We start from the raw sequence: 116,700 nt of genomic DNA, 5'->3' as shown, positions 1-116,700 counted from the left end.
GGATCTTTCCATCAGGAAGTTGAAAAAATCATGCATTTCTACCTGTCTTACTTCCTTTCTAGACCCTCCCCCCCCCCCTTTTTTTCAGTACTTCTGCTTCCTTTTTCACTACTACTACTCCAGGATTATTTACCAATCCCAAGTGACTGGGCAACTACATGACTAAACCCAGGCCCTTTGCTGGTGATCTTCAAGTTGAGATGAGCCTGTTTGACCCTGTCCTTTTTTTTTTTTTTTAACATCTTTATTGGAGTGTAATTGCTTTACAATGGTGTGTTAGTTTCTGCTTTATAACAAAGTGAATCAGCTATATGCATACATATATCCCCATATCCCCTCCCTCTTTTTTTTTTAACATCTTTATTGGAGTATAATTGCTTTACAATGGTGTGTTAGTTTCTGCTTTATAACAAAGTGAATCAGTTATACATATACATATGTTCCCATATCTCTTCCCTCTTGCATCTCCCTCCCTCCCCCCTCCCTATCCCACCCCTCTAGGTGGTCACAAAGCACCGAGCTAATCTCCCTGTGCTATGCGGTTGCTTCCCACTAGCTATCTATTTTACGTTTGGTAGTGTATATATGTCCATGCCACTCTCTCACTTTGTCACATCTTACTCTTTCCCCTCCACATAGCCTCAAGTCCATTCTCTAGACCCTGTCCTCTTATGAAGGATCAGCCGCCGGACTCTTGAGGACATCACTTAGGGAGTAAGGCCAACGCCCCCTGCTGCAGGGAAGAATGCATACATCTGTGTCTGATGCGTGGGTCTCTGGAATGCTGCTACAACATTTCCCACGGAATCCCAAGTCTTTAAAGGTTACAGTGTTCTGGAGCTGGCATGCTGGAATTGACTTAGCAATGGTGTTGCCTTGACTTCAAATCCAAAAAAAAATAGTGAGGGCTTAGGTTGAACCAGACCAGTGAAGTAGCCAAGAGGATTAGTCTCAGCAACTTGGCAACAGTCAGATAGCCTCAGTTTCTCCACCCTTGGCTCTATTTCTATTTGTTTTTTAAATCCCTGACAAGAAGAATTTACATCAGAATTAGTCTTCCTTCAAGACCTGACCCCATACCTAGCAAAGAGAATAATCTCACCTCTGTCCAGCCCTAGGTTAAGGGTGGGGTGAAGAAAAGATACTCAAAACACTAAGGCCTGCCAACCTGGTGAAATCACGTCTTACAGGATGTGATTTTATGAGAGCAATTTGCCTTTGAAGTTTTAGCCACATCTTAAATAACTGAGGATGAAAATCTGCTGCTGCCAGCGTCCCTACAGGATTTGCATTGAATTCAAGATTAATAAACACTTGAAAAGCGTAGGGGGAACTAGAAATTGGCTTGTGGCCTGCTTACGCACAGGACTGAACTGAAAGTTATCTTGTCCTCAATAAAAAAAATAATGCCAGAGCTGAAGAGAGACTGAAAAGTAGGCATCTAGGCCCCTTTCCTTTGCAGATATTCTGCATTTACTAGGAAAATAGTCTCGGTATGGAGGCTAGCCTTTGGGATCTGATGCCTTTTTTTTCCTAAATAAAATCTAGAGGGTAACATCTCTGTATTGTGAATTGACTCAAGAAGAAGCCACAGACACAAAAAACAATTCAAACTGTTCATATTCTTTAGTCCTTGGGAAGCTGTACCAGCAGATTTCTAGATATGGTCTATTTTAGTTCAAAGTGTGATCACACTGTATAAAATATACATTCACTGAGAATGAGGCAGAGCACAGATACCCTGGGGACCTGACATCAGGAATTAGGGCAGGCCAAAAAAAAAAAAAAAAAAAAGACAAAACTCTTCAGGCAAAAAGGCACAATTCCAACATTCAGGAGAGATTTGTATTTTTCTTGCCCCAAACCTACATTAACCACTTAGTGGGAACCACAGTTTTAGGAATTTTGCATCAGGAAATCCTGAACTCTTTCTGCCCTGTCCTAATGTGTCTCAGTGCCAAGTGATGCCAAAATATGACATCTTTGTTTGGCCCTATGTACTTTTACTAACGTGATTCATCACTATCTTATCTCAATTTAAGAGGATATCATATGTGGAGGGGAGGCTGACAGGATCAAAGGAATTGAAAAGGTAGAAGAGAGAAAAAGGAGTCACTGTTTTACAGATAGTGCTATTCTTACTGTCTGACAGAGTAAATCACTTTCTTTAGTTTACAAGCCCCTTTTATTTTTTCCAGGAATTAGAATACTATAGTTCTATCTAGCTTGGGTTCAGACTTGAAGTTTACAAATTGCAGTCCTGAAAGCAGACACTTGTTTTATCCTCCTAAACAAGAAGTTAAGATTAAATGGTAAAGTCTTTAAGGCCTTAGTTTTCCCTAACTTTCCCCACCCTCATGGTAAATGGACAGAGAAGCCCAATATGCTGTATTACAAACACTAGGATTCAAACTTAAATTTTAAGGATAGGCAGAGTAAGTTGAAAATGAGTTCCTTTTGCTTTGTTCTTTTTAATTATTTTTATAAGGGGTTTCAAATAAAAAGGATCAGAAAGTGACAGAGATAGACGCAGTAATTTGCCTAAAATTAACTGCAAAGCAGTGACGAAAGCCATGAAGAGAAGAATTTCTGATTCCCAGTCCTGTCTCCTTTCCAAATACCCATGCCGTCCTAAGTAACTGTCAGAGGACAAGTTTTGAAATATTAGGGGGACTACATGCCCTAGATTTTACTGGACAGTCCTGATTTCAAATATTCTCCACTGTTGTCATAGCCATGTAAATGTCCTAGAAATTCCAATATTCTGGCATATGAGTTTAAAGAAAATGAAAAAAGAATTGTGGGCCTGGGAGTCAAGGCAAAGTGGGCACATGATAGCTGGTGTCAAGGCCGGGTAACAGGAAGGAGACAGAAAGATCTGATTGCTAGAATAACCAGGCAGCTCAAATGAAGGTAATAGAATCCCACACTGCAGAGCATCAGCTGCTGCTAGAAAGAATGCTCCCTCCATGAGCGTTCAAAACAGACTCAGAGGGCTTCCCTGGTGGCGCAGTGGTTGAGAATCTGCCTGCTAATGCAGGGGACACGGGTTCGAGCCCTGGTCTGGGAAGATCCCACATGCCACGGAGCAGCTGGGTCCGTGAGCCACAGCTGCTGAGCCTGCGCGTCTGGAGCCTGTGCCCCGCAATGGGAGGGGCCGCGATAGTGAAAGGTCCCCGCACCGCGATGAAGAGTGGCCCCCACTTGCCGCAACTAGAGAAAGCCCTCGCACGAACCGAAGACCCAGCACAGCCAAAGATAAATAAATAAATAAATAAAATAAATTAAAAAAAAAAAAAAAAAAAAACAGACTCAGAGCAATGTTGCTGTTTTCAACCTAACCTCTGGAGCACTAGTACTCCAGCCTCCATTAAAGAGGATGAGATCTGACAAATAGGGAGATCTGCCACAGTAACAAGTCCTATAAAAGCAGAACAATGTGGGTAATCCTTTAGTGGAGGAGGTGGTGGGAATAACTTCATTAGAAAATATTTTCATGCAGCTACTTCGAAGACTTCCAACTGCTTTACAAAATCAGGTCTGTTCATTCCTCACTAGGACTAGCAAACCTAGCAAGAGAAACAAGTTCTCTAGGTTCATAAATCCATACGGTTAATCCTAGGCTCTTAGCCCCTACACAAACAAAGCCTAGAGATCCAAATGAAGTATACTCTTTATTTAGTACAACTAATCCATTACCACTCTAAATAATTAGAAATACATTGAAAGGCTTTTCACAGTATTTCTTCAGTGTGAAAGAGAGAGCAGAAATCCATGGAGCAGAAGAAAGGTTCAGTTCTTTTCCTTTTACCATGACCATTGCTAACATTGTAATTCCATGTAGTAACCCTAAAGGCACATTCTCATCAGCCAGGTGGGGCCTCATGTTCTGCAGAGGAGGCTAAATAACTCTCCCCAGTACTAGGGTTGCCAGATAAAGTACAGGACGCCTAGTTAAATTTGATTTCCAGATAAACAACAAATTTTTTTAAATAAATTGTTTATTAGTATAAACATGTTTCAAATATTTCATGGGACCTGCTAATACTAAAATATGCAATATTTGGGGGGGATACTTACACTAAAAACTATTCATTGTTTATCTGAAATTCAAATTTAATTGAAGATTCTGTATTTTTGTTTGCTAAATCTGGCAACTCCACCAAGTAGTCTTTCAGATTTTGAAGATGGCAGACAATGGTTTTTGATTTTATTAAAGGGAATTTTAAAGTAGCTTTGTGTATTTACAAAAATCTTTCTCTTGAGAGTCACTGGCATTCTCTCATGTTTAGTTTTTTAGGTTATGAAACCCCTAAAAGGATTCTCTGACTCTCTTCTTCTAATTTTCATACTCCCCAGGGTATTAACTTTAGTGGAAAACAGCATAGGTTGATATCAACCAGCTCCATAAAAATCAACTTGTCTCTTCAAATATTTCAAATACCTTAAATAGTTTTTCTGAGATTAAATACCCATGTTCAAAATAGGGTGGCGATTGTGCCATATTTTATAAGAGAAATTGCTTTGAGAGTGATGTTGGCAAGATTATGCGGAATAGCAGCCAAATGCTGATCTACCGCACTGGGAAACCAATGATGGTTTTTTATTTCTTTCTCTCACCACTGTTACTATCTTAATATCCTTTTAGCATTTCCACTCACCTGCAAATGATGCAGGCAGACATTATAGACCTGATTCTGCCACTTTGGGAGAGATCAAAGCTTAACCATTTTAATGCGGGTGGGGAAAACACCACTGTGAAGAATAAATATTCAGAGTTTTAATCAAGGAATATCCCAAGAGAATCACATTTTACTACAACCCAGGAAAGGGAAATCTTTTCCATAATTATTAATAATTTGGTTCTTTAGAAAAGTCATCTCCTCTTCACTTGTTTATTAAACATTTACTTAGTGCCTAGAGCAATTCATTGTGTGTGTGTGTATAAGCTTTGACTGAAATATAATTTTCATACGATGAAAATGGAGAAATCTTAAATGTTCAGGTCAATGCATATTGACAATTGTAACCACTGTGTAACTACTAGTCAAAACAAGATATAGAATATTTTCATCACCCCAGAAAGTTTCCTCATGGCCTTTTCAGTCAATCCCCACTCCTGCCCCCACTTCACCGGAGCAACCCAACTACTTTCTGATTTCTGTCACTGTAGATTTGTTTTGCCTGTTCCTGTACTTCATGTCCATGGAATCTTTTAGTATGTGTTGTGTGTGGGGGGGGGGTGTATGTGTGTGTACGTGTGTGGCTTTATACAACATGATTTTTTTTTTTTGTTTTTAAAATTTATTTTATTTGTTTTTATTTTTGGCTGCGTTGGGTCTTCGTTGCTGCATGTGGGCTTTCTCTAGTTGCAGCGAGCGGGGGCTACTGTTCGTTGCGGTGCGTGGGCTTCTCATTGCAGTGGCTTCTCTTGTTGCAGAGCACGGGCTCTAGGCACGCAGGCTTCAGTAGTTGTGGCTCGTGGGCTCTAGAGCACAGGCTCAGTAGTTGTGGTGCACGGGCTTAGTTGCTCCACGGCATGTGGGATCTTCCCAGACCAGGGCTTGAACCCGTGTCCCCTGCATTGGCAGGTGGATTCTTAACCACTGTGCTACCAGGGAAGCCCCAACATAATGTTTTTGATCTACACATGTTGTGTGTATCAGTACTCCATTCCTTTATATTGCTGAGTAGTATGGTAAGACTATACTGTAATTTATTTATTCCTTCTCTTATTGATAGACATTCGTATTATTTCCAGTTTGGGGCTACTATAACTAAGGCTACCTATGAGTGTTCTTGTTCAATTTTATACAAATATGTCTTCATTTCTCTTGGCTACACACTTAAGAATGGAATTGCTGTGTCACGGGTTAAATATATATTTAATTTTATAAGAAATAGCCAAACAATTCTCCAACATGGTGGTACCTTTTTACACTCCCACCAGCACTATATGAGGGTTCCAGTTTTTCCGCATCTTCACCAACATTTGGTGTTGTCTTTTTTTAGCCCTTCTAGTGGAGGTAAAATGGCATCTCCTTATGGTTTTAATTTGCATCTTCCTGATGATTACTGATGTTGAGCATTGTCACAGGTTGAATTCCCTTGGAAGCAGACTCACTGGGAGATTAGTTGGCAGGAGGTTTTTTAGGGAGTGCACTTGGGCTCAACATCTGTGGAAGAGAAGAGACAGAGCATGATTGAGCAAGGGAAGAAGTTGAGCTATTATACAATGTAGTGTCAGAGGCCTCAGCTGACCTTACGGAAAGCGCTGAAACTGGGATGAACCGTCAAAAATGTTCTGAGTTTGGACAAGTGGCTGGGCTTTTGTACCCCCATGTTGATTAGTCACTGGATGTAGGCCACTTCGAGAAGAGGCTCTTGTTTATTAAACATTTACTTAGTGCCTGGAGCAATTCATTGTGTGTGTATGTGTGTATAAGCTTTGACCTTGGGCAAGTCAGGGCTCTTCAGCAGAGGCAATCACTGAAGTGGACTGATTGAAAGCTGTCTGCTGGCAGCCTTTCCAACAGCTGAGGAGTAAGTCCTTCATTCCAAAAGGAGAATCAGAGTGGCACATCATAGCATTTACTACAAGCACTTTTCATGGCTTATTGGCCATTTATATCTCTTTATTTGTGAGGCATCTTTTCAAGTCTTTCACCCATTTTTTTTTTTTTACAAATTGACTTTTTTTTTTTTTTTAATTTTAATTATTTATTTATTTTTGGCTGCGTTGGGTCTTCGTTTCTGTGCGAGGGCTTTCTCCAGTTGCGGCAAGCGGGGGCCACTCTTCATCGCGGTGCGCAGGCCTCTCACTATCGCGGCCTCTCTTGTTGCGGAGCACAGGCTCCAGACGCGCAGGCTCAGTAGTTGTGGCTCACGGGCCCAGTTGCTCCGCGGCATGTGGGATCCTCCCAGACCAGGGCTCGAACCCGTGTCCCCTGCATTGGCAGGCAGATTCTCAACCACTGCGCCGCCAGGGAAGCCCCTCACCCATTTTTTAATAGGGTAGCTCAACTTTTTGTTGTTAATTTATAGGCACTCCTTAAATTATCTGGATATGAATCCTTGGTCATGTATATGTAAAATGAAAACTGTTTTCCCAGTCTGTCATTTGTCTACTCATTTTCTTTGTGATGTCTTTTTTTTTTTTTTTTTTGGCTGCGTTGGGTCTTTACTGCTGCGCCCGGGCTGTCTCTAGTTGCGGCGAGTGGGGGCTACTCTTCATTGTGGTGCGCGGCCTTCTCATTGCGGTGGCTTCTCTTGTTGTGGAGCACAGCTTTAGGGTGCGCGGGCTTCAGTAGTTGTGGCTCGCGGGCTCTAGAGCACAGGCTAAGTAGTTGTGGTGCACAGGCTTAGTTGCTCCGCGACATGTGGGATCTTCCCAGACCAGGGATTGAAGCCGTGTCCCCTGCATTGGCAGGCAGACTCTTAACCACTGTGCCACCAGGGAAGTCCCAGTGATGTCTTGTGATGAGTAAATATTTATAATTTTGATGAAGTCCAAGTTTTCAATTTTTTCTTTTATGGCTAGTGCTTTTTGTGTCCTGCTGAGAAATCTTTGCCTCCTTCAAGGTCACAAAGATACTCTTCTGTACTTTATCTAGAAGCTGTATGGTTCTTGTGCTACTCACTTTAAAAAATAAGGTTTGGGGCTTCCCTGGTGGCGCAGTGGTTGAGAATCTGCTTGCTAATGCAGGGCACACGGGTTCGAGCCCTGGTCTGGGAGGATCCCACATGCCGCGGAGCAAGTGGGCCCATGAGCCACAACTGCTGAGCCTGCGCTTCTGGAGCCTGTGCTCCGCAACAAGAGAGGCCGCGATAGTGAGAGGCCCGCGCACCGCGATGAAGAGTGGCCCCCGCTTGCCGCAACTAGAGAAAGCCCTAGCACAGAAACGAAGACCCAACATAGTAATCAATCAATAAAATAAATAAATCTTTAAAAAAAAAAAAAAATAAGGTTTAAGGTAAGGAGGTTTCTGATTATAAAAGTATTACTTGATCAATGTAGGGAATTCAGAAAATTTAGATGAGCATTAAGAAAATAAAAATAATCAGTAATTCTAAACATATCACTGTTAATAATTAGTATACTGACCTCCTGTCTTTTTTGATGATACATAACACATACACACACACACACACACACCATGTTGGGATCATGACCTATTTCACTTAATATATTATTCAGGTATTCATGTTATTAAATATTCAATGTCAATGGCTATAGATATACGCTAACTTATTTAACTTAAACTAGTTAATTTATTTAACTAATTTCCTATTCTTGGATATTCAGAGTGTGTCTAATTATGTTTACTGTTTTAAATATAACCCCTATAAAACCAAGCTGACGGGTAGCCCAAGCTAAGATTTTACAGAAACATCATTCCAGCACTTAAAAATAAAAGAAAGAATCAAGGAAAAACAGGAGGAGAATGAGAATAAAGAAAAGAAAAAGAAAAGTAAATCTTTACTTTCTCAACATAAAACCAAAGGGAGGGGCTTCCCTGGTGGTGCAGTGGTTGAGAATCTGCCTGCCAATGCAGGGGATAAGGGTTCGAGCCCTGGTCCGGGAAGATCCCACATGCCGCGGAGCAACTAAGCCCATGTGCCACAACTACCGAGTCCGTGCGCCACAACTACTGACCCTGTGTGCCACAACTACTGAAGCCCGTGTGCCTAGAGCCCATGCTCCGCAACAAGAGAAGCCACCACAATGAGAAGCCTGCGCACGACAATGAAGAGTAGCCCCCACTCGCTGTAACTAGAGAAAGCCCTCACGCAGCAACGAAGACCCAATGCAGCTAAAAATAAATAAATTAAATAATTAATTAAAAAAAAAAACAAAGGGAGATTCCATTAATAAGACATAGCAAAGCTTCTCAAAATCCTCTCTTCTCCCTCTTAATACTTCATGCAGAGGACAGTTGTTTGAAACTTCCTCCCAACTAGCTCTGCTTTTCCTGGTTTCTCCATTCCCTTCCTTCCTTCTCCCATCATCTCTTTGGTCCCTGACCCCAAACAGTCTGATAAAATTCTTCCCACTTTCCTATAAATATTTGCCTTTTTCAATGTAAATTAAATTGAAGCTCTATTGCATTTTCTCCAAGACCCAATACCCTCATTTTACCAATTGAGCAGCAAAACATTCTTTTTGCCTTGTGGGAGAGAGGAAGGTTGTGAAAATTCATACTTACCATATTTTTTTCTGTCATATAAAGGAGTGGTCCCCAACCTTATTGGCACCAGGGACCGGTTTCGTGGAAGACAATTTTTCCACGGAGAAGGGGGGTGGGGATGGTTCAGGCAATAATGCAGGCGATGGTTCACGCAGTAATGCAAGTGATGGGGAACGGCAGATGAAGTTTTGCTCACCTGCCGCTCATCTCCTGCTGTGCAGCTCGGTTCCTAATAGGCCACGGACCGTGGCCCCAGCGTTGGGGACCCCTGATATAAAGAACTTATATGAACAAAGTTATAGATATAGATATACAATACCTTTTTCCTCCTACATGTGATTATTTCCTTAGGCTCAATATCTAGAAGTAAAATCAGGGATCAAAGAGAGTGAACAGTATTTTTTATAATATCTACTTTCTCTTCTGCAAATATAATCCCTCCAGTTATGTACTCTTTTTTTTTTTGTTTTGTTTTTTTTGTTTTTTTTGTTTTTTTTGTTTTTTTTAAATTTATTTATTTTCGGCTTCGTTGGGTCTTTGTTGCTGCATGCAGGCTTCGTCTAGTTGTGGCAAGCGGGGGCTACTCTTCGTTGCAGTGTGCAGGCTTCTCATGGCGGAGGCTTCTCTCGTAGAGCACGGGCTCTAGGCGTGCGGGCTTCAGTAATTGTGGCGCACGGGCTTAGTTGCTCCACAGCATGTGGGATCTTCCCAGACCAGGGCTCGAACCCATGTCCCCTGCATTGGCAGGCGGATTCTTAACCACTGCGCCACCAGGGAAGTCCATCTTTTTTTGTTTTTTAAACATGCCACATTTTAATTTGTTTATTTATTTTTGGTTGCATTGTGTCTTCGTTGCTGCGTGCAGGCTTTCTCTAGTTGCAGCGAGCGGGGGCTACTCTTCCTTGCAGTGCGTGGGCTTCTCATCGCGGTGGCTTCTCTTGTGGAGCACGAGCTCTAGGCGTGAGGACTTCAGTAGCTCTAGGCTACTCTAGGGCACGAGGGCTTCGGTAGCAGGCTCAGTAGTTATGGCTTGCAGGCTCTAGAGCACAGACTCAGTAGTTGTGGCTCACAGGCTTTGTTGCTCAGCGGCATGTGGGATCTTCCCGGACTAGGGATCGAACCCGTGTCCCCTGCATTGGCAGGCAGATTCTTAACCACTGTGCCACGAGGAAGTCCCAACATGAACATTTTTAAGGCTCTTAAAAATGTTGCCAAACTGATCTCCAGAAATGTACAAATTTACATTCTTTTGAGCAAAATATGAGAATATCTGCTTCCACAACCTCCAGCATCATGTTATTAGCTTTGTTTTCTTTTAATCTTTGTCAGTTTGGTAGGCGAAAGTGGTATCCCGTTGCTCTTTATTTGCATTTCTTTGATTCCTAGTTAGGAAGAACTTTTTTTTTAACATTGGCCACTTTTATTGCTTTGGTGAATTGCTATGCACTTTATACTATGTATTCTTTTTTTTTTTTTTTTTAAAGATTTATTTATTGATTGATTGATTGATTGTTATGTTGGGTCTTCATTTCTGTGCTAGGGCTTTCTCTAGTTGCGGCAAGTGGGGGCCACTCTTCATCGCGGTGCGCGGGCCTCTCACCATCGTGGCCTCTCCTGTTGTGGAGCACAGGCTCCAGACGCGCAGACTCAGTAGTTGTGGCTCACGGGCCCAGCTGCTCCGCGGCATGTGGGATCTTCCCAGACCAGGGCTCGAACCCGTGTCCCCTGCATTGGCAGGCAGATTCTCAACCACTGCGCCACCAGGGAAGCCAATACTATGTATTCTTTCACTTACCTCCTCAAGTACCACATGAAGCACATGGTATTATTCTCATTTTGGAAAACTGAGAAATGCATGAATTAATTGACTTGCCTGGGATCTCAGTGGCTAGTAACAGGCAGAGCCAGTGCAAGAACCCAGGTTAACCTGACACAGGACAGGCACTCTTTCCACCTCAACGCTCAGTCTTCCCGTGATCTTTTTCCATAAACTCCAGGGCTGATGTAATTTAACCTAAAGAATGGCTGGAACAAGACAAGTCTAGAGCTTGAGCTCCCATTTAGTTCTTCCCTAACAGGTGGTGCATAAATTGGCCCACTCAAGAGCAGATGAGGGGACTTCCCAGGTGGCACAGTGGTTAAGACTCCACACTCCCAATGCAGGGGGCCCGGGTTCAATCCCTGGCCAGGGAACTAGATCCCGCATGCATGCCGCAACTAAGAGTTCGCCTGCCGCAACTAAGGAGCCTGCGAGCTGCAACTAAGGAGCCTGCCAGCTGCAACTAAGACCCGGCACAACCAAATAATAAATAAATTAATTAATTTTAAAAAAAGAGTAGATGAGTTTCCATCACCTGTTTCATTTAAATATTGAGAACTGTGCATAGCAGCAATATTCACAATAGCCAAAACACGGAAACAACCTAAATGTCCAGCGACAGATGAATGGATAAAGAAGATGTGGTGCATATATACAATGGAATACTACTCAGCCATAAAAAAGAACAAAATAATAACATTTGCAGTAACATGGATGCAACGACAGATTATCATACTAAGTGAAGTAAGTCAGAAAGAGAACGACAAATACCATATGATATCACTCTCATGTGAAATCTAAAATATGGCACAAATGAACCTATCTACAAAACAGACATAGAGATCAGATTTATGGTTGCCAGGGGGTGGGGGGAAGGAGAGGGATGGACTGGGAATTTGGCGTTGGTAGATGCAAACTATTACACTTAGAATGGATAAACACCAAGGTCCTACTGTAGAGCACAGGGAACTATACACAATCTCCTGTGATAAACCATAATGGAAAAGAATATTTAAAAAAGAATGTGTATAGGGCTTCCCTGGTGGCGCAGTGGTTGAGAATCTGCCTGCCAATGCAGGGGACACGGGTTCGAGCCCTGGTCTGGGAAGATCCCACATGCCGCGGAGCAACTGGGCCCGTGAGCCACAATTACTGAGCCTGCGCGTCTGGAGCCTGTGTTCCGCAACAAGAGAGGCCGCGATGGTGAGAGGCCCGCGCACAGCGATGAAGAGTGGTCCCCACTTGCCGTAACTAGAGAAAGCCCTCGCACAGAAACGAAGACTCAACACAGTCATAAATAAATAAATAAATAAATAAATAAATAAATAAAGAATGTGTATATGTGTAAAACTGAGTCACTTTGCTGTACAGCAGAGATTGCCACAACATTGTAAATCAACTATACTGCAATAAAAAAGTAAAAATAAATAAAAAATAAAAATAAAAATAAATGAATATTGAGAACTGTGAAAAGACATTATTTTCTCTTGATGGTCATCAGACTCTCCCACCTTTTCAACAGGGCCACCCAAATCTGTCTCTAGAATCTCTCAGTGCCTTAATTTCTTCATTTGTAAAATTAGGTGTTGGACTAGATAAACTTTTAATTTCTTTCTAGTTCTTAAATTATATTTTTCTAATTTTCTGTGGGAAAAGTATGCTTCCATCCATCAGCTGTGGCTAATAAAGGCTGCATCTGACAGTTTGTGAAGTTTAGGAAATTCCTTTTAAGAATGCTTTTTTCCTTTTTGACCTGCTTTTCTGTCCTTCTCACTATCCTGTCCCCTTGATATGTTGCCTTATTTTCCAAAGGATCTCTATGTCTCTCTTCTCTGTCTCTGTCTCTCCCTGCCTGGATTTGGATATTTCCCCCCCAGTTTTGTTTCCATGGTCACACTCTGTATGTTTCTACTTTTACCCTAGACTCTTTTTCTCTAGACCCTTTACCATTCTCTTTGCATCTATTTTCTGTGTTCATCTCTGTAGAAGTTACAAGATAGCCATAAAGTCTGGAAACATAGAAAACAGTTTATATTTTTACAGATTGAACCCCCTTGATTACTTCTTCTGGGGTATGTATGTTTATTCAGTGAAAATGAAAATCAAAGATAAATTATACGAGACAAGGTATCACAGACTCATTTGCAAGGAATGGTAGAAACTGCATTAGCACTGCATGTACTGTGGGTTGTTGGCCCATCGCATAGAACTAGGCACCCCTAGTGAGGAACATATCGTGTAACGTTACTGAACATAGCATGTTTCGTATTGTAATATTCATAAATCTTTTAAGTATATTCACCCACGTTTCCAGATTTATGGCCACTTGTAGTTCATTAGTGAATTTTTTTTCTTGCCTTTCCTTTCTCTTTGTGTTATCCATATTTCTTCATAAGTATGCTCTTCATTAGAACTGGCCCCTGTTTTAATGACTTAGCTTTGAAATAGAACAAAATGCTTAAGTGGAGTCTATTGAGAAACAGAAGTTGTAGAACAGTTGAGTTTTATTTTGGCCCTTCTATGTTTCTATCCACAGCCAGAATTTCTGTCCCAATTAAGAAGAGGAAGTTACTCAAGAGAGGCCCCTTAGCAACACTCAGCACCCATTTAATAAAACAGCACATCAACCATGGCATTTTTACTTTACTGGAACAATCTGTGAAATTATTAAAAACAATAAAAAATATCCCTATTGAGTATTATTTCCTGAGGTCTTTATTTTTTATTTTAGTTTATTTTTTAATAAATATTTATTTATTTTATTTATTTTTGGCTGCATTGGGTCTTTGTTGCTGCACGCAGGCTTTTCTCTAGTTGCGGCGAGTGGGGGCTACTCTTCCTTGTGGTGCACGGGCTTATTGCTGTGGCTTCTCTTGTTGTGGAGCATGGGCTCTAGGCACACAAGCTTCAGTAGTTGTGGCTCATGGGCTCTAGAGTGCAGGCTCAGCAGTTGTGGCCCACAGGCTTAGGTGCTCCGTGGCATGTGGGATCTTCCCGGACCAGCGCTTGAATCCATGTCTCCTGCATTGGCAGGCAGATTTTTAACCACTGCACCACTAGGGAAGCCCTTCCTGAGGCCTTTAAATGTTTATCTATTATTCCTTTCTTTCCTTATTTTGCAATATCATTGAGAGACAAGAACTTATTATTCCCACAGCACAAATGAGAAATGTGAATTTCCAAAGTTCTCATTAAGTTGGACCAGATCTGAAGCCAGAGACTGGGTCTCTCTGCTGACTGAGTCTCTTGGCCAGGCCTTTTTATCCTACAAGAAGCTGTCTAGTTAATGTAGAAGATGTGGCTTGCTTATTCATTGCTCTTGGAAAATGAACCTCTTTTTCTGTTCCTCCCTGAAAGAAAGAAAGAAAGAAAGAAAGAAAGAAAGAAAGAAAGAAAGGAAGGAAGGAAGGAAGGAGGGGCAGGGAGAAAGGAAGAAAGAAAGAGGAGTTCCCTGGCAGTCCAGTGGTTAGGACTCGGCGCTTTCACTGCCAGGGCCTGGGTTCGATCCCTGGTCAGGGAACTAAGATCCTGTCAGCTGCACTGCAGAAAAAAAAAAAAAAAAAAAAAGGAAAGAAAGAAAGGAAGGGAAAGGAAAGGAAAGGAAGAAAGAAAGAGAAAGAAAGAAAGGAGGGAGGGAGAAAGGAAGGAATAAAGAAAGGAAGGAAGAAAAGAAAGGATCCATAGCAGCCTGCCATCATCTGGAATGGCTCAGGTGATAGCCAGCCACTAAGAGGCAGGGAAATTGTTGTGGTCACTGGTGATTTCAGTGATTTTTCCCACCACCAGCTGTCATCACAATTTCCAGAAAAGCTGCCAAGAAAAAGTAGGAATTAGCATTTCACAGGTCCCCCTCCCCCCACCATTATGGATCTTGGAACTTTTCCTGACTACTCTTTGCCCTCATACCTTCCTTCCCACACCAATCCAGATAAACAGGCAAGGTATTTGACCTCACCTGCATTTGAAGACCTCAGTACTTGAGAAGTTACTGCCCTTCTGTCAGAAATCTTTACTGAGACTGAGTTATGATTTCTTTCCCTAACCGGGATCGTTTCCTTAAAATTAAAACACCCAGGGGGCTTCCCTGGTGGCGCAGTGGTTGAGAATCTGCCTGCCAATGCAGGGGACACGGGTTCGAGCCCTGGTCTGGGAGGATCCCACATGCCGTGGAGCGACTAAGCCCGTGAGCCACAGCTGCTGAGCCTGCGCGTCTGGAGCCTGTGCTCCGCAACGGGAGAGGCCACGATAGTGAGAGGCCCGCGCACCGCGATGAAGAGTGGCCCCCACTTGCCGCAACTGGAGAAAGCCCTCACACAGAAACGAAGACCCAACACAGCCATAAATAAATAAATAAATAAATAAAATTTAAAAAAAAAAAAAAAAAAAAAAAAAAAAACACCCAGGGATATGCACTTTATCCATACTTTCCCTTTTCCCTTTCTCCTCTTGCTCTCCCCCACTCCAAACAACGCAGTCAAGGTTCTAACTATTAAGACACTTATCACACTGTAGGTAACTGGTAATTGAAGTGCTTATCTTCACTCTAGAGCTTGTGACTTATTCATGTTGCACCCTTACACAGCACAGTGTCTGGCCCATTGTTGGGACTCAATGAATGTTGGTTGAATAGAACTTGCCTAAATTGGCCTCAGGCACCTCCTGAATTTCACAGTGTGCTGAGCTCTAGGGAAAATTGGACTGACTAAGCCAACTGCTCCCTTCCTGTCTGGGGAGACCCACCCAGAGACCAGAACAGGAGGCCGCACCTCTGCAGAGGGAGAGAGAGGGCTTGACTGATGTCCCCCTCTGCCTGTGATCCCACCCCACACTTTTTCCTCTGTAAATACAGCCATCCTGAAACTTGTTTTTTCCAGACACATTTGTGGGGCAGAGCTACTAATAGAACATGCTGTGGGCTAGATAGGGGTCAGGGTAGAGACCATAGCCTGAATTATATCATAGGAAGCACTAAGAAAGTTAGGTTAGAATTTGATAAGAACCTAAGTAGACTAATCTCTGAAGAGAGACATCTGTCTGTAGGGGTTAAGAGTGTGATCTCTAGAGACCTGCTATCTCGGTTCAAATAGTATTTGTGCAGTTTTTAAACTGTGTGACCTTGGACAAGCTACTTAACCTCTCTGTACCTCAATTTCCTCACCCATGAAGTAGGGATAATAATAGTACCTGCGTGACAAGGTTGTTAAAAGAATTAAATCAGTTAATACATGTTCGTGCTCAATATTATTATTACTAAAGAGGATGGCTTTGGATGGCAGCAGGTTTAATATGCTGAGGTTTGTATGTGCAAATGCAGGGATGGGGATAGTTAATCATTAGGGTCTGGAGACAGTGGAATTACTTTGTGCAAATGAATGAGAAGAATTTGGAGTTCAGGGTGGGGTAGAAATCAGAGGAGAGAGTAAGGAGAAGAAATGAGGGAGAAGGGAAAAATTAAAAGCCATTTCAAATTTCCAATAGTATAACAGCAAGATATCTTTTTTTTTTTTTTTTTTTAAAGGATTTTCTTATTTATTTATTTATTTATTTATTTATTTATTTTTGGCTGTGTTGGGTCTTCGGTTCGTGCGAGGGCTTTCTCCAGTTGCGGCAAGCGGGGGCCACTCTTCATCGCGGTGCGGGGACCGCTCTTCATCGCGGTGCGCGGGCCTTTCTCTATCGCGGCCCCTCCCGTCGCGGGGCACAGGCTCCAGACGCGCAGGCTCAGCAATTGTGGCCCACGGGCCCAGCTGCTCCGCGGCATGTGGGATCTTCCCAGACCAGGGCTCGAACCCGTGTCCCCTGCATTAGCAGGCAGATTCTCAACCACTGCGCCACCAGGGAAGCCCAAGATATCTTTTAAGAACAGGTATATTTAATTTGAAATTATTTATGTTGCTGAGCTCTAAACCACCACTAAAGTAAAATGGTACAACTTGGAGAGCAGTTTGGCACTATCAAAATAAAAAGGTACATAACTTTTGATCCTTCAATTCTATTTCCAGGAATTTATCCTACCTTGGTACTTGCAAACAGACTCATGGCCTCTTTGTAATGCCAAAATTTTGGGAACCACCTAAGTGTCCATCAGCATAGTCTATCTTTGCAATGGAATACTATGTAGCCATTAAAAAGATTGAGGCAAAGTTATACATATTATTTATGGTTAATAGGCAAGCTAAAAAGAAGAGAGTTCTATTGTAGGCAGAGGGAGAGCACCAAGAGCCAACTGGAGGAGCAATGCCAAAGTCCAAGCTGGAGTCTCCATCCTAGAAGAATAGAGACATCACACCTGGAGCGGCTGGTGGGAGTAATGAGAGTTGGGAATCACAAAGCCTCTGCAGAGTCGCACGGAGGGAAGATCAACATGAGAGCAGGTGGGGAATTAGCAAGCGGGAAGGTCGTTGATGATTCCTTTAAAAGCAGCTGGTGTTTGTAGGTCCCATACAGAAATCGGTAGTTGTGTGATGCCTGGGTCTGGTTTGCTTAATGGACCAGGGACAGATCAGAGCAAGGTAGTAAAGGAGCAGGTAGATGGGGCTAAGAAAATGAGCCTGGGGAGTTGTGGATGGATAATCACAGTTATGTAGATTTTTAACTAGCTTTCCAACTGACCTCAAAGGATATTGATTTAAAAAGTTGATATTAATAAAGAGAGGGGCCTCACTGTTGTATTAGATATTTTTAAAATCAGTAGCTTAGATGATGATAGAAGCAAGATTTAAAATCATCTTAGACAGAGAAAGACAAATATCATATGACATTACTTATATGTGGAATCTAAAAAAAAAAAGATACAAGTGAACTTATTTACAAAATAGAAATAGACTCACAGATGTAGAAAACAAACTTATGGTTACTAAAGGGGAAATGGGGGACGGATAAATTGGGAATGTGGGATTAACAGATACACACTACTATATATAAAATAATAAACAACAAGGACCTACTGTATGGCACAGGGAGCTATATTCAATATCTTGTAATAACCTATAATGGAAAAGAATCTGAAAAAGAATATATATATATGTATAACTGAATCACTGCTGTACACCTGAAACATTGTAAATCAACTATCCTTCAATAAAATATAAATAAATAAATAAAGAATAAAATCATCATGACAGATTAGAACAAAGTGCCAAAAATCAACATGATGAAATTTGACAGGGATAAAGTAAAGACTCACATTTAGGTTAAAAAAAAAAAAAAAATCAATTGTACAAGGAAGGCATGGGTCTGGCTTGACAGCATTTTACGTGAAAAAGGTTTAGGACTCACCAAACCCAATGCAGTCACAGTTTCATGAAAAGACACAAGGTCAGATCAAAAGAGATAATAGTGTCACTGTGCTTTAAACTGACCAGTTCTGGGTACCTCATATTTATTTATTTGACAAATACTATAATTTATTATTTTCTTCTAATGAACACCTTTTTATTTATTTTTTTTTTTTGAGCAGAGAAAATTTTTAATTTTAGGTTTTTTTTTTAACATCTTTATTGGAGTATAATTGCTTTACAGTGGTGTGTTAGTTTCTCCTTTACAACAAAGTGAATCAGCTATACATATACATATATCCCCATATCTCCTCCCTCTTTCGTCTCCCTCCCACCCTCCCTATCCCACCCCTCTAGGTGGACACAAAGCACCGAGCTGATCTCCCTGTGCTATGCGGCTGCTTCCCGCTAGCTATCTATTTTCCATTTGGTAGCATATATAAGTCCATGCCACTCTCTCACTTCGTCCCAGCTTACCCTTCCCCCTCCCCGTGTCAAGTCCATTCTCTACATCTGCGTCTTTATTCCCGTCCTGCCCCTAGGTTCTTCATAACCATTTTTTTTTTTAAGATTCCATATATATGTGTTAGCATACAGTATTTGTTTTTCTCTTTCTGACTTACTTCACTCTGTATGACAGACTCTAGGTCCATCCACTGGGTACCTCATATTTAAAAAGATATTGATGAACCAGTGTATGCCCAGGGAGAGATCAGGTTGGAAAAGGATCCAGTAACTTACGTGAGGAATAATTTGATGGAGTTTAAAGATATTAAATATTGGGAAGAAAAGACTAAGGTGAATAAATAATTGCTATCCTCAATTAGCTGTTTTTTTTTTTTAAGTACGGGCCAACAACACGAAATTGTCAGTATCCAACCATCTTGATCTACAAAAATGTAATTTCATTTGGGTCAACCGAATAGAAGACGATGTCAACTCCTTTTGTAATGCTGCAGAGGGCAAATGAGAATCAATGGTTGAAAGAGGGAAGCAAATATTACATCAGCACAGGAAGGAATCTGTCACAATCAGATGCTCAAGAACAGAATGAGCAGCCTCACAAAGTTCTAGGTTCTGTCTCATTGAGAGAGCCCAAGCAGAGCTGGGTGACAGTCTGTTAGGAATATTTAGCATTTTCTGCATTCAAGTGGGAGACTCTCCATGATCTGGCCTGAGCATCCAACCTCTCTACAGTACAGAGACAACACACGAGACAACTGTCACTGCCACCCTGGCCATCCTGTGTTGTCTCACACTGCTGTGTCTTTGTGCATGTCAGTCCCTTGCCTAGAATTGCACATCTCCTTGCTATGTACACTGCAAATTCCTACTCATCTCTCCAGATGCAACTCAAGTGTGGCCCCACCTGAACTCTAAATGGTGTGTCATACTCTCTTTTATACCTTGTACCTTGTGCTTACTTCTACAGTGGGACTTGTTCTTTTGCAAATGTTTTGTGAACTTCTCTCTTTCCTATTAAATGTGAGCTGCTTGTGGGCCAGAAACATGTCTCTTTCATCTTCCATGTTCCCAGTGATTAGAGCAATGTCTTTGGATACTCAATAAATATTCACTAAATGAATGAGGTTGGATGTTTTGATTTTATATACATATATACATAAAATAAAAATTATTATACATATGCATTTTGAATCAAATGTTAATCAAAACTAACGTCCTTACTATGTGTGATACACATTGATATTTTCTTTTTAATAAACTTATTTATTCAGTTATTTATTTTTGGCTTCATTGGGTCTTCGTTGCTGCACGTGGGCTTTCTCTCGTTGCAGCTAGTGGGGGCTACTCTTCGTTGCGGTGCGCGGGCTTCTCATTGCGGTGGCTTCTCCTGTTGCGGAGCACAGGCTCTAGGCGCGCGGGCTTCAGTAGTTGTGGCACATGGGCTCAGTAGTTGTGGCTCGCGGGCTCTAGAGCGCTGGCTCAGTAGTTGTGGCACACGGGCTTAGTTGCTCCGCGGCATGTGGGATCTTCCTGGACCAGGGCTGGAACCCATGTCCCCTGCACTGGCAGGCGGATTCTTAACCACTGCGCCACCAGGAAAGTCCCACATTGATATTTTCTATTTTATTCATTATAAAAAATGGAAGTCATGGGGCTTCCCTGGTGGCGCAGTGGTTGAGAATCTGCCTGCCAATGCAGGGGACACGGGTTCGAGCCCTGGTCTGGGAAGATCCCACATGCCGCGGAGCAACTGGGCCCGTGAGCCACAACTACTGAGCCTGTGCGTCTGGAGCCTGTGCTCCGCAACAAGAGAGGCTGCGATAGTGAGAGGCCCGCGCACCGCAATGAAGAGTGGCCTCCACTCGCCACAACTAGAGAAAGCCCTCGCACAGAAACGAAGACCCAACACAGCTAAAAATAAATAAATAAATTTATTTTTAAAAAATGGAAGTCATGATCTAGGTTCCAAAATTAACTCGGGTTCCCAGCCTTACACCAAAACACACTGAACTACAGGGTCAACAGCAGGGATTTGAACGGAAGATATGAGAACTTGACAGAAGCTACAGGCCTTCTTGCCAGAAAGATGCATATATGGACTAAACTGACATTCAATTTCAGAGGCTTCCTGGACCCACTGAAGTCCTTCTGTACATCACAGGTTATGAGAAAGTTCCTTCTAATGCTGCAATCTTATTTTTGTGAGACGCATTAAAGTAGTCTAGGAACATTTCGGAGTTGTCCATACAGAAAGCACAAAATTGGAAGGGAGGTACGTAAAGAACAAAGAATAGAGGGAAAATTCTGAGATGGGATAGGCAGGACAGATAAATACATGTGAAAGGTAAAGGAATGGGGAACAAAATAAATCCTGGCTAAAGGTTAGGAGGAAGGGAAAGGTAAGTGCTGCTAGGCCAGGGTTTTAGGCCTGTGGAATCTGACATTCTTTCCAGACAATGGAGCTTGGGGTTCCAGCTCTGTAGCTTTCTTCTCCCCTCCCTATGGCTCACTATTCCTCCCTCCCATTTTTAGGCAGCCCTTATGGAAACTCTGAAACTCTTTTTCTCTTTTCTTCCAGATGGGAAGCTCTGGCAGAAAGAATGTTTTGGCCTGTGTGCAATGACTCCATTCTCTCTGCCAAGGGATAAAGCTAAAATCTGCTTTCTTGGAAACCAGCTCACGTCTTTAGGAAGCATGACCCTAGTTAGGGAGCAATTGGGACCTTTGCGTAAAGGGGAGATAAGAAAATAATTTTCAGCATCCGCTAGCACGGTGACACACAAGGATAGTAGGATGTGAACACCGACAAATGATTTAAAAATGGAATCTCCTGTCTCTAAGATCTAAGCTCACACAGACTACTACATTGGGCTTCTTTGAATCCTAAATAACTCTAAAGTGTTTTCAACAATCTGTCGGGAGGCAACAGGCATGCAGCTCACATTTTCACAGGACAAACAGTGAAAGGGACATGTATGAGGTCTAGAAGCATAATACAACTGACTTCCTATGGAGCCCTCAGGAACCTGGAGATTTTAAGAACTTTTGTGAGGTCCAGAAAACTCGGAACATTACTATAGTCCACAAGTAACTAGACTGAGGCAAAGAGAATGGAATTTGGGGTGGGGTTAGGTAACCTGAGTTAGTCCCTAGATAGGCCCCTGACTCACTATGTGATAATGGCTGGTCACTTCCTGGCTCAGTGTTCCAGTGCCCGTCCACCCTTTCCCCGGCCCCTTTCCCTGCCCAAGAAAAATAAAATCACAACTTTATTCTTTCTTGAGAAAGTTAAACATGATTGTTTCTATAAAGCAATCTGGAAAATAGCCGATCTCTTAGGGCAGCATTATGAGATGATTTTGTTCATTTTATAACCAATGTAACCTCCTGGGTGGTATATAAAGGCATGAAGATGGCAAACTTCTTATTTGTTGTTGGGATCCTCACATGGGCATGGAATAAATAAGTGGTCTGCTTGCCTCTTCTGCCTCTTCTGTCTTTTGGGATGACACTGTTATGTAGTAAAGGCCTCTGGAGAGAGATCTGGGAGATAACTGGGTAACACCCAACTAAGTCAGGGAATGAGTCAGGGCTCAAGGACTCGATACCAACCTCTCCCACTCCTGCCAGGAAACCTCTGGGGTGAGACAGAGATGAGAGAGGAGCCGAGGGGCGGGCCTCACAGCAGCCTGCCCTGGGGCCTCTGACTCGTGGTTTCACCCTGGTTTGCCCTGCAGCTGTAACGTGTCTGCTGACACGCAAGCCCTGACACGCTCGTCCTCCCCCTTTCCCAAACTTCTGCTCAGTCTCAGAACTGTCATACAGAGTGAAGTAAGTCAGAAGGAGAAAAACAAATATCGTATATTAACACGTATATGTTGAATCTAGAAAAATGGTACAGATGAACTGGTTTGCAGGGCAGAAATAGAGACACAGATGCAGAGAACTAACGTATGGACACCAAGGGGGAAAAGCCGGGGGGTGGGGGTGGGGTGAATCGGGAGATTGGGATTGACATGTATACACTAATATGTATAAAATGGATAACGAATAAGAACCTGCTGTACAAAAAAATTAAATTCAAAAAAAAAAAGAAAACGCAGGGCAAAATACAAAGGACTTTTTGTCAAGGAGGTGATGAGGAAGTAGAAACTAAACTTACCACCGAGGAAACCAGGATAAGAGAAGGGCAGAAGAGTGCCATGGCTAGGCTGACACAGAGAACAGGACCAAGGGCTAAGGCTGAGCAGGACCAAGAAGCACTAGCCTGGAATCCTGTAAGACTCAAGACCAAAATGGCAAAAAGTCACATTTCTTGTTTGGAGGTACTCAGTTCTCACAAATCCGTCAACACCATTCCCAGTTTGTGGCAATTCTGAGAAAGAAGTCTCACCTAGTGAAAAAACAATTTTAGGCACCTACCGTGTACCAGTCATATGTTTTCACATAGGATTTCACTTAGTGCTCACAACAGTCCTACAAAGTAAGTTTTATTGTCCCCATTTCACAGATGGGTATACTGGGCCTCAAAAGACTTAAGGAATTTGCCCATAGAGTTTGGACCTGGCCAGTTGGATTCCCCTATACCAAGCTGCCTTTGATTTGAAGTCAAATCAAATCAAAATAATGTCAAAATAGTAGACTTCTTAAGCCTTCCAGGAACAGTAAGGAGCAGACCAGGTAAGGAACAATGAATGGAGACCTCTAAATCTGTGAACGTAGGTACTTAAAAACCCTGGAATTGCTGGGTTTGCATAGGCCTCTATGCAATCTGAGATCCCAGTGAAACCTTGGTACCCTCTAGTGGAAGTTTCCTGCATTCACACAGCTTTCCTGGCTTCAACCGTGAAGAGCTGGAAAGGAAGCCCTCACCCAGCCACTGGAGAGCATTCCCAAAGAATGGCCAACTGGAAGATACATGTTTGTATGTCAGGGCCCATGGAGGGTAGAGGAAAGAATACAGACCAGAGGGAAGGTGTGCTGAGCCATTGGTTCACAAGGGTCCCCAAAGGGAGTCCTTGTTAGGCCTTTGTGCATTATTAATAGGAGCTCAATACACATCAATGGGGGCTGTAGGTTTTTAGGGCTCAAGAGAGTAATTTTTTTTTTAATGGGGGAAATTAGTGATCGGAGATGCAAAGTGACTCCCAAGCCCACAAGAAAGTCAATGTCAGCAATGGTGAGACCAGAACCCATGTCTCCTGCCTCCCAAACCAGAGTTCTTCCCATTGTATCACACTTCCCATTTTTTGGGAACCCAGCCTATGAGAACAAGCTCCCAGGCTCCTGAATCTTATGCCTACAACCCTGCAGGCATTCCTGGAGCTTCTGCCCCAAGTTCCCAGTGCCAAGATGTCAGATTTATTTCTGTCTCCCTCCTCCCGCAGAGGTAATCCCTGGGAATGGAAGTGGGTTAGAAACAGATTACTCTGATCCAGGGGCTTTGTTCTCTCCTCCCTGAACGTGGTGGGGTGGGGGAGGGCCCGGGGTGAGGGAGAGGGGAAGTCACAAATAGCATGAAATTCCCTTTTAGGATTATCACTTGATTTAGCCAGCTGGGGCGAAAGTGGAGCAAGAAGAGGGGAGGGATTAGTTCTAGACCTCGCTTGAACAGCGGGATGCATGGGCTTCTTTTCTGGCTGAGCCAGGATGAGCAATACCTCTTCCTTAACATACCTTTAGAAATAAAGAGGCTGAGGCAGGCAGCAAAGGATAAAGGAAAGAGCCTTTGTCTTCAGCAGCAGGGATGAATGGAAGGATGGATGAGACAGACGAACAGCTAGGAGAAGAAAGTCATGCAGCACAGAAATAAGGAATCACGGGCTTCCCCGGTGGCGCAGTGGTTGAGAATCTGCCTGCCAATGCAGGGGACGCGGGTTCGAGCCCTGGTCTGCGAAGATCCCACATGCTGCGGAGCAACTGGGCCCGTGAGCCACAATCACTGAGCCTGTGCTCCGCAACAAGAGAGGCCGCGATAGTGAGAGGCCAGCACACCGCGATGAAGAGTGGTCCCCGCTCTCCGCAACTGGAGAAAGCCCTCACGCAGAAACGAAGACCCAACACAGTCATAAAGAAAGAAATAAGGAATCACTTTTGGGCATGGAAACAACCTTCATTTCAATGGTTTTAACTTTAACAGAGCTGAGGACTGCTCCCTAGAGGAAAAGAGCTAACACACATAGGACTTCCTGAGGATTTCCAATTCATATCCAGGTTATGGGCTCTTTTGCTTTAGGAGCACTGCACTGGGGTGGACTCTGGGACTGCCGATGTTATCTGTGTCCAGCATGAAGAGCAGACACTTACTAGGACTCCGCTAGGCTCCATATATCCCTTCCACGGCTATCATGGGGCTTGGAAGCAGTTACCATAACTAACCAGAGTGGGAACATGTATTAACTCATTTAATGACTTAGTAACAATTCTATGAGTTAGGTACTCAATTTCCCCTTTTCTATGGTGAGGAAAAGAAGTGGAGCTAAGATGTACACTCAGGCACCACTATGTGAGAGTCATAGATAGTCAACTCTCCTAGTGACAAAGAAGCTCTGCTAACATTGTTAGCTAAAGATCAGTTGAAAACATTTCTTAGAAAGTCAGAATTCTTCGTTTCTTCTATGTCACCTTATCTTGGACAATTCACTTCACTTCCTTTGCTCTTCATGTGCTCTCTCAAGGGAGGGAAGTACAACATAAACATGTGGCAAGCCTATCACTCGCTTCAATCCAAGTATCATATTGTTTACGGTAATCAATAAACATACTGTAATCAGATTCTTCCAATTCTCCAGAAGGATCTTCCGTGTTCAAATCAACAGTGCTTCTCCTAGAATGTAGACTACCAGGCAGAATTTTAGAAGTTCCAATATTTGATATCATCTGCCACTAAGAGGGAAAAAAATCTAAATACAGTACATATCCCACTGCTCATGGGATATCCCATCTTCTTTGGATCCATTTAGAAATTTCAGTAAGACGAGTGATTCCAGGAAACCCCCGTATTTGGGGAAACAGGAAATCAACTTTGCCCTCTGCCTCATCATATTTTATCTGGGATTCTACTGATCCACTTATTTTTTTTCCCCCATGATCACTTATTGAATAAATATTTGAGTGTCTACTATGTGCAAGACTGTTTTTTGCAAGGTTAAGCCCCTAACCACCTTATTCCTTCCTCTAATTACACAATAAGTTTCCTTCTCTTGCTCTCCCTTTGCTTTTTCTGAAATGTGAACTACTTGGGTTGTAGGATTACGAAATATCCTTTTCGTGTTAACTTCCCCAGGCAGACAACTCCCAATTTTCCATGCAGTTAATGAGATAGGAAGATAATACGAATTTTCCAAAACAGCAGCTAATAAAACCCACTTATAATTCATCTCAGAATGAATTAAACAAGATTGACTTCCCTTATTATTTCATCCAGGTTGATATGGAACAAGTTTGCATTCCCTGAGAAACTGACCAGAAGGCAGGCAGAGATGATCTGGGATGTGTTGGCTACCATGTGAGGCAAACATAAAACTCAACAGTGAAGTAGATAATCCCAGAAAGACTATATCAATGTTCTGTATTAATAACCACTCATCATGGATTGGGGTTTCCCCACTTTGTCAGGAAAACCAGTTAAAAAAAAAAAGTTCATGTTTTATTTTCTGGGGCATACAGTAGATTGACAGGACTCTGTTAAGAAATAATTAGATACATCTTGGGACTTCCCTGGTGGTCCAGCAGTGAAGATTTCGCACTTGCAATGCAAAGGGCACGGGGTTCAATCCCCGGTTGGGGAACTAAGATCTCACATGCCACACAGGGTGGCCAAGAAAATGTTAAAAAAAGTAAAAATTAAAAAAAAGAGAAATAATTAGATACACCTCATTTAAATGCTTAATATATATTCTTTAATTATCACATACGTATAATACCTAATTTCATGTCACTATTAATGTATCATGCTATAGGTTCTATGCTGTGGCTAGGACTTGTGGGGGAATTCTTACCCTTGAAGAATATACAGGGACTTCCCTGGCAGTCCAGTGGTTAAGATTCTGTGCCCCCACTACAGGGGGTGCAGGTTCAATCCTCGGTTGGGGAATTAAGATCCCACATGATGCCCTGCGCAGCCAAAAAAAAAAAGGAAAAAAAAAATCAATGTGTGTGTTATGTGTGTATATATATATGTATATATGTATATATACATATACACAGTATGGTTAAAAAGTCAAGATTTAAGATATGAGATCCCCAAACTCAAAAGTAATCTCTCTTTCCTTTGATAGTCCTTAGCATTTTACTTGGACCTTTGTAGCAATTCTATTTCAACCCTGTACAGCCCATAGCTCCCAACTCACTGCAAAATACCATAGGTAAATGCTCAATAAACGTTAATTGACAGAATGAGAAAAAACCCAAGGGTAAGTATGAAAAGTGTTTGTCATTCAACGATGACTACAGCACCGGATTTTCCAGGATGACCCCAACAACATGAATCCTTTAACCACTTAGTGTGAAGCAATACAGCGTAGTAGTCAGTGCATGGGTTCTGGAGTTTGCTTGAATTTGAATCCCAGTTCTGCCAGTTATTAGCCGTGTGACCTTAAATAAATTACGTACTTAATTTCTATGCAACATCGTATGTAAAAGGAGCATATTGCTCGTTTGTGGTGAAGACTGAGTTAATATGTGTAAAAAGTTTAGAAAGATGCCTAGCACCCGGTAAACAATTTCTAAGTATAAGCTATTTTTTGTTAATAAAAATATTATTGTGCCTCATATTATTATGCCTCTGTCCCAAAATGGCAAACAGATAAATGCTTTTGTCAGTCCACGTGTTTTTTGCTTCAATAAACATAGTAGTCATTAATTTCCTTAATTTGCTAGTAAGAAAGAATATTCTTCATACGGTACAGATTGGGAACACTAGAGCTCCGGATTAAGGTTACCCCGAATATCGAGGTCGGATACAGACCGAGAATCTAGTCATTTTTGCCCTTTCTAGGATCCAAGAAGGCACTGAAGAAAAATAGTCATTTCAGAAGGGAAACATCTTTTCGTTCACAAGGTGCAGCACTGTCCCAGTCTTTCTCGAATGCAGTAACTCCTGGCAGCCAGGAAGACCGGCGCGCAGGCGCAGCTTCGGCTGCACGCTCTCGGCCTGGCGCGTGACAACCGTGCTTCCACCCTACCCCCAACGCTGTTTTACTGCGCATGTGCGGCCCAACTCCTCTACCACCACCACCACCACCATCCACCCGGACGCGTACGTGCGCGTTCGCGCTGCTCACAGTTCGGCGGCGGGCGCGTGCCCTGGAAAATTCCACTCCCGAGCTAGCTCCGCCCTATACACCTCCTTTCCGGCCCCAGGCTTTTTACTGTCTCCATCCCGGCTGCCTTTGCGTGAGCAAAATGGCAGTCCCCGTGCCGCGGGGTTTGTCTCGCTTATCCAGGGCTTTAGGATGGTGGTCTCGGCAGGTGGGTAGGGACGGGGTAGATAGGAGTCTAGGGGCTGGAGCGGAACAGAGTGGAGGGAAATACTCGCTTTGCAGTTGTCCTTGGTGAACTTGGACGTTACAGGTCGTACTTAGGCTAGGGAAGAGTTGAGGTAGACGAGACATAACTACTTAACTCTGTGGCGGAGTGGGGAGAGCCTCGGTAGGGCCATGAGAGCGGGCAAGTTCTCGGGGATTAAGTTTCTCCGGTTTGGTCTGGGTCTGACTGGCCTGGGGGTGTTAAAGGGGAAGAAGTAATGGTTGGAAGGTGGGTTCGCTTCCCGTTGATTTTTATAAATATCCTTAATTGAACAGTAGCTGTAAAGAAGGGAGTCTCGTACCTGCCTGAACAAACCTCATGGTCAGAGAGGAAAGAGACCTGGCCTTTGAAGAGCTTATTGATCAGTTGGGAGCTAGAACGACAGAATAAAGTTTACATTGAGGCTCCCAATAGAACGAGCAGAATGGAATCTGAGTAAATGTAGAGGAGATGCCAAGAAGAGGACTTTTCTTCTGCTCATTTCAGTATTGGGTTGGTGTTTAAGTTCCCCATCAGACTGAGCGTTCTTTGAAAGCAGAAGTCTTGCTTTCATCAGCTCTGCATCTCTAGGAGTTGGCACAGTCCTATAGTATGGAAAGTACTAAATAAAGGAAAGCCTTTAGTAAACGTTGAATGGTGTTAGTTAAAGTTGCTTACTGGCTTTTAGTAAGAGACACCCATAATTGTTAAGATAGTTGTGCATTTTCCCCCGTGATATGTGGCTTTGTAATTGTTGCTAAGTCATTCTTTGGATGTGGCCATTTTGTCTTTGCTTACAGTTTGTACAAGATTGATTTTTTTCCGGGTTACCTAACTTTTTTCTACTATCCTCCAGCCAGTCCTGGTGACTCAGTCCACAGCAGTATTTACAGTGAGAACTAAAAAACGTTTCACACCCCCTACTTACCAACCCAAATATAAATCAGAAAAGGAGTTCGTAGAATATGCCCGGAAAGCAGGACTGGTCATTCCTCCAGAACATTTGGAGCGTCCCATACATCTGGCCTGTACAGGTGAGACATGGTATTTCTGAGACCCTGGCCCAATCCCCTTCTGTCAGAGATCTTCTTGGAAAGTGGAATGATTTGGAGTATGAATGATAGCATTTAATTAACTACAAAATCGGTTCAGTCTAAATCATTTGTATATGTTATATTTCGTGAGGTCATCTTTGATCTTGTTTTCACACTTCCTAGAAGACCAGGGTAAAATTTCTCCATTTTTGTACAAGAAGAAGCTGAGGCTCTAAGAGAAGACTGAAATGATCTTATTCTACTTTTTCTAATGCAAGATGATTCCCTTTACATGGAAGTCTATTTTGTTAGTCTATTTTGTATCCAGGAGCCCTCCCAATTTTTTATGACCTCAGGATGACTTTTTCTCAATCTTTCAATGCTTTTTTAGTTTTCTCCATCTCTCTTTACAGCTGGTATCTTTGACGCCTATGTTCCTCCTGAGGGTGATGCCCGAGTGTCATCTCTTTCTAAGGAAGGACTGGCACAGAGAACTGAGCGATTGAAGAAGAATGTGACATCACAATTATCGTAGGTGTCTGAGACAGCTGGGAGTCAGAATAAAAATTTCTTGTTGCTGCTTAATCCAGAGAGGCCATCTTGGGTTAATTGCGTTGGCTGTAACTCCCTTGATAACTTGACAGTATATTCTGTCTCTGTAATAGAGCTAATGTATGATATGGGCATTCTGAATCGTAGCATCTCAACCTTGATTGGTCGTTTTTGTCATATCATTTAGGAAGTTCACATTGAAGTTTGTAGGACACTTTCTTGATCACATATTTTAAAATTTAAAGTAATAATAAGAGAGAGCATATTTTTATGAGAAATACCTTAGAGTTTAAACTTAAGAGAGTAAGAAAAGCCAAAAAGGCTTAAAAAGACAGACGTGTTCTAGGGAGCTAACTGGGCTTTAGTTAAGGAGCAGAGCCAAAACTTTCTTCTTAAAGAGACTTTCAGTATCTGTCACTCTAGCTCTAACTGTATCTAAATGATAGGTTCTTAGGGTCATATATAGATTTCTATGCACAAGTGTACTGAGTCAGTGTTAATTCTTCATGTGGCCATAACCTGTTTCTCTAAATACAGATCTTATCACATCAACTTTTCTGTCTCAGACTCCTTTGTGGCTCCCTGTTATCTGAAGAATAAAACCCAGATTTCTTCAGTGGTATTCAGGGCTTTTTATAATTTGGCTCTTGCCTTCCTCTCCACCATCATCTCCTTATTCCATTTTTCTCATCCTAAACTTTAACATTTCCAAACTAATTGCCAGTTCCTTGACGAATGTTGTGCTGTGTCTCTTTGCACATCCTTTCCTTTGCCTGAAAAATGTCTTTTTCTCTCAAACGTTGTGTCTGCTTTTTTTTTTTTTTTTAATTAATTAATTTTTATTTTTGGCTGTTTTGGATCTTTGTTGCTGTGCACGGGCTTTCTCTAGTTGTGGTGAGCAGGGGCTACTCTTTGTTGCGGTGTGGGGGCTTCTCATTGTGGTTGCTTCTCTTGTTGCGGAGTGCGGGCTTCAGTAGTTGTGGCATGTGGGCTCAGTAGTTGCGGTGCACGGGCTTAGTTGCTCCATGGCATGTGGGATCTTCCCGGACCAGGGCTCGAACCCGTGTCCCCTGCATTGGCAGGTGGATTCTTAACCACTGCACCCCCAGGGAAGTCCCGCTTTTTTTTTAATAATGAAACTCCCAATCCTTCCCTCCCCCACCCCCTTTGGCAACCACGAGTCTGTTCTCTATGTCTATGAGTCTGTTTCTCTTTCATAGATATGTTGTGTGTGTGTTTTTGTTTTTTTTTTTGGCTACACCACGCGGCATGTGGGATCTGAGTTTGCTGACCAGGGAACAAACCTGTGCCCCCTGCAGTGGGAGCGCAAAGTCTTAACCACTGGACCTCTAGGGGAGTCCCTGTGTTGTATTTTAGATTCCACATATAAGTGATATCATATGGTATTTGTCTTTCTCTTTCTGACTTACTTTGCTAAGTATGATAATCTCTAGGTCTGCTTTTAATCTCTGTCTGCTTTTAAGCCTTCCCTGACTCTTTTTGGAGCTGCCTTTGTTATAAATGTAACTGTATGCATGTTCTTACTGCTTCTGATAACTCTGTGTTGCAATGATTTCCTCTCATGTATTTCTCTCCTGGCCTAAGAGCTGTTTGGTGGAAGGGTTCATGATGATGATGAACAGAGCACAGGTGGTTTTATTATGGAGTTATTATCTAGGGGAGGAAACCAGCTATTAAATACTGATTGTACACAAATAATTACAGATATGGTGAAGTATGAGTGCTGTGGGAACATATGGCAGGGAAAGATAACTTGGTCTGGGAGTTAAAGGTAGGCTTCCCTAAGGAAATGACATTTAAAGCTGGGACCTAAAGGGTTGCTTGGAGTTAGCTGAGTAGAGGGGTATAGTGAGGAATAGCATTCTAGGGAGACAAAACAGTACAAGCAAGGCTCTGAGGTGAAAAGTGCAAAGGAGTGGATTTTATCAAATGCTTTTTCTCTGATTGTTGAGATGATCATGTGATATTTGTCCTTTATTCTATTGATATGGTATATTGCATTAATTGATTTTTTTAGTGTTAAACCATTCCTGCATTCCTGGGATAAATTCCACTGGGTTATGGTGTCCCCCATCCTCTTAATATAGTTATAGTAACACTTTGATTAGATCAGGATTCCCTGTTTACATTATAACTACGAAAATGCTATTGACAGCAGAGTCATGCAGTACATTATTATTACATTTCCTTTCCTGCATAATAGTTCCTTTTTCTGGTGTCAAGTGTCTTTTTTTCTCATTTGCTTATGGAACCCCTGGTTGTGTTAATTTTCTCTGAGTACATAGAAAACATTAAGTATTTTATCAATCCTATCTTCAAGAAGAAAGCCCTTCTGGAACCTTCTTACCTATTTCAGTCTGGATTGGTCAGTCTTTAGGCTCACTGTACATCGTGGGATCTACTTTTATCATCATCCTGATACTCCTTTTGCCTTGCTCTTATGTGTATTCCCTGTTTTGTGGATTTTACATCTCTCTCTTTCATGGTTCATTCAGTTATTTTGGTGGCGCACATTCCCCAGCAGCTTCCTGAGAAAGGGTGGATGGTAGATAAATGAGATCTTGCAAGGCTAAGGAAAAGTCTTTTTTTTAGTCTCCCACTTCATTTATAATTTTCCCAGGTATAGAATTCTGGGCTGGGAGTCATTTTTTTCTCAGTTAAAAGCACTGCTCCATTGTCTTTCAAACTTCCTTTTTTTTTTTTTTTGGCCGTGTTGAGTCTTCGTTTCTGTGCGAGGGCTTTCTCTAGTTGTGGCGAGCGGGGACACTCTTCATCGCGGTGCGCGGGCCTCACTGTCGCAGCCTCTCTTGTTGCAGAGCACAGGCTCCAGACGCGCAGGCTCAGTAGTTGTGGCTCACAGGCCCAGTTGCTCCGCGGCATGTGGGATCTTCCCAGACCAGGGTTCGAACCCGTGTCCCCTGCATTGGCAGGCAGATTCTCAACCACTGCGCCACCAGGGAAGCCCCCAATGTCTTTCTGACTCTTGAGCCTCTGTACGAAACCTGTTTTTTCTTTCTTAGTGCTTATAGGATGTTTTCTTCGATGCCAAAATTCTGAAATTTCACTATGAGAAGCTTTGGTCTTTATTTTTTATTTTTATTTATTTATTTATTTAAATTTAAATTTTAATATTTGGCTGCATTGTGTCTTTGTTGCTTTGTTGAGAAAGCGTGCTGGCTATCTCTAGTTGCAGTGAGTGGGGGCTACTCTTCGTTGTGGTGTGCGGGCTTCTCACAGGGGTGGCTTCTCTTGTTGCGGAGCATGGGCTCTAGGCGCATGGGCTTCAGTAGTTGCAGCATGCGGGCTCAGTAGTTGCGGCACTCGGGGCCTAGAGTGCACGGGCTTCGGTAGTTGTGGCGCGTGGGCCCTAGGGCACACGGGCTTCAGTGGTTGTGGCATGCAGGCTCAGTAGTTGTGGCGCATGGGCTTAGTTGTTCCATGGCTTGTGGGATCTTCCTGGACCAGGGATCGAACCCATGTCCCCTGCATCGGCAGGTGGGTTCTTTTTTTTTTTTTTTTTTTTTTAAATATTTATTTATTTTTGGCTGCATTGGGTTTTTCTTGTTGGGTCTTCGTTGCTGTGTGCGGGCTTTCTCTAGCTGTGGTGAGTGGGGGCTACTCTTCGTTGTGGTGCGCAGGCTTCTCATTGTGGTGGCTTCTCTTGTTGCAGAGCTTGGGCTCTAGGTGCACAGGCTTCAGTAGTTGTGGCACTCAGGCTCAGTAGTTGTGGCTCGTGGGCTCTAGAGCGCAGGCTCAGTAGTTGTGGCGCACGGGCTTAGTTGCTCCGTGGCATGTGGGATCTTCCTGGACCAGGGCTTGAACCCATGTCCCCTGCATTGGCAGGTGGATTCTCAACCACTGTGCCACCAGGGAAGTCCCGGCAGGTGGGTTCTTAACCACTACACCACCAGGAAGTCCCAGCTTTGGCCTTTCTTTTGAATGATTGATTTAAGTGTGAGTTAGAAGGTTGCATTTACGGGACTGGGCACATTCAAAAAACAATTATTGAATAAATGGACAGACATTAATGGACGTAAAGTAAGCTGTAAGTTATGGAAATTGTGTGAAGTCTTCTTTAGAAATGATTCTCATGCTTAATTTTACAGAATCCGGAGGATAAGAGAAAGTGATCCTAATTTTAAAATAAAGGACTTCCCTGAAAAAGCCCAGGACATCTTCATTGAAGCTCACCTGTGTCTAAACAAGTACGTGAACTCCCTGTCTTATACCCATTATGTTCTCAGCAGCTATTATTCTAGGCACAGGTTTTTTTTTTCCCTTAGGTAAGAGTTCTAGAGTGGGAGATGTTCCTCTGTGGGAAATAAGTGGAGCCTGGAGCTGTCCTTGACTCCTGTCACTGCTTCTGGGCGTTTTCACCATTTGGTCTGGCTCAGCTCCACTGGCAAGTGTTGAGACTCTGCTGAACGGCTATTTTCACCTGCCTCATCCCTAATTCATCCTGACCCTTTTTGTGTGTTTGTCTTATATATGTACATTTCCTTTCCTTAATTATTTTGAATAAGTTTCTTTTAAAAATTTCCAACTTTTTCTTGATTGAACCAGGGGAGAAAAGTCAGGGCTGCTAGGTAGACGAAAAATCAACATGAGGGGCCTGGAATAATCTTAAGTATTAGTCCTTGGACTGTTGCTGACATTCTTTGAACTGTAGCTTGCTGTGGCTAGGCTTCAGGTAGGATCCCAAACCTATACTCTCAAACCCATTAATTATTTCTTTTTACTTTTATTTGTTTTAAAAAGGTGTTTGATTGTGAAATATTTCAAACATATAAAAAAATACCTTGCAAGGTAATAGATGTTTACATTTTGCCGTATTTGCTTCTGAATGCCTAACTGGGGGAAGAGACAGGGATAAAGCATTATAGATACAGCTAAAGCCCCATCTCCCCATTCTTTTCCTTCCTAGAAAGAACCACTATCTTCCCTATTACTCTCATGCACATTTTTATACTTTCACCACATGTACATGTGTATAAACAATGTACAGTATTGTTTAATGTGTTGTGAAAATTTACATGAATGATGTATTTTTTTGAAACCTGCTGTGTTTATTGTTCAGTGTAGTTTTTTTTATATTTGATATTTTTTTCCTACCACATCATTTTTTGCATTCTAGTTACCATGATTTTTCTTTGTTTCTTTTTTTCCTTTCATTTGTGGTATTGATATAATTTCCTTCTAACTTTTTTATTCCTTCCACTTGTTTAGAACTATTACATCCTACTTCTGTTCTTATAATAGTTATTGTTAAAATGTTTAGCATGTATTGTTGACAATATCACAAGAAGCTTCAAACACTTGAATTTCAGTCACTGCCTCATACATCTCCTGTGTTATTGTTATTTAGTTTTTTTAGTTCTACCTTGTTGTTATTTCACTTGCATTTTTTATTTTTGTTTTTTTCCCTCCACTTCATTTTTTTATTTTTATTTTTTGAAATATTCAATACATATATTTTTTTGATCACGCCATGTGGCATGACAAGGGATCAAACCCATGCCCCCTGCAGTGGAAGCATGGAGTCTTAACCACTGGACTGCCAGGGAATTCACCACTTCATTTTTTTAAAAAAAATATTTATTTATTTATTTGGCCGCTCTGGATCTTAGTTGCAGCATGCAGGATCTTTGTCGCTGCACGTGGGATCTTTATTTTTTTATTTTTTTTTTGAATTTTTGAATTTTATTTATTTTTTTATACAGCAGGTTCTTATTAGTTATCTATTTTATACATATTGGTATATATATGTCAATCCCAATCTCCCAATTCATCCCACCACCACCACCACCACCCCCGCCACTTTCCCCCCTTGGTGTCCATACATTTGTTCTCTACATCTGAGTGGGATCTTTAGTTGCAGCATGCGGGATCTGACCAGGGATCGAACCTGGGCTTCCTGCGTTGGGAGCGTGGAGTCTTAACCACTGGACCACCAGTGAAGTCCCCCACTTCATTTTTGTTTATTTATTTAAAATATTTATTTATTTATTTTATTTTTGGCTGCATTGGGTCTTAGTTGAGGCACACGGGTTCTTCGTTGTGGCATGCGGGATCTTTTGTTGCAGTGTGCAGGCTTCTCTAGTTGTGACTCACATGCTCAGTAGTTGCAACACAAGGGTTTAGTTGCCCCGCGGCATGTGGGATGTTAGTTCCCCGACCGGGGATCAAACCCACGTCCCCTGCATTGGAAGGCAGATTCTTAACCACTGGACCACCAGGGAAGTCCCTCCCCCATTTCATTTTTAAAGGATGCTTTCATTGGGTGGAGAATTCTAGGTTGGTTGGTAGCTTCTGTCAGCATTTTTTTTTTTTTTTGAATAAATTTATTTATTTTTTGGCTACATTGGGTCTTCGTTGCTGCGCGCGGGCTTTCTCTAGTTACGGCGAGCGGGAGCCACTCTTTGTTGCGGTGCACGGGCTTCTCATTGCAGTGGCTTCTCTTGTTGTGGAGCACAGGCTCTAGGCACATGGGCTTCAGTAGTTGTGGCACGTGGGCTCAGTAGTTGTGGCTCGCGGGCTCTAGAGCGCAGGCTCAGTAGTTGTGGTGCACAGGCTTGGTTGCTCTGCAGCATGTGGGATCTTCCCAGAGCAGGGCTCGAACCCGTGTCCCCTGCATTGGCAGGCGGATTCTCAACCACTGTGCCACCAGGGAAGCCCCTCTGTCAGCATTTTGAAGATGTCATCTTTTGGTTTCTGTTGATTCTGTTGAGAAGTTAGCTATTTTTTCTTGTTCCTTTGAAGTTAAAATTTCTTTTTTCTCTGGCTGCTTCTAAGTTTTTTTTTCCTCTGCCTTCAGTGTTCAGCAGTTTACTGTGATGTACCTGCGTGTGTGTGTGTGTGAGTGTGTGTGTATCTTTATCTTGCTCCAGGTTCCTATTGCTTTTTAAATTTGGGTGCTTTTTTGGTTAGTGTTGAAAAAATTTAGAACATCTCTTCAAATGTTTCTTCCGCTCTACTTTCCTGTCTCCTTGTGTTGCTCTGAATACACATACATTAGATATTTTCAGTGTGCCAGATGTCTCTTAGGGCTCTTTTCTTTATTTTCCAGTCTTTTTTTTTTCCCCTTCAGCTTCATTCTCGATGTTTTCTGATCTTTCTTCCTGTCCTCTCTTCAGTTGTATCAACTCTGCTGTTAAGCCTATCTGTTGGGTTCTTAATTTTGTACTTTTCACTTTTGACTTAGTGTGTGTGTGTGTGTCCAGTTCTTTGCTAAAATTCTCCATTCTGTCATCTAGTTTCTTGAACATACTAATTATTTTGAAGTCTGTGTCTGATAAAATCTGTTATCTTCTATAGGGCTGTTTTTTCTTTTGGTTTTGGTTAGTTCTTACCTTTTTATACGCCTGCATTTTTTTTTACAATAGATATTTTATTTAAATTTTTATTTTTTGGCTGTGTTGGGTCTTCATTGCTGCATGCGGGCTTTCTCTAGTTGCGGAGAGCAGGGGCTACTCTTCGCTGCAGTGCGCGGGCTTCTTATTGCGGTGGCTTCTCTTGTTGCAGAGCATGGGCTCTAGGCGCGTGAGCTTCAGTAGTTGCAGCACACGGGCTCAGTAGTTGTGGCACAGGGGTTCTAGAGCACAGGCTCAGTAGTTGTGGCGTATGGGCTTAGTTGCTCTGTGGCATGTGGGATCTTCCTGGACCAGGGATCGAACCCATGTCCCCCGCATTGGCAGGCGAATTCTGAACCGCTACACCACCAGGGAAGTCCCTACAATAGATATTTTTAAAAAACTAAAAATATAACCATTTATTTAAAAATTATCAGTTTCAAAAGGGCTTTTATTGATGTTAGTAAAAATGCGTATAATATAAAATTTACCATTTTAGAGTATAATTCAGTGGCCCTTAAGTACATTCACAATGTTATACAATCATCACCACCATCTGTTTCCTGAAATTGTTCATCATCCCAAGCAGAAACTCTGTACCCATTGAGCAATGATTCTCCATTGCTGTTTCCTCCCAGCATCTGGTAACATATATTCTACTTTCTGTCTCTATGGATTTGCCTATTTTAAGTACCCCATATAAGTGGAATCTTACAGTATTTGTCCTTTTGTGACTGGTTTATTTCACTTGGCATGATGTCTTCAAAACCCACCCATGTTGTAGCATGTATCAGAATTTCCTTCCTTTTTAAAGCTGAATAATATTCCATTTTATGTATATACCACATTTTGTATCCCTACATCTGTTGGTGGACATTTGGGTTGTTTCCACCTTTTCATTATTGTGAATAATACTTTTACAAACACTGGTGTACAGGTTTGAGTCTTTTGATTATATACCTAGGAGTGGAATTGCTGGATCATGTGGTAATTCTGTGTTTAATTTTTTGAGGAACCACAGTCTTCCGTGGTAGCTTTGCCATTTTACATTCCCACCACCAATGCACACGGGTTCCAGTTTCTCCACCTTGTTACCAACATTTTATTTTCCATTTTTTGGATAATAGCCATCCTAATGAGTATGAAATGGTATCTCATTTTGGTTTTGCTCTGCATTTCCCTAATGGCTAGTGATGTTGAGCATCTTTTCATGTGCTAGTTGACTATTTAGTATATCTTCTTTGAAGAAAGGTCTAAAGTTCTTTGTCCATTTTTCAATTGGGTTAGTATTTTGTTACAGAGTTGCAGGAGCTCTTTATGTGCTCTGGATATTAATCCCATATCAGATATATGCTTTGCAAATGTTTTCTCCCATTTTGTGGGTTGTCTTTTCACTCTCTTGGTGGTGTACTTTAATGCACAAAGGTGTTTAAATTTTGTTTTGTTTTTTTAAATTTTTTATTTTATTTATTTATTATTTTGGCTGCGTTGGGTCTTCGTTGCTGCGTGCAGGCTTTCTCTAGTTGTGGTGAGCGGGGGCTACTCTTCGTTGCAGTGCGCAGGCTTCTCATTGCAGTGGCTTCTCTTGTTGCAGAACACAGGCTCTAGGTGCGCAGCCTTCAGTAGTTGTGGCTCACGGGCTTAGTTGCTCCGCGGCATGTGGGATCTTCCCAGACCAGGGCTCGAACCCATGTCCCTTGCATTGGCAGGCAGGTTCTTAACCACTGCGCCACCAGGGAAGCCCAAAGGTGTTTAATTTTGATGAAGTCCAATTTATATGTTTTTTCTGTTGTTGCCTGTGTTTTTAGTGTCAAATCCTACAAATCATTGCCAAATCCAGTGTCATGGAATTTTTCCTCTATGTTTTCTTCTAAGAGTTTTGAGATTTGACTCTCACATTTAGGTCTTTGATCCATTTTGAGTTAATTTTGCATACGATGTCAAGTAAGGGTCCAACTTCATTCTTTTGTATATAGATACCCAGTTTTCCCAGTCCCGTTTGTTGAAGGGACTGTCGTTTCCCAGGGAATGATCTTACAGCCTTGTTGAAAATCAGTTGATCATATATGTGAAGGTTTGTTTCTGGGCTCACCATTCTATTCCATTGGTCTATGTGTCTATCCTTATGCCAGAACCACACTGTAATGGAATTGTTTTCTTAATTTCCTTTTCTAGTGTTCATTGCTAGTATATAGAAATAAAACTGAGTTTTGTATGTTGATTTTTTTATCCTGCAACTTGGTTGAATTTTTTTATTAGCTCTAATACTTTTTTGTGGAACCTTTAGAATTTTCTGCATGTAAGATCATGTTATCTGCAAACATACTTTTTACATCTTCCTTTCCAATTTGGATGCCTTTTATTTCTTTCTCTTGCCTAATTGCTCTGGTTAGAACTTCTGGTATTATGTTAAATAGAAGTAGTAAAAGCAGGCATCCTTGTTTTGTTTCTGATCTTAGGGGAAAAACTTTCAGTCTTTCACCATCGGGTATGATACAGCTGTGGATTTTTCTTTTTTTTTAATAGATTTATTTATTTATTTATTTTTGGCTGCATTGGGTCTTTGTTGCTATGTACAGGCTTTCTCTAGTTGTGGTGAGTGGAGGCTACTCTTTGTTGCAGTGCGTGGGCTTCTCATTGCGGTGGCTTCTCTTGTTGCAGAGCACAGGTTCTAGGTGCACGGGCTTTAGTAGTTGTGGCACGCAGGCTCTGGAGTGCAGGGTCAGTAGTTGTGGCACATGGGCTTAGTTGCTCTGTGGCATATGGGATCTTCCCGGACCAGGGCTCGAACCCACGTACCCTGCATCGGCAGGCAGATTCTTTACCACTGCACCACCAGGGAAGTCCCTGTGGATTTTTCTTATGAGGCCTTTATTGTGTTGAGGAGCTTTCCTTCTACTCCTAGTTCATTGAGTGTTTTTATCATGAAAATGTGTTGGATTTTGTCAAATGCTTTTCTTGCATCAATTGAGATGTTCACATTGGTTTTTTCTTTCATTTTATTAATGTGGTGTATTACATTGATTTTCTATGTTAAACCACCCTTGCGGGACTTCCCTGGTGGTGCAGTGATTAAGAGTCCATCTCCCAGTGCAGGAGACATGGGTTCGATACCTGGTCCAGGAAGATCCCACCTGCCGAGGAGCAACTAAACCTGTGCGCCACAACTACTGAGCCTGTGCTCTAGAGCCCATGCACCACAACTACTGAAGCCTGCGCGCCTAGAGCCCATGCTCCGCAACAAGAGAAGCCACTGCAGTGAGAAGCCTGCGCACCACAACGAAGAGCAGCCCCCGCTTGCCGCAACTAGAGAAAGCTTGCCCACAGCAACAAAGACCCAATGCAGCCAAAAATAAATAAATAAAATTTAAAAAAAACATCCTTGCATTCTAGGGATAAATCTCACTTAGTCATGTTGGATAATTCTTTTAGTATGATGCTGAATTTGGTTTGCTAGTATTTTGTTGAGGATTTTTACATTTATATCCATAAGGGATATTGGCCTGTAGTTTTCTTTTCTTGTGGTGTCTTTACCTGGCTTTGATATCAGGGTAATGTTGGCTTCATAGAATTATGAAGTGTTCCCTCCTCTTCACTTGATGTTAATTCTTCTTGAAATGTTTGGTACAATTCACCAGTAAAACCATCAGGTCCTGTGCTTTTCTTTTTGGGGAGGTTTTTGGTTATTGATTCAGTTGCCTTGTTGTAGATTTATTCAGATTTCCTTTTTTCTCTTGAGTCAGTTTTGGTAGCTTGTGTGTTTCTAGGAATTTGTCCATTTTATCTAGGTTATCCAGTTTGTTGGCATACAAGAGTATTCTCTTATAATCCTTTTTTACTTCTGTATAATCAGTAGTAACGTTCCCACTTTCATTTCTGATTTTAGAAATTTGAATCTTCTCTCTCTCTTTTTTTTAATCAATCTCGCTAAGTTTTGTCCATTTTGTTGATCTTTTAAAGAACCAACTTTTGGTTTCATTGATTTTTCTCTATTGTTTTTATGTCTCTATTTTGTTTTTCTCTGCTCTAATCTTTATTATTTCTTTCTTTCTACTAACTTTCAGTTTAGTTTGGTCTTTTTCTAGTTCCTTACAGTGTACAGTTAGGTTATTAATTTGAGATCTTTCTTTATTAATGTAGGTGTTTGCAGCTATAAATTTTCCTCTTAGCACTGCTTTTGCTATGTCCCATAAGTTTGGTATGTTGTGTTTTCATTCTCATTTGTCTCAAGGTATTTTCTAATTTCTCTTGTGATTTCTTCTTTGACCCATTGGTTATTTAAGAGTGTGTAGTTTATTTTCCACATATTTGTGAATTTTCTAGTTTTTCTCCTGTTACTGATTTCTAGTTTCATTTCATTGTGATCAGAAAAGATACTTTGAAAAAAAAAAAAAAAAAAAGATACTTTGCATGATTTCTATCTTTTACATGTATTTAGGCTTGTTTTGTGGCTGAACATATGGTCTATCTTGGAGAATGTCCATGTGCATGTGAGAGGGATGTATATTCTGCGGTTGTTGCATGGAGTGTTCTGTATATATCTGTTCATTGGTATTTTAAGTCCTCTATTTCCTCATCAATCTTCTATCTGGTTGTTCTTTCCATTATTGAAAGTGAAGAATTGAAATTTGTAATTATTATAAAACTCTTATTTTTCCCTTAATTTTGTCAGTTTTTGCTTTATATGTTTTGGAACTTTGTGTTAGGTATGTATATGTTTATAATTATATCTTTTTGATGGATTGAACCCTCTATCAGTATATAATGTTCTTCGTTGTCTCTTATAATCTTTTTTTGGTGTAAAGTCTGTTTTGTCTAACAGTAATATTGCCACCCCAACTGTCTTTTGGTTACTATTTGTATGAATATTTTTCCATCCTTTTACTTTCAGTCTTCTTGTGTCTATCTAAAGCGAGTTTCTTGTAGATGGCATAAAGGAGGATTATGTTTTTTTTGTTAGTGAATCTGCCAATCTCTGTCTTTTAATTAGAGAGTTTAATACATTTACATGTAAACTAGTTACTGATAAGGAAGGAGGTCTGCCATTATTATTTTCTGTATGTTGTATGTGTTTTTTGGTCTTCATTTCCTCCATTACTGCCATTTTTGGATTTAGTTAATTTTTTAATAGTGTACCTTTCTGACTCCCTTTTTTCCTTTTTTATATATTTTAAAATTATTTTCTTAGTGGTTACTTTGGGAATTAGCATTAACATCTTAACAGTCTAGTTTGAAAAATAACAACTTAGTTTCAGTAGTATACAAACTTTCTGCATCTCTGTATCTCTGTCCTGTCCCCTTTGCTTTGTTATTGTCACAGGTTGTGTCTGTATACGTTGTGTGCCCATAACATAGGTTTGTAATTAATGTTTTATGCATTTGCCTTTTAAATCATATAGGAAAACAATAGGAATTACAAATCAGAAGTACAATAATACTGGCTTTTATATTTACCTATATAGTAACCTTTATCAATGTTCATTATTTTTTCTTATTGCTTTAAGTTACTGTCTAGTGTCCTTTCATTTAGGTCTGAAAAACTCCCTTTAGCATATCTAGTAGGACAGATCTATTAGAAATGAACTCTCTCAATTTTTGTTTATCTGAAAATATCTACAGTTCTCCTTCACTCTTTTTTTTTTTTTTTGGCTGCAACTTGCAGCATGCAGAACTTCCCTGACCAGGGATCAAACCCGCGTGCTCTGCAGTAGAAGCGTGGAGTCTTAACCACTGGACCACCAGGGAACCCCTCTCCTTTATTCTTTTTTTTTTTTTTAAGATTTATTTATTATTTATTTATTTAATTTATTTTTGGCTGTGTTGGGTCTTAGTTGCAGCACACGGGATCTTCGTTGCAGTGTGCAGGCTTCTCTAGTTGTGGCGTGCGAGTTTTCTCTTCTCTAGTCGTGGAGCGCAGGCTGCAGGGCGCGTGGGCTCTGTAGTTGTGGCGCACAGGTTCCAGAGCTTGTGAGCTCTGTAGTTTGTGGCACACAGGCTCTCTAGTTGAGGTGCGTGACCTCAGTAGTTGTGGCATGCGGGCCCAGTTGCCCCGTGGCATGTGGGATCCTAGTTCCCTGACAAGGGATTGAACCCGTGTCCCCTGCATTGTAAGGCATATTCTTTACCACTGGACCACCAGGGAAGTCCCTCCTTTATTCTTTTTTTTTTTTTTTTTTTTTTTTAAATACATTTTTATTTATTTATTTATTTTTGGCTGTGTTGGGTCTTCGGTTCGTGCAAGGGCTTTCTCTGGTTACGGCAAGTGGGGGCCACTCTTCATCGCGGTGCGGGGACCGCTCTTCATCGCGGTGCGCGGGCCTTTCACTATCGCGGCCCCTCCCGTTGCGGGGCACAGGCTGCAGACGCGCAGGCTCAGTAGTTGTGGCTCACGGGCCCAGCTGCTCCGTGGCATGTGGGATCTTCCCAGACCAGGGCTCGAACCCGTGTCCCCTGCATTAGCAGGCAGATTCTCAACCACTGCGCCACCAGGGAAGCCCAGCTCCTCCTTTATTCTTAACGGATAGTTTTTCGAACTGTAGAATTCTTGGTTGACAGTTCTTCTATAAATGTATTTATTTATTTATTTATTTATTTATTGGCTGCGTTGGGTCTTTGTTGCTGCGTGTGGGCTTTCTCTAGTTGCGGCGAGTGGGGGCTACTCTTCATTGTAGTGCTCAGACTCCTCATTGTGGTGGCTTCTCTTGTTGCGGAGCACGGGCTCTAGGCTCATGGGCTTAAGTAGTTGTGGCACGCGGGCTCAGAAGTTGTGGCTCGCAGGTTCTAGAGCGCAGGCTCAGTAGTTGTGGCACACGGGCTTAGTTGCTCTGCAGCATGTGGGATCTTCCCAGCCCAGGGATCAAACCCATGTCCCCTGCATTGGCAGGCGGATTCTTAACCACTGCGCTACCAGGAAAGTCCCGACAGTTTTTCTTTTAGGACATTAAATATATCATCCCACTGTCTTTTGGTCTCCATTGTTTCTGATAAGAAATCAACTATAATCTTTTTGAGGATCCCTGGTATGTGATGAGTCACTTCTCTTTTGCTGCTTTTAAGATTTTCTCTTTGTCTCAGTCTGGATTTCTTTGAGTTCATTCTGCTTGGAGTTTGTCGAGCTTCTTAGATGTGAATATTCAAGTCTTTTATCAAAATTGGGATGTTTTCGCTATTCTTTCTTTTTTTTGTAAATTTTTAAATTTAATTTATTTATTTTTGGCCATGTTGGATCTTCGTTGCTGCACGCAGGCTTTCTGTAGTTGCAGTGAGCGGGGGCTACTCTTCATTGCAGTGCATGAGCTTCTCATTGCGGTGGCTTCTCTCGTTGTGGAGCACGGGCTCTAGGTGCGCAGGCTTCAGTAGTTGTGGCACGCGGGCTCAGTAGTTGTGGCTCACGGGCTCTAGAGCACAGGCTCTAGTTGTGGCGCACGGGCTTACTTGCTCCACGGCATGTGGGATCTTCCCGGACCAGGGCTTGAACCCATGTCCCCTGCATTGGCAGGCGGATTCTCAACCACTGCGCCACCAGAGAAGCCCTCAGCCATTCTTTCTTCCTTTCTTTTTTGTTTTTTTTGGCCACACCAAAAAAAAAGTTCCCTGACCAGGGATTGAACCCGAGCCCCCTGCAGTGGAAGCATGGAGTCTTAACCATCGGACCACCAGGGAAGTCCCTTCAGCCATTATTTCTTCAAATGTTTTTTTCTGCCACCTCTTTCTTCTCCTCTGGGACTCTGTGATATGTGTGTTGGTGCACTTGACGGTGTCCCACAGGTCCCTCAGGCTCTGCTCATTTTTCTTTATTCTTTCTTCATTTTGCTCCTTAGACTGGATAATTTCAATTGTCATATCCTCAAGTTAGCTGATCCTTTTCTGCCTGCTCAGATCTGCTGTTCAGCCCCTGTAGTGAATTTTTAATTTCAGTCACTGTACTTTGCAACTCCAGAATTTGTTTGGTTCCTTTTTATAATTTCTGTCTCTTTATTGATGTTATTTTTTTTATTTTTGAATTTTTGAATTTTATTTTATTTTTTTATACAGCAGGTTCTTATTAGTTATCCATTTTATACATATTAGTGTCTATATGTCAATTCCAATTTCCCAGTTCATCACACTACCACCTTCCCCCCCATACCACTTTCCCCCCTTGGTGTCCATACGTTTGTTCTCTACATCTGTGTCTCAATTTCTGCCCTGCAAACCAGTTCATCTGTACCATTTTTCTAGGTTCCACATATATGCGTTAATATATGATATTTGTTTTTCTCTTTCTGACTTCACTCTGTATGACAGTATCTACATTCATCCACGTCTCTACAAATGACCTGATTTTGTTGCTTTTTATGGCTAATACTCCAGTGTATATATGTACCACATCTTCTTTATCCATTCGTCTGTCGATGGGCATTTAGGTTGCTTCCATGACCTGGCTATTGTAAATAGTGCTGCACTGAACATTGGGGTGCATGTGTCTTTTTGAGTTATGGTTTTCTCTGGGTATGTGCCCAGTAGTGGGATTGCTGGGTCATATGGTAATTCTATTTTTAGTTTTTTTTAAGGAACCTCCATACTGTTCTCCATAGTGGCTGTATCAACTTACATTCCCACCAACAGTGCAAGAGAGTTCCCTTTTCTCCACACCCTCTCCAGAATTTCTTGTTTGTAGATTTTCTGATGATGCCCATTGTAACTGATATGAGGTGATACCTCATCGTAGTTTTGATTTGCATTTCTCTAATAATTAGTGATGTTGAGCAGCTTTTCATGTGCTCCTTGGCCATCTGTATGTCTTCTTTGGAGAAATGTCTCTTTAGGTCTTCTGCCCGTTTTTGGATTGGGTTGTTTGTTTTTTTGATATTGAGCTGCATGAGCTGTTTGTAAATTTTGGAGATTAATCCTTTGTCAGTTGCTTCATTTGCAAATATTTTCTCCCATTCTGAGGGTTGTCTTATCGTCTTGTTTATGGTTTCCTTTGCTGTGCAGAAGCTTTTAAGTTTCTTTAAGTCCCATTTGTTTATTTTTGTTTTTATTTCCTTTTCTCTAGGAGGTGGGTCAAAAAGGATCTTGCTGTGATTTATGTCATAGAGTGTTCTGCCTATGTTTTCCTCTAAGAGTTTTATAGTGTCCAGTTTACATTTAGGTCTTTAATCCACTTTGAGTTTATTTTTGTGTATGGTGTTAGGGAGTGTTCTAATATCATTCTTTTACATGTAGCTGTCCAGTTTTCCCAGCACCACTTATTGAAGAGACTGTCTTTTCTCCATTGTATATCCTTGCCTCCTTTGTCATAGATTAGTTAACCATAGGTGCGTGGGTTTATCTCTGGGCTTTCTATCCTGTTCCATTGATCTCTATGTCTGTTTTTGTGCCAGTACCATATTGTCTTGATTACTGTAGCTTTGTAGTATAGTCTGAGGTCAGGGAGTCTGATTCCTCCAGCTCTGTTTTTTTCCCCGCAAGACTGCTTTGGCTGTTTGGGGTCTTTTGTGTCTCCATGCAGATTTTAAGATTTTTTGTTCTAGTTCTGTAAAAAATGCCACTGGTAATTTGATAGGGATTGCATTGACTCTGTAGATTGCTTTGAGTAGTATAGTCATTTTCACAATATTGATTTTTCCAATCCAAGAACATGGTATATCTCTCCATCTGTTTGTATCATCTTTAATTTCTTTCATCAGTGTATTATAGTTTTCGGCATACGGGTCTTTTGTCTCCCTAGATAGGTTTATTCTTAGGTATTTTATTCTTTTTGTTGCAGTGGTAAATGGGAGTGTTTCCTTAATTTCTCTTTCAGATTTTTCATCATTAGTGTATAGGAATGCAAGAGATTTCTGTGCATTAATTTTGTATTCTGCAACTTTACCAAATTCATTGATTAGCTCTAGTAGTTTTCTGGTGACATCTTTAGGATTCTCTATGTATAGTATCATGTCATCTGCAAACAATGACAGTTTTACTTCTTCTTTTCCAATTTGTATTCCTTTTATTTATTTATTTTCTCTGATTGCTGTGGCTAAGACTTCCAAAACTATGTTGAATAATAGTGGTGAGATTGAACATCCTTGTCTTGTTCCTGATCTTAGAGGAAATGCTTTCAGTTTTTCACCATTGAGAGTGATGTTTGCTGTGGGTTTGTCGTATATGGCCTTTATTAGGTTGAGGTGGGTTCCCTCTATGCCCAGTTTCTCTGGAGAGTTTTTATCATAAATGGGTGTTGAATTTTGTCAAAAGCTTTTTCTGCATCGATTGAGATGATCATATGGTTTTATTCTTCAGTTTGTTAATATGGTGTATCACATTGATTGATTTGCGTATATTGAAGAATCCTTGCATCCCTGGGATAAATCCCACTTGATCATGGTGTATGATCCTTTTAATGTGTTGTTGGATTCTGTTTGCTAGTATTTTGTTGAGGATATTTGCATCTGTATTCATCAGTGATATTGGTCTGTAATTTTCTTTTTTTGTAGTATCTTTGTCTGGTTTTGGTATCAGGGTGATGGTGGCCTCATAGAATGAGTTTGGGAGTGTTCCTTCCTCTGCAATTTTTGGAAGAGTTTGAGAAGAATGGGTGTTATCTCTTCTCTAAATGTTTGATAGAATTCACCTGTGAAGCCATCTGGTCCTGGACTTTTGTTTATTAGAAGATTTTTTTTTTTTTTTTTTGGCTGTGTTGGGTCTTCGTTTCTGTGCAAGGGCTTTCTCTAGTTGCAGCAAGCGGGGGCCACTCTTCATCGCAGTGCACGGGCCTCTTCACTATTGCGGCCTCTCTTGTTGCGGAGCACAGGCTCCAGACGCGCAGGCTCAGTAGTTGTGGCTCACGGGCCTAGTTGCTCCGTGGCATGTGGGATCTTCCCAGACCAGGGCTCGAACCCGTGTCCCCTGCATTAGCAGGCAGATTCTCAACCACTGTGCCACCAGAGAAGCCCTGTTAGAAGATTTTTAATCACAGTTTCAATTTCATTACTTGTGATTGGTCTGTTCATATTTTCTGTTTCTTCCTGGTTCAGTCTTGGAAGGTTATACCTTTCTAAGAATTTGTCCATTTCTTTCAGGTTGTCCATTTTATTGGCATAGAATTGCTTGTAGTAGTCTCCTAGGATGCTTTGTATTTCTGCATTGTCTGTTGTAACTTCTCCTTTTTCATGTCTAATTTTATTGATTTGAGTCCTCTCCCTCTTTTTCTTGATGAGTCTGGCTAATGGCTTATCAATTTTGTTTATCTTCTCAAAGAACCAGCTTTTAGTTTTTTTGATCTTTGCTCTTGTTTTCTTTGTTTCTGTTTCATTTATTTCTCCTCTGTTCTTTATGATTTCTTTCCTTCTGCTAACTTTGGGTTTTGTTTGTTCTTCTTTCTCTATTTCCTTTAGGTGTAAGGTTAGATTGTTTATTTGAGATTTTTCTTGTTTCTTGAGGTAGGCTTGTATAGCTATAAACTTCCCTCTTAGAACTGCTTTTGCTGCATCCCATAGATTTTGGATCGTCGTGTTTTCATTGTCATTTGTCTCTAGGTATCTTTTGATTTCCTCTTTGATTTCTTCAGTGATTTCTCGGTTATTTAGTAACATATTGTTTAACCTCCATGTGTTTGTGTTTTTTACGTTTTTTTCCCTGTAATTGATTTCTAATCTCCTAGCGTTGTGGTCAGAAAAGATGCTTGATATGATTTCAGTTTTCTTAAATTTACTGAGGCTTGATTTGTGACCCAAGATGTGATCTATCCTGGAGAATGTTCCGTGCACGCTTGAGAAGAAAGTGTAATCTGCTGGTTTTAGATGGAATGTCCTGTAAATATCAATAAAATCTATCTGGTCTATTGTGTCATTTAAAACTTGGTTTCCTTATTAATATTCTGTCTGGATGATCTGTCCATTGGTGTAAGTGAGGTGTTAAAAGTCCCCCACTATTATTGTGTTACTGTCGATTTCCTCTTTTATAGCTGTTAGCAGTTGCCTTATGTATTGAGGTGCTCCTATGTTGGGTGCATATATATTTATAATTTTTATATCTTCTTCTTGGATTGATCCCTTGATCATTATGTAGTGTCCTTCCTTGTCTCTTGTAACATTCTTTACTTTAAAGTCTATTTTATCTGATATGAGTATTGCTACTCCAGCTTTCTTTTGATTTCCACTTGCATGGAATATCTTTTTCCATCCCCTCACTTTCAGTCTGTATGTGTCCCTAGGTCTCAAGTGGGTCTCTTGTAGACAGCATATATATGGGTCTTGTTTTTGTATCCATTCAGCGAGCCTGTGTCTTTTGGTTGGAGCATTTAATCCATTCACATTTAAGGTAATTATCAATATGTATGTTCCTATTACCATTTTCTTAATTGTTTTGGGTTTGTTTTTGTAGGTCCTTTTCTTCTCTTGTGTTTCCCACTTAGAGAAGTTCCTTTAGCATTTGTTGTAGAGCTGGTTTGGTGGTGCTGAATTCTCTTAGCTTTTGCTTGTCTGTAAAGCTTTTGATTTCTCCATCAAATCTGAATGAGATCCTTGCCGGGTAGAGTAATCTTGGTTGTAGGTTCTTCCCTTTCATCCCTTTAAATATGTCATGCCACTCCCTTCTGGCTTGTAGAGTTTCTGCTGAGAAATCAGCTGTTAACCTTATGGGTGTTCCCTTCTATGTTATTTGTCGTTTTTCCCTCGCTGCTTTCAATAATTTTTCTTTGTCTTTAATTTTTGCCAATTTGATTACTGTGTTTCTCAGCGTGTTTCTCCTTGGGTTTATCCTGTATGGGACTCTCTGTGCTTCCTGGACTTGGGTGGCTATTTCCTTTTCCATGTTAGGAAAGTTTTCGACTATACTCTCTTCAAATATTTTCTCGGGTGCTTTCTCTGTCTTTTCTCCTTCTGGGACCCCTATACTGTGAATGTTGTTGTGTTTAATGCTGTCCCACAGGTCTCTTAGGCTGTCTTCATTTCTTTTCATTCTTTTTTCTATATTCTGTTCCGCAGCAGTGAATTCCACCATTGTGTATTCCAGGTCACTTATCTGTTCTTCTGCCTCAGTTATTCTGCTATTGATTTCTTCTAGTGTATTTTTCATTTCAGTTATTGTATTGTTCATCTGTTTGTTTGTTCTTTAATTCTTCTAGGTCTTTATTAAACATTTCTTGCATCTTCTCAATCTTTGCCTCCATTCTTTTTCCGAGGTCCTGGATCATCTTCACTGTCGTTATTCTGAATTCTTTTTCTGGAAGGTTGCCTGTCTCCACTTCATTTAGTTGTTTTTCTGGGGTTTTATCTTGTTCCTTCATCTGGTACATAGCCCTCTGCCTTTTCATCTTGTCTGTCTTTCTGTGAATGTGGTTTTTGTTCCACAGGCTGCAGGATTGTAGTTCTTCTTGCTTCTGCTGTCTGCCCTCTGGTGGATCTATTGATGTTCTTATTTCATACATTGTTTTCTGATTTCCTTTAGTTCTTTGTCCATGGTTACCTTTATCTCAGTGAGCATAAGTAAGATAGTTGATTTAACGTCTTTGGCTAATAATTCCAGTGTCTGGGCTTCCTCAGGGATGGTTTCTGTCAAAAATTTTTTTCCTTTGGATGGGCCATACTTTCGTGTTTCTTTGTATACTTTGTAATTTTTTTGTTGAGAACTGGACATTCTGAGTATTATTATGTGGTAACTCTGGAAATCAGATTCCTCTGCTCCTCAGGAACTGCTGACTTTGCTCATCAGTGCCACTGCCATCCATTTGTGACTTTTCCAAACTAGTATTGCTAAGTGTGTATTCTTTGTTGTGGGTAGTCATTGAAGTTTCTGTTCCATTATCTCTGCAGTCAGTCAGTGACCTGACAAAGATTTCCTAAATTGTCTGGCTGAATAAAAACAAAACAGGTGTTCTTGGTCCTTTATCCCTTTAAATCTGTTGGTGGGAAAAGCTGCTGCAGCCAGCACGGCTGAAACCATGACATCATTTGCTCTGGTCTCTCTGCAATCCACCAGCCTGACCAAAATGTGCAACTCAAATTTTTGGAGGGAGGGGTCCCTACTGCTTGCCTTTGCACCAGCCATCCACTCCAGGAACACAGGCCACTGTCCCCACCAGTAATGGCAGGGCTGAGGGAAAGAGGAGGGTAGGTGGTTTGCACATGTTCTTAAATTCGAGATCACTGGCTTCTCCCTTCGTCAAGCACTCCCCTAGTTGTTATAGGTGTCCAGTCAACATCCAGAGTTCTGAAATTGTGGTTCTGGTTATTTTTTCTAATTTATCAGTTGTTTCAATGGAGGGACCCAACCCTAGTGCTTCCTCCTCTGTCATTTTGCTTGATGTCTGTGTCTGTTGATTTTGCTAGCTTCCAGATGTTTTGTAATGTTTCATTGTGAGCTTGTCTGCAATGGAGAGTGTTTCTTCTGAGGGAATTCCAAACCATCTAAGTTATGAATATGATCCCAGAGAGGTTTTTGGGGTGTTTCTGCCAGATACTCTAGGGATATCATTGGCCAGGTATCAGTTTTTATGTTAATTTCTTAGCTTAGGAATTCTTACATCATACAGATACCATAAATTCTGTGTCCACCTCTGGGTATAATGTGGACTTAGGGCTTTAATCTTTTGTGGGAGTTTTTTTATTTGTTTTTTAAATCCCACCCACCCCCCCACAAGCCCTAGACTGAGGGAAACTTTATATCTAGGTTGGTGGACTATTTTCTAGTTTCCCTTTCCTGCAGGTACAGGACTCTTTTTGAGGGTCATAGCTTTATGCAGGGATCTCAGTTTCAACTCCCTGTCCTTCCAGCATCCAAGGTTTTAGGAAAAGTCAAGCTCCAGCCATCAGATCCTATTTCTAGATCCCTAAATCATCTCTGTGCTGTTGTGGTATCAGGTTATATTCTTTCCATTCTGCTTTTAATTCCCTCTTCCTTTCTGGCATCTAAGGACTTACCTTCCTTTCTTGTGAACTAGGCTAGAGATTTTAAAATGTGTGTGTGTCTGTGTGTATTATATTCTCTCCAACCTTTCTGGATGTTTATAGTGGGAGCAGTTTCACATAAGCTCAGTCCATTATGTTGCCCAAAGCAGATGTCCTCCTTTTATTTTTCAGGGTAAGTTCTGTTGCAAAATACCGAGTGAACTCAAAAAGGGGAATTTATTTCTACTGAAGATTTCTAGGCCAGGACAGTGACGAGGAAGAATTTATTCTGAGGTGGCAGGCGTGGTGGTTATGGGAGCTGTCACCACACCTCAGTCTAGTCTAGTCTAGAGCTACAGTGGGGGAAATGACTCGGAATCTTTTGTATTTGGAATAGAAGTGGAAGGGAAGCAGATAGAACTAATCCATTACCCACTCTGGGATTAGAGACACAATTTCTCAAAGGGCAAAGACTTAAACTGCTCAGAAAGTATTAAATTGTGGGGAAAAGTCATGAATGTGTATCTGAAAGAAACTAATCTGTCGTCTTAGGTTTATTTGAAGCCCTTCAGTTAGGAACCCTCCTAAAGTCTTATATGTACAGGAGCTGGGGTTTGCCAACTATTTTCTTACTGTTACTGCATAGAATCAGCATAACTAGGTCACTCTGGCAGCAACAAAGATCGGGCAGGGGGCAGTTTTGTGTAGAAAAGACCAGAAAAAACAGATGGTTATCTTCTGGCTAGGTTCAAAGATGAATGTGTAAGAAATAAGGCTAAGCAGTTGGTATTGATGATGTGTCCATGGTAAGAGGAGATAAATAGAGCTTTTGATTGTTACTTGTGTTGGATTTTGTTCCAGCTTAGAACAAACATCAGTCCCCATGTCCCAGTGAGGGCTTCTTGCCCATCTCAAGGAGGTGTAGTAATTTCAGAGAAATTTCTTTCTGCTCCTGAGATTCAAACGTAACTTTACACTGCTCTTAGATCTCACGGTTTTCTGGTAAATCATGTGGTTCTTCATCTTTGGACTAGGACTGGGACTTAGTATGTTATCTGGCTTATAGCAGGTGTGCAGAAAACGTTTATAAAAATGAAGGGAGTTGTTTTCCATTTTCAGGGCCATTTTCAGCTTTCATACATGGTATCATGAAAGCAGGAGTCAGTGATATATATCTCTTTCCTTTTTAGCTCAGACCATGACCGGCTTCATACCTTGGTAACTGAAAACTGTTTTCCGGTAGGTTCTTATCTTCCTTAGAACTGTGGGACCCCTGAGTAGACAGATTCTAGATATCACCTCTGATTTTCTTAAGGATCAGTTTTGAGAGTGCAGGAAGTTTAAGGCAAAAGCTGAAGTTCCATTATTTTTGGCTGAATGATAATGACTTGATATGGACTCTGGTAAAGGCCATGCAGATGAAGAAAGAGGAAGCCCCTCAGCAGGCAGTACTGAGACTACAGATCCTGAGGTGAGGGTATGGTCACATTAGGCCAGCCCTGCACATACCTACACTACAATAAAGGATTTAACCAGTGTTCATGAGGCTTACATTGGGTGGTAACAGGGGTGCTAGGTACTCTGGGAGACTCCTAACAATGAGGACTTTGTGGTTCAGTTAGAGGTTCAAGAATAAGAACTTCAGTTTCTATCAGTTTTGCTTCATCTCCCCAGGGACAAGTATAGCTATCCTAGTCTTAGCAGGTTAGCCTTTATAAAAGGCTATAAAATTCCTATAAAATCCCACCTTTCACTGCCAAAAGATAAGAGGAAAAAAAAACAAACGTGTGCAGTCAACAGAAATGCATGCAATAATGAGCAGATTATGAAAGTGTGTATGAGGGATAATGGTATATTAGGTAAGCTGGCAGTTTGGAGTGTGGTCTTCATTCATTTGGAGAAGGGTCCTCAAGGAGGTAGGTGGGTCTTGAGTTGTGATTTAGAAATGGAAAGAGAGTTGTTGTGAGGTGAGCTTGAGCAGTAGCTTAAGGTGAGAGAAAATAAGCACCAGAGAGCATTTGACGGGAAACGTTGCATGTTGACTGTGGTATTGCAAGAAGAGCAAGCGTGGAAATAAGCACCAACTTCCCTACAGGGAGGGAAAAATCCAGTTGAACTATTCTCCTCTGCCCTCAGGACATGGTCTGGGACATCAAATACAAGACCGTCCGCTGGAACTTTGTAGAATCTTTAGAGCCACCCCAGGTGGTGCAGGTTCGCTGTTCAAGTCTGCTGAAACAGGGCAACGCGTATGGCCAGGTCACCATCCGCATGCACACCCGGCAGGTAGAGGCCCCAGTCTGCTTTCCTCCCAGCTTTCTTCACTCTCAGGTTGGGCACCTACCTTTGAGTCCTGGGTACAGCTGCCCGGGACTGTGAGTTCTAAGGAAAGGTTCACCATGGTCTTTCTTACCTTGTCACTGCACCCTTCCCACTGCTGGATGTTAGCTCTACTAAAACAGGTGTGGGGATATTCTTCCCCACCCTTCCTGGACTCCCTCCCACCTCCTTCCACCACCCCGCCCCCCCCCACCCCCCAGTCAAAAACCCTCTAAGAGTAAAGTGTCAGTGGTTGATCTGTTAGTCTAGATTCAGAATTAAACAACTCTGAGGACTAACTGACTAGATGTGCTTTCATCCTTGCAGACTCTGGCCATCTATGATCGGTTTGGCCGGTTGATGTATGGACAGGAAGATGTGCCCAGGGATGTCCTGGAGTATGTTGTCTTTGAAAAGCATCTGGTGAATCCCTATGGGAGCTGGAGAATGCATGGCAAGATCATTCCCCCATGGGCACCCCCTAAGCAGCCTATCCTTAAGGTAAAGCAGCTTGCATGGTTTAAGACATGGCATCCTAAGCCACTCCTGTTGGGCTCCACCTAGTGGACAGAGAGGGTGATGCACCACCAGGAAGAGGAGTCGTCTTGTTGGCGGTGGGCACGGAGGTGGGCGTGGAGGCGGGCATGAGTCTCTTAGGTAAGCCATGGACTTGGATAGTAGATAACTCAGCATCCTGCTTTTTCAGACGGTGATGATCCCTGGCCCCCAGATGAAACCTTGGGAAGAGTATGAAGAGCCACAAGGAGAGGCCCATAAACCTCAGCTAGCGTGATGGCAAAAGTGACTCCTCGGGTGAAGCATGGGTGCTGAGGTGGCTGGAAGCTGTGAAGTCCGGGAGTCTGGGAGCTGTGAAGTCATCCATTTTCTTCATGCTGTAGAAAGAGCTAACTTTGTTCTCTCTTGCCCTGCTTGGGTCTTTTTAGCAGTCTCATCCTCAGTAACCGCTACTGATGGTTGGGCCCTGGTGGGTTGGTCCTGTGCACAGCAATGGACCTACTTCTTCTTTTTTTAATCTTACATCTAGCTTCTAACTCCAGATGAAAAACAGTATGTTTCAGAGAACATCTGATACCAGCTTTTCCCGCAGCAAGAACTGTCAGGAGCAGACTGGCGGAACTTTCTTTCTAATTACAGGGCAGGATCAGAGTTTGAAATAAAACACTGTCAGGTATTGGACAAATGTGGTGGGTTCTGTGTATTTCTCCTGGTTCAGGATGGAAGTAGACCAGCCTTCAGAGGGCAGAAGTGGAAGTTATCTTAATTGTGAGTGATGTGACTTACAGGAAATCCAGACTTGGGAAAAATAATTCGTGTTTCTAAAAGTGATGTAATTTAAGAGGGTCTTTTCGCATACGCTGACTCACTGAATCAATATTTGTATTTCATAGATGAATGTAAATCCAAAGAAATCATTTAGCCCTCAGCCTTTTTTTTTTTTTTTTTTTTAGCCCTCAGCCTTTGGATTTTGTTCTTAATTATCAGCTGCATCCTGGTGTGATCCCAGGAAGCGTTAGAGGAGGAAGGGGCCATGGTAGTGTGGATACATTTGGGAAATCCATCAGTAAGATTTAGTTCCCTGATTTCTAGCACCTTTTGGAGATGGTGACCTTTTTTCCAGCCCAAATTTGGAGGCAAAGATACCAGAATATGGACCTGTGTAGAGTGAAACAGCCCAGCCCCTTCTTGTTCGTTAGCTCCAGCTGGAGGAGGATGTGGGACTTCTCATGCTCGTGTCCTGGGTCATCTGAGGTATGACAAGGGAAATCACTGTCCCAGCAGCAAGCTTGGTTTATAGTACTATTACTTTGATCAGCCCTTGAGGGCTCCCCTTAAAAATCAGGACCTTCATTCTTGTGTTTCTGTTTTTCAAGTCTAGTATTTTGTTTTAAGGAGTTTATCACTTGGGTTAAGGATTAATCTGTTCTGACCTTGTCTTGAGAGTAGAGTCCAAAGAAACTGGAATCAGGTTGAGAATAACCTGACTCCTCAGTCTCTGTAAAGCTACCATTTCAGCAAAGCAGCAAACAGACCAGGCCTCACTGGGGAAAACTGATGTTTTAATAACAGCTGCTGAGTGCTGACCATAGAAACAAGATGTGTATGCTTAGGGAAGAGGCAGCGCTAGTAGGTTAATCCACAGCAGCCACCCTCATCATGCTACTTAGTTTCAACCCTTTTGGCTTAAAATGTACATCAGTTTCCAGCATTGCTGCCCAAGTGAGGTTTGATCATATCCTATTTGCCTGAGCCCTGGATTAAGGCAAAATGAGAAGGGAAGTGCTTTGCGTAGGATCCACAGCTGGGGAGTATGGAGTAAGGGGAGGCAATCCTGGGAGGGTAGGGAAACAGAAACAAAGCACTCTTTTTTTTTTTTTTTTAATGAGGATCTTGAATCAGATGCGTATGTTTGATTGATTGATTGATTGATTGATTTTGGCTGTGTTGGGTCTTCGTTTCTGTGCGAGGGCTCTCTCCAGTTGTGGCAAGCGGGGGCCACTCTTCATCGCGATGCGCGGGCCTCTCTCGTTGCGGAGCACAGGCTCCAGACGCGCAGGCTCAGCAGTTGTGGCTCACGGGCCCAGCCGCTCCGCGGCATGTGGGATCTTCCCAGGCCAGGGCTCGAACCCGTGCCCCCTGCATTAGCAGGCAGACTCTCAACCACTGCGCCACCAGGGAAGCCCCACAAAGCACTCTTAATGGCCAAACGACGTCTTGATTTCTCTGAATATATTAAAAAACAGTGTTTCAAATAAGCTGTTTCACCCCACTCCCCTATCTCTGTCTCAGGGGTCTCTAGATAATCCTAAATAGCAGCTAAGCAATAGTTGCCACCAGGGAGCCAGAGGATAAGTGCAATTTTCATTTCCCCTTGGGATCAAATCCAGCTGAGCAGATGGCCCAGATGTACAGGATTGGCTTGAAGGGCCGGGCAGAGACCATCTGCAGTGCCACCCATGTAGCTGGGCACTGGCTGAGAATTAGCCAGACAGTCCCATGGTCCTGAAGGCTGCCATGTGGCTACCTTGGGCTTTAGAGCAGGCATTGTTCTTTCCTTACCTATCTACTATTAATGTTTAGAAACATTGAAAAAATAAAATCACCATAGTGAATAAGCTAGAAACAACTGCAGTAGTCAAGAAAAAGCATTCTTTATTTTTTCCCCCATGGTTTATTTCACAACTGTGATTAGAGGGACAACTTTTCTGTTCCCAGCTAGTCCAGACCCAGTGGGATTGTTCTGAGGTGCAGAATTTGCATTGGCTCGGAAGCTGTGAGGCTAACTAGCTAGAGCCCAGAAAAACAACACACTTTAGTTACTGCTCTGGAAGCCTAGGGCAGGGGACCTAGGTAAGAGGGAAGGCCTAGATATGGAACAAGGGCCTCTGGTCTCTGAAAGTGGGTTACTCCATTCCTTCTTCTTTTTGGAAATGGAGCACTTTGCTCCTTTTTCTGTGAAGCCCTGTAGCTGCCCAGAGTATTTACATGCAGACCGATATTTTCCCCATTGGGTATTTGGTCCCCTTCTTTTGTCTTTTTCCTCCTGGTGAATGGCATCAGTATCTGTCCAGTTAGAGGGTGGGCCCCTGTGCCATGTTTAGTCTTGCCTATGTCCACCCCCACCTCACCCCTGCCAATCCTGGGACGTCTGTGACCGATGTTTTTCTCCTTCCTCATTCCCCTCTGGTAGTATCACCTAATTCCAGCACTCTGTTATCTAGGACCACTTAAGTAAGGGTAGCCTGAATTGACTTGAGAGAATTGAACCGAGCTAAGAACGAGAGAGAGCTCCCTAAGAAAGGAGGCTTTGTATTTACACGATGCCCTTTCCCTGGCCCTCAGGCCTCTAACCTGCCTCATAGCACTACTCTTTCTGAGGGCAGTTAAAGTGCTGGCTGTAAACAGGACCTCCTTTCTTTCTCGGGCTTCTCGGGAAAGAGACTGATGTGGGCCTCCTGTTACAGAGCAAGTGATTTGGAGTGGTTCTTGCATTGGAACCAGAAATTCCCCCCGGCTCCAGTTGCATTTGACAACAGAGAGGGGTCCCTTTGATGACAGCACTGAAAGGCTAGGAGAATGAGGCAGTGGGATGAACTCTGCAGATTGGCAAAAGATGGGGCAGGAAGGAGGGAAGGCCATCTGAAAAGGCTTGTAAGAGTCATACTTCTTAAACTGGGCTTAAACTTAAAGCTGGCGTGGGAAGGACCTGGAGCAATTGCTTTTCCCTTTATGCTCTCTGTCTCTGATGTTGCTTTGGATGCCAGATGTTGACGTAAGTGTGCTTGATTCTCTGTACTTCAGCAGTCAAGCAGGGCAGGTATGAGAGAATAAAGCAGAACCTGGAGATCCAAAGTCAAAATGACAGGATCTTTAAGGCATTTCAGGCACCTCTTTTGAGCCATTTAAGTTTTCCCCCTGATTTATCTTTGAACTTGAATAAGTGGCTTCTAAGCTTCCTATGGTGACCTTTATAACCTTCTGTAATCCTCAGCCCCTATGTTGCCAATGCCTTGCGTGGTTTAGTTTCTTCTCAAAAAACGTCCTTCGTAGACTTCACAGAAGAATGGGTCTGCTTTTGAGAAAATGTGGGCTGGGCACAGCTGATTTCCTTTTATCACTAACATTGGCTTTACAAGTGAGTGTCCTGTCACAGACGGCTAGTGTTGAGTATTCTAGCTGGATGGGAGGATTCATTAGAAGTAGAAGGTCCAGCCCTTGTTCTCTGGAGCAGGAAGAAGAGTTGGAAGTAAAGAGAGGATGGGATTAACTTTTGGGGTCTGAGCTAAACCCTTTTTGTACAATTTGTCTTGGAATGAGTTGACTTCTGGCCACCTTGGAGAGAGAAAGTGGCCAAGTGTGTTTGATTCAGTTTTTTTGAAACACCTAGGACTTGGAAAGGACCTTGGCTTCTAAAAGATAGCCACCCAATGTTTCACCTCACCTGATGGAGTTGTTACTCCCAGTCCCAAGGATAGACAGTTGGAGGGGTGAGTTCTTCGTGTTGAGCTTTAGACGCTACTTCTCCTTGGTCTTCGGTTAAGGAGGAAGACTTCTGAGCCTTAGCTTCCTGGAGAGTTGGCTCTGGGACTAAGCTGGTTCTCGGCCCAAGTTCTGAAGGTACTTGGAGTTCTCTGACACCTTCCAGAGTAAAAGTACTGGCTGGCTTGCTCACTTTGGGGCAGGGGCTTTTGCCTTCTGGAAGGAAGCCACCCAGAGGTCTGTGGACTAAAAGGCATGGTGGGTTCTCAGGGGCTGTGGGGCAGAGTTTCTCTGTCTGAGTTTCTGTTAAAGCCAGGAGGCCAGATTCCTCAGATGGGGCTCCAGTTACCTCCCAAAGACATATATCGATGTCTGCCATGGTCCCCTTTGTTTTATTTCCTTCTGGATCTGTGACTTCCCATTGACATAGCTCTGCCATCCTGCTCCCCATACTGCTTGCTCTGTGGGGACTGACTTTGGGTTGGTCCATGTCTGGAGCATCTGGCTGGGGGGAGAGCCCTTCTGACCTTGTGCCTTCCCAAGGACAGACCGTCTCTCGCTCTCTGTTGACTTTTACTTCTTCTGAAAAGTGTTCTTCAGTCCCTCCAGATCCTGCCTTTTGCAGGAACGTCTCTCCTTGCCCTTGAGATTCTCTCTCCACCTCTTGTTCCAGTCCCCCTTTCTCTGCTGCTCGACTCACCTCCCAAGGGCAGATTTCTGTTTTCTTATCAGAGGGAGCCTCTTCTGCTTCCCATGGACACACTTCTGCTACTCTGGCCCCCACGCTGCCTGCTGCCTGGGCACTTTCTTTGCTTCTGTCAGAAGCTTGTGGGGCTGGTTGTGGAGACAGACCCCCACAATCTTGACTCTCCTGGGGACACACAGCCTCCTGTTTCCCATCTGCACTCTCTGACTTTGCCTGAATGGCCACAGCTTTGTGCTCTGGTTTTTCTGGGGCTTTCTCCTTCTCCTCTTGAGGCTCCCCTTCTCCATCCCGTCTCGACACCCCTTCCTCAGGGATTCTTTCGGTCACCCCCCAGGGACAGGTCTCAGCTTTGGTGCCGCTGTCAGGTTTGGGAGCATGCATGGCAGGAGCATCCCACGGGCAGACCTCGGCGTGCCTGCCCCCAGCGCTGAGCAGTGTCTGAGCACCGGCTTTCGGTTGGTCAGGGCAGTGACTGTCTGGGTGGGAGAAAGAGCCCGCCGGGGCCATGCTCTCCTGTGGACAGATAGGTCGTAGCTCATTGCTTGCTTTTTCCCCATCTTCAGCAGTGACTTCTGCTTTTTCTGCTTGTTCTGGGAAGGAGCCCATCTTTGGGTCTTGTGTCAGGTCCCCTTTCTGTGCTGCTTCATCACTCACTTCCAAGGCGTGCCCCTCTGCCACTCTGCTACTCCCGCTGCTGGACAAGTCTGAGACCTTGGGGGCCTGAGCAGAGGGTGTCCTCAAGTCCTTCTCCCAAGGACACAGAGCTTCCTGCTCTTGACTCAGTTTTGTCTCCCATTTTGATATGTCTTCTCCCAGGGAGGTGAGTCTCCCCTTTTCTAGAGTTTTCTCCCTCTGCCCCATGGAATCAGTCTCCATCTCTTGTTCCGATTCCTTCCCGGGGGCTCCTTCATCCACCTCCCAGGGACAGATCTTGGCTTTTTCACTGGTAGGCACTCCCTCTGCTTCCCAGGGACACACCTCAGCTGGCCTGCACCCCACACGGTCCAATACCTGGAGCCCAGCTTTTGGTCTGTCGGTGCCCAGAGTGTCTGAATGCCGAGAGGAGCCCCCTGGATCCAAGCTCTCCCAGGGGCAGGCCACCTCCCGCTCCCGGGCCTGCCTCTCTGGCTTCTTTGGAGCAGTAACAGCTCTCTCTCCAGGTCCAAAATCTGCAGAAGCCCTTCCTGTATCATTTGGAAATTGCCTAATGGCCTCAATTCCCAAAGCCCTTTTCTCCCCTGCTCCAGCACTCACCTCCCAGGGACAGATCTCTGCCTTCTCAGCAGGCAGGATTTCCTCCGCGTCCCAGGGACAGATCTCAGCAGTTTTGCTTCCCATACTGCCTGACATCTGGAAAGTGGCTTTGGGTCTATCTGTGTCTAGAGGACCAGGTTGTGGGGAGAAGCTGCCAGGGTCCACCCTCTCCCGGGGACAGACTGCTTCCTGCTTTTGCATCTGTCCCTCAGGCTTTTCCCAAGTTGTGCTATCTTTGATTCCTGATGTTCCAGGCATCTTCTCCTTGTCCTTTTGAGATTCTCCTTTTGGTGCCTGTCCCGATGTCCAGTCCTCTGTCGTTCTTTCATTCACCTCCCAGGGACAGATTTCTGCCTTGGCAGGTGTTGCTTCCTTTGCCTCTGACCTGAGATCTTCCCGTGGACATACCTGCACTGCTCTGCTTCCTCCCTTGCTGAGGAGTTGGTCGCCAGCTTTGGATGAGGAGTTTTCTAGATGTGGGCTGGAGTGCCCAGGGGTTGTGCTCTCCCAGGGACACACTGACTCCTGCTGTTGACTAAATTTCTGCACTGCTTTCCCAGTTTGTTCCCACGTCTCTCCAAAGCTCCCTTTTCTGGAGGTTTTTCCCTTTTCCTGGAGAGATTCTCCACCTGTCCTCTGACTCATCATTTCCTTCCCTACTACCTCCTCACCCCGCTCCCAGGGACAAATCTCTGCTTTCCCAATAGCAGGAGCATCTCCCGCCTCCCATGGATACACCTCAGCGACGCTACTGCCCAAACTCCCCGAGCGCCCGGGGGTTCCCGGGGCCTGAGTAGAGACTGCTGAGGGGCCCCGGAAATCTGTCCTTTCCCACTGACAAAGAGATTCCAACCCTTCACCCAGTTTCTGTTCTTCCAAGAAGATTGCTTTCTTGGGAGTTTTCTGCTTTGCCTGGGGGAGCTTCTTTACTCCCTCCTGGGACGGCTTCTCATTCTCTCCTCCTTCACTTGCCTCCCAGGGACAGAGCTCTGCCTTGGTGATGTCAGGTGTACAAGCTCCTGGGCCAGCGGCTTCCCATGGTCGTGTCTCTACCTCTCTAGGCTCCACACTGCCCACTGTCTCAGACCTGCCCTTGGTTCTGTCAGAGTCCTGAGGGGCTGACCGAGGGGACAGACCCCCAGGATCGGCACTCTCCCAGGGACACACTGCCTCCTGTCCCCTGACCAGCCTCTCTGGCTTTTTCTGAGCAATGGCAACCACATCTTTGGGTTCTGATTTTTCTGAGGCTTTCCCCCTCTCACCTTGGGAGGCATCTAGATCTTGCCTCAGTGCCTCCTCCTCGGGGACTCCACTCACCTCCCAGGGGCAGATTTCGGCCTTGTTGCTACTGTCAGGCTGACACGTTTCTGACTCGGTGACTTCCCAGGGGCATACATCTATCACCCTCTGGTCAGCACTGCCCAGGGGCTGGAGGCCAGCTTTGGGCAGTTCCCGCCACCCCCCAGGGGCTGCTTTTGCTTGCTTAACATTTTTGTCCCTAACTGTGCCCTGCCTGACTGGCCTCAGTGTGGTAGGCCCTGTTTTACCTGCTCTCGCAACCTTCCCCTCCCCTAGACCCCGGGATGGCCTCCTGCCTCTGTCTTCTTGTTCCCTGCTGCCCTCCTGGTGACAGACTTGGAGCATTCTGCTTGTGTGAGCATTCTGTTGGTTCTGGAGGGACTCCTCGTCATCACAGGGGGCAAGCGCGGCCTGCTTACTCACCGCCTTGGGCCGGCCTGACCTGGGAGATCTGGGACATGCCCTCACACCCTCTCCCAAAGCTCGGCCCTTCTCCTTCTCAGGACTCCCTTCCCCGCTCTCCTTCTCTCTGTATGTGCTCCGAGAACGGGTCAGAGCTTTGATAGCCAGTCCCAGACTACGCATGGAACCCTGCTGAACAGGGGTCTTGAGGCTGTGGGATTTAGAGAAGACCTTGGGCCTGTCCTCATCCTCATCAGCTTCCCCCTGGAGACACCTGTCCTCTGTGTCCATCCCGTTCTCCCCAGGCCCCCTCTTCTCTACTGCTATAGAGAGGGCCCTCCAGAGCCTGGCCCGACCTGGGGCGGGAGAGTGGTTGCCTCGCCCTGGCCCCGAGGGGCCTTCCTGAGCCACATTTTCTTTCTTCGATGGCAGTTCTGCATTCTCCCAGGGGCAGATGTAGGTGAGTAGGCTGGGGCTTTGTGGGGGTACTGGGATGGGTGCCAGGGCAGGGGCGGGAGCTGGCAGCAGGGCCAGAGATAAGGTGGAGGTGGGAGACAGCATCCCCGGCTCCCCCAGGCCCACCCCGGACGTGGCCATGATGGGTGTGGAGATCTGGTGCTGGATGGGCCGGTGGGGCAGCCTTCTCACGGCCTCCTCGTGCAGCTTTCTGGAGGCGTGGGAGCTGTGCACGCTGCTCCTCTTGGCTGGGGAAGGTGGGGCCGACAGGGGAGTCGCTCGAGCTCGCTCCAGCCTCCAGGCCGAGGGCCTCCGCGCTGGGCTGGCCAGGGCGGCCTCTGCCTTCCTTCTCTCCTCCCGCTCCCTCGCCCGCTGGTAGGTCTCCTCCAGGTAGGCCTGGCTGGCCTCGAGCAGGGCCTTTTCCCTGGAACCAGCCACGACGCTCAGCGACTTGTGCAGCGAGGCGCGCCGGGCGCAGGGCAGCCGCTCTCCCACCGTCAGATTGTGGGCGCTGGCCGACCTGAAGCTCAGCGCGGGCGGCGCTGCCGCCGACTCGCGGCTCTCGGATTGCGGGCCCTTCCTGGCCAGCTTCCTCCGCAGCAGCGAGTCGAGCAGAGGCGGGTGCTGCTCCCCGCAGGGATCGCGGTCCTGCTCGCAGGTGCTGCGGGACTTGCGCAGAGCCGGCGGCGCGGCGGGCTCCCGGAGGCTGGCGCTGAGCAGCCTGGCGCTGAGCAGCCGGCGGCGGGAGGAGCCCCCGGGCAGGCTGCCGCGGGCCGGGGAGCCCGAGTCCCGGGAGTGCTGGCGGGTCAGGGCCTCGGGGAACTCGGCCAGGTACCTCATGAAGGAGCGGCCCAGGCCCTGGCGCCAGCTGCCTCGCTTCTTGCGCAGGTGCGGGTTGTTAGCGGCCATTTCCTTGGTCTTGTGGACCTCGAGCTGGGCGTAGAGCTTCTTCAGCTCGTCCTGGGGGCGGGGGGACCGGGGGAGCAGAGCTGGCGGTGAGGGCCAAGCTCTCCATCCCCTGGCGGTGCTGCTCTGCCCCTCAGCCCTTGCTCAGACCATTTTCTCTGGGGGATCTCTCTCCCACCAAGCTGTGTCCCTTCCCAGCTTTTAAAACTCAGAATTCACCTCTCCGTCCTGCAGGGCCAACAACCTAGTTCCCGAGCCTGACCCGCTCAGCTCCGAGGCCTCAGCACACCACTGCCTTCTCTGGGCACTGTGGTCTGGTGGGAAGTCTCCAGCTTGGGGGGCAGGAAACCTGGGTTTGAGGCTGCTGACCCATCATGTGCCTCCAGGCTATTTTCTTGCCCTCTCTGAGCCTCTGCTTCAATAAAGTAAGGAAAACTGGCTGCCTAGTGTTCACTTTCTTAAGAGGATTATATGAGATTGGTGGTGGGACCAGTGGGCGTGAAAACTGCCATATTCAGGTGTAAGTGACGGAATGGGGCTTTGAAAGTCTTTTGTACTTCGGATCTCTCCCCGCAGCCAGCATAGGGGAGGTACATGGGCTCCCCATACTGGAGGGTCAAGGATGGTGTCTCTGTGGCAGCGTGCCTCCACTCTTTGGCCTGCCTGCTGGATTGGGGTCTCAGTTCAGCCTATCCCCAGGGGGCAGGCGGCAGGGCAGGCAGAGCTCAGAGGATGAGGAGGATATGGAGGAAAGAGAGGCAGAGGCAGTTGAGACAAGGAAGGAATTGGGGGATGTAAACAAGTCAGTTGTGGAGGGGGCCCCAGGGGAGGTGGAGGGATGGACAAAATGGCTTCCTGGGACTGTTCCCACATGCAGGTTCTACAAGACAATGGGCTTTACCGCCAGGTCTCTTTATTTCCTACCCTCTGAGCCTCTCATTAGGGTTTCTGTGACTATAATGATATTTTTAAGCAGAAAAGTACGGTAAGGATGCTCTCCTGATGTAAGACTCAGGAAGAACTTCCTTTCTCTAACACTGCTGGGTCCAGGGAAAGGGGATCCTGGTGTGGAAATCCCTGGTAGCCACTCACTGCCTGAGTTACGCAGCCCCAATGGCCCTAGGGTCACTAAATGCCTGGTATGGAAATCCCTGGTAGCCACTCACTGCCTGAGTTACGCAGCCCCAATGGCCCTAGGGTCACTAACTGCCTGGTATGTTGGGGACTGAGGGGTTTCTTAGGCTGCCCGTCATGGTGGCCCTGCTGAGTGGGAGTGGAGGACACAGGAGACAAAGGTGATTTGAGCTCCACTCATGGTTCTGCCTCTACCTTGCCAAGTGGGCCTCAGGAATCTGGGTTCTGGGGTTTTGGGGGGAGGGGGGGTTTATCCACTGTGTGGCCTCCTTCAAGTAGAGTCAGGGGAAGCAGCTTAGGGCAATGGTGGAGAAGAGAGGGAGGCAGGTCTTAGAGGAAAAGCTATGGGGAGGAGAGGGGACCTGCAGTGGCACACAGCCCGGGTGGCAGGGCAGCTGTGCCCCCTGCCCAGTCCCTAAGTAGCATCAAGAGGAGGCGGGGAGGGCAGCACCTACCCGAATGTCTCCAGGGTCCAGGCTGTGCTCGCTCCAGGCTGAGGCGATGCTGCTGTTCAGGTAGGAGCCTGAGCGCTGCAGGTCCAGCTCGTCCTCGTACACCTCATCCAAGATCTCCTCTCGGGGAGGAGCTCCCGGCTTCCGGATCTGGCCATGGTGGGCATGATCGGGAAAAAGACTCACCTTGGCCCCCTGTCCCGTGGCATATGTATTTACTCCATAAATCTTTACCACCCCCCCTCTGATTTGGAATTCTGGGGGTCCAAGGAGTATTGTTCCCTCTCCTTCCTGATTTTCTCTAGCTCAGAGACCAGGGGTCTCAATGCCCTGCCCCCACAATTCCTAGCCATGTCCTTTAGCTCCCCCCCCCACCACCTATCTTTCTGTAACTGCTTCTGAGTTGATTTTCAGAGTCTGCCAACCTTCCAGTTGTATTACAAGGACTCCCTTCAGCTCTAGCTCTTTTTTTTTTTTTTAAACTCCAAGTGTTTTTATTTTTATTTTTTAAATTATTTATTGATTTATTTATTGGCTGTGTTGGGTCTTCATTGCTGCGTGTGGGCTTTCTCTAGTTGCGGAGAGCGGGTGCTACTCTTCATTGCAGTGCGTGGGCTTCTCAGAACGCAGTCTCAGTAGTTGTGGCACACGGGCTTAGTTGCTCCGCAGCATGTGGGATCCTCCGGGACCAGGGCTCAAACCCGTGTCTCCTGCATTGGCAGGTGGGTTCTTAACCACGGCACCACCAGGAAAGTCCTGGCTCTAGCTCTTATTTCCCTTGCCCAGGGATTGGAGACGGAGATTCCTTCCGTGACTCCTAAGTGGGCTCCTTGCTTAGGGCCCAAATCCCTCAGGGCCCAGGGTGTCATTCTCACCCTGGCCTGGAGAGGGTGCTGTGGGCACAGCAGCACCACAGTGCCCCTGGCAAAGGGGCTGCGTCTGCCTCACATCGAGGCCAGGGGAAGACCTCACCTTAGGGATGAAGATCAGAGCCAGTGTGGCGGTGACTGTGCTGTGGGTGTGAAAGAAGAAGAGGAGGAGCGTCCAGTCTGGGTGCAGGGAGGGAACCAGTACAAACCTGAGGGTGAGGTGGGAAGGGGATGGTTAGCTACAGGTGGGAGTGGCCTCTTTCACCTGTTTCAGTGGCTGTCCTCCCCAGCCCCCGCCCTGATCTCCTGGAGGTGCTCCGTGCAGTGCGGAGGGCACTCTTCCTTCTTCCTGCCCTCCCACCTCAGGGCTCATGTTAATCTCCACCTCTGAGAAGCCCTCCCAGACTACTCCAGCTTGCCTTCTCTGGCTGCTTATAGCACTTAACTCTGTTATGGACCACCCTGTGGGTTGATTCTACCTTCACCACAGGGCCAGATCCTTGTGGACACTCATAGCAGGCCTGCTGCAAGGACAGTTGGGGTGTGAGGGGGAAGAAGGCAGGGAGAATGGAGCCTGTATGTGGAGGAGAGTCGGGGGTGGGGCGTGTGGAATGGGAGAGGAGTTAGGAGTGGAGCATGCTTCCTCTTCTCGGGTGTTGGGTGAGACATGGGTTACAGGAAGGGTGTCTGTGGGGTAGAGAGAGAGCTACAGGTGGGGCCCTCCTCACCTTGCTGAGGCGTAGTAGGTGTTGCAAGGAGGGCTGTGGGATGGGGGTACCCTCACCTGGGAGAGGTGAGGAGTGGTGTTAGGGTGGGAGGCGTGGTGGGTAGGAGGGCCCGTCCTCACCTGGCTGCGTGGAAGGCAGCAGAAAGCAGCAGCTCGTTGTGCAGGGCGATGCCCATGTACCGCGGCTCGTGGAAGGCTGAGGGAACAGCCCGGGCGGCGTAGCAGAGGAAGCTGCCCCAGCACAGGAGCAGCATCTCGGCTGTGGGGAAATGAGGAGGGCCGGGTACCACCTCATACGCCATGCACCCCTTTCTCTGCAGGTCGTGCTGGGGGGAGCCCAGTCCAGGGGTACAGGTACAAGGCAGGAGGACCCCTGGAGGTACAGGGAGGGGGACCAGAGTGAGGCTGGGCTCAGTAGAAGCAGCTCACCCACAACCATGATGTAGTCCCAGCGGTCGTGGTGGCAGAGGTAGAAGTGGCGGCCTGTGTGGGTGTGGCCTCGCGCCACCAGGGACGTGTGCTGAACGCCTTGCTCCAGGACCCCCGCTGTCCATACAGCCAGGAAGCCCAGCACCAGCAGCAGAAGCAGCCCCAGACGCTGCAGCAGCCGCCCACTGCTCAGGTGGGGGCCCCGCTGGGCCGTTCGAGACAGAAACAGCTGGAGCACTCTACAAGGGTTAGAGTGTGGCTGGTGGATGCAGGGAGGGGAGATGCCGCTGACTTTTGCTTCCCTTCCCTCCACACATCCCTGTCCTCCCATCCCTTCCATGGTTCACCACCTCCTCTTACCCCCAAAAAAGTTACACAGAGGGGAGGGCCATAGTGATGGGAGCAGGCCTTGGGGGCACAGAGGAGTAGAGCTGGTAGGGGTCTGGCTGTGAAGAACTTCATTTCGTAAATGAGCTGGGGTAGCCTGGAGTGAGCAGCGTGAGAGCAAGCTCTGCCCCAGACCCTACCTATAAAGCTTGAGTACAATAGTGCCGTAGACAATGGCAAAACCCAGCAGCCGGACCCAGCGGAGGGCGATGCAGCGGAATACACTGGGCTTGAAGTACAGGATGAAGACCTGGTGGGGAGGGGGCAAAAATAGTTGCTCTCCACTGCACTTCCACTGTGTGCCAGGCCCATGCTAAACACATTGCTGATCCTCCTAACCGCCTTGTCATAAAGGGCATCATCACCTCCATTCTGCAAAGGAGCAGCTTTGTTATCAGAGAGGTTAGGTAACTTGTCCTAAGTCACACAGCAGGTCATAGAGCTCCTTTTAAGCCTGGCTGTTTGGTTCCAGAGCTCACTAGACTAGCCTGTCATTTGTGGGTATGAGTTGGAGGATTTTGAGGTCTCTGAATCCCCCCAGCAGGGCAGAGAGGAAGGATTCTGGGGCTTGGAGGGTACCAGGTTGGGATTATGGGGGATCCTGGGAGGTGGGGTCAGCCTCTGGCCACAGACTCACAGGGAAGTAGAGCAGCAGGGATCCAAAAAGGATGGTTTCCAGCAGTACCACTCCAGATGCCCGGATCCTCTGTGAACCCAGGAAAGAGAGAGGTATGTAAGCAGGGCAGCAAGAGGACAGAGCCTGGAGGATGGTACAGGAGGGTCTCAGGCCTGTTTGAGGGGTCACCCCATGGCCCTGGGCTAAAGCTTCACCCTGTAACATTAGCTCTGCCCTCTCCATCCACAGCTACTCTCACCGCAGGCTCTTAGCTCCACTGGCACTAAGGCTGGCTAAGGCAAAGTTTTCATATAGCTCCTGCCACCCCAGGCCCATGCCCCTCCCAGTCCCAGCCTGGGCCTTGCTACAGACCTGGGCTAGAATCAGAGGTTGCTGGAGCTAGAAGGGATCTCAGGCTTTCCTCCAAGCTTTGGGTCAGACTGCCTCCTTGTCTAGAAATTGGCTTCTCTGTCAGTTGACCGTCAACTTTGGCTCAAATGTCATGTTCTCCAGAAAGTCTTCCCATGCCATCTCAGGCAGGGTGACTGGGTCCCCTCTCTGAGCTGCCACAGCAACTGACACCTCTATCCTGGCCCCTGTTTTGCTGTGCTGTCATTTTATTTACATGTCTGAGGGGCCAGATCACTTCCCCTAGTGCCTACACAGTGTTTTGAATCAAGTCCAATGCCTTCATTGAGCAGGTGAGGAAACAGGTCTAAGGTGGTGAGGTCACTTGCCTCATGTCACATAGTGAGTTAGATTAAGAATCAGGGCCAGAACCCATTTCTCTCAAGTTCTAGTCTTAGGTAGTCTCTGGTCTCTGGTTGATGCTAGAGACTCAGGATGGGTAGGACACGTGTGTAGAAGAGAGATGTGGGGCCTCCCTTGCCTTGCTCTGGCGGCAGCGATAGGAGACCAGCATGCTCAGGAAGACGGCCAGCATGCAGCACGTCTGAGAGGCCAGCACCACTGCCCGCAGCGCGGGGGCTTCCTCCACCAGGCACGGCGTGGCATCCAGGCAGCTGGAGCAGCCCTCAGCACATGGTTGGCACCGCAGCAGCCTCCCGGAGCTGCCTTGAGGGGACCCGAATTGCCCGGTAGGCTGGGCAGCACCCTCCTCTGAGCCTATAAAGAACAAGATGGGTGCAGGGAGAGGGGCATGGCTGGGACATCCTGAGACCCCCCAGCCTTCTCTCCCAATGGTCACCACAGCTCTCTCCCTGCCCTCTTATGGTCTGTGGCCCCTGGGGTAGCATCAGGATGGGTAGGAATGAAGAAGTGGGTACTTTCAGGGGAAGGCAGGGTAACAGGAAGAGGTGATGCCAGGCTAGGACTCACTGCGAGGTCAGCTTGCATCAGACTGGCATGTTATAAGCTCATTCTCGGAAGGAACAGACACCCCCAAATTGGACCCTGCCTGCCTCTCCTGCTTCTCTCGACATTCTTCCCTTGCTCCATGAGTTTTCTCCCAGTGTCTCACCCCAACCTGCCTTTCTTCCCCAGATGCCCCCCTCCAATCAGCCCAGCCTGTAAAACACCTTCCTGGCCCTCCGCATAGTTACATACCCCCGGAGCTGCTTGCCCCATAGAAGCCAGGTCGGCAGCGGCAGAGGTAGTGGCCAAGGACAAAGCCCTGACTCTCCAGGGGGACACACTGTGGGGATGACAAACACAATCGGTATTTATATGAGGCTTTTCCTCCTGGGAAGAGACGGAGGGTGCATCTACCTTCCTATCCACGGCCCCTGGGTCTACACTGGGGAGCCCCACCAGAAAGCCACCCCAGCCCTTGGGAAGCCTTCCATTCCTGGAAACCCTCCTCTGCCCCCACCATTGCCTCTCTTCTCAAAGAGACCTCCAAGCAAGGAGCATGGAGATGGATCACCCTTTTATTCAGACTGGCCCTGACAGGAGCCTCACAGGTCCCATTTCCCAGTGCCCAGCTGATGCTAGAGCAAGGTGCTGGGGAGGTGGAAGCAGGGAGAAATCTGAGCTCAACCACACCTGTGTGCCTACATCCTGCTTCAAGGGTCCCCATCAGCCTCCCTCTTCGGCACACAGGTGGGTTGAAAAGGCCCCCATGGAGGAGCAGCTTCCTCCATCAGGGCCATCTGGCTTTGGCGCAGGACTGCTCTCCCCAGCCCTAATGCCAGGCTAATGCCAGGCTGGTGGGATGCCAAGGCCAGCTCTTTATTCCACCTCCACCCACTGATGTTTGCCCAGCAGGGGACAGAGCAGACCTCAGAGCCAGGCAGGGAAGATGAGCCCGTGGATGAGGTCAGACCTACTGTGGGGAGTGGCTGGGAACAGACAGCAGTGGGGCAAAGGAAGGAAGATTACATATGCAGCCCCTAGAAGGTGCTTCTGAAATCGTGGCCCAGCTTCCCCTCTTACTCAGACCACTGGAAAACGTTCTGTTCCTGCCATAGACAAATGCATCCCCAGAGACACGAATGTGGCTGGGTTTAAAAGTGCACTGGGGGCTTCCCTGGTGGCGCAGTGGTTGAGAATCTGCCTGCCAATGCAAGGGACACGGGTTCAAGCCCTGGTTTGGGAGGATCCCACATGCCGCGGAGCAACTAGGCCCGTGGGCCACAACTACTGAGCCTGCGCGTCTGGAGCCTATGCTCCGCAACAAGAGAGGCCGCAAAAGTGAAAGGTCCGCGCACCGCGATGAAGAGTGGCCCCCACTTGCCGCAACTAGAGGAAGCCCTAGCATGGAAACGAAGACCCAACACAGTCAAAAATAGATAAATAAATAAAATTAAAAACAAAACAAACAAAAAAAAAAGTGCACTGGACAATGGGAGCCCTTATCCATCCCTGGACTGATAGCTCCAAACACATGTGCCCTGAAGACCAACAGATGCCCAAACCCACCACACCTCCCAGCAGCCTGCAGGGCTCCCCTTGGCTTTGGTTCAGCTCAGGAACAAGCATGCAGTCAGTGTAACTGTGGAGTGGATTAGTTCACTGACCTGCCAGTTTCCCAGTACTGGGCTTGCAGGATTACCAACCATTGCTTTCCATTATCCAGATTCTCCTGCATCCACGGCTTTGATTTTGCCAGCATCTCGCCTGGGTTCCATCACCTTTACCAGTCCCAGAGCTCTTCAAGTTCCTTCTCTGGTTAGTCTCCTCCTACACCCCAACCAGCAATTCTACTTATTTCAACAAACACCCAACAGAACATCCTTTGTGGGTCAGAAGGAGCCCAGAGCTCTGTTGACATGGAGAATGTGGCTCAGGAGAAGGAAAGGGGACGATTAATAGAGGCTCAGGAGGCGGTCCTGGGAAGGGATCCTGGAGCACCCAGTACCAGAAGGGAGAGCAGACAGGGAGCACACTGAGAATGCAAAGGAATGAAGGTGGCTGTCTCGGGTGGGGGAAGGGGCTAGGCTGTATGTGTCCTCACTCTTAAAAAGCCTGGTATCTCATCTCTATCTATCTTATCAGTAGGAACTTCCCTGAAGCCCGGAGAGGCTGGTGTGCCTTTGTCAGCTGCTCCTGATGGCAGTGATGGGAAAGGGGAGGGAGGCAGGACACCAGCACCCCCACCCTCTGTATCCTTACCTGGGTGCTGTTGAGATCACACAGGTGTGTGTTAGAGTACCAGCCTGGGCCGCTGGCACACTGATTGATGTCCACACTCTGAAGATCTACGTCCATCTGCACCTGCCCCCTAGGGCAGTGAATTGGCAGTTAGGGGTACAGTGAAGGATGCCAAGGTGGACATGTGTTCTTGGACCCCAGACTATGAGGCAATGCAAGCTCTACAAACTTTAGCACAGTGGCTGCAGTGTGCCAGGAGAGAGGGCACACACGCATGCCATTTCTCCAGTGCTGTTAACCCTCGCTGTCTCTGCAACAATCCTCCTCCCCTTAGGTTTTTCCCTGCCCCCGCCCCCCATCCCTCAGGTTTTCAACATGCTAGCATTTCCTGATTTCTATCAATGGGAAAGGGAGGGGGCGAGACATATGGGAGCTGCAGCTCTGATGATCTGTCTGAAAGGGATATTCACACTTCCCCACTGCATGTATATACACACTCACACACATACACGCACGCAAAGCGCAGCTATTAACCACCCCCTCACTCTGCCCAAACCAGGTCTGAATTGATCACAGCAAAGGAGATATGGAATAGAGGGGCCCAGAGTCAGAGCTGCCTGGCCCAAGGGCTCTCAACCCCTGCTCTGGGCTGAATGGGGAGAGAGCTGGCAAGGAGCCAGGCTGCCTGTGGCCAGGAGAGGAACTCTGCCGGGGACAACGAATGGGGACACAGAGCTGGGAAAACAAGGTCGATTGTTGAATGCTTTGCGGTACACTATACATCTGCTCCCTCCTTCCCATCATGGCTCCCAATCACCTCTTTACTCCAGCTGAGGGAGGAAGTCAGTTATTTGAGGAGTATCATAGGCTATTGGGGTCAGGACTTGATATAAGAATATAGCCATTGGGAGTAGCCCTGGGGATCTGGCCAACTCCTGGACAGAAAAGGCAATGGTTCCAAGCCTCCCCCCAAGTGTTCTCCTTCCCTAGCAGAAGCCTCCTTTTACAGTTCTAGATTGCTAGGGAGCAGCGAATTTCACTCCCGAAGTGCCCATCTGACTCCTCTGAGAAGCCAGTGCATGAATTGTAACTGTATCCCGCACCAAGCCCTCTCCTGCCTTGTACCCACTACTCAGACCTGGAGGCCAGGACCTATGCCCAGCTATGTCCACACATCTGTACACACACACGTGTATACCTACTTGTAAATGGAGTGACTTATATGTAGTACATACACACACCTGTATATGTTAACACACAGTTGCAGATTCCCAGAGTCAACTGCAGATATACACAGCTGAATGCAAATACACACACCTGTGTCCCCCACACATGTGCATACCAAATGGCCTACGCACAGCTGGCTGGACTTGGGCCCCCCACCCCACAAATCCACAATAGCATCAAATCCTGCACAAAACCCACTTACCTGATCTCCGGGCTGAGGTCTGGCTTGAGTCCATAGAAGGCGGCTGAGAGTGTGATAAGCCAGCCCGGACGGAGCCGGCCCTCCTGGCATTCCAGGAAGGGAAGAGACAGCCTCACGTGCTGCAAGTCCCCCACATATCCATCCCCCTGTGGCCACTTGGGACTGCCAAGGCTCCCTAGGTCATTGGTCAGCACCCGCTTCTGCAGGTCAGGGGTGTCCAGGGCCCCGGTTGGGCTCTCCTTCTGCACCCTGCTCCCGGACAAGTCCTGAAGGATGGTCTCCTCCCCCATCCTGGTGGCCTGCAGGGCCAGCTGCAGGTGGCTGGCCCCCAGTGGAGGGTTAAAGGTCAGCAAAACCCGGTATGCCCTTGGGTCCCCCTCGGCCACGCTGCGGACCAGTGCCTGGTACCACTCCACATCCTCCTCCACACTGGACTCCCGGATGTCGTTGGCTTGTAGCAGCATGTTGAGGAAATTGGCAGCCTGCGTAATGGTGCCCGCTGCCCTCCATAGGATTGGGGGGAGCCCTGGTCTGGCTCCTGCCCCATGGGCTTCATAGCGCTCACTGCAATTAGCCCCTGACAGCTGTTGGGCATCTCCAGAGTAGAGAAAAGCCAGGGCTGCCTCAGCCCCCTCCGGGGGCACCCACATGGGTACAGATCCTGGCTTGACTTGGGAGGACAGCGCGGGCAGAGAGCGGAGGAGCCTCGGACCCCCCAGAGCCCAGCCACAGAGGAAAGAGCAGCCCAGCAGCCCCCACACAGGAGGAGGCATGACCACTGCCCTGGTGCCCATCCTTGGGGCAGCTCTCAGGGACCCTGGGGTCCAGGCTGCCCGGGGTATTGGAGGCTCAGGAGATCCCAGGCAGAGGCTGGCCGCAGTCTAGGGCTGCCTGCTTGCACACCTCCTATCCTTGCTTTCTCTCTTCCTCTCTTCCTCTCTCTCATGCTCACGCTGTCTTGCTTGTTTTTTTCTTCTCTTTCACGTCATCAGCTGGCTTCTGGACGTAGGCATGAGGGCTGTGTTCCCTGCTCTCTCAGTGTGGCCCCTCGTCGCAAACCCTTTTAATCCTGGCATACCACTCTTCCCTCCCCCGCTTATCCAATATCTAGGCTCACTCCCCACCCTACATCAGATGCTCCAGGGAGAGACAGAAGGGACCAGTCGTTCTCTCTCTTCCTCCCTCCCCCGCTCTGCCCTTTGCTCCATTAGGAGAGATGGGCAAATCCGGGATGGGGCGCCATAGCAACCGCAGATGAGCCTGTGCCCCTCTCTCCACCCCTCTGCTCCACTCAGCCTCCTGGCAGCAATTTCGACGGCCATGATAAAGGGCCAAGCTGCAGCTCCTGGCAATCTGCTCTAGCTGCCTGTACCCCCGACACCGTGCTGCTGAACTGGAATTTGAGATTGGGGTTGGCGAGGGGTGGGCAAGAGAGCCCAATAAGTATAGGGTTTTTGAAAAATATATATTTATTTATTTATCTGGCTGCGCCGGGTCTTAGCTGCGCCACGCAGCCTCTTAGTTGCGGCACGTGGGGTCAAATTCCCTGACCAGGGATTGAACCCAGGACCCCTGCATGGGGAGTGCGGAGTCTTAACCACTGGACCACCAGGGAAGTCCCAAGAGAGCCCAATAGAACCATAATTGATATTTGTACAGACTGTGGCAGTTTACAAAGTGTTCTTCACGTGCGTTATCTCAATGACTCTTCCCCAACCCACCTATGCTGAATATTCTTATCCCCATTTCACAGATGCAGACAGTGAGGCTCAGAGACTCACCCAGGATCACATAGTTGCTTCATTTGAGTTGAGATTCAAACCCAGAGCTCTGATTCCCCTACAGTGCCCCATCAAACCCCCACCATCACCCTGTTATTCATCCTTAGAGACCTCAAGAAGACCTAACTATAGCCCGGAGAGGTGAAGGGACTTCCCTAGGACCACACTGTTGCTCTTGACAGAGCAGGAGCCTCCACCAGGTCTCCACCTCCCCAGCCAGGGAAGCCCGCCTTCTCCTGCATCACAGAGTTAACCACTGCCCGGAGTAAGGGGGTCATGGTGGGGAGGGGGGAAGAGAATGAACAGTTTTGCTTCTGCTTCTTCCACCTTCATTTTGTCATTCTAAGCCCTGTCTTCTTCCTTTCTTCATGAAAACCATGGCTAACCTCTCTTGCTCTTCCAGGTCTTCTTACCCCTCACATCCTTCCCTCTGTCGGACACAATAACTGGAAGACTCAGAGTTAGCACTGTCTGAGGCAGTCTCCTTGGATCCAGAAGGGTGTGGATTCTTGGAAGTCAGCCACGGAACAAAGCCCCTGCCTTCCTCTCCCTCCCTCTTCCACCACTTTCCCATCGCTGATCGCTCACCCAGTGATTTGGCCCCATGTGCATGTGCTATCTGTTAGTTTCTCCCCTTCTCACTTTGCCCCCATCCCTGCTTCTTAAACCTCTGATGTCCCAGATCTCTGAGTTTATGTAGGGAGGGCTGGGTGGTGATGGCTAAAAACTTCTCTTGCTTTACCGGTGGCCTCTGCAAACAACAGTTTTGCTTGGGAACCTTCACTGGGAACGTAAGGGGTGGAGGAAGAGATGGGGGCTAGAGGACAAACCTCCACAGAATCCCTAGGATGTCAGAACTAAGAGTGCCTATATCCCAGATCTTTCTCTAATAGAGAAGGAAACGAAAGCTAAAACCGAATGTCAGCTAAGTGACCTCCTCAAGGCCACAAAGCCAGCGAGTGGTCTGGGGTCAGACCTGTATCACACATCCACACATCCATTGCCTCTCTGATACCTGTGTGCCAACAGAAAGAGGGATGGTAGGGGGTGGGGTGGGGTGAGCAAGTGCTCCTCCGTTCCACGTTCTCGGTATTATTACTGGTTACTGTTAGTCCAGGGCCAACAGAACACCTTGGGTGAAGACATAATAGTCAGTAGTTTTTTCCCCCAAGAAGCTTTTCATAATAATAACTGATGTTCGAATAGTGCTGTAGCATTTGCGTGTAAATTTTCATTTAATCCCTACAACAGCTCTATCAAGGGGGGATTATTATTGACCTATTTTTACAAATGAAACACAGGTTCAAAGATGTTTAATTATTTGCTCTTGGTAATATGTCCAGGAAATGGCATGACTAGGACTCAAAACTAGATGGCAAGCTCTAGAGGGGCAGAGACCGTGCCTGTCTCATTCATCACTGAAGTCTAGCCCATTGCTGAATGACTGAGTGAACTCAAGACTGGTTTAGATTCTCTGAATTGTTCTTTGCAAACCTTTTAAACTAGGGTTCTACCACTGCAGGGACCACTTATATAGCCCTCAGGAAACAGGTATATGTAAACGTAAAACCTACCCAACAAACACACACAAATCCAGCTCATACAAAGATACACTTCCTTTGCTTGGAGCTTAATTTTCAATATTTTTTCCAGGAACTGGGCTACAGGCCTGGACATTTCAGGAAATGGAGAAAGGCAGCATTCCTTGCTCTGCCTTAGGAAGAGCCTGTGTGTGTCCCCCTGTGCCTCTGTGTGCTCAGGGCAGGTGGAGATACCCCAGGTGGCAGACATGGTCTGCCTCCCTCTGGGGCCAGGCAAGTAGCTGGACAGCAGAGGGCGCTGCGGAGCTTACAGACCTTGCATTCGTGGGGGTAACCTGTTCTGGAGCCAGAGTTTTCCAGAGACAGCCAGGGATCTTGGGTGGTCTTCTTAGGCCTCCGGTGTGCTATGGTCCTATAGCAATTTCTCTTCTTTTCTCCAGAAACCTAAGTAACACCTAAAAGGTATTGGAGAGAGGGTAGAAAATATAATCTTTGGAGTCAGAGCTGGTTTTGAATTCCACTTCACCTTTTTGAACTGTGTGATCTTAGGTAAGTAACTCTTCAGTTTTCTCATGGGCAAGGGAGGTTATTAATTCTGTTGTGCAGAATTAGAGATGAATTTGTATCAGGAGCTTCTTACAAGCATGGAACAACCATTCCATGCTTATGTATCAAGGGCCTACTCTGTGCCAGGCAGTCCTTGGCATTGGAGAGTCCATGATGGGCAAAAAGCAGACAAGGCCCCTGCCCTCACAGAGCTAACAGCTTAATAGGGAAGACAGACTTTAATCAAATAACCTCACAGATAGCTAACAAATCACACCTGTGCAATGAAGTGCAACAAAGGAGTGGTCTTGGAGCTCAGTGAGGAGGAAGTACCCAGGCAGGGAGATTTCCTTGAGGTAGAGAGAAGTAAGTTTAATTTGAAGGATGAGTAGGAGTTTATGAAGCAAAAAGGGAGGGAAAAATCCTTTCAAGAAAAGGGAATCGCTTATGCAGTGGCCATGTTTTTGAGCCTGACACAGGGCTAGTGGAACAGCAGGGCAGAGAAAACAAGGTGGAGCCTGGTGGGAGATGAGACCAGAGAGGCGGGGGTCTGATGTCACAGGATCCCATAGGCCTCCTTAAGGAGTTTTGTCTTTAGCCTAAGAACAGTGGGAAACCATGAAGGGTTATAATCACAGGCTATTGGTGAATATTCATTTTAAAAGGTTCTCTCTGGGGACTTCCCTGGTGGTCCAGTGGCTAAGACTCTGTGCTCCCAATGCAGGGGCCCCGAGTTCGATCCCTGGTTGGGGAACTGGATCCCACATGCCGCAACTAGGAGTTCACATGCCTGTGGCTAAGGATCCCACATGCTGCAACTAAGACCCGATGCAGCTAAATAAGTAAATTTTTTTTTTTTTAAGTTCTCTCTGGCTGTAGAACTCATAGCAGACCCTGGATCATCTTCCCCTAAATGCACCTTCAGGTACTAAAGTTGCTAAGTTCTGCTGGCTGATCCTTCCTCCTTATCCTTTGCATCCCTCAACATCTCTTCATGGGAAGATTGCAATGGTTTCCTAACTGGTCTCCCTGCCTCCAGTCACACCTCCTCTACACAAGCTTGAACTTACTTGATCTTCACAACATGCCTGCAAGTAAGCAAAGCAGCCATCCTTATCCCTATTTTGCAGATGAGAAAACTGAGGTCTAGTGGTACTGTGGAACTGGCTCATACAGGCTTGTGAAAGCCAACTGTTAAAATTTCAGAAATTTTGGGACTTCCCTGGTGGTCCAGTGGTTAAGACTTTGCACTCCCACTGCAGGGGGCGTGGAATAAATTTTGCAAGCCAGTTGGTTTTTTTTTTTTTTTTGGCTTGAACCCTGGCCTTCAGCAGTGAGAGCATAGAGTCCTAACTACTGGACCACCAGGGAATTCCCTACAAGCCAGTTGCTAAACACAGCCAACTATTAAAAATTAAATTATACAAACATTAAATATATTAAAAACAAAGCTAATACATTCTCAAAACTCATCACTTCCTAATAATTTTACTGTTATTATTTACCTGTGCTCTTGAGGTTATTTGTGTTATTGTATCTGCTACATAATAGTATGAAACTACTGCATAATAGTATGCTCTGTGTTCAGTAAAGTCAAGATGGTAGATTGAAATCAGCCTTGGTGGGAGGATTTACACCATAGAAATCGGCAAGCGCTACAAATAGGGACTTGATTTATTGTTTTGTCGATAATCTAGATTTAAGAAAGTGATGAGAAAATGTAAATAATTCAGATTTTAAGTGAATGTGTTACGTCTGTAGCCATTACAGTCTGTATAGCACAAAACTTGAGGAAATATTCTTTCAGTATTTGAAAATTGTTTTCCTATTCAGCAAAGAAGTTGCTCCCATAATTGGCAGGTAAGACGTCTTTGTTTATTCACTTTCCTCTTACATTGACACAGAGGACATCAACCAACATCCATGTCGAGATTACATCCCCCGGTCAACTGAAACCACGTGTTGGCTACCCATACAGCAGTTGGGCAAAAAATCAGTGAAAGCATTCTGTGAGAATAAATTGGTTATAAGGAATCTGCAAATGTACATTATTATTTGTAAATTCTGTGCTACACATCCTTATGTACCTATATATATGCATACATTCCCCTTTTCTCCCGACAGTCGGCTGTTCAACATTTATCAGCACAGCACTGGGTCTAGAACATGTTATTCATGTGTCACTCCATAAATATTCACTGGATGCCAAGGTGGCTGGCATACAGTTAGTCAATGAACAAACGACTTGGCCACGGTCACACATCGCAAGCGGCATAGGCGGGACCAGAGCCAAAGGTACTGTCCTCCCAAGGCCAGCAGCTCTCTTCCAGGACTAGACCAAGCTTTCCAGGGCCACCCCACCTTATCCGGAAGGGTGGCTTCGGCCTGAGGGCCCGGGAAGTGAAAAACCAGGGTCCGGGTACCGGACTAAAGGCTAGCCGAGAAGCAGCTCACGGCCAATAGCGGCCCAGGCCCCGCGTAACGTCACTCTTCGGAGAGGCCGGCGCGAGCACGCCCTGGGGAAAGGGCGTGGCTACCATCACCCGGAAGTGACGCATCGGGGGCGGTGCTCGGCGGCGCCGCGCAGGGTGGGCTCGCGCTGGGCTCCGCGCGCCCCCCGCCCCCTCTATGAGGCAGAGGCCGCGGCGGCCGTTAGCACTGTCGTTCCGGGGGCCGCGGCGGGCGGGGCTCCGGAGGGGCCCGGCCTAGTCCCCACCCCAGCCCGGCTCTCAGCCGCCCGCCCTCCCTCCCTCTCCCCGATGCAGGGGGCCGAGCTCCGGGATGGTGAGGCGGCGGCGGCGGCCGCTTCGTACCGCGTCCTGAGCCGCCTGCTCGGCTATGGAGAGGCGGCCCCCGAGCCAGGCCCGCCGCCGCCGCCCCCGGGCCATGGCCCCGCGCCGCCACCCTTCCTCGCGCGGCCGGGCCCGCGGGGTTCCCGGCCGCCTCAGCTGATGGTGTTCCGCAACGTGGGTCGGCCGCCGGAGGAGGAGGACGCGGAGGCGGCCCGGGAGCCGGGACCCTCGGAACTGCTGTGTCCTCGGCACCGCTGTGCCCTGGACCCCAAGGCCCTGCCGCCGGGGTTGGCGCTCGAGCGGACCTGGGGCCCGGCGGCTGGACTAGAGGCGCAGTTGGCGGCTCTGGGGCTCGGGCAGCCTGCGGGGCCCGGGGTCAAGACGGTCGGCGGGGGTTGCTGCCCGTGCCCGTGCCCCCCGCAGCCGCCCCCTCCGCAGCCCCAGCCGCCTGCTGCCGCCCCGCAGGCCGGGGAGGACCCCACGGAAACGAGCGACGCGCTGCTGGTCCTGGAAGGCTTGGAGTCGGAGGCCGAGAGCCTGGAGACTAACAGCTGCTCGGAAGAGGAGCTCAGCAGCCCGGGCCGCGGAGGAGGAGGGGGCGGCCGGCTTCTGCTGCAGCCCCCGGGCCCTGAATTACCCCCGGTGCCCTTCCCGGTGCAGGACTTGGTCCCTCCAGGGCGCTTGAGTAGAGGGGAGCAGCAGCAAGCTCCCCCACCCCCGCCTCCTCCTGGGCCCCTCCGGCCGCTCGCGGGCCCTTCTCGGAAGAGCTCCCTCAGAATCCGCCTCAGTCGCCTCTTCCGCACGAAGAGCTGCAACGGTGGCTCCGGCGGTGGGTATGGGGCCGGCAAGAGGCCTTCCGGAGAGCTGGCCGCTTCAGCTGCGAGCCTGACAGACGTGGGAGGCTTTGCGGGCCGGGAGCTGGACGCGGGGAGGTGAGACCGGCTGGGGGGCGGTGGGGCTGGCTGACAATTCCTTTTTTCGTTTCATTTCCCTTTTATTCTACTGCTAACACGATCCTGACAGTTCTTAAGATATGGTCTTCATAAGGAGGCGGAGACTTGGGGCGAAAGGTGGTGACATTGCCCATTAGGTCAGAGCTGATTGTGGGAGCAGCCTTCACTCTAAGAATTCACTCCCGCGGTGACACTTATCAGCTGGTTAGCCTCTCTCTAGTTGGGCGATGATTCCAAACCATCCCCCCCCCCACGCCCACCCTGGCCCAGCTTTTAAAGTTTTTCCAAGGTGTCTGTCTACCATTACCCCTGGCAGGGGGCTTGCTGGAAAGGTGTAGCCTTTGGGGCAAAACATTGGTGTTGTGTTTGACCACCTTGCTTATTCTTTCTATGTACCAGCACCCCCTTCACACTCACGCGTGCAGATGATGTGACAGACTTGTGTAGTTGTAGGCCAGCAGTCAGTTGGGCATCTCTGTTCAAAGTTTTAATGTTTTCTTGGTTGGTTTCTTAGATATACTTGGTATCTCAAGCCTGTATGCTGACCACTGTGAGAATAGAAAATAGCCTTGCTCTCAAACCCACATGAGAAGTCTAAGTATGAGATATACTCATGTACGTTAGTACATGAGTTCTAGGCCAATTGATGAAAATTCCAAACTTAAACATTTTTTCCCTGCATTTCTGAAGGGTGGACGGCTCTCTGACATCCAGTGTTAGATTTGTACATCGGTTTAGAAAAGCTGTCAACTTTTGTGTCAATGAAATGAGACTTCCCTTGTGGTAACTGCCATTGTGGTTTGCACTGTTGAGTGGGTTCTTAGAAAGATTGGAATTGGTTTTGGTGCAGCTCATGTGATGGATTCATGAGATGCACTGGTAGCCACAACCCAAGGCTGAAAAACAGGTAAACAGATAAATTGAGAACGACTGTTCACCAGAATCATGTGGGGAGCTTTGGGAAAAGATCAGAGGGCCAAGAATTTGAATTTTTAAAAAGCTCCCTAGTCGGTCCTAAGGTGTGATCTGGACTGGAAACCACTCATCCTTTCAAAGGAACTGGTACTTCAAGAGGAAGGTGTGGGATCAGTTTTGGTTTTTTTTTTGTTTGTTTTTGCCATGTGGCACGGGGGAATCTCAGTTCCCTGACCAGGGATGGAACCTGTGCCCCCTGCAGTGGAAGCGCAGAGTCCTAACCACTGGACCGCCAGGGAATTCCCTTGGTCACTTTGACTTTGTTGCCTTTTCTGAACAGCTGGGCCAGGGGCTTATCTTGGGGATCAGACCAAACCCAGGCTTCCTGAGGAAATCAGGTTGATGCGTGTTGCCCCTTCAGGTAGATGTATGTTTCCACATTTGCCTCCCAATGAACTCACGCTGGGAGCTCAGGTCCGGAAAAGTGTGGCTGCCGAAGCAGCTTTTTTGTGGTAGGCTCTGCATTCGATGCTCCACGTAACCAGTGTAGATGAAATTTTCATCAGCTGGGGGGAGGGCAGGATTGAAGCTGTGGGTAATGACATAGGATAGATTGCTAGTTTTCTTGTGGTTTGTCTTGCCTTTGTTCCACATTGACCAGGACTTGGTCTAAGATTCCAGAGACGCCACATAGGAGGTGTGGCGTGAAATTAGCTGCTAGGTCTAATAGATTAGGAGGAGGAAAAGGCATATAACGTTATACGGTTTTTTGCATTTGGAAGCAGAATTTAATGGTCATTGGCTGCTCTGTGACCAACCCTCACACTAAGCACAATACAGATTTCTACTGCAGAGCAAATTGGGCTGTAGCTCTGCAAAGAAGCTTAGTTCAGGGCACTGGAGAATTACATTTTTTGGTCCAAGAGCTTTTTCTGATGAATTGGAGAAGAGCTAGGTATTCATGTATGAACGTTTGGTTGACTGCTGTTAGGAGGCAGCATGTTGTACAGAGAATGTGAACGTTTAGATTCCATGTAGGACTCCAGCATCAGCTGCGGGATGCGGGCCAATTTTGTCTTCTTCATACTTCCCCCTTTTTTTAATCTGTAAAATGGGAGTGATTCCTGTCTTGTTCCTGTCCTTATAGGAATAGAGTGAAGACAAGAGAAATTGAGATGGAATATTTTGTGCTTTTGGAGGAAAAGTAGTAAGATTGAACTGGTGATTTTTTTTTTTTAAGTGCTTAGGATTTGGTGCTGTTAGATTTTCTTGTTAGCTTTTCCACAGCTTTCTATGTGCCAGTCTTGCTGGCAGCCTCGCAGCTGTGAGAAGCTTGATAAGTCTGGCCAGGGTAGTTGTGATTTCTATGGATCTGCACCTCCTTAGTAAGTCCGCCTTGTTGGGAGGAAGGATAAGTTTGGATTTTTAGCTTGTGCTCTTGTTTTGATTGGTAGGACCTGGAAACCATGAGAAATGTCAGTCTTTTGCCAGAAGGTATATGCGTGCCTTCTTATTGTTGGAGTTGATTACGAGTCTCTGCAGTCTTTGCTGTATAATTTGGGGCTTTTACAGTAACCTCTGGGCATGATTCTCTTTGCTCTTCTCAGCATTTACCTTCCCCACAGCTATCACTAGAAAGTACCTCCTACAATCATTTTTTAATTTAATTTTATTTATTTATTTTTTTGGCCATGCCGCACGGCATGTGGGATCTTAGTTCCCTCACCAGGGATAGAACCTGCGCCCCCTGTGGTGGAAGCACAGAGTCTTTTTATTTATTTATGTATGTACATATGTATGTATGTATGTATGGCTGCGCTGGCTCTTCGTTGCTGCATGGGGGCTTTCTCTAGTTGCGGCGAGCGGGGGCTACTCTTCGTTGTGGTGTGCTGGCTTCTCACTGCAGTGGCTTCTCTTGTTGTGGAGCACGGGCTATAGACACACGGGCTTCAGTAGTTGCGGCACGCAGGCTCAGTAGTTGTGGCTCACGGGCTCTAGAACGCAGGCTCAGTAGTTGTGGCACGTGGGCTTAGTTGCTCTGCAGCATGTGGGATCTTCCCGGACCAGGGCTCGAACCCGTGTCCCCTGCATTGGCAGGAGGATTCTTTTTTTTTTTTTTGGCTGTGTTGGGTCTTCATTGCTGCTCATGGGCTTTCTCTAGTTGCAGCAAGTGGGGGCTACTCTTCGTTGCGGTGCGCGGGCTTCTCATCGCGGTGGCTTCTCTTGTTGCGGAGCATGGGCTCTAGGCGCACGGGCTTCAGTAGTTGTGGCTCACGGGTTCAGTAGTTGTGGCTCGCGTGCTCTAGATCACAGGCTCGGTAGTTGTGGCGCACAGGCTTAGTCGTTCCATGGCATGTGGGATCTTTCCAGACTAGGGCTCAAGCCCATGTCCCCTGCATTGGCAGGCGTATTCTTAACCACTGCGCCACCAGGGAAGCCCAGAGCACTGAGTCTTAACCACTGGACCTCCAGGGAAGTCCCCCTACAATCATTAATAAGGCTTAACAGTTTCCATATTTTAACATTAAGCAAACTTTAGTTCCTTTCAGATGCTTTAGAGTCTGCTAAGTTGACCTTCCTGGATATACAGAGTCTTAGGTCTAGTATGAGTTAGCTTAGAGAACTCTTTTGAAGTGAAGGAAGAAATGGGCCCACCAGCTAATCAGGTTTCTGTTCTGGAGAACTGGGCTAGGCCGTGTAACACACATATGTTGGAATTCAGAGAGCTGGGCTTGATGCCCGTGGGCTTCAGTGTTATATAGGATTGCTATTTCAGGAAAACCAGTGAAGTTCCCTTGTCTGTTTCACATATGTTTAGCTGATTGTCTTCCTTTGTGTTTGGTGAGAAATAGCATTTGATCCTACTTTTTTGAATCATCACATAATACATACTTGGTTGGAAATGGGTACCTTGTTCATTTCTCAAGGTTTGTTTTTTTCCTACTTACCAGCTGAGGATATTACTGGCAGTCTTCATGGCTGTGAGGTGGAAAAATGGAGAACAGTTCTGTAGTGGTTTCCTATCTGGGAAAAAAGATTCAATTCTGGAAAGAGAGGCAGGCTCCCTTGGCATCAATTTGGGGCCCTGCTGTCGTGGACAGACCTGGCAGACATGAGAAACCCTTTTCTCTGTTTTCTTGGGTCTTCAGGTCTAAGGGGTCTTTTTGAGAAAGAGCATGACATGCTGAGAGCAAAATGATTTTATGGTGTGGTGAGGAGGGTCTGATTTTTTTTTTTAAACTCCAAGTGTTTTTATTTTTTAAATTATTTATTTATTGGCTGCATTGGGTCTTCGATGCTGCGTGCAGGCTTTCTCTAGTTGTGGAGAGTGGGCACTCTTCGTTGCAGTGTGCGGGCTTCTCAGAGCTCAGTGCGCAGGCTCAGTAGTTGTGGCGCACGGGCTTAGTTGGCAGCATGTGGGATCTTCCCAGGACCAGGGCTCGAACCCGTGTCCCCTGAATTGGCAGGCAGATTCTTAACCACTGTGCCACCAGGGAAGCCCCAAGGAGGGTCTGACTTTATGTTTGGGTTTTGGGTCCATATTCTGTTGATCTTTTTAACTTTTTTTCCATGAAGTGGTTGTGGTTGACAAGCTCTCTTTTGGAATGAGCAGCCTGGCTTCAGAAATCTCTGTCCATTTGAGTCTTGTGTCTTTTACTTCTTAACATTTTGCCCACTGACATCATTCCTAAGGTTTTAGACCTTGGGATACACCTCTGGGCTTTTCTCTGGAAGTTCCCTTCATAGGTTCTTTAGTTGGTTTATGGTGGAGTTTCAGATCTGACCTTGTTGCACAGATGTCTGTGTATTGGAACTAAAAATGAACATGTGGTTTTTGTGCCTGTAGCTCATGAACAGACACTGGCTTATGATGTGTTGGAAATGGCACGGGCTGGCTGACTTGGCACTGTGTGCTTTAGCAGGGGCAGAGGTAAATTGTGGCCGCAAAACCTGATATTTGGACATCCTACTTTAGAAGTTAGAAAGGGACATGTGTAAGTCTTAGGACACCGTAGAGGGGATTTATGGACAAGAGAGGGAGAGCATTACTATTTCATTGTTTATATTTTAGGCTTCAAGGAATTTGAAAAGTGGCCAGTGGTTATATCAATGTGTTGTCAGCCTGTCTAGTCTAATGAACTCCTTTTATCCCACAGATCTGTTGCCATACAGTTAGTAATTTGCAGAGTGGAAATGGACAGAGGCATTCTATCTCTTTGTTACCTGCAGCACAAGCAGTGTATAGCTGACACAAAGGACTACTTGCCTCAGAGAAGACCTTTACCTAAGGTCTTCTGCTGCCCCTGTCTTGTTCTGCCATCTGAGGCGTAGCCCACCAAGTCCTACCCCACACCACCCGTCAGGTCTTTCTGCTGCTAAGATGCAAGTGGCCCACTGGCAGAGTTACAGTGGCTTAACTTTGTACCCTAATGCTTGTCAAGGTGGTCTGGGGAGGAGTAGAATAACATGGGAATGTAGTATAGAAGGGTTAGTTAAAAATGGTATCTGGAGCCGTGTCATTCATGTTGCTCTCCAAAAAACAGCACATCCAGCTTAGAATGGTTATCATTTTAAATGTTTTGTATATACAAGAAGAGATGTATAAAGTGTATGTACAATACTAATAATGAAATGTATACCTAGGTAACCATCACTAAGCTTAAAAAATAGAATGTTATCAGTACCTTTGAAGACCCCTGTGTGTTACTTCCTGATTACATCTCCCCCTCCCCCATGTAACCAACCACCATCCTCAATTTTATGTTCATCATTCCCTTGCTTTGTTTTTTATAGTTGTCTAGATTGGTTTTTTCATGAATGACTGCCATTAGAATGCTCTCAGGATCCTTGAGACAGAAACTGTTTTGGATTTTCAGTTAGACAATATCTCCCCAAAGAGAGAAGGAAGCACTCATATTTATTATTAGCCTTTCAGCCTCTTAGACCTTCTACTTCTCTAACCTTCCTTATTTGCCAGAAAAAGCCATCCTAGGGCTCTCAAATGGCTCTGCCTGGGTTTAGAGTCGTATGTATTTCTTTTTCTAGATCCTAGAAACTATGATTTTCTTCAAAATTCCAGGGGCGGGGAGAAGATGAGCTGGAGTGAGAAGGCCTCCGCAAGATGTGTGCATTTGGGTACTGCTGTTCTTCAGTGCTTGGCACTGAGGAGGCTCGTCCCCAGTATGGACAGATGGCAGAGTAACGCAGCTTCCTTTGAAAAGAGGCAAACCGCCAAATGGCTGAGGTGTGAACCCTTCGAAAGGCCAGTGCTTTAGGTTTCTGCTTGCTGAGTTTAATGTTGTATCCACAAGTTACTGAATAAAAATCAGCTTGAAAGCTCTTCAGTCTTAAAGTTAATGTCCAGTGGAATTAACTTTCCATTTCAGCCCTCTGGAGTGTTGCAACTAAGCTGCAGACTGCCATGAGCAACTTTTATAAACAGAGGGACTGTGTGTGCTTGCGTCTTGTTCTGATGCAGCCACCTCTCCTGTGTGTGCTGTGGGCGGGGCGTTGACAGTGGGCACCATCATCAGACTTCTCAAGTCTCAGCATGGAGGTGGCTGCAGAGGGCGTGTGAGACAGGTCAGGAGAGGGAATCCGGCGTCTTGGCTACTTCTGAGTAAGGTCTTCACAGTATGGTTTTGAAATTCTGTTTGAAGTGAGTTCTGAGAAGCACAGACATCTCTGTTAAAACATAAATGAATAAAGATCTTCCAAAGTCAAATATTTTAAAATAGGATTTCATTTTGGATTTTCTTTACTTCTGCCCCCGTCTATTGGTGAAGTTGAAGTTTTATTTCAACCTTTGGGTGAGAGTAATTTTGGAAAGTGAGCCAGCTACAAGGTGTGGAGTCAGTCAGGCACTTAATTTGGTGGTAGAATTTTTTTTTTAAGGCTGATTTGTTGAGATATCATTTATATACCACCTAAAGTTCACCTTTTTAAAGTTGCTCAGTTCTATTAATTTTGGCAAATGTCAAAATCATAACCTCTGCCACAATCAAGGTATAGCATATTTTCATCACCTCCACAACTTCTTTCCCTTTTAGTCAATTCAATCATTCTGAGGTGAGTTTTTTGAGCTCAGCACATTTCTAGCCAGAAAGTCTTTGTCAGAGTCTTTTGCATTTCTTTCATTTCTCGCCCAAAAGCCAGTTGAAACTGGTGCAAAGTGAAGTGACCTTTGGTGTGTCTTCACTGGAGATCTGGGTTTTCCAGCTGGTTTGGGAGCAGTATCAGGAGCAGTCCTGGGGGGAGTGCTGTGACTGGCAGCTCAGAAAGGGGAAGAGGCCCTCTTCTTTGGATGCCAGGCAGAGCTGCTAACTTGAAGAGGCTCCCCTTTGGCTTTGACCTATGGCTTGGAGGCATTTTGCAAAAATCAGAGTTCTTACTGGTTGAAGATTGCATGTGTATCCTATAGTGCTGTTCTCAAGTCCAAAAATCTTGCCTGGTTCATTTTGGGACCTCCTGCTCCTAGGAGCAGGCCCAGAGGGAAAGCTGGTGCTCTGAGGTGGCACCTGTTCAGGTCAATAACCTTTTTCTTGGCTCCCATTTGAAAATCAACTCTGTGTCCGACTTGCTTCCTCTAGAAATGGACTTACTAATTACCACTCAAGGTGTTTTAGTCTTTTAATGTGATGGGTATGGAAAGCTCCAAAGAGATTTCTTATTGCTTTGTAGGCTGCTGAATTCTGTAGCCAAATCTATTTAGGAATTGCCTTAATTATTTTATTCTCCCACCTTTAAATTTTAGGCTTTATTACAAAAGTGTGGCTGACAACGACTAGGGTTTGCTTTGTTTTTTGGTGCATCTGGAATTGAGTGTTGCAGTGATTTTTTTGTTGTTGTTGTTGTTGTTGCAGTGATTTAAATGCATGTGTGTTCATTCTGCAGCTCATTCTCTGTGTGCTTCTCACCCCTCAGGAAACCCAGGTTGACAAGAACTCAAAGTGCCTTTTCTCCAGTCTCCTTCAGCCCCCTGTTCACAGGTAAGGGTGATCTCTTTCTTTTTCTTCTGACATCTGAAAGCACGAGTGTTCTGAGACGAGTCAGGAAACACTTGCAGATGCATCTCAGAGGGAGCTTCAAGCATGTCCGCAGTTATTTTCTTCATTTCGTGCCTGCTGGGTTTGGGGTGAGGCTATTTTTATGGTGTGAAATGTATTCTTGACTTTGGATGCTTTATAGTTTGAGGTAGAGACTGCTTGCTGGTAATTAGGTGTCCCTGGCAGTTATGCAGGCTTTAGTTCAGGGTCATCACATATAAATTAGAAGTAGGAATTACAAATTTATAGGCTCATAGCGCATAAAGGACTCCCCAAAAGTCATACAATTCCTGTCCCTGCTTCCAAGGGAGTTCATGGATTATCTAATAAACATGATACATGATGATCTGGTCTATTTTTAAAGACTTTGGGCAAAGGGGATCACATGAACTCTTGTCTTACCCATTTTAGGGGCTAGCAGTTCTTGCAGCTGTTAAAGAGTTCTTCATTGGATCTAATTTAAGTCTCTCCTCTTGCAGCAGGGAACACAGTTGCTAAAGTAGGAAAGCTGTCAAATATCCTTCTGCCTTCTCCTTTAAAGGGGAGCTTTTTCTGAGAGGGAGACCTTTTGTTATGTGAGTCAGGTGTGAAGCTCCTGCTTGAATGAGCTGTAGAAAAGGAAGTCTGTAGCACACAGCCTCAAATCTCAGAAACTGAGTGCTCTTCACTGGGCATGGCTGAGAAACCTTTAAACCGAATCCCAATTTCAAACTCTTTTGGATACTGTGTCCCTCAAAAAAGATGATTGCAAGAATTATGATCTGGGACTGGACATTTCCAGGAAAATGTTAAGCAGGCTAGTGGAACCCCCATCACTGGGTAGACTGCTGTGAGCTGTCAGGACAGGTGAGTTGGTGCCTGCAATAGGCACAGGTGGAGAAGGAGGTCCTCTGTTCATATCCCCTCTGTTCTTATCCCAAGCAAAGAATTAAAGGATCTTATCCTGTAGCAGAATGTCTTTCTAGTTAGTAGTTGTTTCCCTTTTAAAGTAATGAAACCCACATTTGTAGTTTCAGGTTCCATGTTCTTATTTCAAAGAGGCTTAGCTCTCTTGAATTACATCCTTTAAGTGCCTACAATCTAGACCTCTCTGACCCTTCAGGAAACCTGGACTCATTGCATTGCTCTGGGAAGCTAGGCCCTCAGTCATTAAGCTGTGTGATGAGTTCCTAGAACTTCCACTGATGACTTTTGTAAGAGCTTTTCTGCTTATCTTAATTAGTGTTCAAGACCTTTGTTAAAAAAAACCATATTAGATTCTGAAAACCCAGCTCCTGGCCTTTTAGAGATATTTGTTACCTCATTTTCTTAACTGGGAAACATTAAAATTCTAGCTGAGGGGTAATTCAGCTTCCTAAATAAGAAAAAGGTGTTGGAAATAACACCCTAAGGGCCAAATTACAGAAATCCCAAATTCTGACTTGTGGATCAGACCTACCAAAACAAACTTATTCTTGGGTGTCAACCTTTTGTTGATAAAATACCCTTCGTTCTCTGGTGATTCAAGTGGAGAGAGGTTAGATGGGGTTGGGTGGCAAGAAGGAGTGTATATGGCAGAGAACAGAACTGCGTGACATGCTGGGAAGTAAGGAAACCATGTGCCTGACTTTTGGCTGACTGTGGAAGTAAATTATTAGGGTTGTAAATGCACTTTTCGGCCTTTGCAGCCTCAACTATTAGGAATTAATGGATATCTGAAATGGTTGGTTCTCTTATGAGTGAATATCCTGGAAAATCTAAATGTGGAAAGCCATTTAGGAAGAAGTGGGAGCTAACATTGGGACCTTTATCTGCATTCAGCTTAACAGTTTTACATTTTAATGGCACTTGCTTTCCATGTCCATTTGGGCTTGTAACAAGCTGCTTGCCTTGCTCTCCGAGGCAAAAATTGGTATACAAATCTGTAAAAAATAAGTGGTGTGGGTTCTATTTGAATAAAGAAGACCACTTATTCAAGGTTATGTCCTCTGTGGCAGAGCCAGGATTAGTTGGCTTTTCAACTGTCAATCCCATGTTTTTGTCTTAAAGATCCTTGATCTTTAACAGGGTAAAGGAATGATGGAATTTAAAATTGACTTCTCAGGTGGTTTTTTTGGGGCGGGGGTGGGGGGAGGAATGGCACTCCAGCCAAGGAGCATTAGATTTTGAGCTTTCTGAGAGCCATGGACCTCTCTAGCCTCCCTTGCTTGCCCTCTGTTTCCCTTTGCTTCCTGGCCTCGGCTTTGGGCAAGGTGCTACTGTAACACGCTTGCTCCATGAATCCCTCAGGTGAAACAGTGTCACTTGTGGACGTGGACATCTCTCAGCGGGGCCTGACCTCTCCACACCCTCCAACTCCCCCTCCTCCTCCAAGAAGAAGCCTCAGCCTCCTAGGTATAGTTTCTTCCCCTCTCTGTCTTCTTGCCCTAGTGGGAGGGTGAGCTCTATGGACCTGTTGTTCTTTGCCAGGAGCCAAACAAGCTCCTGGGTTTCTAATGATGGCCCAATTATTTCTTGTCCCTTTCTCAGCACCCCTGTCCTCTCCCGAAGTGGTTAAATGGGTCTCTTACCTGCATGCTATAACATCTACTGTCCATATATTGATTCGGTCTTTATTTATTTATAAAGGGTATTTATCTTGCTCTGAATCTACTGCTAGTGGGCAGCTTTAGGGATATCCTTACTTTCCTGCTTTCAAGCCAAGGCAACCAGATTAAGATGATTGTTGCCCTGTGTGCAAAAAGACAGGGTGAAGGTCAGGCCATCTTGCCCCAGAGGGCAGGCTGATGATCCTTCTCCCTCTTCTCTGCCTTCACCTTGCTCATTCTGTGCCCATTTTTCTGAACCTCTTGCTTTTGTTCTCTTCTAGATGATATCAGTGGGACGCTGCCTACATCTGTCCTTGTGGCTCCGATGGGGTCTTCCCTGCAGTCTTTCCCCCTACCTCCGCCTCCTCCACCTCATGCCCCAGGTTAGCTTAGCTTAGACGCAGGACTTGCAAGAGTGGGGAGTACCAAGTGATATACTTCTGAAGGATGGGAGAAATTTATTTATGGAAATAACAGAATTCATGAGAGAGCTTAAATCATATCCCCTTGGCTGGACCAGAACTCCTTGGAAATGAGGTCAAGAACTGGTTTTTCTAACCCATTTTCTTTATGGAGGTGAATCTGATTTTTGGTAGAGATAAAAGACTATTGGATTTTTTTGCCTCTTTGCTGCTGAAACTGTTTTGCAGTCTTTGAGTCGGTATCACTTAGGAAACTGCCTTAATTTTAGTAGAGGGAAGAGGTTTAATATGTTGCTGGTTTTCAAAGTTCTGTGGTTTTTCTAAGCTTTTAGCATTTACTGCAGCCTTGTAAATAAGTACCAAGCATTCAGTAGCCCATACCTGCTTTGCCAGCCTTCAGTACCCAAGGAATAAAATGAATGAAATGAATTCTTTTCTACTCGCCTGGCAAAATCTACTTGCCTGGCAAAATCGTTGCTCTTCCCGGGCAAGTAAGCAAGTCCTATTTCCAAGGCTGCTTTACCGGCACTTCACCTCGAGGTGGGAGAAGTTGGAATCGCTCTAGGCTGGTGAAGGCCCTGAAGTAGTCACCTTAGTCAGGTTAGTGAGCTGCTCCTTACCCCTTTCCTGGGGTTAAACGCCCCCACCCATCCTTCACAGCTTACACGAGCCCACACAGCTTTTTGTCCCAGCCCATCCAGCTCTTCCCCACTGCTTTGGCTTCCACCCTTTCCAGCTTATCTTCTAATGCCTTGCCCCTCTTCAGTTAGCCTCTTTGTTTTGGGGGGAGGGTCTACTTGAGGTTGGGAACAATGAGGGTCGACAAGTGACCGCCACTCTCTTGCCCTGCAGATGCGTTTCCCCGGATCGCTCCCCTCCGAGCAGCCGAATCCCTGCACAGCCAACCCCCGCCACCCCTCCAGTGTCCCCTCTACCGGCCCGACTCGAGCAGCTTTGCAGCCAGCCTTCGAGAGCTGGAGAAGGTAGGTGGTGCCTCCTCTTGCATTCTCCTAATTCTGTACCAGCTCCCCTTTGATTATTTTTGGAGGAAGAGTAGTTTCCTTGCCTCTGTATTTACAGTGACAAAACAACATGCTGCTATTATTAGTTCTATAAGAGATGTTGTAAAATTGAATCTGAAAAAAAAAAATCTGAACGTGATGAAGAAAGGTTAAGGAGAAATGTTTACATAGTTAACCCAGGTCACTCTTCTCTTCTTTGTAGGGCCTTGGTAATGGAATTGTAAAATTATCTTTCTGTTACTTTGGAGGCCTAAAAGTGTGATGAACCTGGTGTTCTTTGCTAATGGTTGAGACAACCCTAGCAGCTTTTACCTATTGCAGCGTTTTGGAAACGGGGTTCTTGTGGTAAGAGAAATTGTGCTGAAAACTTTGACATTTCTCTGTTCTGTTAACTACTTGACCACTTCTTCTTTGATAGTGTGGTTGGTATTGGGGGCCGATGAATTGGGAAGATGCAGAGATGAAGCTGAAAGGCAAGCCCGATGGTTCTTTCCTGGTACGAGACAGCTCTGATCCTCGTTATATCCTGAGCCTCAGTTTCCGATCACAGGGTATCACCCATCACACCAGAATGGAGCACTACAGAGGTGAGAGGTGCTGGCATTTGAAGGAAGCCTTCTTCCCCCTTTGCCTTTCCCTACCTTTGCTATCTGACTTTTTCATTGGAAGGATTCATAGAAATGGAACTGTGAATGGGGAGGAAAATCTCGTAGACTCAATTGAATATTGATATGGGCACTGGTTTCGATCACTAGAAGAAATGTTGGTGGGGGTTGGGAGGAGCCTAAGGGTGCCGTTTAAAAGTATTCTTAGCATCTTGTCTACTAAATTGGAGAGTCTGAAGAAGACTATTGAAGAACAGAACAAAGCCAGTAAAACTCTCTTGGTAGAAGGAAGAAATAACCTAGGATCATTAGACACATTCTTCCAAACTTTGGTTTATAATTAAACTTACCATCTAGAGATATTTACTATTAAATCATATATACAAAGAGGAGAATTTGTTGATCCTGTGACTGTTCTGTTCTGAATTTCTTTGCCTGGCAGTCACATCAGCTCTTCTCGCCAGGCAGCATGGTGATAATTATGTCTTCTTTTGGTCAGCTTTGTAGTCTCATAGGAAATAGTCATCAGAACTCTATGAGAGTTTGTGGGATCAACGTACTTTAGACTATCTATCTTCCTTCCTGGCAGTACTTCCCCCTCTGTGGTCCGGTTGTGCTTAATATTCCAGTGATGTCGAGAAGCTGACTTGTTCAACACTGCAGTCTGGATGGGCATTCTGTATTTGATTTGGGCCACAAACTTGTGATGGTCATTGGTGGTAGGGCTGGCTAATACATCCTTTGTCAAAAATTTGTAATATGCTACAAATTTAAAAAGTGTGGAGAACTCTGGGGAGTTTCAGGGACTTGCCCCCCTATCCCTCATACTCTTCCCACATGTGATCAACTTCAAATGAGCTATATTAGATACTGCATTTCAAGTAAGAGGCTCTTTCATGCTCTTCTCAGGCACCACTGTGTCTCTCCTGCTCTCAGCCATGTTCTGCGGGATTTATTTGGTTTGCTTCTCTTGTTAGGCAGGAAGTACCTGTTTAGGTCAGCATAGTTTTGTCCATGGTTTCCTCTGCCCCCATCTCTGCTTTCTTATTTATTTATTTTTGCCTGCGTTGGGTCTTCGTTGCCGCGCGTGGGGCTTTTCGCTAGTTGCAGCAAGCAGGGGCTACTCTTCATTGTGGTGCACGGGCTTCTCATTGCAGTGGCTTCTCTTGTTGCAAAGCACAGGCTCTAGGTGCACGGGCTTCAGTAGTTGTGGCACACGGGCTCAGTAGTTGTGGCTCGTGGGCTCTAGAGTGCAGGCTCAGTAGTTGTGGTGCACAGGCTTAGTTGCTCTGTGGCATGTGGGATCTTCCCGGACCAGGGCTCAAACCCGTGTCTCCTGCATTGGCAGGCGGATTCTTAGCCACTGTGCCACCAGGGAAGCCCCTCCACCTCTGCTTTCGAGATGCATGAAGAGAAAGGAACTTCAGTCCAAAGACCTGAGAATTAGAGAACTGTGGGGTAGACTGCTGCCTGTTTTCCTGCTGTTTCTAAAAGCAAAAATCAAACAAACAAAAAAACCCAAAGCATTTCAGAGTGAAGTGCTTTTATAAACCTATTAAAATGATAAGTGACTAGGCCATGGAAATGATGAATAAATGCTTGACCTCTAGGTTCCTGATAGGTGAGATGCCAGGAATGGGAGGGCGTTTTCAAATGGTTCTCCAGTTACTTTTTGTTCAAAGGGACTTTTCTTCCTTGAATAAATGGAATTTTTAATAGAAGCCTGTGGGCCTTTCAGTTGCCAGCTTGCAATGGAACATTTGTCGTCGTCTTTTTAAGTGATCCTGTGAGAGTAGCTAGGGAGACTCAAATCTACAGTTCTCTTGAGTGATTAGTATGCCTTTTGTGACTCCTTTGGATTTAGTGCTATAGTTGTTGGAGTTTTTTGTTGTTGTTTTTTTAAGTCATGGGAGATCAGATTCCCTTTTGCCTTCGGGATTCTAAGGTTTGGGGTGGGATCTTTGTAACATGTTGGAGCATGGGGTTTTAGAAGTTACAGAAGAAAAAAAGACTTAGAATTTGATTTTTGTGCCTAACACACATATGAATGAGTGAGACCCACAAAACTGCTGTTCCTGTCTTTCCTGAACTATTCCATGTATACTTGAAGACTTAGATCTTTTTGAGGGTATGTCATTTAAATTCGCTTTTGCTATAGCAGTCTTTTCTTTATGGTCTGTGGTTTAAAGATTCGTGTTCATAGCCAACAAAATCTATTTATATCTCTTTTTCTGACTTGAATTTATTATTGTTTAACAAAAACCTTGTAAGACCTAATTTATGTCTTATTAAAGGCAACATCTTTTCCATTAGTTGTGGAACAAGCAGGAACAGGGACCTTTGTATGACTCAGCTTGACTACAAACTACCCTCCCAGAAGTGAGAATCATTAAAATGTTCAAGCCAGCCTCTCAAATCTTTTTGAAGTAAGTTTTGCATTTTTACCTCTCCTTAACTTTCCATGGCAGGAACCTTCAGCCTGTGGTGTCATCCCAAGTTTGAGGATCGCTGTCAATCAGTGGTGGAGTTCATTAAGCGAGCCATCATGCACTCCAAGAATGGGAAGTTTCTCTATTTCTTGAGATCCAGGGTTCCAGGTAAGGCTATAGCTACATTAATTATTTAACTGGCTTGGGTATGAACCAGTGTAGGATCTCTACCCCCACCCCTGCACCCCCCCCCAAAAAAAACCCAAAACCAAAAACACTTACTTGAAGCTTTTTTACCTGAAGCTTTTCTTCCTGGCTCTTGTAGCAGCCACTCTTCCTAGAGCCCAGTGGCTAATCTCCTGCCCTTGTATTGAGAAGGAATTGATCCCTCAACATATTGAGAAGGAATCTTTGCTTCTTTGATCATATGAATGAAAAAACTGATCCCACCACTGATGTCCAGGAGTCATGTGAATATTTAACTTGCAGAGGTATCTCGTTGTCCCTGATCCAGGCATCTCACACTTACATGTGAAACAGAGAGCTCTTAGGTCATTTCCTTGGGGAACAGGGAAAGTAAAAGAGTATTCACTAGAAATGGTGAGTGTCAAGGAGGCTGAATTTAATAGCAGTCTGCTCTAGATTTTGTCCATTTGTACGAAACTTTCAAAGAGTAGATACTTTTTATTTATTTATTTATTTATTTACGGCTGCATTGGGTCTTCGTTGCTGCGTGCGGGCTTTTCTCTAGTTGCGGCGAGCGGGGGCTGCTCTTCGTTGTGGTGCGCAGGCTTCTCATTGCGGTGGCTTCTCTTGTTGCGGAGCACGGGCTCTAGGCGCAAGGGCTTCCGTAGTTGTGGCATGCGGGCTCAGTAGTCGTGGCTTGTGGCCTGTAGAGCACATGCTCAGTAGTTGTGGCTCTCGGGCTTAGTTACTCCACGGCATGTGGGGTATTCCCGGACCAGGGCTCGAACCCGTGTTCCTTGCATTGGCAGGTGGATTCTTAACCATTGCGCCACCAGGGAAGTCCAAAGAGTAGATACTTTTTGTTGTGTCCTGTAGCCCTACCAGTATTGAATACAGAGACTAGTCTCCGTTTGGGAGCACTGGGCAGTTCCCATCCTTGCTGGTGTGGTTATGTAGTCTTTCTGCCCAAGTAGGGAGGTAGCTATATAATCTCTATTGAAGGTGGGGAGAAGGGATGGTTTGCAGGAATCTGCTTTTATAGTGTTGGAAAAAAGTAAAATGGCAAGCACATTAACTGAGGAATTTGTAAGATACAAACAGAACTTAAAATGAGAACTTCATGCTTTGCTGTTGAATCAAATTAAGATTCTTAAACAAACTGGGTGCCAAGAAATTGCTCTAAAAAGAAGTTACAGGGAAGCCTCCAGCGGAACATCAGTAACAGGATTGAACCAGGTTACAGGAGTGTGTTTTATAATCTTGGTGATTTCAATAAGGCACGACAGGGTGCAAACTGTATTAATTCTCACTTCATTTAGTATTTGCCTCAGTGCTGTCAAGACAGTTGGGTCTCGTGCAGTTGACTTGGTTAAAAGGAAAATGTTAGAATCCTGTCTTACAGGAACTGACTCTGCTTAACAATCTTTAGAGTTTGTGGCTTTTGGGGGTATTTATTTAACAAACAAACATTTATTTTTTAAACTCAGTATCAAAAATAAGCCACTTCTCTACCCTCAGAGAGCTCTTAGCTTAGAAAAGGGGACAGGTAGGAAGATAAAGGCAAGAGCACATGTTAAAGTCAATACAAGACATGACAGTGATTGACAAGGACGGGGTGGGTAATGAGCTCTGTTTGTGGGTGAAGCAGGGAAATCCTCTCAGAGGATTCTGAAGTCTGGAGCATGTATCTACTTGCAGAGTATTGAGAGACTTCATGGAATCTTGGACTCCTCACGTATAGCACGTTTCATTCCACAAATGTGCCCTGTCTGCAGAAATTTTAAGTAAGATTTTTAACATTGTTAAGGGTTAGAGTTTGCAGTGATTGCTACTATTTATTGAGTGCCTATCATGTGCCAGGTACTTTGTCAGGTTCCTTATTTCAGTAGCTCTAATTTCTTGCAACAGCCCTAAAGTTAGCTAATAGATTGGTCTACTTAAAAAAAAAAGATTATTTTCATTTTGTCAATGAGGAAACTTAAGGGTGAGGCCCCAAAATGAAGAAGATGTGGCACACATATACAATGGAATATTACTCAGCCATAAAAAGAAACAAAATTGAGTTATTTGTAGTGAGGTGGATGGACCTAGAGCCTGTCATACAGAGTGAAGCAAGTCAGAAAGAGAAAAACAAATACCGTATGCTAACACATATATATGTAATCTAAAAAAAAAAAAAAATGGTACTGATGAACCTAGTTGCAGGGCAGGAATAAAGACATAGACATAGAGAATGGACTTGAGGACACGGTGGGAAGGGAAAGCTGGGGCATCAACATATATACGCTACCAAATGTAAAATTAGGTAGCTAGTGGGAAGCAGCCGCATAGCGCAGGGAGATCAGCTCGGTGCTTTGCGATGACCTAGAGGGGTGGGATAGGGAGGATGGGAGGGAGACTCAAGAGGGAGGGGATATGGGGACATATGTATGCATATGGCTGATTCACTTTGGTGTACAACAGAAACTAACACAGTATTGTGAAGCAATTATACCCCAATAAAGATCTATTAAGAAAAAAAAGATTAGAATTAAATCAGACTTCTTTTCAGAAACCATGCAAGAAATAAGAGTGGATTGAAATATTTAACGTTTTGAAACAAAAAACCACTCACCTAAGAATTTTGTATCAAGCGAAATTATCTTCTAAAAATAAAGGAGGAATAAAGACTTTCTCAGAAGAAAAAAAAGTGAAGCCACTTACTCTAAAGGTTACTCAGTGCTGAAGCCAGGATTCAAACTGAGGCCGAACTAACTCCAAATCTTGTGCTTTATTTCCCACCCTTTGTTATGGGAAAAAAATAGCAGTAAGCCAATTGCAGGTTGAGTTTGCTGGGATTTGTGGAGAGGACATAAAGAAGTCAGAATTGTGTTTATTGGTGGAGACTGTCTTTCTAGGACCTGTGAGGAATGCTACAGGTAGGATATCCATTTGCACTTAAAATTGTAATCAAGTTGACAAGGCAAAGCGAATTAGTATTTACCCCTAGACGTAAGTGACCTCTCTTTGAAGGACTGGGACAAAGAAGGCAAGGCCAGTGTTCTCCTTTACCATTGTTTGCTGCCTTCCTTTGCTTATCACAGAGGTCTAGGCATTCTGTGAGGCTGACTTTATTAGGGGGGAGGATTCCCGTGAGGAAGTGGTAGTCATTAGAATGTAGGTTGAGCTCTGTCAGCCTGCACCAGGGATTATAACACGGTGGATTCTAAAAGGAGCCCTTTTGTTTAGACTTTGGGATGATGATAGCTGAATGCCTGCAAGGGGCTAGTATTATTTCATTTAACCCCTACAAAATCCCTTGAAGGGATGTTACAGTCTCCCTTTTTAAAAAAAAAAAAATACAGATTAAGAAACTGATGTGCAGTGAGTTGCAGAGTCAGGATGCAAAGTCACGTTTTTCTGGCTCAAATCTAGAGCTGGATGCAGTCGCAGCACATCCAGACTGTTGTAAAAGGATGTCAGGGATTACGGGAATTTTAAAGCTGGGACTAATGGGAAAGTTCTGGATGGCGGCAAGTAAGGAGCAGAAGGAATTTAATAAGTGGAATAGTTCGCATCTGGGGGAGGAATCGTTGGTAAAAATGATGGCACCTGAGCTTGGTTTGCCCCTTACCTCTTCTCATGGCAGCGCTGGAGCATGGTCATGGTAAATCTGAGGTTGCTTATTACATCTCAGTCTGGTCCATTTCACAGTTGTAAACTAAACCCTTAGCACCAAGCAGCAATCTCAGAAAGAGAATGTGATTGGATTAGTACAAAACTTCTGTTGCTGTGAGAGCCAGAACTCAAAGTGAATGTGTCCTTCTTAGTTGGGAGAATCTCCATCATCTGTGAAGTGCCTAAAGAGAAAACGCTTTTTGTTTTTTTAATCACACTTTGAATTGGATAACTCTAAGGAAATTGGTCGCTTCCTCTTTTGTAACCATCATTAAGGCCATGATTACTTGTTTAGGGCTATGTCTTCCTTGTATCCTAGGATTTCTCAATTCGGCCCTATTGACAAGTTTGGGGCTGGATAATTCTGGCCTTCAGGAAACAGTTTGTTGTGGGAGGAAGACCTGGGTGTTTGGGTGCTCAGACCTGAAAGAAGTTTGTCACTCCTAACCTGCTCCTTTTTGGGGGAAGAGAAAATAGCCAAGTGGCTGGAGACTGGATTTGTGCCCAGGACCCTGGCATGAGGACCAGAGGAACGTTCTTGATGATCACTCTTCTACCTTGTCTTTCACTTTCGCTGCACTGGTGTCTTATGTTGGATTTATTTCCATTTCTGACCTCATCTGTTAACAAGCTCTGGATGTGAGAGCTTCAATCATTTGCTGTGTTTGGGGGCAAACAGTAAATGGTCAGTTTGACACCAGGGAATATCAGAGAATTAACAGGTTTCAAATTGCTATTTGTGAACTTAAGGCTAAAAGTAACACAATTAAATAGGCAAGTATATATGGTCATTAAAATTCAAGTAGGCAAAAAATCAGATAATTGTATGCTACTTATTATCCTGACCTCTTTAAGCACAAGTCCTATAGTCCTTCTTTGGGAATAAATAATTGGGTGCATAAATTACTTTTATCTCTGAAACATCATGTTGAGTTTAGCAATATTACAACCAACCCCCCAGGAAGCTTTCCGTTTGTCATAGTTTAATTTACTAAAGACTGTTTTTAAAACATGAGAGAAAGGGTAAAATTCAAAGAGGAATTTGAACCCCAATCATTTTAAAACCACTTGAGTTTAAATATATTCAAGAGAAAAATCCATGTGTGAATTTTTTTTTTTTAATGGTGTGTGTGGGTGGAGGAGGGCTACAGTGCTTCAAAATATAAGCCTTAGATTTGAAGGGATGGGGGTGAGAAGTCAAGGACTAAGAGAGGCTGGTCCTGAATCAAGGAACTGTGACTGTCTGGACAGCCCCCCTGTCAGACAGTCACAGGCGCAGGCACTCTGGGGAGACTCCTGGAGGACCCTCCTTTGAGGTTCCCTGGGCTAAACTCTTCCTCAGACAGAGCAGGTGTTCAAGGAAGGCCAGCTTTGTTGGTTCTGTGCTGTGAGCACATTCTCTAAGCTCAATAGGCCTCAGTTTCTTCCTTGTAAAATGCGGATAATAGTGCTATCTTTCTGAATACGGCTTTGAAGACTAAATCAGTTAAATGATTTTAAGATAAGCTTACTTGTTTAGCATAACATGTATTTCAATTTTTTTTAGAAAGTCAGTTGTTAACGACCATGAAAGGGCTTTGGGAGGCAATCTGCAAGCTTTAATTTTTTCTTCTCATGCCTTCAAACAAAATTTAAACTGTTTGAAATTAAACTCCAAAAATACTAGATATTTTATTTCCCAACAAGTTGTCTACAGAATTTCTTTTGATATGGCAATGGCTGAGAAAAGAATTCTTTCAAAGGTTTTGCAACTCAGATTCTTTCTGAGAGCACTTTTCTTGTTTACTTTCCATAGCCCCTTTGTTTATTGAAACCAGGGTATTCTTTGTTCCCCTGAATCTGTTTCAGTGTCCCTGACATTCTGGGTGTCTCCATTCTGTGGTGTTGACCCCTGGGGGGTTGGAATTTCCCAGCACAGAGTCTGCTGATATTGCTATGAAACGTAAGAGTGTGGGGCTCCCATCAGCCGTGGCTGGCATTAGTCAGCAGGCACTTGTGCGCAGAGTAGTACCAATTCCAGCTTGCCCAAGCTACTGTAGTTGCTTTTCTTTTAAAAGCATCATCCTCTTTTTTTCTGTTCCTGTACCCAACCTAAAATTTCAGAAGCAAGGAGGGTGGTTGGTGGGGGTGGAGGGTTGGTGGGGAGTAAGAGGTAGCTAAACCTGACTGTCCCGGCTTGAAGTAAATGGCAGGAGTGACAGGCTTATAAAATTTGATCCTAGCTGTTGCCTTCTGCTTACCAGCCTCTCAGGTGGAATTTGGTGGGTACCCCTCTGAACAGCCTTTCTGAGTCCTCACCTTCAGGGTACTCTAGATGCTAAACAAGTGTCTCCCATTCCCAATAGGGATACCTTTGATTCTTGCCCTTCACTGAGAGCCTTGGGCCTGGGATTGGCCACTTGGCTCCGAGCAAAGTCTGTAACTCGGCATTTTTCATTGAACTGTTCTGAAGAGCAAGACTCTTAGCTGTTAAGAGTGAAGCTGGGGAGGCCTGCAGCAGGGGAGCATAGATTCCCTTGAGTATGAAATACGGTAGTGGTGGTATGGAAATCAGCAGTCCTTTGTGGAGGGGAGCTTTTGCACAGAACACATAGATGAACTGTAAAGAAGCCGCATTTCCCTTCCCTGGATTCTCTTTATAAGGAAAATTATAGTTAGCTGTATAGTGTCATCTGAATATTTCTCTCGGTTTTCGTTCTTGAAGGACTGCCACCAACTCCAGTCCAGCTGCTCTATCCGGTGTCCCGATTCAGCAATGTCAAATCCCTCCAGCACCTCTGCCGATTCCGAATCCGACAGCTCGTCCGGATAGATCACATCCCGGATCTCCCACTGCCTAAGTACAATGGGGTCTTTAGAGGTGGGGCAGGAGTGGAAGGGTTAGTTACAGTGTTAGTGAGGCCTGCAAGCTGAGTGTACCGGCAGAGCCTGGCAACTCACAGGCGTTGTCCTTTCACTTCTCCTATGTCTTAGCACCTAACCTAGAAATGTCACATTACAGCCAGGAAGGAGGAAGGTGTATGTGTGTGTTGGCTTCCCTTCTGCAGACTCTGTGAAGGGTAGAGTGGAGGTGGTAAGAGGGAGGGAGACAGAACTATAATAAGTGAGAAAGTGAGAATTTTGTCAGGGCAACAAAGAGTCTTTGGTGTTGTCTCAACCATACAGGGATTGAAAAGAAGGGAGGGTTGAATAAAGGTGGTCTTTCTTTTATAAGCTATGTATAACATTTTGTGTGTATCCCTCTTGTGTTATTCGTAGGCCTCTGATCTCTTATATCCGAAAGTTCTACTACTATGATCCTCAGGAAGAGGTATACCTGTCTCTAAAGGAAGCGCAGCTCATTTCCAAACAGAAGCAAGAGGTTTTGGAACCCTCCACGTAGCGAGGGGCCCCATGCTGGTCACCACCAAGGGTATGCCACCACTCTGCCTCACTGTCCAACCTCGTCTCTCCTGGGCGGTTATCATGCACTGGGCTTCGTCCGCCTTCCTCTCACCCCATGCGTATACCCTGATCCAGGCATCTGTCCAGAGAGTCGCCACATTTGATCATGGAGTCCCAGGGAGGCACATACCCCAATTGGGAGAAGAGCAGATAGACACAAGAGGCTTAAAGAGTATTTGCCAAGCAACAAGCGAGTTAATCACTGAATATATATAAAGAAAACACACAAGTGCAGCTAAGTGTGCAGCCTTCTCTCCTACTTTGGCTGATCGCCCTGATATTGCACAAATGACATATAAAGCAGGAAAGCAAAGGGGAAGAAAACTTCATCAAAGGGAACGCAAAATGCCCTTAATTGTAATAGGCATGCACTTCAGTGAGAGTTCCACTCTGTCCCACGGCTTGGAATATGGGGATGAGGAAAAAACAGCTCGCTCTTCTATTTAGAATTCCATCTGGGCCACTGAAAAGTAAATTGTTGAAAAGAATAAATGAATTAACTAAGGAATTCATTTATCTAAGAGGCTCTTCTCCCATTGCTACACTGAGTATTCATTTATTTTCCCATAAAATATCTTGGAATACTGGTTTGCACATATGAATTCTAATTAGTCTTCTTGGGAATTCCCTGGTGGTCCAGTGGTTAGGACTCCACGCTTTCAGTGCCGAGGGCGTGGGTTCGATTTCTTGTCAGGGAACTAAGATCCCACATGCCTCAGGGCTCGGCCAAAAAAAAAAAAAAAAAGTCTTCTTAAATTGCACTAACGTGAACATTGAAAGGTAGAGGGGAGTAGGGAACAAAATTGCCAGAGAATGGTGATTTTGGTAGTGTGGGTTATGTGCAAGATCTCACATTCTACTGATCTACTGCTGGGATGCAGAGACCACCCCCAACCCCTTTTACTGAGGAGTGTCCTTTTTTTAAAAAAAAAAAAAAAAATTAATTAATTAATTAATTAATTTGGCTGTGTTAGGTCTTAGTTGTGGCACGCAAGATCTTTCGTTGCGGCGCTCGGGCTTCTCTCTAGTTGTGGTGCATGGGCTTCTCTCTAATTGCAGCGCGCCGGCTCTCTAGTTGTGGTGCACAGGCTTAGTTTCCCCGCGGCATGTGGGATCTTAGTTCCCCGACCAGGGATCGAACCCGCGTCCCCTGCATTGGAAGGTAGATTCTTAACCACTGGATCACCAGGGAAGTCCCAAGTGTCCTTTTTTTAAAAAAAATTATTTATTTTATTTATTTATTTTTGGCTGCGTTGGGTCTTTGTTGCTGTGCGCGGGCTTTCTCTAGTTGTGGCAAGCGGGGGCTACTCTTCGTTGCGGTGCACAGGCTTCTCATTGTTGTGGCTTCTCTTGTTGCGGAGCACGGGCTCTAGGCATGCGGGCTTCAGTAGCTGCGGCATGCAGGCTCAGTAGTTGTGGCTCATGCACTCTAGATCGCAGGCTCAGTAGTTGTGGTGCACGGGCTTAGTTGCTCCGCGTCATGTGGGATCTTCCCGGACCAGCGCTTGAACCCATGTCCCCTGCATTGGCAGGCAGATTCTTAACCACCGCGCCACCAGTGAAACCCCTGAGTGTCCTTTTTAAGCACTGAATTCTTCTGCTTCTCTTCTAACCTCCTCTGTTCCCAATCCCATCCCCCATACAAAACAAACTAAGGGGAATAACCCACAGGAGTGACAGCCTTAGAGTGAAAAGGGGGCTTTAATTCTCCCCACCTTCTCAGTTCTCTTCATAATGGGAGAAAATGACAACTGGTGTTTTTGTCCTGTGGGTTTTTTTGTGGCTCAGGTGAACCCAGCTGTGTGTCTCCTCTTGGCTCTGGTAGTCCCTGATCCTGTGCTACTGCGAGGGAGAGCATGTGAGCCAGGTTTAGCAAGGGGAGAAGGAATGAAGAAGAGAGATCAAGGAATGGTATCTCCAGGAGGCTGTGGAGTTTTAACTTAAAGGATCCTGGGCTGGATGTACAGTTTCTTTGTAATGTCTTCAGTTACAGGCATACCTTGGAGATACCTTGGGTTCATTTCCAGACCACTGCAAGAGAGCAAATATCGCAATAAAGCAAGTCACATGATTTTTTTGGTTTCCCAGAGCATATAAGTTTTATCTATACTATACTGTAGTCTGTTAAGTGTGCACTAGCATTATGTCTAAAAAAATCTACATAACTTAATTTAAAAATATTTTATTGCTAAAAAATGCTAACTATCATCTGATGATGTGGGATTGCCACAAACCTTCAATTTGTAAAAACGCAGTATCTGTGAAATGCAGTGAAGCGAAACAAGTTAAACGAGGTGTGCCTGTATCGGCGAGCTCTGTGCCCCTGGAAGTGTCTCCTAAAACATCTTAGTGCTCTAACGTCTAGGAGGGTTTCTCTGCTTGGTGGCTTTGCAGTGATTAGGGTGGGGAACTAGGGGGACCCACCTACCCAACTGCGCTGTTGAGGAGTAATTGGGACCCTTCAGTTAGAGCACCGTTTCTGTGGGTGCTGTGCCTTAGGAGGGGCCCCCACGAACACAGGCACATTCAGAGAAAGGTTCAGGATGGTGGGGGACTCCACACTTCATCATGTGGGGAATAAATGATTATCATGGACCAGAGAAGTTTTAGGGTACGAGGGGCTTGGTGGCCAAAAGAAGTATTTGATGGATTTTCCTAAGGAAGAGTGATTAAACTTATTCTTTGTGGTTCCAGGGGGCAGGAGAAGGACCACAGTATAAGTTTTAAACAGATTTCAGTCCAGCTTTAGAAGAAGCTTTTTAACAGATCTAAATATGGAATGGTTTTCCACAGGAGTTAGTGAGTTCCCCATCATTTATTTATTCATTCAGCAGACATCTATAAAGTAGCCAGTGTGAATTGGGAAGAGGGTGCTGAGCAAGATAGTCAAAGGCCCTGTGCTCACAGAGCTGCAGTTCTTGTAGGGAGAGACAGACAGCAACATGTAAGTAAGTGAATAGGTTAATTTCAGTTGACTGTACATGTTATGAGGAAAATAAAACTGGGTGAAGTGTAGTGGTTAATGGTAGCGTACTACTCAAGTTTGAATGATCAGGGAAGCCTCCTGTGAGGACGTGACATTTCAGCTGAGATTTGAATATCAAGGAGTTAACCGTGAGAGGATCTTGGAAACTGGCATTCTAGGCAGGGGATCCTATAAATACAAAGGCCCTGATATGATCAGGTATAGGCTGGGGCTAGCCATTTGCCACGAGTGTGGGGGGGCAGTCATGTATTGGCTAAGGATTGCACTGAACTCCCGGGGCCTCTTTTTGCTGTGACACTGGGATTGTTGCTTGTAGCAAAGAATAAGCATCATGCTGTACTTGCTCCTAGGACCCCTTGAAAAAGGGAAGTAACACTTCCCAAGGGAAAGGCCTTTCAGGTGTGAAATTCGGCCATTGTGATTTCTTGTTGGTCAGGCTGGTTTTTTTTTTTTTTTTTTTTTTAAGGATTTTCTTTTTTTTTTAATTAATTAATTAATTTATTTTTGTCTGTATTGGGTCTTCGGTTCGTGCAAGGGCTTTCTCCAGTTGCGGCAAGCGGGGGCCACTCTTCATCGCGGTGCGGGGACCGCTCTTCATCGCGGTGCACGGGCCTTTCTCCATCGCGGCCCCTCCCGTTGCGGGGCACAGGCTCCAGACGCGCAGGCTCAGCAATTGTGGCTCACGGGCCCAGCTGCTCCGTGGCACGTGGGATCCTCCCAGACCAGGGCTCGAACCCATGTCCCCTGCATTAGCAGGCAGATTCTCAACCACTGCGCCACCAGGGAAGCCCGGTCAGGCTGGTTTTAATTTCAGAGTTCCCAGTGGGCCACTTGGTCTGTGTGTGCTCTTACCTGGAGAATTTTTTGCCAGGGTACTTGGAGTTAGGGCACAGTTAGGGTAACAGCTGGAACAGTGCCCTTCTTAAATCAGAAGGTAGAAGCTGCACTGGCCTTTGTGATTATATGTCAGCCCTCTTCAATAGCCAGAAGCCACAGGGCCTACAGCTATTTCTAGCTTGGCTCACCAGGGGTTACTCCAGGGACTCAGTTCTTTTTTCAATGCCTAGAGCAGGTGGGCCTTAGGGAAGAAGTTGGGGGGAAAAGTGTGTGGAAATTGAAGGGGAACGGGAAAGAGAGAAGGGAGGCAGTGTGTAGGACATCCTTATTAGTCATTTTAGGACCTTTTTTTGGCGACCAGGTTGTAGGCTGCTCAGGTCCCCGTGACAAAGGCCACTGCTGCATCCCCAGCCAGCTGCAGTGTTTGTGGAAGCACTTGGCTCTCCAGGCCCCGTTCTCCCTTTGAGCTGTACTTCTCCACCTCCAGAGGCTGTTCTTTCACTCCATTTTGGTTCCACTCTATTGAGCCACTCTAATTATTCCCCTTTTTTACCTAGGCATTTGGTTGCCAAGCTCCAGTTTCGAAGAACCAAATGAAGCTACCATGAAAAGGGGAGTGAAGAAAACAAGAGGAATAGGAAGGGTTGGGATCCTCTGTGCAAAGACTTTGGTTCCCCTCGCCGCCCTGGGGCTTGGATGAAGCACATGACCAGACTCTCTGAGTGGGGCTCCACCTTGTCACATCCAGCCCTGTGCTGCTGGAACTGGATGAACTCCTTGGAAAACTGGAAGAAGTCTCAACACTGTTCCTTTTTCAGAAGTTTTGTTCTGGATATTTGCATTTCTCAGTATGGAAAACTCACCCTAAAGGCAGCTGGGGTTTGTGTGCATTGGGTTGGAAGTGGTGCCAAGGGTGAGCATATCCAAAGGAGAGGTGGGGAGGAGAGGGCACTGCCAGTGAGGGTCATTCAGGTGGTGCCAAAGGCAGAATTCGAGTCTCCACCATTGACCTTGAAGAAGGGAAAAGAAGGAGTCAGAAGTGCAAATCAAGTCGGGAGTTTCTGAGGGCTGAGAATCTGCTTCTCTGTAGGCATGGATAGCTTCAGCAGGAGCAGGGAAGAGAGGAGGGTGGGTGGTCTCGAATAGATGATGACTGGACAGAACTGGCACATAGCTCTGCTGGGGGAAGTAGTGACTCCTCGCATACTTTGCTTTTAAGGTTTAGGAACCTGATATCAGAATCACCTCTCATAGCAGCTGTGTTGGTTTTGTTTTACTGAATTCCTAAATTCTGTGACCTCAAGTTACCCCTGTTCTTCCTCTACCCTCAACCCATTCCCTTGAGATAACTGTACCGTTCACTCTGGTCATGGTAACATCATTCCTATTGCTTCCACCGTCTGTCGAGGCAATAGTTTTTCTCATCACCTGAACAGTTCAGAGCTCCAATCCCTGGCTGCTGAAGTTAATGGAGCGTGCTTCCAGATTCTTAATGGCAAACCATACCCATGACTTAGTCAGTGTTCCTTACCTCCACATGTCTGTCAGCTAGTGAGAGGGAATGTGGAGGAAGGTGAGAAATGAAGCTATTGTGCTCTTCCTAGAGAAAGCTCCCTAGTGTCTCAGCCTTAATGGCATGTCTGAGACCAATGAGGAGGGAGGAGAGCATTACAGCTCATGTTCTTAGGTTTGTCTGGAGCAGGAGGTAGCAAGGGCTTCTTAATTTTCCTGAGTTCTTTCTGGCAACCCAAACATTTTCCTGAGTTAGATCCTGTTTGCCCTCCTTTCATTGGGAAGTCTGTCAGATATTGATTTGAGAGTTGCCTGTTTTCCAGATGGAAGTGGAGGAAGAGGGAGAAAAACTCCAGTGATTTTCTGAACTTGGCCATTGTCAAATCATATAACATTATGAGTTTGCTTTTCTATAGAGTTACTCTGAGGAGAGGTTTGCTATTAAGATGTGAAAATTGAGCTGTTTGATCTTTATTACTCTTTTGCAGTAAGTATTCCAACAGACTGCCTCTTTTGGTTCCCCTATGCTTATATCTGCCTCATCGCATGAGATAAATAATATTGTCAGGTTGTGGTTTCCTGATCGTTTGGGGTGAGGCCCCAGTGTCTTGTAATTTATAGGACTGCCTCATCTGGGAGAATTGGCCTTCTGCCTTACGTCCTGCATGGAATGACCATTCTTCCTCCTTATAGCTGAATAGGGAGGAAACTTGCATTGTTACCTGGCTGTGAAGAGGTGGCCCACAAGATGAGCTTTGTAGCGTAAACACAGCCCACCCACCTTTGATTTGTCGTGTGGTATCTCTTCTCTCTCTGGCTGCCATGGTAGTATTACCAACCAGTTAAGGTTGTGATCCCGGGAATTGGCTTAACCTATGGGTCTTGCCTCTTGAAGGTACAAATTAACTTGCCATCTTGCAGAAAGTGCCACCCAACTGTAGAGCCTGCTGTCTGGAATCCATTGAGATCCTCGCGTGGCTGTTGTGCGGCTACGTGGGATCATTTTTCTTTTTTTTTTTAAACTACTTCTTAGTGTTCATTTGCCTGATTCTGGGCTAGCTGCTGTGGAAAACACAGGAGGCGGAAGACATATTATGTGGCCTAAGGGAGCTTTTAGGTGGCTGCCACACACGAAGCATTTGGAGAATGACTCAGCATGGCAGAGGGAATCAAGGGCTGTCTTGAAAGAAATTCAGAGTGGGTAAGATCAGTGTAGATCAGATGGTCTAGGAAAGCTCTGGTGCTGTGAGACTTTGGTTTTTAGGTGAGGGCAGGGCAGTGAGATGAGAAACAAGAACAGGAGCACAGAAGCAGAAATCTGCAGGGTGTGTACTGAACAGTGCACAGACCCAAGTTAGAGCAGTGGCATCAAAGAATCCTTTTTCTGTGCTGTGGTCTAGACTGAAACTTCTAGTCATCAGGCAGGTCTGAATGCTGAGGGGTTATGATGGCGAGGTGGAGCCCAAAGCCAGAAGTCAGCCAGGTTCCTGCCTGTGGCCAGGGACCTCACTGCTCTCAGCACAGCCTGGATGAGGAAGGCAGAGCCCCTGGACCCCTTGTGGTACCAGGGGTTTCCAGTGGAGAATCCATACTCTCAGGTACAAAACCAAACCAGCTGAGGAGGCGTGACCCACCCTCACCACCATCTTTTCTCCTCCCGGGAAGGGTAGTGTTTACTGTGCCCGTGATCTGTCTGTGCATTAGTCACAGCCCAGGCCGTAGCCTGGTCTGTCCTCAGTAGAGTGGGCTATAAGACAGAGTTGTGCAGGAGGAAACGGGCTTCATCAGGAGGTGAGGAGGAAGGGCACCAGCCTGGTCAGAGTAAACAGGGAGGGGCAGGGGCAGCTGGCCTTCTCAGCAGCTCCCCTTCACCTCTCCTGCCTGCGCCCCCTGCCCCCCTGCCAATTCTGTGTAGTGCTAATTGAAATGCAGTCTACAGAGGGAACTCAGTGCTTTTTGGTCATTGTATTTTCAAGTCACAAACTGGAAAAGGTTCTCACTTCTAGGGACCCGTCATCATCGGTGTCTTAAGTTGTGGATGGGTGATGTCAATACCCTCAGGCCCTGCCTGTGTAACCCTGCTTGTTTATGACTGATCTACTGTAACCTTCCTCAGGACAGGCGTGAACCACTGTGAGTTAGTGACAGCTACTGCTACAACTTGCTATTACTTGAAATTCGTGTGCTGTGGTTGCAGGGCGTAAGGCGGTGGGGGCTCTGCTGTGGGGACTAGATAAATGGGTGACGACCAGGAGTTTGGGGCAGTTGGCGATGACCTTGGCCTGGTTGCCTGCCTGTGCCTAGGTGCAGTGAGTGTGACACCCTGGAAGGCCAGCCCTGGGCGGCAGCACCCAGCCTCCTGAGGGGGGAGGTGTGGTGGGGAGCTTGCTGCCGTGGTTTCTCCTCCTCCTCCTCCTCCTTTCCTCCTTGTCACCGGGGCTGATTACGCAGGCCCCTTATTAAGGTTGGGAGAGGTGTGGAGAGCGCGGCAACCCCCCTACGGTGCACATCCAGGAAGCACTGGCAAGGCGGAGGGTGGTTAGTGTTCTCAGATCCGGGGTGAGAGACTGGAGGAAAGCCGGGTGCCCCGGGTGCCAGCCATTTCAGCCCTCACCCCGGGCCCTGGAAGACTGGAAGAGCACAGCCTGCTTGAAGCCCTTGGCCCTGGCAGGAAATGGGGATAGGAGAAACTTGTCCTCTAGGTTAGATTCCCCCCCGCCCTGCTGCCTCTCCCTTGGCTTTGAGCCCTGAAGTTGGAGGCCTAGGCGCTGGCGTATATAGCTCTGTGGCTGCTGGAAGGAGGTCTGAAAGTCATTGTGTGTGTGTGTGTGTGTGTGTGTGTGTTTTCATTTGCAGAAGTTTTGCCACCAGTGGGGGTGTTGAGAGCATCTCCACTGGGGGGAGACCTGCCGTTCGTTGTCCACTTTTAAGAGAATGACGTGCCCCCTGTCCCTAAGGGAGGAGCTTTTGAGTTAGACATTTTCCCTATGGGAATCCTCTTGGTTTGGTTCATGGGAAAGGGGGAAATGGATAAATGATTTTTATCTCTAATTGTCAACACAGCTGTTCTTACACTGAATTTGTGCTATTGCATACATGTAGCCATCTTTCTTTTCACTGCAGCAGTGTTTATCAGTAGTTCAAAATGATTTATTTGCTCCTGGGGAGTAAAACCTTTTTTATTAAAAAAGAAAAAAAAAAAAAAGAAAGAAAGAAAATCATGACCCCCCTCCCCCCATGATAGCTATAGGATTATTGGGCCACAAAGCTCAAGAAAGCGAAGTCAAGTCTGCCAGTCCCCGTGATCTATCCTCTTTTGACATTGGAGTCTTCATGCTCAGCACAAAACGACAGGAGGCCTTGAAAAGATAGCGAAGCCTTGGGAGGTGTGAGATGGGGGTTGGAGCATAGAGACAGAGGCACTGGGGACTCAGATGCTGCAGTTATAAAAATAGAGTAAGGAATTGTATTTAAATTATTGATTCTCTAATCTGCCAGGGAAAGACCTTTCTTTACATACAGATTCCATATTGTCTTTGTCCTTTTCATGCTTCTTGACCTTCCTGGTAGGTGCCCCCAGTTTCTTCCTGTTTCCCATCCTGTCCTCTCTGCCCCTTCTCTCATTCCTTCCCACTCCCATCCACCTCCCAGGAAGCCAGTCCTGCATGCTGAGTCTGTGACATGCCTTCACGCCCATTTCATCTCCTTAGAGGGTACCTGGAATTGCTCCCTCCCCCTCCCACTCCCTCCTCCAGAATGCCGAGAGGGGCAGGCAAAAAGCAGCCAGTCATGGCAGCGGAAGACCTGAATGTCTGCTCGCAGCCGGACTGCGATCTAGTTGCTCCTGGAGATGGAGTGTCAGGTGAACTTAGGACACTCTTGATCAGAACCCAGGAGATCAGAAACCCGCACAGCCCCGCTCCGAGCTTCGTCCTAAGCCCCCTACCCAGCTCAGGTGGAGCAGGAAGGCTGGTCTGACTACTCCATCTCTGGTGCTCCCTTGAACAGGGACCTGCCCCTCGCTGTTAGGCCCAGAACCTTTTCCAAGGGACAAGCATAATCCAGGCACCGCTCCGTGGGCAGGCTGCTTGTTGGAAGGCCCAAACTGGTGCTGCCCGTGCCACAGCCACTGCTGTACAGTTTTTGGTGGTTTTTAAGAAACTCAATGAAGAGGGTTGTCGTTCTGGGCTCGGGGTGGTTGCCCGTTCCTCGCCAGAAGGGGAACCGCATCGCCCCCGCAACCACGTCCGTCCTCTTCGGCCACCCCATCCTCCTCCAAGCCAAAGCGTGGCCTGGCTTTTGTCTTCCCATTTAGTTTTTCTCCTTTCCTCTACCTTTTTGTGCTTAATTTATTAAAATAGTTGCTGTATAATTTATTTTCATAAACTATAAAAAATTACTAAATGGTTAAAATAGACTTGCAGGCCAATCTTAAATGGGGTGGGAGGGTCTGAGGGTGGGCTGGGGAAAGGGAAAGATGTTTTGATATAAACAAAACAAATGCACTTTGGGTGTGTTTTGTTATTTTTCTGGGGATAGATGGGAGGGTGTTGGGATGTCCCTGTAGATTAGTTCCAGAATGGGGTGTCTGTATATACTGTATTCATAGGCATGTTTGACTCTTGTAAAGGGACATTAGTAGCTGCTGCAGGTCCTGTTTGGAAACCCCATGTATAATTCCCGGTTTTTTGTAAGTGTCAGTGCGGGAGACATTTGACTCTTGTGTTTGTATCTGCTTTTTATGATTGCTGTACTGACCCATGTCTTTTTGCGGAAGGGGTGAAAAGAGATTTGAAATAAAAATGTTTAGAAATTCTTTCATGTTATTTGGGTTGTTGTTTTTCAGTCCCTCTCTCATCTCGTATGACTCCTCACACTATCACCACCCACTTAGGGTCAGATGACCCACCTCTGGCAATTGGAGAATCCCTGTGATGTCAGCTAAGCAGAGCACATCCAGAACTGGTCTTGTCGGAATTAGAGATGTTGAAAAATTCCTGAGGCTGATGGCCATTGCTCAGAGCTGCTTTCTCCTTCCCCAGGAAATGCAGGAGACTTCCAGAGAGCTTTCTGGGGCCTTTTTGCTCTACTTTGGGAGAGTTCATATTTTACCATAGTAGTCATTCCTAGTATATACCTAGGCTGGCAGTCAAGGTTTTTCATAAGTTTGACCTGTGTCCCTCCTGCCTTTCTAGCCCATTCCCTCCTGAGCTGTCCTCTTCGGAGAGGAAAGGACCAGAAATGTTTCTCTGATTGTGTGTACTTGGAGCTGCTCGAATCGTCCCTCTTCACTTTCCCACCCAATCCCTCTCCAAGTTCCCCACTTAGAGGGCCAATGTACCACCTTGGCACATTTTGGAGAACTTTCGGCAGCTTTTCTGCATCCTCAGAGTAGAAAGCATGCTGAGTGAGATGAAACCCTAGTTCTCAGCAGTTGCGTTTTCTTAGGACTGATTAGAAGTGCCCCGGGAGGGAGTCTGGGAATCCCCACTTGCCCTATTCAGCTCATTCCCAAGTCACAGGTCCACGTTAGGATGAAACAGTGTCTTATCAATTCTGATAGCCATTCTATGAAGGCATGAACTCCTGATTAAAGTTCTCTTCCCTTTTGGAAGAAGAAATGCTCCAAACCATGCAGTGTGAAGAACATTACAAAGGAAAATGCTTAACTTGGAATCAGCAATTCAAATGCTCTAATGTCCCCTGTTTGGACACAGCTTGTCGATCATAAAGAATCTTTGCCAACACCAAGAGTCAAGAGTGTTAGTAGGCATTTCTTGAAAGCAGAGACATAGGTTTTCATCATTTCAAATCAGCATCATTCATATTAGTGATGTGTTAGGTTTGTTAGGAAAGAGGTACTAGTCCCCTCTGGCTTGGATGATAAAGCGCACAGAAGAAAAGGCATTCTTTTGGAAACAGGGAGCCCAAAATAAATAAAAAGGTCCCCTCCCACACTCTTCACCCCCAAAACCTGAAACTACCTCCTTCATCTCCTATGTTTCCTGTCTACTTTCAGCTGCCACTTTTCATTCCATCTCACCTCTCAGTGGTGTCTTATCATGCATGTATCTAACTTGAATTCAATTATAAGCACATGACAAATCATAATTGTGCAGGAGATTCCCTCCTCCGTTTCATTTGTGTCCCCCGATTGCGGGTGAGATGGGAAAAGTGAATTTTCTGTCTTGGTTCCCTTCCAGTCTCTTAGAGTGCAAGCATCTTGTGCATAAGGATTCTAGCACCTGTTTGTGCCGTGTGGATTCTGAAGACCAACCATGTTCCTCTGGTGCTCAGCCAAAGGCACAAGAGTTGACTCCAGTTCTGAAGAAGCACTTACTGGGTTATCGTTGATGTCTAATGGAGCCCCTTCCCAAGAGATTCTCAAGAGGAATTTTGACTGCAATTTTATCCAGTGCACGGATCCCCATTTAAGCTGCGACTCATCATGCATCCCTCCTCCATTGCCATGTCCTAGTTTAGGCACTCCCCTTTTTCACCTGGACAATTTCAGCAACTTCCCAGCTGGCCTTCCTGCTTCCTCTTTCCCCTCTCCAGTCTTTCTAAAAGCCCTTCCAAAATAAAGATGTGCTCAAGTCACTTCCTTAGTTTAAAATCATTGATGACTTTTAACCTAGAGAAGAAAACCTTAACTCCTCAACTTGACGTTCAAGGCCATTTCTCCTTCGCCGGCCACACAGGATGCACTCTGGTCACAAAACCTGACTCGAAGTCCCCAGATGATGGCATCCCTTCTCCTGCCACTCCACCTTCTCTCGTACTGTCCCGTCTGCCTGGAGGACCCTAACTTCTTACCTTCTTCACCTGCAGAACTGCTCATCCTTCAAGATTTTCCTCCAGGGTCACCTCTGGAATTTTCACCACCCACTCTCAGCCAGACAAATGCTCCTTCCTCTGTTAAAATAGTTGTTCATGTGTCTGCGGGTTACCCGACTGTAACCTCTGGTCTGTGAGGGACAGAAACTGTGTCCTATTCAGCTCTCTCCCTGCCCCCAGGGCTGGCACAGCTGAGTTGATGTGCCAAGGTGGTGGTGGTGGAGGAAAGATGAGGTCAGCCCCCACCCAGGAGTGCTGCCTTGTTTTCCTAGTCAGCCAGACTCGAACCTGGATTTTCACCTTTTGCACAGCACAACTCGATTGGAGGTATGGGTGGGTTTTTTTAGCAACTAAATGTCAGGATTCTTCAGAATCTTCTTAAGGGATTGGACTTTTCGTGGCTGGAATAAGAGCATGAACTAAGTGACATAGCTGTAACTCAAGATATTCCCGAGGGGGCATGTGGACCGCTTCCTTCTGGTGCCCGTGGCGTCAGAGAGAATGACAGAGAAGATGCTGCCCTTTAGGTGGAAGACGCCACCGATGTAGGGTCAGCAGGCTTTGTCCAGTGACCAGAGGTTGCACTGAACCACCCACTGCCCCCCTGCTGAATTCATACC

General features: G+C 45.6%; 3 protein-coding genes and 1 long non-coding RNA gene across 7 annotated transcripts; 2 read left to right on the top strand and 2 right to left on the bottom strand.

Annotated features, from left to right (window-relative positions):
• Positions 1 to 5,335: 5,335 nt before the first annotated feature.
• On the bottom strand, positions 5,336 to 27,847 carry LOC130705959 (uncharacterized). Of its 2 annotated transcripts, none has more exons than XR_009006364.1 (3): positions 27,718 to 27,847; positions 26,750 to 26,864; positions 5,336 to 6,176 (listed from the first exon to the last, which is right to left on the bottom strand). It is a non-coding gene; the product is annotated as an uncharacterized LOC130705959 (long non-coding RNA). The 2 variants fall into 2 exon arrangements; XR_009006365.1 differs by lacking the exon at positions 5,336 to 6,176 and adding an exon at positions 22,926 to 23,024.
• Positions 27,848 to 28,094: 247 nt separating this feature from the next.
• On the top strand, positions 28,095 to 55,587 carry MRPL45 (mitochondrial ribosomal protein L45). Its single transcript, XM_007177515.3, has 8 exons — positions 28,095 to 28,220; positions 29,113 to 29,290; positions 29,704 to 29,821; positions 33,970 to 34,068; positions 53,258 to 53,306; positions 54,204 to 54,353; positions 54,714 to 54,887; positions 55,093 to 55,587. Exons 1-8 carry the CDS (start codon positions 28,155 to 28,157, stop codon positions 55,177 to 55,179), a joined length of 921 nt encoding a protein of 306 aa, XP_007177577.1. The 5' UTR covers positions 28,095 to 28,154; the 3' UTR covers positions 55,180 to 55,587.
• Positions 55,588 to 58,966: 3,379 nt separating this feature from the next.
• On the bottom strand, positions 58,967 to 74,796 carry GPR179 (G protein-coupled receptor 179). Its single transcript, XM_057536197.1, has 11 exons — positions 74,003 to 74,796; positions 72,595 to 72,703; positions 70,588 to 70,675; positions 69,911 to 70,146; positions 69,043 to 69,111; positions 68,546 to 68,655; positions 68,019 to 68,257; positions 67,710 to 67,848; positions 66,966 to 67,071; positions 65,997 to 66,143; positions 58,967 to 64,461 (listed from the first exon to the last, which is right to left on the bottom strand). The coding sequence occupies exons 1-11, from the start codon at positions 74,794 to 74,796 to the stop codon at positions 59,359 to 59,361; spliced, it is 7,140 nt and encodes a 2,379-aa protein (XP_057392180.1). The 3' UTR covers positions 58,967 to 59,358.
• A 5,652-nt stretch (positions 74,797 to 80,448) lies between these two features.
• On the top strand, positions 80,449 to 114,059 carry SOCS7 (suppressor of cytokine signaling 7). 3 transcript variants are annotated; one of them, XM_057536194.1, is made up of 10 exons: positions 80,449 to 81,594; positions 89,455 to 89,519; positions 91,845 to 91,949; positions 92,425 to 92,526; positions 93,418 to 93,548; positions 94,006 to 94,174; positions 96,661 to 96,789; positions 103,169 to 103,304; positions 103,723 to 103,876; positions 108,289 to 114,059. In XM_057536194.1, the coding sequence occupies exons 1-9, from the start codon at positions 80,630 to 80,632 to the stop codon at positions 103,844 to 103,846; spliced, it is 1,926 nt and encodes a 641-aa protein (XP_057392177.1). In that variant the 5' UTR covers positions 80,449 to 80,629; the 3' UTR covers positions 103,847 to 103,876; positions 108,289 to 114,059. The 3 variants fall into 3 exon arrangements, with proteins under 3 accessions (XP_057392177.1, XP_057392178.1, XP_057392179.1); XM_057536195.1 differs by lacking the exon at positions 92,425 to 92,526; XM_057536196.1 differs by lacking the exons at positions 91,845 to 91,949; positions 92,425 to 92,526.
• The last annotated feature ends 2,641 nt before the right edge of the window (positions 114,060 to 116,700 follow it).

The sequence above is a fragment of the Balaenoptera acutorostrata genome, chromosome 20 (assembly GCF_949987535.1).
Source record: "Balaenoptera acutorostrata chromosome 20, mBalAcu1.1, whole genome shotgun sequence".
In the NCBI taxonomy this organism is placed as follows: Eukaryota; Metazoa; Chordata; class Mammalia; order Artiodactyla; family Balaenopteridae; genus Balaenoptera; species Balaenoptera acutorostrata.
This window is presented reverse-complemented; position numbering and strand designations above follow the sequence as displayed.

Excerpts from the sequence above, each read along its gene's own strand:
- SOCS7 (XM_057536194.1), top strand. The coding sequence starts at position 80,630 with ATGCAGGGGGCCGAGCTCCGGGATGGTGAGGCGGCGGCGGCGGCCGCT. Across the intron at positions 89,520-91,844 it reads CTTCAGCCCCCTGTTCACAG|GTGAAACAGTGTCACTTGTG; the intron begins GTAAGGGTGATC and ends TGAATCCCTCAG. Across the intron at positions 93,549-94,005 it reads GCCTTCGAGAGCTGGAGAAG|TGTGGTTGGTATTGGGGGCC; the intron begins GTAGGTGGTGCC and ends CTTCTTTGATAG.
- GPR179 (XM_057536197.1), bottom strand. The coding sequence starts at position 74,796 with ATGGGCACCAGGGCAGTGGTCATGCCTCCTCCTGTGTGGGGGCTGCTG. Across the intron at positions 72,704-74,002 it reads GACCTCAGCCCGGAGATCAG|GGGGCAGGTGCAGATGGACG; the intron begins GTAAGTGGGTTT and ends TCACTGCCCTAG. Across the intron at positions 68,656-69,042 it reads CCCTGCTGCTCTACTTCCCT|GTCTTCATCCTGTACTTCAA; the intron begins GTGAGTCTGTGG and ends CCTCCCCACCAG.
- MRPL45 (XM_007177515.3), top strand. The coding sequence starts at position 28,155 with ATGGCAGTCCCCGTGCCGCGGGGTTTGTCTCGCTTATCCAGGGCTTTA. Across the intron at positions 29,291-29,703 it reads CATACATCTGGCCTGTACAG|CTGGTATCTTTGACGCCTAT; the intron begins GTGAGACATGGT and ends CTCTCTTTACAG. Across the intron at positions 53,307-54,203 it reads TAACTGAAAACTGTTTTCCG|GACATGGTCTGGGACATCAA; the intron begins GTAGGTTCTTAT and ends CTCTGCCCTCAG.